Source organism: Monodelphis domestica, chromosome 4, assembly GCF_027887165.1.
Source record: "Monodelphis domestica isolate mMonDom1 chromosome 4, mMonDom1.pri, whole genome shotgun sequence".
Taxonomy (NCBI): domain Eukaryota; kingdom Metazoa; phylum Chordata; class Mammalia; order Didelphimorphia; family Didelphidae; genus Monodelphis; species Monodelphis domestica.
Genome location: NC_077230.1, coordinates 358,157,514 through 358,301,692, shown reverse-complemented (window position 1 = coordinate 358,301,692; position 144,179 = coordinate 358,157,514). Strand labels below are relative to the sequence as shown.

The 144,179-nt window shown below is 38.9% G+C and overlaps 3 protein-coding genes across 3 annotated transcripts in view; 1 reads left to right on the top strand and 2 right to left on the bottom strand.

Moving 5' to 3' along the window:
* Positions 1-8,638, bottom strand: part of LOC100031012 (interferon-induced very large GTPase 1) — a 9,818-nt gene extending 1,180 nt beyond the window's left edge. Inside the window, exon 1 of the mRNA XM_001380343.3 lies at positions 1-8,638. This exon is cut by the window's left edge and continues 1,180 nt beyond it. Coding sequence (XP_001380380.2) covers positions 1,301-8,599 — 7,299 coding nt within the window. The 5' untranslated portion in view covers positions 8,600-8,638 and the 3' untranslated portion in view covers positions 1-1,300.
* Positions 8,639-57,510: 48,872 nt separating this feature from the next.
* Positions 57,511-139,239, bottom strand: LOC100030998 (interferon-induced very large GTPase 1-like). Its single transcript, XM_056826172.1, has 3 exons — positions 139,101-139,239; positions 67,993-75,170; positions 57,511-57,666 (listed from the first exon to the last, which is right to left on the bottom strand). The coding sequence occupies exons 1-3, from the start codon at positions 139,237-139,239 to the stop codon at positions 57,511-57,513; spliced, it is 7,473 nt and encodes a 2,490-aa protein (XP_056682150.1).
* Positions 139,240-140,361: 1,122 nt separating this feature from the next.
* MRPL17 (mitochondrial ribosomal protein L17) overlaps positions 140,362-144,179 on the top strand; it is a 17,071-nt gene continuing 13,253 nt past the window's right edge. Inside the window, exon 1 of the mRNA XM_001380327.5 lies at positions 140,362-144,179. This exon is cut by the window's right edge and continues 601 nt beyond it. The gene's annotated coding sequence lies outside the window, so the exon portion shown is untranslated.

Below are 144,179 nucleotides of genomic sequence, written 5' to 3'. Positions count from 1 at the left end.
ACTTTGGTCAGGAATGGGGGAACTCTAACATCCCTCCACCCATACTTAGGCAAACTTTAGGGGAAGATAAAGTTATAAACTCCTGACTGAACAATGAAAAGTCCCCAACTCATACTTAAAGTGAAGCAAGAACCCTTAAGCTAGGTCTATTGTTAGATCTAATACAAAGGGGTGCTAAGTAACTATGAAGATCAAATTAATCAAGCAAATTGCAAAGGACAAGATTAGTCTACTCAGGTGTGAATTAAGAATGGTCAGTCCTTTGGAAAACGTCTACTGTGATTGGTAGACGTAGAAATTTAGGGGAGGTGACATAGGAGAAATTTTCTTTAAAAGGAAGGGGTTTAGGCCTCGCAGGAAATTCAGCTTTGGATTCAGCTTTTGAAATGCAGGGCAGGAGTCAGAGGAGGCTGCTGGTGCTCTCTCTCTCAGTGGCCAAACTTAGTTCAGCTTCCTGAGCTAAACTGGAGGGTCTCTCAGAAGACTAGAGTTTTGCCTGGAACAAAATCTTGTGGTGAGTGATTAAAGACTGACTTAGTTTTCTCTCTTAAAAAGAAAAGGCCTAGGCCATTGGCCTAGGCCCTAGCATTCCTATTATTTCCTCTTACTCTCTCTCTCTCCCTTTCCTTAATTCCTTAATTTGTATTAATTAAAATCTCCATAAAACCCAGCTGACTTGGGTATTTCACATTTGGGAATTTTTCCCATGGTGACCACTTTATTTTTTAATATAAAATCAAGACACTAAAATTTATCTTTGCAGTTTTAACTATTCAAAGTCTTGAAACCATATTTTCACAGTCACAGTTTATGGAAACCACTCTTTTGTCTGTAACAGTCCTCAGCTGAAAGGGTAGGGTAGAATTTTGTTGGAGGTTTGAGCATAGGAGAAAATTTCTAAATTAGTCACTATAGAATGGAATAATAAACCTACTGACTGACTTACTATAATAAACAGTTGAAATTATGTAAGATGAATTTGTAGCGGAATCAGTCAGGAGTTCCACAAGAGTCTCCAGTTCCATTCAGTAGCACATGAGTAGGTAAAAAGGGGATAGTAGTAATTCACGGTTAGGTAGCCAAAGCATGAACAGCAATATGTTGGTTCTCTGTTGTTTATTCTATCTCATTTAATGTCATTTTATTTTTTAATCATTGTTATCAAGTTCTGATGATTACTACATTATAATTTAGATCTGATTATGTTGTCTCATATATTCATATTTGGAAAAAATTATTTCTGTGAGGACAATTTCTCAAAATGCTCTACATTCAGGTTCCTGGGTGTCAGTGAAAATTATTATTTATTCAGATCATTCAGCACATCTTGCTTGGTGATTCTAGTCCATGTATCAGGAATCTGACCTCCTCCCTTGAATCTGAACTTGTAATGTTCTTCTAATTGTGACCTGAAGCGACACACAAACCATTTCCAGTATGGCTGGGCGGATGTGTCTGGAGTGATACTCCATGTGGCATATTTACCACCTGCCTGACGATAAGTCTTATATGGGAAAGTCTTATCTTCATCACTAGAACGATAAAATGAAACATCACTTGCTACATAGCTAGTACAGAAACCAAGTGAAAACTCATCAGTATTGTGCCAAGATCCACCATTGACAGCACGAGAACGATGGAAAGGGACACTGTGGTCCTCACTGTGATCTTTGACTGTATTTGTACAGATTGCCTTGCAAAAGGGACATTGCTTCCAGCAGCCACTGAGCTGCTCAGAGAGTATAACTTGAATCTCGGGCACAACTCTCTCTATAAATACAACCTCACAGACCTTTCCTACCTTTTGGATTGCACTATCCAGGAGTTCATTCATGGCTTCTCTGAGAAAATCTATGTCAGTTATCTTCTGGTGTTCAATGCTTCTTAAGTCACCTCTTGGAAAGGTCAAATAACACCCCAGCTTATTACACAATGTGTCCAGCCACACACAAGCAGAATTGTTTTGATCTTTAGCTGCCAGAGTTGACTCCTGAATAGCAGAGAAGATGATGTTCTTAAAATAGTTCAAATTGTAACTTAAAACATCATTCAATTTGTCAGTACCTCTATTTCCACAGTATGCTTCAATCTCTTTCTTAATGTAATCTTTGAAAAACCATTCTGGTTGATGGATATATTGCCAATAATGCACAAAATTTTCTTCCTTAGCCAGAGAGATTAGAATATGTTTTTCCAAGTTGGATCGGTTTCCATTGAAGGCAGGACAGTTAGCCCTAATCTCCCCAGCAAGGTCAAGGGCTGCCTTTTTCCAGATTGCTATTGGAAGGGAAGCAGTGAGCTTCCTCCCCAGAAAGTCAGCAAATGTTGTGATGGAGGTCGCGCCCTGGCAGGAAATCTTAAAGCTCATGAAGAAATCCTCTCTCTTGCTTTCTAGATATGTGACAGGATCATGAGCTCTCTTGAATGCTTTGTGCATATCCCAAAAAATAGCTGCTGCTCTTTGACACAAATATAAGGACAAATCCATTTTATATTCACTTGTATATGTGTACTGAGATTTATTGGATGCAGAATCAGTTTCCTTATCTATCAATCGCAGTATTTCATGGAAATAACTTTTGTTATAATCTCTTCCCATTTTTGAATTAGATTCAATAGTTTCCTTGACCAGAGATATGATGTCTTGGGTAGTTTGATTTATGATCACCTTATAACTGTCTGCTATGGAAGGTGTGTAAAAGTAACATTTTTTCTTCATTTTGACATGTTTTTCATACTCAATGGAAAATGTTTTCCTTCTGGAACAAGCTTGAAGTTTGCTTCTGACATTGTGCTCCTGTTTAAAATGATCTAGAAAGACATTCTCCAAATCCACCTCAATATTGAGGTTTTCAACAGTAGAGGAACTTGAGGACACTTCACAGACCCACATTGTCCAAAGTTGATTGAACTTTTCTCTCAATTCATCCTCATCTAATTCCTTACCCATTACTAATAAAGCCACATCTCTACTTCTCAACAATAGCTGTTTTTCATATTCTGATTTCTTTTTATCCAGTTTATCTTGACTTGTCCTTGAACTGAGAAAATCAATGGACTTTCTGGTAATTTCTGAAACAAGTGCCTCCTTAAGATTTCTAAATTTATTCTCAAAATTTCCCTTCCATTGAATCAGGATTTCATTGTCTTGGTCTTCATCAAAATATCTTTGAAGTTCTTCCCTGATTGCTTCATATTTTTCTGCAACATTTGCCTCAATAGAACTTCTGGTGAGATCCAGGATCTCTCCATTTTGAATCTGATTGACCAACTGGTTTTCCAACACTAATAAATGACTTCTTAGCTGCCAAGACCAGTTGTTATACATTGTCTCAAGTTTGCTTATGGCCATGATTTCCCTGGTATTCTTAAAGCTAAAGATGAAGTTTTCATTCACCAAAGCTTTCCACAAATCCTGGATCCGAACTTTTACCTCAGATATCTTCAGGATGCTGCCCTTGGATTCTTCTTTGGCAGCCAAGAGAACTCCTTTTTTAAGATCCTGGATGTTGTGACTATAAGTGGGGTTGGGAGCAGCCATTGGAGGATCCCCTTCCCATAGATGAGCAAAATAGTGGACCTGGGTGTTTACATCAAACCAAATGACATCACTGAAGCAAGTAATATCGGTGCATTGTTCCTGTTCTGCAGCAGTGACTGCCATTTCATCCAGTCTCTCCTGCAGTCTTCTTCTCCCTTCCATGTTCTGATCTTTGGCAGTCATTTCCCCCACATTCTGATGGACAAAGAGACAGCTTGGAGAAATGTTTACTTGTTTCATTCTCAGAAAGGCCTGCACAGCAATTTGCAAAATATCTTGCATTTCTGAAGGATTCTCTCCAAAAATATTGATCAAAGTCAGATTTCCAAGTCCAATGACGAAGGTTGCCAGCTCATTGTCCCGATTCTGTGACTTGTTCATAAGTTCTGGGGCCCGGAGTCCTTCTGTGTCAACCACAAGGACAAAGTCAAAGCCCATCTCTTCCTGCAGGGTTTCCTCCACCTTCACCAACTGAATGTAGGCTCCTCGTGTGCATCGCCCTGCACTGACATTGAACTGAAGGCCAAACATTGCATTCAGCAAAGTGGACTTCCCTGTGCTTTGGAGACCAAGAACAGAGAGAACAAAAAGCTTTTTGTCTCCAATTTTCTCAATTAATCTGTCAAAAACAGCTGACACCCACTTCAGGGGTACATAGGAAGCATCCCCATCCATCAGCTCAAGGGGATATCCAGAAACCATCAGGTCGGCAGCAATCTGAGGAAGAGAGAAGAACACAGTATGCCTTTGGGATGAAACTTCTTCCAAAGCTTCATAGATCTGGCCAACTTCTCTGAGGATATGAGCAATACCCAATGAGGAATCCCTGATCTCCTTAGAAACAGTTTCTAGTTCCATTTGGTGGTATTTTAAGGAGACGTCCTTGGATCCCTTTTGGTTTTCTGCCAATGACTGGGAAAACAACTGCTTGTGCCTCTTATAAAGCATTTCTAGATGACTTTTGGTCAGAGTGTCCATAAACATATCCAGCCACTGCAGGAAGTACAACTGAGTTTTGTTGTCTCTCTCAGAGTGAGATTGGAGCACTTCCAACACCGCTCGCATTAAGTCATTGAGAGGAAATGCCCTCTTTAGCTGTGTTTGTCTTATTATTTGCTTTTCTGTCTCAATCTCACTCTTGTGCTGTTCAAGGCTACGGTTCCCTTTCTCTCGCAGGTGGCAAAGCTCCTTATCCTTCTTACACCACTGGTGCCAAAGTTCTCCTTGAAGAGGCAATAATGTCTCCTTCATTTCAGACAATTTCATCTCTTTCATGAGGGCCATCAAAGATTCTGCTTTTCCCTTGGCCTCCTGACACTCCTCTCTATCCAGGTCTACGAGAAAGCCATACCGGCGAGCCACATCTGCACAGTCTTCCAGACTGAGAAAGGGACCTGAAGACTTCAGCAGGCGATTGATGACACTTGTGAGTTCATCTATTAATTCTGCCTCATTTCTATTCCTGATCCCAATTCTCACTTTCTGGCCAGAGTCATTGCTTGCAGTCTTATCTTTGTCATCAAACAAATAAACCAAAGGTTTGGATGACTTCCACAGATCCCGGACCATTTTCGTGGTCCTCTCACTTTTATCAGAAGCAGACACAAGGACCACTGTGACTGAAGCAATTTCCTGCAGAAACCTGAGCTGGGTCTCATAGTCTTTGGCATCTCCATGGAGATTGGTGAAAGCAACACAGCTTTCAAATCTGTCCTCACCTCTTCCCCCTGGGAAGAACCAGGAGATTTCTACCACACCTCCCATCAAGAGGCAGAGCTTGCTGCTTCCTCGGCAGTGACGGTGGAAAAAAGTATCATGTTTGTGCTTACTCAGCAGAGAGTTCAAGATCTGAGATTTGGAAGAAGTAGCAGAATTCACAACTCTTATGAAAGACACGATGGGGATAGGTACTTGGAAGATAGATTGGTTATGAAAATTAATGACTTTGTCTTTTCCCTCTGATTTCTCTATCTGTCTCCAGTTTCTCTTGATCTGGCTGAAAGACCAAAGGGGAAATTCTATTACAGAATTAGAGGGATTGGGCACCACAAGAGGGAGAGCAAATTGGCAGATGGAAAGTTTGTTTGAAATGTATTGTCTCATGAAGTCATCTGCACAATGAAAAATCATCATCTGGATGTCCATTGGGTGAATGTGACGCTGGTCTGTGGTCAAGATGTCAGAGGGCATGTCACTATCATTAAACAAATCATCATAAGGATCTGAAGTGTCATCCTCAAGGTTTCTGAGAGTCACAGTCTGACCAGTCATTGTGTCTCCCTCTATTTTGCAGACCAAGTATCTAAGTCTGTAATCCAGCATCAATAGCTTCTGTAGGAAATAAAATGGTAACTGAATTTCTTTATCTGGCTGAGTGTCATGCACAGAAGTCTTGTAAATCAGATGGAAATCTGCCCGACCCATCTTCCTTGGATAGTAACTTGCCAGATCAAGCCTCTTGGCTAGCTCTAAAAAGGTGGAATTTATCACTTCATGCTGTTTGATGGTAACTGATTCTGGTTCACATAACTTTTTCTTTCTCTGAGAGACACTTTCCAGTTCTTTTTTCACCTGGTCCATCTGTACACCGTTCAATATTGCTTCATATTCTCCACTGATGAGCAAATTCAAATCTTTCTCCAGAGTTTCCCAATCATGACCTGCCCTGGGTTTTGAGAGTACATGAAGCACTTCTTTGGACCATGACAGTCCCGTGTGAGATTGCATGAGCTCCAAACGTTGCTTCTTTTCTTCTGAAGACACAGAAATAGGACCAGGGGTAACTGTGAGTCCTGTGAACAGAAGGAATGCCTGAGCCATAGAGCCACACTTCTTATTAAGGTTCTGGTATTTTTCATGGGCTTCTTTCATTTCACATAACAGGAAATTTAATTCTTCACATCCTAGGAGATAATGAAAGGTTTGGTTTTTCTCCTTGTACCCTGCACCAACTGCAATGGAAAGTAACAGGAGGTATGTGCCTGACTCTCCTGACTGTTTCAAGGTCTTCAGAAAGGAGCTGAGAAATGAACTGATCTTATAAGTGGCCTTTCTTCGAGCTTCTTCCATCTGTCCCAAGAACTCTAAGTTAGGATTTACATCAAGAAGGTTATTCTTTTCCTTTTCTAAGAGCTGAATGAAATCATCAAATTCTGTAACCTGTATATGTTGTTGCTGCTTTGCTGAATGGAAAATCCACTGCATGATTGAGTGACTCTGTGGGAAGTCTTTCACTTGATAGACATGAGGATACAGAAGGCTACGCAGCTGAGATTTAATGAATTTGACTTCATGAATTGGGAAATCTTTGTAAAAGTTATAAATGTCTACCAAGAACTGCTGCAGAGATGGGTTTTTGAGACAGATGTTAATCCAAGGGTCATAGTTCCTGGTCTTCTCACTCAGATTTTGCATGAAATCCATCAGTTTCATCAACTTCTCCTGAGGCTCAGTAGTTTCCCAAGATTTTACTTCTTCTAAAAAAGACATGGCATCATCGATTGCACTCAGAAATTCCTCTCCATCCTGGGTTCTTGCATGTTTGCCAGTCAATGCTGTGTAAGTGTCTGTGAGGCAGTGAGTTAGTTGAAGGGGATCCTGAAAATCCTGTCTATGATTAGACAGAATTATGTCCCAGACAGGCACTAACTGATAACCTCGGTCAATGACACACCAGGTACAATTGCTGGCCACAAGACCAGCTTTCCATTGTGGAAGAGAATCCACCTCTGGGGGGCCTCCTGTTTGGTATACAGACAATTGGAATCTTCCTTGCAAATTAGTGGAATTTGTATTGTAAGAAGCCATTTGAGATTGAGAGTCTGATATATTTATTCCGGCTCCAACTGTCACCCCAAAACCAGAGTAGCTGCCTCCAATATATACATCCAGTGCCTTGGAGGCTTGTTGCTTTACATCATGCAGCTCCTCTGACTGGAAGCCTTTTGTTATAGCTTTCCACCAGAATATTCCTCCCAAATGCAATGGGCCCTGGTTCACATGAGAGCCAAATCTTTGGAAAAATGCCTCACATCTTTGCCTCAGTACGTGAGTTTCTGAATCATTGGAGTGGATCAGAAGTTTCTCTAACTGTTTTAACTCTTGCACAGCTGACCTGCTAAGACAGAGCTGATCTTGTGAAAAGTGGCAGCAAGCCAGAGGGATGTAGCTGAACCTGGTGATACAGCTGTAAGTGTTCTCAGAGTGTTCTTTATGCAGTTCTCTGGAGTCAGAAGATCTGGTATTATTGGTGCTGGACTCCAGGCTCAATCCCCAGCCTCCACCCTTGGCCAAGAAGTTAGCAGTAAAACCTAATCTCTCCATGCTTTGGGTAAACATAGACTCTTCATGAGAAGATGAAAATTCTTTGGTTTCCATCCGTGTCCCCTGTTCTGGGCTGAGCAGAAAGATGTTCTCTGGGAGGCTGAGCAGTTCTTCTCTCCTCTCCAAAAGATCCTCAGGCTGTCCAGTTTGGTAAATTCCCTGCAGGGCTAGGCCACCTGAAACTTGTTTCAGGAGCTCCCTGTCAGGAAGATTCTCCCTATTAGAGAGAGTGCCTTCCATGAGGCTGAGGTGTTTTTTCATATTTTCTATAACCTCTGTTAGGGGTTTCTTAGTAAGTGGCCAGTACTCTGGTGGGATCTCCATGACCTGCCTCAGCTCTTCTTCTTTCATCCTCACAATCTCTTCCTGGCGACTTTTACCTTCCACCTGCATCTCCTTCAATTCTAGTAAGGCTGACTGAGCCCTCTTTTGTCTCTCCTGCACTGCCACCCAGGACTTCTCTTGCATCTCCTCAGATCCCTGGTTTCTAGACAGCTGAAGAAGTCTTTCTATTGCCCGTTTCTCCCATGGATGTTTCGACTGGGATTTCAGTGTCAGAACTTCTCTCTGTTCTAGGTGTTGTAAGGCTTGGACAGAGGTCACATCCAAGCTTTCCTGCAGCTTAGATACCCAGTACTGGGGATTCAGGCCCACTTCTTGCAACATCTTCTCCAGGTCTCTTATTCCAGGGTCTTCATGATGTGGGTCAATAGCATTATCCCTTGGTGTAGACATGGCTGTAGGAGAGTACAAAAAAAATTGATTAGTCAAAAAGTTGCTTTACTTTGGGAGGAAGGAGCCATGGGAAATATGTGGGAAAAGTTGTAAAACATTGAAGGGACTCCACAGAATATATATTCACTCTATTCTTCTTCCCCAGAAGCATCATTGAATGTATATGATATATGTGTAAGCAGAAATGTCTGATGATTTAAACATGTGGCATCTCTAGCCTAGCAAGATGTGGATAATAGAGAGAGGACAAGAACATAAAATGGCTCAAATAAATCATGTGACCTAATCCTCTCTCTTCATCAAATTACCACTTAAAAATAGAATTGGCCCAATGGTAAAAAAGAGTCATGAAATTCCGGACAAGATGGCAGCTTAGAAGCAGCAAAAGTTCAGACCTCTGAAAACCCTTCCTTACCGATCACAAACTGAATGCTCCGAGGGGACTGAAATTCAAATTTAACAATAGGATAGAGCCAGGGACCCCTCCTTCTGGACTCAAATCAAAAAGTAAGCCCCCCAAAAGCCAGAATTCTGAATTACTTGAGTCTAAGGGGAAAGAAGGAAGGTCCCAGGACCCGTCCACCCCAAACCAGATTGCTAAGCCCACAGCAGCAGCGGGAACCTCAGGGCCAGCAAAAGGGCCTCATGGCTGGCAGTTCTGAAGGGTGCACCTTGAAAGCAACCTGGGCCAGTCTCAGGGTGTCCAACACAGATGGCAAGGAAGCAGCCTGAGAGAGACAGGGGGAGCCTGTAGCCCCCTGGCTGGGTCCTTCCATCAGAGACTCACTGGAGGTTTTTGCCTCAGGGCATATCCAGACCAACACAGCTGAACCCAATCCCATTAAGAGCCCTCAGAGTTCAAGGAGGCCAGGACCCCTCCCCCCTTAGAGTACAGGGCCCTCTGAAAGGACAGGAACCTCAGGGCCAGCAAAGGCACTAAGGTACCTTGCAGACAGTGCTATGCCAGGCTCAGAGCATGGAAGTAAGGCAGTGGAGAAGCAACTGGAGGGAACTGAGAGCAGTAACACCCTGAAACACCGGCAGGCAGGGGAGGGAAGACCCTGGGCTTCTCCGGAAAGACAGCACAGCTGCGGAAAATGGACAATTCAACTGGGGCTAAATCCTCAGACCATCAGACAGATACACTGAGAGCCAGTCCTCCTCACTCAGATTTTTGACTGGAAAGGGGAAGAAAAACCATAGAGATGGCAAACAGTATAGAAGTACAAAAGCCTCCAAACACAAATAAAAACAAGAAGAAGGGGGTAACTTTGGACACATTTCGTGGAGCAAAAGTACAAAATACAGAGGAGATAGAAGAGGAAACAAAAACAAATATTCCAAAAACTTCCAAAGGAAATGGAAATTCTCCACAACCTCTTGAAGAATTTAAATTGGAATTTATCAAAAAGATGGAAGCCTTATTGCAGGAAAAATGGGAAACAATGCAAAAGGAACTCAGCAATCTCATAGACCAAAATATGCAAATGCAGAAACATTTTGAAGCCTCAAAAAACAGGTCAGACCAATCTGAAAAAGAAAACCAGTATTTAAAGGTCAGACTCAGGCAACTGGAAGACAATGATCTTGCAAAAGAGCAAGAATTAGTAAATCAAAGTCAAAAGACTAAAGAATTAGAAGATAACATAAAATACCTCGCTGACAAGGTGACGACCTAGAAAACAGAGGAAGGAGAGACAATCTGAGAATCATTGGTCTACCAGAAAAGCCAGAAATAAACAGTAATCTTGATATCATAATACATGATAACATCAAAGAAAACTGCCCAGAGATTCCAGAACAAGGGGACAAAATAGGCATTGAAAGAGTTCACAGAACACTCTCTACACTAAATCCCCAAAAGACAACTCCCAGGAATGTAATTGCCAGATTCCAACGCTTCCAAGCAAAAGAAAATATCTTACAAGAAGCCAAAAAAGACAATTTAGATATAAAGGAACACCAATCAAGGTCACACAGGACCTAACAATTTCCACTCTGAACGACTATAAGACATGGAATGTGACATTTAGAAAAGCAAGGGAGCTGGGTCTTCAACCAAGAATCAGCTATCCATCAAAACTGACTATATACTTCCATGAGAAATTATGGGCATTCAAAAAATACAAGATTTCCAAGTATTTGTAAAGAAAAGACCAGAGCTCTGTGGAAAGTTTGACACCCAAACACAAAGAGCAAGAGAAACATGAAAAGCTAAATATGAAGGAAAGGGAAATGGAGAAAAATGTTTTTTTCTTTTATTCAAACTCTCTTCTATAAGGACTAATTTATATCAAATTATATATATTAATATGTGGGGAAAATGTAATGTGTAACTCTCAAAAATTGTAAGCATCATTAGAGTAGTAAGAAGAATCACACATAGAGAAAGGTTGGGGCATCAAGATGATATGGAGGAAGTGGGGGGATAAAAAGATAAAGAGAGGAGGAGAATCGTTGATGATACTAAGACATACTCCAAGAAGTAGAAAAAAACTAAATAGAATAATCTTTCTCACACAAAGATACACATGGGAAGTGGAGGGGAAGAATTATCCTATAAGAAGGAGAGAAAGAGAGTTTTTACTTAAACTTTACTCTCAGTGAAATCAACTTTGAGAGGGAAGAACATCCATATCCATAGGAATCTTGAATTTAACTTATCCAACAGGGTAAGGGAGAAGGGAAAACCAAGGGAGTGGGGGGGGAGGGAACACAAAAAGGGAGGGAAGGAGAGGGGGAGGGGAGGGAACAAAAAGGGAAGGGCTAGAAAGGGAAACATATCAAGGGAGGGGACTAGGGGGACTGATATAAAGTAAATCACTGGCTTAAAAGTTTATAGCTAAAGAAGAAAGGTCAGAATTAGGGGAGGATATCAAAATGCCAAGGAGTCCACAAGTGACAATTATAACTTTGAACGTGAATGGGATGAAATCACCCATAAAAAGTAGACAAATAGCAGAATGGATTAAAATCCAAAACCCTACCATAGTTGTCTTCAAGAAACACACATGAGGTGGGTAGACACTCACAAGGTCAGAATTAAGGGATGGAGTAAAACCTATTGGGCTTCAACTCATAGAAAGAAGGCAAGAGTTGCAATTATGATATCTGACAAAGCCAATTTAAAAATAGATATGATTAAATGGGATAGGGAAGTAAATATATTTTGTTAAAAGGGACTATAGGTAATGAGGAAATATCACTAATCAACATGTATGCACCAAATAGTATAGAACCCAAATTTCTAATGGAAAAACTAGGAGAATTGAAGGAGGAAATAGACAGTAAAACCATATTAGAGGGAGATTTGAACCAACCACTATCAAATTTAGATAAATCAATTCAAAAAATAAATAAGAAAGAGGTAAAAGAAGTGAATGAAATCTTTTAAAAAATTAGAGTTAATAGACATATGGAGAAAAATAAATAGGGACAAAAAGGAATACACCTTCTTCTCAGCACCACATAGCACATTCACAAAGATTGACCATACACTTGGTCACAGAAACTTGGAATACAAATGAAGAAAAGAAGAAATAATAAATGTAGCTTTTCAGATCATAAGTCAATAAAAATAATGATCAGTAAGGGTACATGGAGAACCAAATCAAAAATTAATTGGAAATTAAATAATATGATACTCCAAAACTGTTTAGTTAGAGAACAAATCATAGAAACCATTAATAATTTCATGGAGGAAAAGGAAAATGGTGAGACATCCTTTCAAACCTTATGGGATGCAGCCAAAGCAGTAATCAGAGGAAGATGCATATGCCTCACTGCATATATTAAGAAACTAGGGAGGGCAGAGATCAATGAATTGGAAATGCAAATAAAAAAACTTGAAAGCGAACAAATTAAAACCCCCCAGAAGAAAACCAAACTAGAGATCCTAAAAATTAAGGAAGAAATTAATAAAATCAAAAGTGATAGAACTATTGAACTAATAAATAAGACAAGAAGCTGTTACTTTGAAAAAACAAACAAAATAGACAAAGTACTGGTCAATCTAACTAAAACAAGGAAAGAAGAAAAGTAAATTAACAGCATCAAATATGAAAGGGGGGACATCACCTCCAATGAAGAGGAAATTAAGACAATCATTAAAAACTACTTTGCCCAATTATATGGCAATAAATATACCAATCTAAGTGATATGGATGAATATTTACAAAAATATAAACTGCCTAGACTAACGAAGAAGAAATAGAATTCTTAAATAATCCCATATCAGAAAATGAAATCCAACAGGCCATCAAAGAACTCCCTAAGAAAAAATCCCCAGGGCCTTATGGATTCACAAGTGAATTCGATCAAACACGCAAAGAACAGTTAATCCCAATAGAATACAAACTATTTGACATAATAAGGAAAGAGGGAGTGCTACCAAATTCCTTTAATGACACAAACATGGTACTGATTCCAAAGCCAGGCAGGTCAAAAACAGAGAAAGAAAATTACAGACCAATCTTCTTATTAATATAGATGCAAAAATCTTAAATAGGATACTAGAAAAAAGACTCCAGCAAGTGATCAGAAGGGTCATACACCATGATCAAGTAGGATTTATACCAGGAATGCAGGGCTGGTTCAATATTAGGAAAACCATCCACATAATTAACCATATCAACAAGCAAGCCAACAAAAATCACATGATTATCTCAATAGATGCAAAAAAAGCCTTAAAAATCTTAAAAATTAAGATAAGTCATCTGGAAACAGAGGCACTTGAACTAAAATGAGAAAATAGTGTCTTGAAAGCCAAAATCAACCAGCTGGAAAATGAGGCAAAGGAGATGAAAGATGAGGCAAAGGAGATGAAAGACGAGGTAAAGAGGATGAAAGATGATCTTCAAAGAAAATCAGACCAGAAGGAAAAAGACGACCAAAAAGCCAGAGATGAAATCCAATCTTTAAGAACCAGAATAAAACAACGAGAATCAAGTGACCTCACAGGGCAGCAGGACACTATAAAACAAAACAAAAAGAATGAAAAAATAGAGGGAAATGTGAAGCATTTCATTCACAAAACAGACAATTTAGAAAATCATTCAAGAAGAGACAATTTAAGAATAATTGAACTACCAGAAGACCATGACAAAAGAAAAAGCTTGGACATAATACTAGAGGAAATTATCGAGGAAAACTGTCCCAAGATACTAGAAAAAGAGGGGAAAGTGGATATGGAAAGAATCCACAGATCACCCCTTGTATTTAATCCCCAACTGACAGCACCAAGAAATGTTATAGCCAAATTCAAAAACAATCAGATGAAAGAAAAAATATTACAAGCTGCCAAGAAGAAGCCATTCAGATACCATGGAAACACGGTGAGGTTAACACAGGATCTGGCTGCATCCACACTGAAGGACCAAAAGGCGTGGAATACGATATTCTGGAAAACAAGGGAACTAGGTCTACAACCAAGAATAAAATACCCATCAAAACTGACTATATTCTTACAGGGGAAAGTATGATCATTCAGCACAACAGAAGAGTTCCAAGCATTCCTAAATAAAAGACCAGACCTGAAGAGAAAATTTGATGTCCAACCACAGAACTCAAGAGAATCATCAAAAGGTAATTAAAAAAAGAGGGGAAAAAAACAAACAAAACAACAATAAAAATTTTTAAGAGACTCAATAAGTTAAAATGATATGTATCCCTATAAGAAAAGAGGTCATTGGTAACTCTTAAAAACTGTTGCTATCACCTGAGCAGCTAGAAGAATTATACTCAGAGGGAACAGTGACAAACTGTATAGGATGAAAGGACAAGACATAAATAGGTATATAGATATATGCATGCATAAATACATATACAAGTGTATATATATACATGACTAGAGCTAAAAAAGAAAAGAGGTTATGACTAAAAGAAATGGGAAAAGAAACAAATGGGGGTAAATTTATATGTCACAAAGAAGCTCATGGCGGGAGGGGGGAGAACATTGATACACTGGAAGAGTAAAGAGGTTGGAGATGAGAAATACTCAACTCTTATGTACTTTGAAATTGACCCAAAGAGGGAAGAACAATCCAATCCATTGGGGAAGAGAATAGATTTGCACCCTATAGGGGAGTAGAAGGGTAAAAAATGGACTGGTGGGGAGGGAAGCAGTACAAGGGATGGAGAGGGAGGGGGAAATTTTAAAAAGACTACAGGGGAAAATAAGAGAGGGAATAAGAAGGGAGGGGGGTAGAAAGGGAAGTAAAATAAGGGGGGTGGGAAACGGGGGGGACCGACTATAAACAAACATTGGTATAGAAGGAAATAGTGAAAGAAAAAAAGGCAGGACCAGGAGTAGAAATCAAAATGCTCGGAAATACACAGCTAGTAATCATAACTCTGAATGTGAATGGAATGAACTCACCCATAAAACGCAAGCGAATAGCAGAGTGGATTAGAATCCAAAACCCTACCATATGCTGTCTGCAAGAAACACACATGAGGAAGGTAGATACACATAGGGTGAAAGTAAGAGGATGGAGCCAAATCCATTGGGCATCAAATAATAAAAAGAAGGCAGGAGTAGTGCTCTTTGTGGTGGCCAAAAATTGAAAAATGAAGGGATGCCCTTCAATTGGAGAATGGCTGAACAAATTGTGGTATATGTTTGTGATGGAATACTATTGTGCTAAAAGGAATAATAAAGTGGAGGAATTCCATGGAGTCTGGAACAACCTCCAGGAAGTGATGCAGAGTGAGAGGAGCAGAACCAGGAGAACATTGTACACAGAGACTGACACATTGTGGTACAAGAGAACATAATGGACTTCTCCAGTAATGGCTTTACAATGTCCCTGAACAACCTGCAGTGATCTACGAGAAAAAAAAAAAATCCTCAAGCAAAGGACAAACTGAGGGAGTAAAAACACCGAGGAAAAGCAACTGCTTGACTACAGAGGTTGAGGGGACATGATCAAGGAGAGGCGCTAAATGAGCATCCTAATGCAAATACCAACAACAAGGAAATGGGTTCAGAGCAAGGACACATGTGATACCCAGATGAATCGCTCTTCGGCTAAGGAAGGGGTGGCGGGGGGTTGGGGGGGAGGAAAAGAAAATGATCTGTTTCCAATGAACAATGTATGAAAATGACCAAATAAAATAATGTTTTAAAAACTAAAAAAAGAAAAAAGAAAGAAAGAAATTAAGTGACTTATCCAGAATTACACAGCTATGAAGTGTCTGAGGCCACATTTGAACCCAGGACATGCCCTCTCCTAGCCAAACTCTCTATTCACTGAGTCACCTAGCTACCTCTGCCTAGCATTTTTACACATCCCATCCCAAGTTTGTTGTTACAATAAAAGAGTAAGCATCTTCTGGGTAAATTCATCTGCATGTCTATCAAACCTAGGCACAGAAGCCACCTATTTGCAAAAAGTATTGACATCTATGTGTTATAGGATTAAATCCTTAGAGATATCTGATCCTCCAGAGCCAATCCCCCCTCCCATGAGAAGATAAAAATGAAAAAGTAAATATTTACAGTGAAAGTTTTCTGAGGAAGATCAGATGACTATATGTACCAAATATAATTGTTTCTAGTGGCATATACAAAGCTATTGAGCATGTTTTAATACCAAATTGTAAAAATTAGGTATATATATCAAAAGATTTTACTAGGAAGCTAAATTCTCATCCTCATACATTATTTTAAATTATCCTTTCAGTCTGTTGTTGGCAGTTTCAAAAACAAATACTTAGTTTAGAGATAAAGAGCAGAAAAGAGTAAAGAAAATGCAAAGAGTAGAGGTTCATAATTGGATGTCCTTCATATTAATAAGATTTAAACCACAATGTTTGAGTTAGCTCCCACTATATGACCTGGCTATTAGCAAAGCAAAAATTTAGAGATGAGATGTCAGGCATAATGCACTTTGAAATTTTTAATCAGGAACATAAGTTATTGAAAATTATTATCTACATCTATATATAGATTATGTTCCTGACAATGCCTATGTAGACATTATGTGCCAACCACCATTGGTGTGGTTACATGTTAATACCATTGTTGATCATTACTCCTGAAACCCCATCTTTTTGGGTGATATCTTTATGGGAACTCTCTCTTGCTCTCTCCCACCAGCCCCAAAGTTCAGGCAGGCCACTGAACTCGGGGTCTATCAACTTCCCCTTCTAATACTAGAAAACATTCTGGTCTGTGGGAAGTCTAGCCTCAGTGGTAAACTGAGTGCTCTAGGTTGGAAAACCTATGTGGATGCACAGTTGTTGACCCTCGTAGGTGGAATAGGCTATTACACACCTACATCAAGCAAGGGCTAAGTATACACTAAGTTTCCCTTTTGGAGTATGTATTAAAAATAGGAAATAATCAGCACTGATAAGCTCATAGAAAAAGCACATTGAATATTATACATTTACAAGGAAAGAATAAGTTACATCAAATTCTATATGAACATGTAACTGTAGAAATTGCTTCTACATGGAAAGCAACTTGAGCTTCTATTAATCCAAACATGGGTTTGGTAGAATGAATTTTGCAAATATTGGTTATGTTATATACTTGGTTATTATATTGAATGGTTCATTTATACAGAAGCAGAGATTTAAATAAGGCTCATATAAGAAATATGCAGCCAGAAGTTGCAATGTCACTTCATTATCTTCAGTCTTGTTATTTAAACAACAAATTAGAATGTAATATGTATGGGAATATTGGTACTTGTTAAGAATTTGCACTAATTGTTGTATTTATAATTGTGTAAAAATTTTACGATGTCAATCTTGGTCAACATAGATTAGGAAAATAGAAATCATTTTTGAAGGGAAATTCTGACATTACACATTGGCTCAGCTGCAATTATGCCACATGAAAAGTGAGCCATGAGTCTAAAATTTTGTATTAATTTTATGGTCATTTTCCCTGATCATTTTTTCAGATTATCTTCCCATATATTTTCTTCTTTTCAGTGGTTAGAAGTACATTGAAAGCAATATTAATACTCTGATCCTGAGCAATGAAGGTGCACTTTTTGTCTTTATATGTACTCAACAGTATGAGATTATAAGAACATGACAGCATTTGTTAAATTGCAGGTGACTCTCCTGGGAGACCATGACTGAGTGCATGAAAAGGGAATGCAATGGATACCTCACACTTGGCCAGACAGACAAAATCAAAACCATGTGGCAGGCATCTTGGCTGGTATATCCCTAAAATGCATGATCAGTACAAGGGAGAGAAAAGAAATCCCCCTTCATCTCCATATATAGTTGTCTTTTTCTTTAATTATGAAAGATCTGGCAACTTCTTATAATCCTGACTGTATGTGGGCAATAAAATCTGTTAATGCACCTGTCCTATGAACTATGGGACTACTATCACATTAATTCAGGATAATTAGAGTGAAGATTATTTTCTTATTACTTTTTATCATTATTTTTTATCTTTTATAAGACTTTTATCTTTGATTTTGATGACTAGATATGAAGCTCATTTTTATATTTACAAAATTATTAATAAGTTGAGAGCAATTTTGACTGTTGTTGACGATCACACTTAATTTTTACATTCAAATTTTTTGCAATATGATTTGGATGTCTATTTTTGAATCTTTTGAAGTATCATTTGATGATGCTACATGAATTTTGTGTTTTTTAATTTGAATTACAACTTTTGTTATATTTTTATATCACTCACCCTTGATTTTATTTTTTAAAACAAAAAGGGGGATATGTAGCATTCCAAGCACATTCAAATCTAAGATATATAAATGATGTATGGATATTGTGTCTTCAGACACAAAGTTAAACTCTGATATTTGTGGGCAGACTCTTGACCTAGCCATGCTGCCTTTGTTCAAGGCAAATTCATTAATATTTTGTGCAGAGTCAAATTCCTTAGTAAAAGCAAGGGTTGAAGTCAATACACCCTAAAGGTGTCATCATTACCATTCCATCCAATCTGAATTAACTATGCTTTGTTACATATTCATTGATCCTGGCAATCCTCAATAAAGCCTGGGGTGAAGGCATGATTCCGCCTCCTCCTGTTCCTGCAATATTGAAGTTTTCACTACTGTCCTCTTTATCTTTCCTAAGGCTTCTCTTGGCCACATCCTTTCTACCTCGGAATTCTTACTTCCAGGTGTATGCATTACTTCTCACATTTTCCTTTAATTATTCTTCCAAGGAGAATGTCATAGGGTTGCATGCCTTCCCTATGAATTACATTGATTTGTCTGTGTTCCTTTATTCACCCATTTTCTCAGACTCCTTGCTCCTTCTTGAGCCCCAACCCACAAAGGAAAATTTCTTTTTATAACCACCTCTGGCCAGCAGGTTATATAATGGATCTCGGTCAAAGTGTCAATCACATTTTAGAATTACATTTAGTTGACACTGTAGTTAGGATCATGGTAAAAAACACACTCAAGTCTCATACTTAAACCCATCTACTTTTTGGTCCTTGTGTGTATGTATATGTGTGTGACTCCCTACAAATCAGAGAGGGGAATGAAATTATTTATTTCTAATATATTGAACTTTTTCTATTTCTAGGTTTTGAATTGAAGCTTAAATTTGTCCCTAGGATCTACTCACTGATTTGTTCCTTAGAGGCATCTTCCACTGTAGGTGGGATAGAAATGTAAAATTATGGGCATTATCTTGCCCCGTAAATAGGAACAAGTATAGGCCAGGAGTGTCTACAAGAGCATACAAGAGCACAAGGGTCCTTGACTCTCCATTGGGGTAAATGGACACTGTCACACTGTAGCAATTAAAATTGGTTGAGAAGGGAATAAACTGAGAGAATTAAAATGGTTGGAGCAAGGGAAATATATAACAATTATGACCACTGAAATATGTTTCCTACAGTGTCTTGTTTTAATCAATATAAGATGGTCGCCAGGGAATATATTCCCAAATTATGAATATGCCCAAGCCAACAGGGTTTTATAGAGAAATTTAATTTATAATACACTGATTAATCAATGAAAAAGAGAGAAAGTAAGAAAGGCATAAGTATGAAGGGCCTCAAGCCAATAAGGCCTAGACCTCAGTCCTAAGAGAGAAATCAGTCAGTTTGTTTTATCACTCACCCAAGATCTGTCTAGGTAAGGCTTCTAATGACACCAGGTCAGCTTCCTTCCTCAAAGAGAGAGTCTCCCCAAATCCTCCTCCCAAGACCACCTGAGTCTCCAAGAGCTCCTCCTCAGTCTCACCTTCCAGAGAATCTCTCCAACCTCAGTCCCTTCCAGAGAATCCTCAAGAGCCTCCTCCCAAGCTTAGGCTGGGCCAAAGGCCCAAGCCCTTAGATAGCTGAGGCAAAGAAAAGAGATCAGTCCTATCACTCACGTGACCAAAATGGAGAAACAGTCTCAGGGCTCCTTCATTCCAAAGTACCAGGCTACAACCACCTTTCCTCCACACAGGAAGTCCCCAGCCTCCTTCAGAGAAAGCCATCCAGAGTCCTCAGACCCCACTATATTTAAGGACAAATCTAAGTTCCCTCCCCTCAGTTCTCACATCTATCAATCACTGTCGATGCCTCCCCTGTGCCAATGGTGGCTCTAGCTTAACCCAGGACCGCCCAGAGGTCTGTCCCCTTTGCACATGTCTGTTGAAGGTCATATTCTCAAATAATTAAATCTTGAGCTTTGCTGCAGCCCTTCCTAAATCCTGTTACTTTGAGTAGGGTGGAGATTGTAGTTTCCAAGACCTGATTTTGTCATTCCAAGTATCTCTATTGTATCAATTCTAAAATCAATCATAACTCAAAGAACTTCCTGTTCTATCCATAGGTCAAAGCCCTTTCCATTGTTTAGCAAAAGGTTTCTGTCCTAAAGTAGTCTTAAGTAGAGAGGAGAAGGATCCTCCCATACCAAGGAGTTTCACATTCCAACAGAGTTCCCACTATCAATAGGTAATTTCTCAAAATGGGGAAACTTTCCAACATTCATAAGTCTAAGAAATTTTAAGGTTTACAACACATAACCAGAAAGGACATGATCACAGACCAAGTCATGTAATTCTCACATATCAACCAACAAACCAGGGAAAGATTGAGAAAATGATGAACTACTTCCTCATTAGCTATTCAACAATTAGAGATGTCTTGGTATATCCAGGGTAGGGTTGAATAATCAGCTTCAAAAATATTATATTTAATGACACACACAGCAAAACTTCTTTGTCTTTGATTACCAGGATTGTTCATAGATCAACTAATTTATTGGTCATTGCTAGCTTGATCAATAAATTTATTTTCTTCCCTGGAAACCAGCCACGTGGAATTTTTAATTGTCATAATATGTATAATGGCTTTATTTCAAGTATTTCTTACCCTCCTAAAATGTGAAGGAGGAAGAAGAAGGGAAGAAGAGAATGTGCAACTGAAAAAAAATTTTTGGAATCTTGGAATCAATAGTATGTCTTGGTCCCAAGGCAGAAGAGTGGTAAGGACTAGGCAATGGGTGTCAAGTGACTTGCCCAGGGTCACATAGCTAGGACATGTCTGAGGCCAGATTTGAACCTAGGACCTCCCATCTCTGGGCCTGGCCCTCAATCCACTGAACCATCTAGCTGCACCCTAGAACTGAAAATTTAAACAAGTTTTCTAAAAAACTCTGCTGATGATATGACAACCCCAAAGATTTTATGATTAAAAAATGGTGTCCACCTCCACTGAAAGAATGAAGATGGAAGTAAATTATTCTTTGCGATATTTTCTTAATGGGTTATTTTTTAATATTTTAATGAATATGGAAATAGATTTTGTATAATAGCACATGTAAAACCAATAGCAATTTGCTTACCATCTCAGGGAGGGGAGAGGGTATGGAGGAAAAAGAAAGAATGTAGAACTCAAAATGTCAGAAAATGGATGTCAAAAATTGTTTTTACATATAAAAGCAGAAAATATAATATTAGTGTAAAAAAAGAGAATATATGCCAATCAAATCCTATTACATGAAGGTACCATAGTGCCATACATTGACTCTGTGTCTCTCTATTCCCCTGTGTTTGTTACTGTTTCTCTTTCTTACTCTTTGTCTCTTGTCATTTCTGTCTGACTCATGTGGTAAGTTGGAAGAAGTCACTTTCCCTCTCAGGGACTCTGTACCATCATGGGGTTGGAGTAAATCAACTGTCTATTCCCTCTGGGCCTCTTGGTGTTCCATAGAGTTATTGCTATGACTCTTTCTCAAATTAGATGAAAGACAGTATGTACTACATTCAGAATGTAAAGCTCTAGATCAGTCAGGATTGTTATTTTTGTTACTCTTCCAATAAATGACTCAATATGATATAAATATATAATTGTCACCCATAACCCAAATAATGGTAAACAATGATGTTACTATTTGTCAGATCTATGTTGATGTTATCATCAATAGGCTACAAATTCATTTGGGAGCATAACTGGATTCACTGGATAGCTTTTTCCTTATCATGTATTTTCTTAATCAGCAGACATTAAAAGTACAATTACTAATGTATGGGTTTGGATGATGTTTTTTTAAACCAAATGGGAGTCCTCATTCTTGAAAATGTTAAAAAAAAACACTAAAATGGAGGGAGGGAGAGAGAGAGAGAAGAAGGGACAGAGGGAGAAAGGGAGGGAGAGAAAGAGGGGGGAAAGCAAAACATCAGTGACAGTTTTTCCTTCCTTTCCCTCCTGTAAGACACTGCATTCCCCTAACAAAGGGACAGGAATTTCATGTCTTATATGTAGACAAACTCCAAAAACATTGTTTCTTTTCTTCAGACTCCCTCCCTTTCCCATAAAGGGCCGAAGAGGACACAATATCAGAAGAAATAAATGAACTTGATCTGACAAGCCCAACCAATCAAGAAAAGACTAAAGATAACTTTCCTAGATGAGGAGGAGCAAAGCAAAGCCCTGAAGAGTCACCAATAAATAAGCCACTCAGAGACCTTTTTAAAGACATGTGGGACCTGGTGAGAGGGAGACAAGGAAAGGGAAATAAGAATACATTATTACCCCATATGAGGGTCACATAGGTGCCCCAGAGTCCCCTTGAAGTATATTCCTGCCTGAATTGTTGATATTGTAAGATAAGAAAAGAGAGATTCTACATTTAGGAGAGAGACCAGTCTCTTAGAGGGACCATCTGAAGACAGAGTGAAGGAGGGGCAAAGAAAACCTAAGAATTCTAAGGAAGAATCAGAAGCTTGGATCCCAAATAACATCTTATTTCCAGCCTAGAAGGTAGAGAAGAAAAGTGGATTTCCTGAAGCTGAGAAGCCCATTTCATTGGAGACTTACTATTCCCCTTCTGAAACCCTGAACACTTCAACTAAGACTCTCAGTTACAGCTGTCCAAAAACCTCAAGAGGGATTATGGATTTGGACTTTTGAACAGAACCATCCAGTGTGAATATTAAAACTGCTCAGACTGTACCTTAGAACATTTGGTTAAGGCTATTCTCCATTTAAACAATGGAGGCACTTCATCAGGAATGTATTGGGAACTTTAACATTACTCCACCCATACTTAGGCATACCATAGGGGAAGATAAAGTTGTAAAACTCCTTACTGAACAATGAAGGTACTTAACTCATACTTATAGAGAGGCAAAAACCTTAAGCTGGATCTCTTTTTAGATCTAATACAAAAGGGTGCTAAGTACCTATGAAGGTCAAATTAATCACTAAAAGGTTAAGCAACTTACAAAGGGCAAGCTTAGCAAAGAGATGTGAAGTTTTAGTCTACTCAGATGTGAATTAAGAATGGTCAGTCCTGTGGAAAGTGTCTACTGTGATTAGTAGATGTGAAAATTTAGGGGAGGTGACATAAGAGAAATTTCTCTTTAAAAGGAGGTCAGGAGCTAAAGAGAGAGGCCTCTGAACTTAGTTCAGCTCTGGAATATGACTTTTAAAAATTATCCTTCTATCCCTAGGCCCAGCCAGATCAAATAAAAGGTACCAAATGAACATATTTCTTTAGGATGCTGGGGATAGAACTTTGGGGAAGAAACATCATGAGATAATTTTTATTTTGCTTAGCAAATATCTCTCTCTCTCTCTCTCTCTCTATCTATCTCTCTATCTCTATCTCTCTGTCTCTCTCTGTCTCTGTCTCTGTATGTCTCTGTCTCTCTCTCTATCTCTCTCTGTCTCTATCTCTCTGTCTCTGTCTCTGTCTCTGTCTCTCTGTCTGTCTGTCTGTCTGTCTGTCTGTCTGTCTGTCTGTCTCTCTCTCTATCCCCCCCCACTTGTCCCTGGACTCATACTTTCAAGATCTAGCTAATTTAAGAGTAGGGGCAAGAAAGCATTTGGCAAAAAGGGAGAGGTCAGGGAAAAGGAGCCTGTGACCTCCAGACTCTGTGGGGGCCAACCTACAAGAGGGGAAAATCTGTGGGACTTCCCTTTTACCCACTTTCTTGACTCATATCCCTGCTATCCCTTTCCTACTTTAACCTCAATAAATCATTTGACATTTAGGTTTTAGAGTTTAGGCCTGTCTCTAAATAACATAGCTAAGGCAATTAAAAATTTGGGAGAGTCACTCTTCTCACCAAGAGAGGGTTGATTTATCATTGTCTGACCAAGGAAACTGGCATCTTTCTTTGGCAGTTGACCACTTCAAAGCTCCTGAAAAGACTGACAGTTAATGTCTCTTTGGGAAGAAGAGGCATAAGAGATCATTTTGCCTCTCAAAGAAAGATTTGACCTCTGGAGCCCTGGGCTCCTCTGAAGGAGGTATTTTGCCATCTCACTGAGGCAATATTACTCTAGTCTCCTGTCCTCCAACTCCCAGAAAATATCTCTCTGAGACATACTCCTTTTCCAAAGAGAAAACCTGACTTATCTCCCCCCACAAGTAAGGGAGGCGAGGAATAACCCCTTCACTTTTCACCCCTTTTCCCTCTTTCTCCCCATCTCTTCTCCTTCTTTACAATATCCCCAAAAATTCTGATCTCCATTATTCCCAGATTAATCTGACTTCCCTGAAATTCATCAATCTGAGTCTCTCTTTTTCTTTCTCTTTTGCTACCTGCTCATTGTCTTTGTCTTTTTTTCTACATTTCTGTCTCCACCAGTGTTGCCTGTTTCTCTCTCTCTCTCTCTCTCTCTCTCTCTCTCTCTCTCTCTCTCTCTGTCTCTTTGTGTCTCTGTCTCTGTCTCTCTCTGTGTGTCTCTGTCTCTGTCTCTGTCTCTCTGTCTATCTCTCTCTCTCTCTCTCTCTCTCTGTCTCTTTCTCCCCTCCCCCAGGATGCCTGTGGCCCTTCATTCCCCACCAACCTTGCTCTCCAGGCCATACGTTGTGAGCTCTCCCTCTCAGATGCTTGAGCTCTAAGCCTCTCTGTCTTCAGGGATGCTGGCTCTAGCCAGCCTTATACTGGACTGAACCTTCCTTTGCCCTGGAGTTTTATACCTTCTGGGTAGCCTCCAAGAACGGAATAGGTCCATCTGGAAAACAGAAAGTAAAAGAATTTTCAAACAAAGAAGTTATTTATAGGAAAACATAACCAAAGAAGAAAGTGAACTTGCCCTACCACCACTCAAAAATAGCTTAAAGAGATAATTAGTCATACTTCATGATATTTAAATTTTTTTAAAGATCAAAGAAATGTATTAGGTACTAAAGAAACCAAGAACATACAGCTGTAGTAATAATAACATTTTCCCCAGATTTGTGAAGAAAAGCTCCCTCCACCAATAAAGAAATACCTCTAATCTGCAATTTATAATCATGCAATTTTGCCCTGAGAATCTGAGGGGTTAAGGAACTTGCCAAAGGGCAGACAATCAGTTTGTATCTAAGGCAGGACTGAATCTGAGGCTAACTCTTTAACAACTACAAGTCAGTACTTCCCAAATGTTTAATGATGGTCTCTGAGCTGACAACTACCATAAGTATATTTTCATCCTTTGTATATCTACCAAGTTCAAATCTCATATCATGAAATGGATGTCGCATACATGTCTCAAACTCAATGTTATGAAAATTGCCCTCATTATCTTCCCCCTAAAGTCCACCCCTCTTCTGAACTTTCCTTTTTTCTTTCAAGGGTACCATCTTTTCAGTTAACCAGGTTTATAACCTCAGTATTATCCTCAACTTCACACTTATTCCATATGCCCACTCACCTGCCAGATCAAGTGGCTTCTTCCTCCCCAGTATCTCTCTGAGCTCCCTTCAACCCCTTTGCACATCTACTGCCCTGCTTCATCTCTCATGACCTAGAACCACAGTGGTGAACCAATGGCACATGTGCCAGAGTGGGGAACTGAGAGCCTTCGCTGAGGGTATGCATGTCATTCCCCCAGCACAGAATTCATTACTAGAAAGTCAGAGGAATGAAGGGTCAGGCTGCTCTCTTCTCCCTTCCCATGGGATCCTGAGGACATTTCTCACATCACCACCCCTCTGAAAGGTTCACCATCACTGATCCAGACTGAGTAACCCCTGAATGAATCTCTCAGACTCAAGTCTCCCTTTTTCCCATTACCTGTATATTGACCAAAGTGATTATTATAAGGTCCAAAGTTAGCCATGCCTCTCTCCTACTTAACAAATGTACTAGATCCTTATTACCTAAAAGTTCAAAGGTAAACCTTATTATCTTTTCATTTAAATCCTACAAATATACAGATAAACTCTTTAAATAACTGGTAAATGGGGCCTGAAGAGTCTATTGTATGTTCAATTAAGACCAGAAGCAGCCCCTAACTTCACAACCTAGTTATTATATCCTCACTGTCTGTCACCTGATATGTTGTTCACTGCTTTGTTATTTCTAGTGACTTTTGTCTTTTTATGCTGTCTTATTAATTTTATTGAAATGTGTCAGGTCCTAACACACAAAACAGCATCCTGAACCACAAATATATATATATATATATATATATATATATATATATATATATATATATATATATATTCTCACCTAGGGGAAGCTGGTTAGCTCAGTGGATTAAGAGCCAAGTCTAGAGACAAGAGATCCTGGGTTCAAATTTGATCTCAGACACTTCCCAGCTGTATGACCCTGGGCAAGTCACTTAATCCCCATTACCTAGCCCATACTGCCCTTTTGCCTTGGAACCAATACACAGTAGTGATTCTAAGGTGAAGGGTAAGGGTTTAAAAAAAATATTCAAACCAAACAGACAATTAAGACAACATTTCTTCTTTTTCCTTGCCCAATCTAAAATAAATAGTGCAAGAGAGCAAAGGGAGTTTGTATGTTTTTTTTCTTAAACAGACAAATCCAAATTGGTATATCTTTCTACTCAGAAATAATTTCATTGCCCTCATTCTTGTAAATCCTTTAGTTATAACACCTAATTAACCACTGGACTGAAAATATACTTATATTATCATTGGATTGACCATTTTCACTGTGGTGCAGTTTGCAGGGTTATAAAGTTTGGCAATGTGCCCATTGCTGGGGCCCTCCATAAGGCTTGAAAACAATGCTCTTGCTATAAACACAGCAGGAAATAAGAGCAGAGAAGCACCCAAACAAATATATTTCCAAGTATATTGGGGGGGACAGGTAGGAAGGGATTTTCCAGGAATACAGAAAGCAGCACAATCTTCAGTATTTGTCAGTGGCCCTTTTGGGGGCACATCAAGGGAAAGGGGCAACTCCCAACTGGAAAATACAGGAGGAGAGTCAGAACCTGGGTCAGTATCTAACTTGAGATTTCAGAAGTTGATGGTAAAATCCAGAGATTACAACAAAAGGTGGAACCCATTCTCAGCAATCCCATCCATAATTGTGGAACAATGATTGCAGCCCCCAGAAAACAGAAGGGGAAAGTACCAAATGGCTTGCTCGCCCCATGCAGGAATATGAGAGGGGACAGAGCCTGGTCCTGGCACCAAATCACAATTCAGAAACTGGGGTTATATTATGAGTAAACAGAAGAGAGCTCTGAATAGAATGAAAGAATACTGTGGTTTAAGAGAAGACCAGGAATTAAACCCAAAAGAAGAAAATAATGCCATAACAACTATAAGTCAGCTAGCTACTGCAGTAGATAGAGCATTGGACCCAGAGTCAGGAAGTCCTAAATTCAGATATGGTGTCAAATACTAGCTGAATGACAAAGTTGGCTGACAAAGCCAACTGTCTGTTTTAGTTTCCTTAGATGAAAAAAGGCATAAGTGCATCTACCTGGAAGAGTGGTTATAAGGATCAAAAAAAGACAGATTTCTAAATGCTAGCATTAGTGCCAAGCATACAATTGATGTTTAATGAATCCTTCCTTCCTTATTTGCTTTCTTCCATCATTCATTCATTAATTCATTCTTTCATTCCACAAACAAGAGAAAAGAGTCCAAAAAGACTTTAGAAATGACCCAAAGAAATTAAGCCAGAGCAAATGAATAAAAATAAAATTAGATCTCCGGGGGGAAATAAATTGGAAATATTACAGAATAGAACAGAAGATGAAGACCATTACTCCAGCAGTGCACTCCCTGAAGAATTGCCAAATGCAAAGACTAAGTATGGCTTTGTTCCCTTTTTTTTTCAATTTTAAGAGCTAAAAGAAAAAGGGAATGAAAAATGGAATAAGAAAATTAGAGGAACTTACTATTTTTCACAATTGGAATGAGTGTGATAACAATGACAACCCACCCCAAATTACAGTTACAAATATAGAGGCAGAAAATGAGAGTAGAAGAGTAGAAGAAATCCTTTTCATGACTTACAATTTTGGCTTGAAGTCTAGCCCCCAAATAGCAAGCAAGACACATGAGCTCATCACATGGGAGGGGGTAACAGTATCACTAAATTTTCAAGAGTAAGAAGAGCTAAAGGAGCAACTGCAACTGGGCTGTCTTCTCCTTTCTTGGGCCCTGACAGCATCCTTGAAGTGAGATAAAAAGTCTGGTCCTGCAGACTAGAAAGGTAAACCCAAGTCCATCTTAGAGATCCCTATATTCTCTTTGGGGAAGGTACCTGAATGGAACTGAAATGGTACATAGGAACAAGAAGAAACTGCCATTCCTGAAATCCTAAATTTACCTTCCCTTTTATTTGGGTTGGTTTTCTGAAGTCATAAAACTTAAGATTGATATTCATTGGGGGAAAGGGGAAATAAATGGGTTTTCTTTATTTTTTTCCCAGCATCTGGATGTTTGTCCCTCTTTCCTCTTTATCTCTTACAGTAAAGGTTTGAAAAATGAAACTGGTGGTAGAAGAGAGGTGACACAGGGAAGATGCAGTAATTCTGGTTTAGATGTTTGTTTCACTGACAATACTGTCCTTATCTCTGTCTCTGAACATGGCAGTTCTGTTTCTGGCCAGGATAGTGGGAGCGAGTATAGGGTGGGGGGAAGGAGAGGAGAAGCTCTGGATCTGGGAGATGCTGTAATGAAAATGGCTAGTCCGTGTTGTTTTAATATTGTTGACAATTTTGTAAAATGCCTTTTCATGACTTTATGTTTTAGCTATTTCATTTTTGTTTTTGACTCCTTTTTAAAGAGAAAATGTGACATTTATGAAAAGCCTACAAGAAAACCAGTTTTCTTTTTCCCCCTTTCAATGACAAAACCTGTAGATAATTAAGGTTGTATATTTTTATTTTTGCTTTGTTTTTAATTAACGTTTGTCATTCAGAATAGAATTGTGTGATAATATTTGAGCGGCAAAATAAAATATGGTTTTGTGCCATTAAAAATCTGGTCCTGGACTTCCTTGAAGCTTAAAAACAGATTTGTTTACACATGTCATTTCTAGTTGGGTTGGGGGGTGTAAGCTGGCTGCTTTACTTGTGAAGATCTTGGGAGGTATAAACTGGATGCTTTACTTTGAGAATCACACACTTAATTCTATCCCATTCAGGAACACTTTTTTAGAACAAGTATAACAAGAGGAAAGAGCAAGAGGGGATAGAGGTATCTCATGGACCAGAAAGGGCCAAATACATGCATATAAAGAGGTTTTTGTACAAATACATAAAAATTCAATAGCAAAGCAGACAAGAGAGAAGAAGAAAAGAAGGTTTGCATCAAGGGTAGGGTAAATAGATAAGGGGTCTCAGCCATATGGGATTCTGAGGACTGGCCTCAGAGAGTAAAATACAGCCTTACATACAAGCTCACAGTGCTTCCCTCCCCCTCCTCAGAACCCAGTAAACAGAATTATTGGTTTCATTTTGCAATCATTTCCCAGATTATTTCTCTTTCCCAGAATTACCTCATTTAGCAAAAACACTTCAGGTCAGATGCTCAGGGGCCCAGATTTCAACATTTTGCGAAAATAGTAGAAGGGGAAATGAAAATAGCCTGCTCAGCTCAATCCGTTGAGTTAAAGAGAGTCCCTGCTCCATTGTCTTTTTGATTATGTTCCACAATCTAAGAATGCAAGAGTGCATGCAGGGACAGCTCATTTCATATTTCACATACAGTCCATTCTAAAGCCCTCCCATTTTGACTGAGAAAGATTAAAAAAAAAAACTCCATGGGAATGACTGAATGATATTTCAGCTCTAGGAACAATGCTAATATCCAAACTTGAATTCCATGCTCATTTAGATTTGCCCCAATTACCCTAAAGAATTAGATTATTGGAGACACCCCCACACACACCATGAGGCTGGAGTTGTTTTTAGACTCAATCTGACCCTTTTGCCCAAAGGGGAAGAAAAATGCAGGATACAGCCCAGGAGAATGTCCAAGAGATTGAGCTCATGGTCCTCTTTCTCACTGAGACAGCGAAATAAGAAAAGTATGGACCTCTCGTTCTGCAACATCCCGTTTTACATAATATCTTTTTTGTTGTGTGGTGCAGGGGATTGAGAGCCAAGCCTACAAACAGGAGATCCTGGGTTCACGTCTATCCTCAGACACTCTCCTGCTCTGTGATTCTGGGATCCTGTTCCAATATAACCTCCCACAACTGCCAAATTGATTTTTTGAAAGTCATGATTGAGTCATGTCACACCCTGCCCCCATTCAATAAATTCCAGTGTCTCTCTCCTGCCCACAGAACCAATGGGTTAACCCCCATTGCCTAGCCCTTCCCATTCTTCTGCCTTTGAATTGATGCTTAAAATTGACTCTAAGATGGAAAGTAAGGGATTTATAATAAATAAATCCTGTGTTAGAGGCTATATATGATGTTGAGCAATGGAATAAACGATAGACAGAATTGAAAGCCAAATCCTCTAACTGCAAATCTATCCCTCTTTCCAGTACTGGTTCAAAGGATGGTTCTCAGGTCATTTATGGGGTTTATGATACTGAGAAAGTTCAGAGGGTTTGGAAGAATCTGAAGACACTGGGTGCAGTCATTTTAGAGGACTGGGGAACTCAGAGACTATGCATTTATCAAGCCATTTAGAAGGTTCAGGAGATTGAACAGGTTTAGGACACATAGAACCCTCTGATTATTTTAAGGAAAGGCTTGTGGAGAGATTCTTAAACAGGTTTGCATTGGATGAGGTCACCTCTGGTCCCTTAAAACCTCAGATTTTATGGGGATTAAAGAGGCTCAAAGGGCCAGAGATCTAAAGATGCTAAATTCAGGAAGACATTTATTGGGTCTCAGAGGCATTTCTGTAATTATGAGTAATCAGGATTGTCATTTCTCTCTGGTACTCCAGACCTTCTTTTCCATGCCCCAATCCTTTATCCTTAAATCTCACTTCAACCCTGGAATTCACACATTGGCTATGCAATACACTCCAACCACCCTCTCTTAATGTAAAGCTTCAATCACAACCTTCACTGAAAGAGATTCTAGGAAAGCCAAGTCTTATTCTTCTGGATGTGTTCTATGTTTCTTCTACCATGCTCCTCTTGCCGACTACCTTTGACAACCCCTGCCCTATTCAGCTTCCTTTTATGTGTTTTCTTAGCATATTAATATCTAAATTCCATGAAAGCAGGGATTATTTTTCTGTGTATCCATAAATTGTTGTTATTGTTTTTCACTTGTTTCTAACTCTTCACAACCCCATGAACCATAGTTACCTATGGGCTTCTCTTGGCAAGGATACTGAAATAGTTTGCTGTTTCCTTTTGTAATCACCTGGCACTTCATTACTACTCGTTAACTGACAACCTATTTTGAAGGTTTTTGTTTGCTGTTTTTTTATTTGCCATTTCTTCCTTGGAGAATTAGTGGCTCATATCACTTCACTATTGTAATAACCTTCAAAATTGGTCCCCATGCCTTCCCACAACAATCTGTCCTCCCACAATGGCCAAAATGGTTTTCTAAAAGTCATGATTAAGTCATGTCACTTCCCTTTTCAATATATTTCAGTGTCTCTCTTCTGTCCTCATCACCAAATAGCTCCCTTTCTCACATTTAAAGCTCTTTACAAACTAGCCTTTTTCTACTGGTTTTTCTTTTTCTCTGAAACTTTTTTCATATTCCTAGGAAAGGTGGGGATGATTGGTGGAGAAGATAAAAGAGCCTTTCCTTAGAAGAACCAATTAAAGGACAATCTCCTTTACTCTAATACCTGATACCCTAAAGTGATCAGACTAAAGACTACTGGAATGGAAGTACCCTCTTCCACTCACCTGGAGGCACTTTCAACTAATTTCTATTGAATTTAGATTCTAGAAACAGAGAAATGGAATAAAGATATGTTTTCTCATCTATTCAGAACCCAGAACTGTATTGTTATATATCTTGATTATCTTTATCAGAATCTGTATACCTAAAATTGTCTTAGAGCTAAGTCATCTTAAAAAGTATTGTATTTAGCTAGATTCTCTTCTCTCTACCCATACAGCAATACCCTTATGAAATCCCTTTTCAACTCTCACCAACAACATTGCAATACACTCTTTAAACACTATTTCCAGTTAGCAAGCATTTCTTATGATCTACTCCCACCCTTCTTCTCTCTACTGAAAACAAAAGAAAGCAATTTTTGTAATAAATATATATCATAAAATAAAATAAATTCTTTCATGAGTCATAGTTATACTTGTTCACAGTATTCTTGTTATAAAAGTTGTTCTCCTGATCCTGTTTACTTCTCTGAATCAGTTTATGAAAGTCTTTTTTCTCTGAAATCATTCCCTTAAGTGTTTCTTTCAACATTATAGTAATGCATTATTTTCAAATACCATACCTTACTCATCTATTCACCTTAATTTGAGTTCCTTGACATAATATTTATGGGACATTTTCCTTTCTCTTCCCTGCCTTTGGAGTATAGGTCTAATAGTACTATGGCAAGGTCAAGGGGTATACATAATTTAGTTCCTTTAGAGGCATAGTTTAAAATTCTTTTCCAGAATGGCTATACCAATTCATATCTCTATTAACAATGAATTGCGTCTGTTTTCCCCCAATTCCACTAACATTTGTCATTTTCCTTTTTTTGTTAATGTTGTTGGTTATGAAGGAGAATTTTAGAATTGTTTTAATTTGTATTTTTCTTATTAGTAGTAATTTGGAGCATTTCTTTTCACGTGGCCATTACTAGCTTTAATTTCTTCCAAAGATTACTGCCTATTCATATCCTTTGTCTATTGACAATAATTACCTTTTAATTGAACCCTCTATGTCAAGATTCTCCCCAATCCTAACTATCCTCCCACCAACTGATAAAGTAATTTTCTGAAGGCTTGGGTGTGACTTAGATATAGATCAATATTATATTAACTAAAACGTAAGCACAAAGGACAGAATAAATATTAATCTTTTTTTCCCTTATACTTCAACTCTGTGTTACACTGAGTCTATTCTTATGCTCTATAGAAAACTAGAATGGACCCAGAATAATTTCTCTTAGAAAGAACTATATGGCCAACTAAATTAAGAGAAAGAACTCTTCAAACCTTTAGAGTAAATAGTTTAGAGAAGAAAGTGCTGACTCATCCTTATTGGCTGGTTTAGCCTTCTGGAATCTGACCATTTGAGAGAAAGACCAAGTCTTTCAGGCATAGTAAGAGATGTATGTCTGCTCTGTTATGGTAGGATTTGGGGTGAGGAGAGAACTAGAGGGAAACATATAAATAAATTCTGATTTATTGTTTGGGAAGGGTAGGAAGGAATAAGGGTTTAGGAATAAACTTATACTTAATGGAAAAGCTAATATCTATTAACTATCTAAACTATATTACTAAGCTAACCATTAACTTCCCAATATCCAAGTTTCACACCAGGAGTCCAATCAAATAGGGCCAGGATATCAAGTGGGTAGATGTCCAAGTAGGGCCAGAGATCTTCTCACTGATGCTGCTATCAGAACAAATCCAGAAAACCTCTTTCCTCTGTTGATCACAGGAGAAAATATTCTTCCAACCTTAATCTCAAATCCTTCAGGAGAGAAGACAGTTGGGCAGATAGAATCTTCTCCTAGATCCCTCAGGCTCCCATGTGGCCCTTGATCATATACTAAGTTTGCATCTCTCAGTTTTTGCAACAATTTTTGCAAACCTTTTCATCCTTTCTCATATTCCCCCCTTTTCATGAATCAAAAATCATGTTGGAAACACGATTTTTGAATTTCTGCACAATCTAAAATACTTACCAGTTACCTAACTAAGAAATCTACCCAAAATGACAAACAACCTACACTCAACTGTCTTATTCTAACTAACACTAACCTATTCTAAGGAATTTTAACAAGGAAAAAGGAAAAGGAAGACAAAGTAAATAATGAAAAAATACAAATGTCAAACAGAAGCAAAATCAAAACAGCAAATAACATCCAACAAAAGATGAACATAACTTCCATGCAAACACCAAACTTAAAATACTCTCATCAGCTAATTCAGAACATTGTACTATTGCAGTATATTAACATTAAATTTAGAGAAAAAATTTTGAAAATTACAATAAACACATTGCATAAGTTTTATAATAAAAATCAAATCAAACATTAAACTCACTTATGCAAATACATGTAACAATAAATGTTAGTAAGCTATGTACATAATTTACATATAGACATACAGGGGTTTATGGGGTGCTCAGGAGGGGTAGCACCTTGGTATGGAGGGCTTGTCATGCCCTCTTAGGCAGCTCTCCAGCCTCTGACCCCCACCTGACACCCAGCTCTCACTTGTGGCTCCTAGTAGCTGCTAGCATGCGGCAGCGGCCACACTCCGAGCAACGGCTTCGACAGGCCAGCTAAACCTTGTGAGGGTAGCCATCGGGTCGTCGACCCCTGGTGAACTAAGGCTTTGCTCACTCAGCATGTGAAGACTGCTTCAGCTGAACAGGCGGAAGAAACCAACAAGAAGGTTCAACGGCTGAGATGGCGATACAGCAAGGTACTGTGGAGTGCTAAGGGCGTGTTGGAGCACAAAGGACAACACGGCCACCCAATGCAGCTGAGGAAGTCTCCAGGTGTAATGATTTTTCGTGCCACTGGACCCAGGCTTCCAACACTGAGAGAGTGGGACTGTCTCTGTGCATCGGCTTTTCCACTTAAATCTCTTTCACGCACAAATATTTTTGTGCAAATGCACAAAGACAACCGTCATTCTCAGCTTCTGAGAGACTACTACTAGACATATAGTACATACATACATATATACATGTATTGAAATAGAATAAATAAATTGAAGGGAAACCTATTTCTTCTTGAAACAGAGAAGGTAAACTGAGGGGAACTGTTTCTTTTGCAATGACTGCTCTATCTCTGTCTTGTGACTAGATAGAGCTGCTAAGGGAACCTGATACTGCTTAGTGATGATGGAGGTAGAAATGAGAAATGTATAGACACACACAAAACTGAACTTATTCTCTTTCCCACAAACCCTCTTCTCATCTTTCCTGTTTCCATTGAGAATACCACTCTCCTTCCAGTTATCCAGACTTGCAATCTAGATATCATCCTAGACACCTCACACTTTTCCCTCTCATTCCTATTCAATCTATTCAATTCGATTATTGACAAGTCTTGTTGGTTTTACCTTCACATCTCTAATCTGCCTCTTCTCTCCTTTAAAACTGCCACCACCCTAGTGGAGGCCTCACCAAATCATGCTTAAACTATTTCAATGACCTGTTGATTGGTTTCCTTCACTCTAATTTCTTTCCAGACCATCCTCCATACTAAATTAATTTTCTTAAAGTACAAATATGACCCTGTCACCTCAACCTCTACTATTATTCCATCATCTCCAGTGATACCCTAATGCCTGTGGTATCAAAACTGAAGTCCTTTGTTATTCAAAATTCTCCATAACCTGGCCCATTGCTGCCTCTCCAGTTTTCCATCACCTTACTCCACACTAAATGTTAAACAAGGTTAAGGCATCATTCCATGTCATTGGTGCACTTTGAAAACCAAGGAAAACAATGGTTATCTAGTGACACTAACCTATTTTCCTCCTTACTGTTCCTTGAACAAAAGACTCATTTCCAGGCATTTCCACCAGCTATCCCCCATGCCTGGAACTCTCTCCCTCCTCATCTTAGTCTCCTAACTACCTTGATTTCTAAATTGTGGCTAAAATTCTGACTCTGAAGAAAGTGGAATTAACTTAGAACCCAAAGAAATGGATTCCATTTCCAATTCCCAAACAGGAATCATTCAAAACACCACCATTTCAGGGCCTCCATTGTATCAGCGATCAGAATCTCCAGTCTGAGCCAAATTTAAAAATTGATGGAGGTAAAGAAAAAGAGAGGATTTGAGAAAAGAGCCCTGAAAAATGAAGAAAGCTTTAGGGGAAGGGAGGTGGCTCAATGTTGCTACCAGCCAACTGGTAAACAAGACACAAGTGGTTTCTTCTGACCAGCTTCTTCCCTTATTGTATATAAATATACAGGATTTCCTACTGGAGGATAAATTTGGGACTTTCAAAATCAGAAGGAAGAAAGCAAGCAAATGGAAATGCCTGAAGTCAAGTGCCTTACAAGAAAACAAAAGACAGGGTTTTTATTGTGTGGGGTTTTTTTTAAACAAAATAGACTCAGTTTGGCACTCCCTGGGTGTTAGCAAGATCAAAAGTATGCCCACATCTGTGTAGCATGGATTAAAAGATGAAATAGGTCATGGGACTTAAGTAACTTAAGGAACTAATAAGCATTTTAGAGAATATCAAAAAATGGGCTAAAATCCTGTACAATAAGGGAAGAAGCTGGCAAGAAGTGCAGAGGAAGTCTGTGAAGGTAGGGTCTTGAATTCATTCAAAAAGAAGTCAGAATCCCTTAGGGGTAGACAACAGCTAACAAGATCAAGATTGTGTAATAAATTTGGATTAAAAGAACCTCAAAGGAGATGGTAGACAGATGGCAGTAGAGGGAGAATCTGGACATAGTTATGGGAGTCAGGGATATGAGTTAAAGTACAAATACTACAGAGAAAGTTAGTCAAGGATATAATGCCATCAGTGAGATAGGTCTCCACAAGTGCTAAAAGATGGAAGAAATGATAAACAGAGAGCAGCAAGGTAAAAACGACTTTGTTCATTATGGAGCAGGAGTTTCAAAAAATATAATGGAAGTAGAGGAAAGATTTGGAGTGAGATAGTGGGTTAGAGACTTAAGGAAATGTAAATTGGGAAGTGGACCACTCATTATGAGGAAGCAGTCTTGCTCTTTGTAAACCCAGTGTTCGGTATCACGGGAAGTGGAGAACAGTAATGGGTGAGAATATACTGACCACTAGGGAATGGTGTTTATTGTATTAATGAAAACCATTTATTAAGTACAGCTAGATTTGGACTCAGATCTTCCAGATTCCAAGCTTGGTTCTCTATCCACTGTACCACCTAACTGTCCCTATTGTCATAAGTGTTTATATTTTATCCCAGAGGTTATAAGAAGTCACTGGAACTTCCGGGTAAAGATGGCAGTAAACTAGATGTGAATCACTTCCTCTCCCCAACACCCAATGAAATAGACTACCCCAAAAGAACATAAAAATCATCTTTGGAAGAAAAGAGGGACTATAGAGTATGACACAACACTGAAGGTATGTGGGGTTTGAGCATTTCCACACTATAAGAAGGAGAAAAAGCTTGCACCAAAACATGATCTGAACTACCCTCCCCCACCTCCCCTACAGGACCAAAGTCGGGACCAGCGCACCCACCAGAGACAGCGAGTGAGTGAGGGACATCTCTGTAGTGAGTGGGGGGCATACCAGTGTCCTTGGGAACTGACAAAGACTGCCAGGGATCTACCCCTGAGAGCAGTTACACAGGAGACCCCTGCTCACTGGAGAGCACAGACCGCAGGTGATCTAGCAAACTGTGGAGTCTGCGGAGACACAAGAATCTGCCTGAGGCAAAAGCCCCGCCACATAACTCCACAGAAAATCTGCCCATCTCACTCAGATTTCTGACTAAAAAGAGAAGGGAAAACAACCAACGGGATGGCTTGTTGTACCCAAGACCAACCATCCAAGAAAAACAGGAAAAAAAGTGACTCTTGAAAACTTTTACAGAGGAAAACCCCAGGCTACAGAGGAAAAAGAGGATGAAATTCAAACAAAATCAAAACCTTCCCCAAAAAATGGAAATTGTCCACAAACTCTGAAAGAACTCAAATTGGAGCTTATCCCAAAAAAAAAAGAAGCCTTCTGGCAAGAAAAATGGGAAAATTTTCAAAAAGAGAACAACAGTCTGGAGAAACAGCTGGAAGTCACAAAAAGTGGGGCTGACCAAAGTGAAAAGGAAATTCAGTCTTTAAAGACCAGAATTAAGCAACTGGAAGAAAATGATCTTGTAAAACAGCAAGAATTAATAAAGCAAAGTCAAAAAAATAACAAATTAGAAGAAAACATAAAATATCTCACTGACAAGGTGACAGACCAGGAAAACAGAGGAAGGAGAGGCAATTTGAGAATCATTGGTCTAGCTAAAAACAGAGATAAACAAAAATCTTGAAGCCATACTACAAGAAATTATCAAAGAAAATTGCCTTGAAGCTCAAGAAGTAGGTGGCAAAATAGAAATTGAAAGGGTTCAAAGAACACCCTCTATACTAAATCCCCAAAAGACAACTCACAGGAATGTAATTGCCAAATTCAAGAGCTTCCAAGATAAGGAGAAAGTCTTACAAGAAGTCAGACACAGACAAATCAGATACAAAGGAACATCAATCAGGATCACACAAGACCTGGCAGCTTCCATGCTAAAAGACAGCCAGGCCTGGAACACAATATTCAGAAAGGCAAGAGAACTGGATCTTCAACCAGGAATCACCTATTCATCAAAACTGACTATATACTTCCAGGGGAAAATATGGGCATTCAACAATATAGAAGAAACACACATGAGGCAGGTAGATACTCACAAGGTCAGAATTAAAGGTTGGAGTAAGACCTATTAGGCCTCACCTGACAGAAAGAAGGCAGTAGTTGCAATCATGATATCTGACAAAGCCAAAGCAAAAATAGACCTGATTAAAAGGGATAGGGAAGGGAAATACATTCTGATAAAAGGGAGTATAGACAATGAGGAAATATCACTAATCAACATGTATGCACCAAATGGTAAAGCACTCAAATAGAATTCTTAAATAATCCCATATCAGAAAAAGAAATCCAACATGCCATCGAAGAACTCTCTAAGAAAATATCCCCAGGGCCTGATGGATTCACAAGTGAATTCTATCAAACATTCAAAGAACAGCTAATCCCAATAACTATACAAACATTTTGACATAATAAGCAAAGAGAGAATGCTACCAAATTACTTTTATGACGTAAAGATGATACTGATTCCAAAGCCAGACAGGTCAAAAACAGAGAAAGAAAACTTCAGACCAATCTCCCTAATGAACATAGATGCAAAAATCTTAAACAGGATACTAGCAAAAAGACTCCAGCAAGTGATCAGGAGGGTCATTCATAATGATCAAGTAGGATTTAGATCAGGAATGCAAGGATAGTTCAATATTAGGAAAACCATCCACATAATTGACCATATCAACAAGCAAACCAACAAAAATCACACGATTATCTCAATAGACACAGAAAAAGCCTTTGATAAAATACAACACCAATTCCTATTAAAAACACTAGAAAGCATAGAAATGGAAGGGTCTGTCCTAAAAATAATAAAACAGTATATATCTAAAACCATCAGCAAACATCATCTGCAACGGGGATAAACTAGATGCATTCCCAATAAGATCAGGAGTGAAACAAGGATACCCATTATCACCTCTATTATTTAACATTGTACTAGAAACACTAGCAGTAGCAATTAGAGAAGAAAAAGAAATTGAAGGTATTAAAATTGCAATGAGGAGTCTTAGCTGTCACTCTTTGTAGATGATATGATGGTCTACTTAAAGAATCCTAGAGAATCAACTAAAAAGCTAGTGGAAATAATCAACAACTTTAGCAAAGTAGCAGGATACAAAATCAATCCACATGAGTCATCAGCATTTCTATCTCGAACACATCTCCACAGCAAGAATTAGAAAGAGAAATTCCATTCAAAATCACCTTAGACAATATGAAATACTTAGGAATCTATCTGCTGAGACAAACACAGGAACTATATGAACAAAACTACAAAACATACCCCACACAACTAAAACTAGACTTTGAGCAAGTGGAAAAACATTAACTGCTCATGGGTAGGGTAGGTAGCTAATATAATAAAAATGACCATCCTACCCAAACTTATCTATTTAGTGCCATACCCATTGAACTTCCAAAAAACCTTTTTACTGAATTAGAAAAAAAAACATAACAAAGTTCATTTGGAAAAACAAAGGATCAAGGATATGCAGGGAAATAATGAAAAAAATACAAAGGAAGGTGGCCTTGCAGTCCCAGATCTCAAACTATATTTAAAGCAGCAGTCATCAAAACAATTTGGTACTGGCTAAGAGACAGAAAGGAGGATCAGTGGGATAGACTTGGGGTAAGTGACCTCAGCAAGACAGTCTATGCCAAACCCAAAGATCCCAGGGACAAAAATCCACTATTTGATAAAAACTGCTAGGAAAATTGGAAGATAGTGTGGGAGAGATTAGGTTAGGATCAACACCTCACATGCTACACCAAGATGAACTCAGAATGCGTGAATGACTTAAACGTAAAGAAGGAAACTATAAGTAAATTAGGTGAACACAGAATAGTATTCATGTCAGAACTTTGAAAAGGGAAATATTTTAAAACCAAGCAAGACTTAAAAAGAGTCACAAAACGTAAAATAAATAATTTCGACTACATCAAATAAAAAAGTTTTTGTACAAACAAAACCAGTGTAACTATAATAAGAAGGGAAGCAACAAATTGGGAAATAATCTTCATAACAAAAACCTTAGACAAAAAAATTAGACAAAGGTCTAATTACTCAAATTTACAAAGAGCTAAATCAATTGTACAAAAAATCAAGCCTTCTCCAATTGATAAATGGATAAGGGACATGAATAGGCAATTTTCAGATAAAGAAATCAAAACTGTTAATAAGCACAAGAAAAAGTGTTCTAAATCTCTTATAATCAGAGAGATGCAAATCAAAACAACTCTGACGTATCACCTCACACCTAGCAGATTGACTAACATGACAGCAAGGCAAAGTAATGAATGCTGGAGGGGATGTGGCAAAGTCAGGACATTAATTCATTGCTGGTAGAGTTGTGAATTGATTCAACCATTCTGGAGGGCAATTTGGAACTATGTCCAAAGGGAGATAAAAGACTGTCTGCCCTTTGATCCAGCCATAGCACTGCTGGGTTTGTACCCCAAAGAGATAATAAGGAAAAAGACTTGTAAAAGGATATTCATAGTCACTCTCTTTGTGGTGGCAAAAGAATTGGAAAATGAGGGGATGCCCTTCAATTGTGGAATGGCTGAACAAATTGTGGTATATGTTGGTGATGGAATACTATTATGATCAAAGGAATAATGAACTGGAGGAATTCCATGGGAAGTGGAACAACATCCAGGAACTGATGCAGACCTAAAGGAGCAGAACCAGGAGAACATTGTACCCAGAGACCTATACACTGTGGTATAATTGATTGTAATGGACTTATCCATTACTGGCAATGCAGTGATCATGAACAACCCCAAGGTATCTACGAGAAAGAACACTCTCCACATTCAGAGGAAAACTGTGGGAGGAAAAACACCAAAGAGAAACAACTGCTTGATTACATGGGTCGAGTGGGATATGATTGGGGATATAGACCCTAAATGAACATCCTAGTGCAAACATCAACAGCATGGAAATAGGTTCTGATCAAGGAAACATGAAATATCCAGTGGAATTGTGTGTTGGCTGCAGGAAGGGAGGGGGGAAGGCAAGGAGGAATAGAATATGATTTTTGTAACCCAGGAATAATATTTGAAATTGACCGAATTAAAAACATTTTTTTTTAATTATAGCATTTGTGTGGCACAATGGATAAAGTACTGAGAGGAAAGCAGATTCATCTTCCTAAGTTCAAATATGGCATCAGAGGCTTTCTAGCTGTATGACCCTTGATATGTCACTTAACCCAGTTTGCCCTAGTTTCCTCATCTATGAAATGAGCTGGAGAAGGAAATGGCAAACTACTCCAACATTGTTGCCTAGAAAACCCTAAATGAGGTTTAAAAAAGAGTTAGACATAATTGAAAAACAACTGAACAACATAGATTTATTTATTTGTATTCAAAATGTTTGGGTTTTCTTCTTCCTGAAATCTCTGGTAATTTCTGTCATTTTTAAATTTATTTTCCTCTATTGCTCATTTTCTGATTCTCATCCCTCTGGATATAGTTTCCTTGAGGTCAGGATACAAAAGAGTCACAATATTCTCCCACACTGGGCAATTTATGGTTCACCAGGCAAGTTCACTGCCCTAACTGACTTTGGGAATAGGGGGGGACAGAATTCAGCCCCTCTGAATGCTGGACTCTTTCTCTCAAATTTACTTGAATGCTTTACTTCCCTCTACACACTCAATATCCTATTCCAGTGTCCTTGCCCCACTGCCATGCTAGTACTATTGCAACATAATGTCATTACTTTCATTTGGACTTTAGTTTTATAAGAGCCTGGGAGGAGAGGGGGAAATGGGGATGTGAAGTTGAGCTCTATTTCAAGCACAGAACTGTTTTTGTGGTATCCAAAGCTTAGTGCTGGCCACTGAGTCCCCAATAAGCTTCCACTGCCTGGAACTGGATCTCCACCATACTGAAAAGAGGAAAGAAAATCCAGGATAGAGGTTAAGTTTTGCTGTGAGTCCATGGATTGGGTCCTTATGTAATATTTAAAGAGATTGTAGGCATATGGAAGAGGTACAGGGGGTGAGGAACATTTTATAACAGGGAAAGGAGGGCTTGAAGGAAGAGATCAACTGCTGCAACCTTTTTGCTGGCACCATGGTAAGCAGAAGATGAACAAAGGCTAAGTGTTCGAGTCAGAGTCAGAACATGGTTTTTTTTAACTTCTTTTTGGTTCCAGGTATCATAGAGTATGGAAATAGGTTGTGTTGCTTTATCTTTAGCACATGTTTTCTGTTTTGGAGAAGGTTGAGGGGAGATCAGAGAAAATATCTAGACCTCCACCTTTTTTATCATATGACACCAAATATCTCCAAATATTTCTTGCTCTGGTTAACTCATCCTTTTTGAAATGGTAAATGGATGCAACAGTAAAATCTACAAAAGGGGGAACTATCACAATGTTGTTCCAGTATTTCTCTGTCTTTGAGATACTAGAGGATAAAAAGGTACTCAAATGAGAATGAGCAGGACTGGTTGGACACCAGAAACTCTAAAATAGGAGCACTGATTCATAGAACTAAAGAAGAAAGGATAGATTTGAAACTAGAGAACAGAAGGACCAAGAGCATAGGAATATCATGGTTTTCAATTGTTAAAGTCTTATTTCAATGGCTTCGACAGGCCGGCTAAACCTTGTGAGGGTAGCCATCGGGTCGACGTCGACCCCTGGTGAACTAGGGCTTTGCTCACCCAGCATGTGAAGACTGCTTCGGAGGAACAGACTGAAGAAACCAACAAGAAGGTTCAACAGCTGAGATGGCAATGCAGCAAGGCACTGTGGAGTGCTTAGGGTGTGATGGAGCACAAAAGACAACACGGCCATCCAATGCAGCTGAGGAAGTCTCCAGGTGTAACAACTTTTCGTGCCACTGGACCCAGGCTTCCAATGCCGAGAGAGTGGGACTGTCTCTGTGCATCGACTTTTCCACTTAAATATTCATGCACAGGTGTCTTTGTGCACAAAAACACACAAAGACAATCGTCATCCTCGGTTCGAGAGACAACCAACAAAGTCTTATTATGTGGAGCAGGGATCAATTTTAATGTGCTTGCCCCACTCAACAGAACTAAGAACAAAGGATGGAAGAAAGATATAAATTTGGTGCAAGGGGGTAAAATATGCAGCAATAGGAAATACTCCCTAACCATTATAGCACTCTAGAAGTGAACCTGGCTTACTTTCCTTGTTCATCTACAGGACATATGTGGCTACTTAGAACATTTTGGGAATGAGTGAAAGTGAAATTCCACCCAAATAAAAGCATGGATGGGAAGCATGCAGTCCAAGTTTATAAAGGTTTCAGGGATAGATGTTAAAGCAAATATTCTTTCCCTTTCTCCATGTAACTTTAGCTGAGGGACATGGAAATTCAGTCCTAGCAATACAATTCAGGCTCTACCTCAAGTACTCTAGTCAAAGCAACCACTACCATTCAAGGACATCTATTCCACTTTCAATCATTTCTAATTATCCTAATTGTTATTTACAACAAACCTTGTTCTTGCCTTTTGGGGCAAGCAGAATATATCTTAAATCTTTTCCCACATAATAGACATTCAAACCCTTGAAAATATTCAGTCATCCTTAACTCTATTGCAAAATTATAAAGACCCTCATTCCCCTCAACTATTCCTCCTGCATCATTATCTCAAAACATTTTAACATCATGGTCCCCCTTTTCTGTGTTCACTTCAGTCTTAAATGCACGTTTCTCATATTTCTTTCATGGACTATATTCCATTGGAATTCATCACACCTCTCCACCATAATACCTCATCTTCCTGGAGGATTACATCAGCCCTAGAATTTATACCTTCTCAGTGCCACCTGGTTCTAGAGTATCTCCTTCCCTCTGATTAGAGAGCACAATTATCTTCCGGATCTTCCATTTAAGGAAAGTTCACAATCTAGTGATCCATTCACTTTACACCTGCTATACTCCTCTGGACTTCAACATATCCCTTTATAGGGTGTTCTACTCCCCCCTCTGACAGCTTCTTTTTATTTGCTGAGGTCTCCCATTTGATTGTGAACACCACAAGTACAAGGATTGCCTTTTTATATTTCTTTGAATCTCTAATGCTTAGCATGGTGCCTGGTATATAGTAGGCACATAATTATTGACTGACTGACATCTTAAAATGTGGTTCTCAAAAAGGAACATGATAGCACAGATGTAGTTTGACTACAGTAGAGACAGGCTATCACTTCCCTTGTTTGGATATTATGTATATTCTAATTGGATCTAAGATAGGCATTAGCTTTTCTGGATATTATTGACTCTTTGAAAAATCTCTAGATCTTTTTCATAACAACTATTGACCTGTTGTCTTTAACTTTTCTTTCCTTTCATGAACACTCAGAAAGGATAATTGTAAGGAATTAAATTAAGAGTTTGACTAAATATGTGAGACATTCCAAAATAATATGGTGGTCACTGATTTAAAGTGTTATAGCTCAAAGTCAAAATTACTTTTAATAGCTTTTATTTACAAAAGAGAAATACAAAAAGAAGGTAGAGAAGATATTTAGCTATCACACTAAATATTGCTCTGGTGCTCGACTCAGCCTGGCACAATTTGTTAACCCTTGACCAAAGTTAATCTCTTTCTAGAAGTCAGAAAAGGAAAGTCAACTATTCACTCACCCAACAGCCAGTCCAAGTAGGGGTGTTTTCAGTTTTGGTTGATCTATTTAAAAGTTGCTGATTAGCTGTGTGACCCTGGGCAAGTCACTTGACCACCATTGCTTAGTCCTTACCACTCTTCTGCCTTGGAGCCAATACGCAGTATTGACTCCAAGATGAAAGGTAAGGGTTTTAAAAAAAAGTTGCTGATTCTAGACAAAGTCTAATTCACACTTCATAATTCCTCCTGTGATTCTTTGGGAGACTAGTCTCCCCAAGGAATCATTTAACATATAAGGGAGAAAGAGCAAAACCAGTCACATTAACAAAAAGCCTATTGGGGACAGTCCCCTTTGGCATAAGAGCTTACAATCACAATAAATGTGTTCAATCCCCTTCAGTTCAATCAATCCGAAGTTCATTCTGGATCTTTTGATGCAGTGGAGGTTTCTTCATGGCACTTTCTCTGAATAGTTCATTTTCTTGATTCAAGGAGTTATCGAGCTTCTTCCTGAAATTTTCTAAGAGGAAATTAGAGTAGTGATGGCGGAAATAGAAAAAGAAAGAAAGCAAAACCAATGTTTTGCTAGGCGCATTGACAGAAAGCCAAATTAGGGATAGTCCCTTTTGGCATAAATGTGTACATTTACAATAAATGTTCAATCAAAGTTCAGTTCAATCAACCATATCCAAAGTTCATTCTTGATCTTCTTGATATAGTGTGGATTTTCTGGCTTCTTTCTGCAACAATTCATTCTCTGGATTTAGGTGTTAGCAAGCTTCTTCCTTGAAGATCTTTTTTCGAACAAAATCAAAATCTTGGATTTTTATAAAATATAAAATACAATTGGAAACAAAAAATCAAAAATTCTTGGATTTTAAAATTAAAATACAATCCCCCCTGAAGTAGGTATTAAAAAACATCCAGTTCAGTTCAATGTTGAGTTATGGGGGTGTATGAGTCAATTATCAAAAGAATTGAAAAACAACCAAAAACATAAGGAAAAAAATTTTCAAAATAGGCCTTTGTATAGGTCCAATTTAAAGTAATTTCTATCCCACAAGTCTGTAGAACAGAATGCAATAATATTTCATTTACCCATTTGTAGCCAAGACTACAGGAAGTTGCCATACTATAAGAAGGAAAAAATTAGAATTCTATTTTGATAGGGAAGTGTCATTCCCTCATCTGACTTTTGTTCATTCTTAGGGATATAGGGAGCCAGCATGATAGTCAAATTTTGTACTTGTATGAGTACTTCACAAAAAGTGTAGATACAAGGAAGTTCTACAACTTAACATATGTCAAGTGTCGCAACCTCGAGTCCACATTAGTATTTCCCGTGTGCTCTTTTTGGCACTTTTCAGGTTAAGTCTGTGCTCCTTGTTTTTATCCCATTTTCTGGAATCAAACATTAACATTAATCACAGTCCCATAACATTTTATCAATAAATGGCAGGTTCCCATAGTTTAAAGCTTTTGGGTATCCATTGATATTATAGCAAGTATATATATATATATATATATATATATATATATATATATATATGTGTGTGTGTATGTATGTATTAAACTTCTATTACTGCAGAAAAATAATATTAATTGTATGTACCTTTAGTACAAGAAATGAGAAAAAATCAAATATTCTGATCAAAATAAAAGAAAAGCAATAATAAAAATAAGGAAAAAAAAGTAATTCAATGTGTCTTTGAAAAACAGCATCCATTTGTTAATGGATTATTATCTCCAATGCATGTGATAGGGTATAGTCAATCAGTCTCAACAGAAGATGCTTTCTTCACATGTGAGCAATGAATCCAAGGGTTCTTTTCTCCAACCTTTATAGATGTTGGAGTAGTTAACAAAATTTGGAATGGTCCTTTCCAGGAAAGCTGAGTTGCTCCAGTATACTTGAAATTCTTAACATACACTTTATCTCCTGGGTTCAGGTAATGAAGAGAAAAGTCTAGTGGTCCGGCTTGTACTGCAGCTCCGGATTCATGAAGTTCATGTAGTTTGTGCTGTAATTCCTGTATATAGGAAGCAATAGTAGTATCTCCCCTAATAGTGATGTATATGTAGGGGAAAAAGCTTTAGCCTGTATAGGCAAATGTCCTAAAAGCATCTCAAATGGTGAGATGTGTAGGTCTCCTCTAGGCCTGCTTCTAAGATAAAATAGGGCCAGAGGGAGAATTTCAGGCCATTTTAAATGTGTATCAGTGCATAATTTTCCAATCATAGTTTTAAGTTCTTTGTTCATCCTCTCAACTTGGCCTGAGCTCTGGGGATGATATGGAACATGAAATTTGGGAGTTATTCCCAAGCAAGAATATATCTGATTTAGGACAGAATCAGTAAAATGACTTCCTCTATCTGAATCAATACATGATGGTAGTCCAAAGTGAGGAATAATTTCTTTTAAAAGTATCTTAGCAACAAAATCCACTGTGGCTCGGGTCTCAGGAAATGCTTCCAGCCATCTGGTAAGTTCATCTACTATGAATAGACAAAATTTATAACGTCCAGCCTTTGGCATTGTTATGAAATCTATCTGTAGATGTCCAAAAGGTGTGTAAGCCAGAGGACGTCCACCAAAGGCTTTGCCATGAAATGCATATTGGTTATATGCTTGGCAGGTAGAGCTGGCTGAACACACCTTAGAGGCTATAGTAGTTATACCAGGGGCTATCCATACTCTCTTGACAGAGTCCACAATGCCCTGGGTGCCAAAATGACCATTTTTATGAATAGATTGGCAAATTTGGCAATAGAAACTTCTAGAGAGCAGGGGTTTTCCTTCAGATGACACCCACACTCCATTAATCTGTTTTGCTTTGAATTTTTGTTTCCACTTTTCCACTTCCTTTTCATTATAGGAAAGTGATAAATTTAAATCATCAGTGGTTGTTAATGTTAAAATTAATTCAGGTCCTTCTATGGCTGCTAGCTTTGTAGCAGCATCAGCTTGAACATTTCTTCTAGAGACAGGGTCAGAGCCACCTGTATGGGCAGAACAATGAACTACAGCTAGGGCTTCAGGCAGCTGTAGAGCAAAAGAACTTCATTAATAATTTCTGCATTAGCTATAGATTTTCCAGCTGAAGTTAAAAATCCTCACTGGAGCCATAGCATTTGACTGAGTGACAAATTCCAAAAGCATATCTAGAATCCATATAAATTGTTGCCTTTTTATCCTTGGCAATTATACAAGCATGCTTCAGAGCTATGAGTTCTGCTCCTTGAGTGCTAATGTTAGAGGGTAATTAAACTGACCACTCAGTGGCAAATTCTGAGACTACGGCAGCTCCAGTGTAGCGTATGCCATCCCTCATAAAAGAGGAACCATCGGTAAATAAGATCAGTTCTGCATTGTCTAAGGGAGTGTCCAAGAGATTATCTCGAGGCTTTTCTGCCATGGACACTAATGTTTCACAATTATGTAATGGTTTTCCTGAAGTAGGTAAATCTGGAAGCAAGGTGGCAGGGTTAAGAGTAGTACAACATTTCAAGGTAATGTTTTCACTATTTAACAGTTATTTCATACCTTGTAATTCACTGATCTGAGAATGCCTGTGTTCTATGCTTTAGCAACAATGCTTCTACATCATGTGGGAACATAATTGTTAATGGGCATCCCAATACTAGATCAACAGTTTTTGTCACTAGTATGACTGTAGCAACTACTCCTCTAAAACATGGTGGTGCTCCTGATGCTACTGGGTCCAGTTGGGCAGAATAGTAAGCAACTGGGTGCTGAGAAGGTCCCAAAGTCTGAGTTAAAACACCAGAAGCTACTCCTCTTCACTCATGCACATACAAAGTAAATGGTTTGTTGCAATCTGGGATGCCTAGAGCAGGGGCAGACATGATAGCCTTTTTTAGATCTGATAGAGCTGACAAGTGTTCAGGCTCTAATTTGAGGGGTTCAGGAACCGAATCCTTTGTTAATGCTATAAGGGGTTTAGTAATTTCCCCATAGCAAGGAATCCATTGTCTGCAAAACCCTGTTGCTCCTAAAATTGCTCTCAACTGTTTCTTAGTAGTAGGAGCGCTTAAATTTTGAATATTCTCAATTCGTTTTGGAGAAATGTAATGAGCACCCACAGTCAGGATGAATCCCAAATATTCTACTTTAGGGAGACATCACTGAACCTTATCCTTCGTGATTTTATGTCCTCTTTTGTGTAATTCCAACAGAAGGTATTTACTATCTTCCTGACATGTTTCTGCATCTGTTGAAGACAAGAGTAGATCATCTACATATTTGATTAATTTGCTATTTTTAAATGTTATATTATCTGTTTCTTGGCTCAAAATTTGCTCAAATAAACTTGAACTTTCCACATAACCCTGTGGCAAACGACTTCATGTATATTTTGATGGCCTGGGAGGGAACTGAGAGCTTAGAGATCACTATGTAGCTGAAGAGCAGGGTTTAGCATGGGAAGACAGAGGGAGAGGTGGAAAGTCAATAGATTTTGGTTGAACAAAGGAATTTTAGAATTCACAAACAGATGGGGTGGATTTGTGGGGGATGGCAAGATCTCTGGGTATAGGCTGAGCTGGGTGGAGAAGGAAATCATAGGAAGTGAGTAGGTTAAGGAACTGAGAGGTTAGAATGGTTGAGGGAGGGTCAATATGTATGTTGAAGTCCCCTCATGGGAGGGCAGGAGTCAGGAAGGAGAGAAAGACTGCAAACCAGGTACCAAATTCATTGAGGAAAGAAGGGGACCAGTCATTGAGGAAGGAAGAATCTGGAGGTTTATAGACCAGGCTGAATATGAATTGTATGGATCTCAAAGGAAGAGTGGTTATATATAACTATATATAATATATAAATACATATAATATGGGGTGTATGGGGTGTTCAGATAGTGGTAGTATATTTGGTATGGAGGGCTGGTTGTGGCCTCCTAGGGCAGCTCTCCAGCCTCTGACCCCCACCTGACACCCAGCTCTCACTTGTGGCTCCCAGTAGCTGCTAGCATGCGGCAGCGGCCACACCCCGGGCAACGGCTTCAACAAGCCGGCTAAACCTTGTGAGGGTAGCCATCGGGTCGTCGACCCCTGGTGAACCAGGGTTTTGCTCACCCAGCATTTGAAGACTGCTTTGGCTGAACAGACGGAAGAAACCAATAAGAAGGTTCAACAGCTGAGAGGGAGATGCAGCAAAGCACTGTGGAGTGCTCAGGGCGTGTTGGAGCACAAAAGACAACACGGCCATCCAATGCAGCTGAGGAAGTGTCCAGGTGTAACGACCTTTCATGCCACTGGACCCAGACTTCCAACGCTGAGAGAGTGGAACTGTCTTTGTGCATCGACTTTTCCACTTAAATCTCCTTCACACACAAGTGTCTTTGTGCACACTCATCTATCCATAGATGAAAACACATGAAGACAATAGTCATTCTCAGTTACGGAGAGACTATTACCATGGAGCTGATGAGTCAGCTGTTAAGTAAATTGTAGACCAATGCTTGTACTAAGAAAAGAACAAAGTATTTACTGAAACTCCAGGTGTTAACTAAGTTCTGAAGTGGCTGTAACTCCATATTTCTAAAGTAAACACGTGGGAAGCAGGACAAGGCCAAAAGCTTTCCCAGGTTTGTCTTAATCTTAATTTAGGCAGTTGTTAGCCAGGACCTTAGGGCCCTGTTGCTAAGATCTAAAACAGCTTAATTTAAGGAGAATCAAAAAAGGTTTTTTTACTCACCCGCTCTGCAGCTGTATTTCTGAAGCCAAGTTAAAAAAAACAAAACTGACTGATAGAACAAGTAATAAAGCAAAGAGATAAAGGAAAGAGATTTCACAGAAACTTTTTGAGGGTTTTCTCACCAACCTCGTCCCAAGTCTGAATGTGATTCAGCACCAGAAAGCTCTATCTGGGTTCCTATTTAAAGGGAATTTTCTCCTATGTCACCTCCCCTTAGTTCTTACATCTACCAATCACAGTAGATGTTTTCCAAAGGACAGCCCATTCTTAATTCACACCTGAGTAGATGTTAACTTTTTGATTAAGTTCACACCAGAAAAAACTTCTGAATAAGTTTCCACCTCTTTGCTCCTTGTAAATTCACAAGTTGCCTGACATTTATAGGTACTTATCACCCTATTGTATTAGATCTAAAAATAAGCACAGCTTAAGAACTTTTTGTCTTACTATAAGATGGGTTTAAGTACTTTTTCATTGTTCAGCAAGGAGCCATGGTTAAGTATGGTGAAGTAGATTTCTCACATTCCTGATCAAGTACCTTCATTGTTTAAAATGGGGAATGGTCTTAACCCAACCTTATGAAGTAGGGTCTGGGAATTGTTAAGGTTTACAATCCTAACCTTATGAAGTAGGGTCTGAGAATTTTTAAGGTTCACAGGTTCTGGTATTTGAGATTTTGACCAAAATTTAGGCTGATTTTGGAACCATCTGTCCTGTTCTGTTCTGTTCTATTCTTCTCTGGTAAGTTAGCTCTGCTTCTCTAGAATTCTGTTTTGTTTTGCCCCATGGCCTGTTTTACTCTAGGAGTCTGCCTGCTTGAAGGCTGGGTCTTCAAGTTCTGTTTGGACTCCTAGCTACTCTAGGAGTCTGCTTGCTTAAAGGTTTGAAGTTCTGTTTGGACCCTAGAGTCCTGTTGGCCATGGAGTTCTGTACTGCTCTGTAAATCCGGATTCAGTAGAGGCTGTTGGGTTGCTGGACGCAGCTTAGTCCCACAGACAGGTCACTAAAGAAACGTCTTTCAGTGACTTCTGGGGAACCTTCGGGTTTAAGGGTGTATGAATGTGTGAGAGAGTGTGTCCTATAGGTCTCTGTTGAGTGTTGTTTTTGTGTGGCTAAATGAAACAAAGAAAAAGGCAAAAAGAGTTTAAGATGCAGAGGGGAATTTCTTTTTTGTGGCTGTTCCCCTGCTCCCTCCAACTGCATTCCAATGGGGCAGACTATGGGGGAAGGGCTGGGCAGTGTCCCACAGCAAGCTTCTAAGCAGGAGAAAGAATCTGAATAGGAGGGGATTTACAAGTCCCTTCCTTGGGAAAACCAGCCAGCCTCAAGAAAGCTCACTTCCAACCCTATTGGGAGCATATAGTTTTGTCCAGATACTACAAGAACATGTTGTTAGAAATCATAATTTTTTTTTAAAGTCAGTTTTTGATAGATTCAGAGAGAGCTAGGGAACAAGAATGTCAGCTCAGCCAATCAGATGGCTTAGCTCATCACAGCTTCTCCAAGTACCCTGAAACTGTTTTAATGAATTTTCTCCCTGCAAATATTTTTTTCTTAAGAATGGATCCTATAAACACCTATTTTTTTCCTCTCAAAGCATGCTTCTCACAGCAGTGAATGTTACTGTTTATCTTTGTCTTTGTCACAGTCTCGTCTCTATGTAAAAAGAGGGGAGTTACAGGCTTGAACTTTCCAATGTCAAAAATCCTCAGCAAAGGACAAAAACAAATACCTGTTCAATGATTTTTCCCTCTTTCTTCCTTTGGAAGGGCCCCCAAAGGAGTGAAAAAGAGAAATTCTGAGCAGAAAAGGGAGGTTCTTACTCCACAGTTAGCAACTTTCACTTAAAATTAATTCTCAACTTGGGAGGATTGCTAATGATTTTGATATGGTACAAATGTAATGTATTGTGGTTACTGTTTGTCAGTTAATTGTGAAATATTAGCCAGATCTTATTGAGCACAAAAACTCATGGTTAGAGGTTTGTTTTGTTAAACCTTGCAATGCATAATGGTTTCAGTGAATTTGAGAATTGTCTAAGTGTGATTGATAGCCAGCCTGACACAGAGAGGAATTTTTATTCTGTATGGACAGAAATTGTACTGGCTACTTTATAGATGTAAAAGTCATCCAGAAAAAGTTGTTATGTTGTTGAGAAAAACTTATTCTAGAATTTAAACTTTGGAATCTTTCAAATCAGATTTATTTTAATGTATGTGCTGTCAGAACTAGCAGCAAGAAATCATATGACACACAAGAATCTTTTAAAAGTGGTTACTCTGTGCATAGGATTTAATAATGTAAGTGTTAAGAATTTTGGTATTTTGCAAAAGAGAATTTCTAAACTGTGTTGTCTTTGACTAAGGTTATATGAATTGTTTTTAAAATGTGCACAATGTATATGAAGGAATTTGTAGTTTAGAGATGAACATGTATTCAGATACAAAATTCTGGAAATTAGTAATTCTGAGTGAATGCAAAATGTGTATGCATTTGTATTATGAAGAGAATTAAGTTTTCCACCTAAATAGATTAAGGGTAAATGATATACAAACTGTATGTCCTTAACAAGACAAATTTAACAAGCCCTGAAATCAAGAAGGGCTTGTCATGAGGATTAAATAGTCTAGCTTCAGATATATCAAAGAGGTCAGGCTGGAATGCCAGGTAACATGTAGCTAACTAGGAGAAATTGATTAAGTACATGTGAAAGGAAATAACTTTATATCTTATAACCTATCTATATAAGTTAATATTTGAATTTTGGGGTGTCTGGATTCATTTTATGAAGTGTTCCACTTCAATAAGAGTAATGACTAGAGATGCTAAATGATACTATGAATCTAGTATGAAATAGATATAATTGGAATAATGTTGAAGGACTTAAATTAGGAATGCAGCAATGTTTTGAGCTAGAAAGAAACTAAACTAGAGGTTCTATTCTACTTTAGACAGGTTTGAGAGAAGTACAGGTAAATGCTTTGTACTTCAGTTTGGTTACACTGTAACATTGCTAAAGGACTTAATCAAAGTTATTTGGAAGTGTGGAGTTCAAATTGAAATCCACTGAGAGTAAATTATTATGAAAGGGGTTTGATACATTCAAACTTTTACATTATAGTGAGCTCACTGGTTAAAGAAGAATGGACCAAGGTTGCTAAGTAATAAAATCTAAATCAAGCCAAGCAGCCTTAGGATAAATTGCTCAGAAATTATTAAGCCCTTCTTTGCACAAAGGAAGAAGAAAGAAGTGCTTATAATTGTTCCACACTGATACTTAGGGACTGAAATAGGGATCTAAAAAGTTTGACAATCACTGTGTGATTGAACTTAAAGATGAGTATATTTTAATTGTACATTTTGGAGGTTATAAGGTGCTCAAGCAAGCAAATATTTCCAGCCCTGTCTGACCAAGAAGCTTGTTTGAAGCTGTGGAATCTTAATGCAAACATTCCAGGTCCAGAATGATAAAATGAGTTGAGTGATATGTAATTGATAAGTTGTCTCACACGAGTTTGGGGGATTTGTTGGCTGATATTTTGACTACATTTTGATCTGTATAAGGATATATGTTGCAAACAGTAGCCAAAGAGTGGGTAGGATGTTAAAAATGGCATATGTGTGAAAAGTGCTTGCTCAGAATTTTATGATTGTTATATGAGGTGCTGCTAAAATATGTGTTTAAGTATTGTTTATATGTAAACAAAAGCTCATTGTAAACCTGTGCCATAGATTTTGTTCAATACTCAGTGGTTACCTCAGTTTACCAATTTGTACTATGAACTGAAATTTATAATGGATGAGCACTATGCTAAAGATAGTGGTTCAATGATGTAATCCTTTAAATCAGAATTCATTTGGGTTACCAATTAGCAATTGAAGTGATATCACCAGTATGTTTGTTTGACTTAAGTTAGTCAGAGAAGGTGGGATGGTGTGTTGGATTTGAATTTGGAAGAAGGGGACTTTGATCTAAAGTCCATAAAGCTTTAGTATGTGGGTTTGTAAAGGAAGAAGAAAAAGACAGAGAGAGAGAGAGAGAGAGAGAGAGAGAGAGAGAGAGAGAGAGAGAGAGAGAAGGTGAAAGAACAGATAAATGTTCTGCTCTCATAATTGGATCTTTAACTTAGGGATAATATATAAAATTAATGTATGTGTTGTGGGAAAATCACACATGATTCTTTAATTTCTCTGGACAGTTACCCTGAAGTGATTCCTGTATGGCCTTGTCTTGGTCTTTCAGATGGCCTAGGTCCAGGAGATGATACAGCCCTGATTTATATTACTATGGAGCTACTTAAATCAGCACTCATATTCTTTATTTCAGGTTTTGTTACTAAAGTGTAATGTGTAAATTATTGACAAAATACATGAGAATAATTGAGTGATCAGTCTTGTAGGGATATCAAAGGCTTGTTTGGGGGTATGGAGATTTGTTTCTGGACTGATGATAAGCAGAATTTCTCTCAGCTGAAATAGGTGATACTTGTCTTTTAAAGCAAAAGAAGGCTTCAGGGATTTAATGGTGACAAAGTACACCATGGACAGAGAATGTCCTGGAATGGTTACAGGGGCATGTTCTGGTTTCACCTGGGAATGGGCCTCTTCTGACCATCTAGGCTATTAATTACCTGCATGTGAAGCCACTTACTGGGTCCTTTGGGACCTGAGAAAATATTTTCCTTGGTGACGATATCCCTTGATCAGCACATAATGCAAATTGTGATATTAAAGTTTCCATTTCCTCAAACAACCCTAATAATTGGGGATTCTCAAATTGTTAGGAACATACTTTGAGAAGTAGGTGAAGTTTATTCATAGATGGCTTGTATTTGTAGCCTTAATTTACCACAGTTGAAGTTTGGATCTTGAGCTTGGAAATATAGCTCAAAGCTTTCTTGAATTTTCCCCAGAATCTGGGGTAAAGGAGTACATCTGTAAGATATTGTTACTCAAGTGTTTATAGATGTTTATAGTTAATGTGTACTTTGCAAAGGGATATTCTTTAACAGAGACATCACATACCAGCTCTGCAAACAACTCAGGAATCCAATTTTCAGGGGGGATCTATTCCTGTCAGAAGATGATTTCTGAAGATGAAGTCTGTTGGCTAAGACACCCAAATGCAAATGTGCAATGTTAATTGCTATTGTACTAATGTTCTGTTTCTGTCTGGTGTTCTGGTATTTTCCCCAGTCCTGATTTCTGCACTTCTGTCTTAGGGGCTGGCTCTCCCCCTTGTGACCTGTCTGCCCATTGGGGGAAGCAGTGGCTGGACACCCTTTGGATCTCCAAGCAGGTCTTCACCAACCTGGGACCCAGGCATTCACTGAGGACACACCGCTAGAGACCCTGTGTCTGCGGCCTTCCCCTCCCTGTTCAAGTTTTGGCTACTCCCCTGTGAGATATGTGTTCGTAGGCATTTGTAAACTCGGCAACCATTCCAGTTTGCAGCCCTGGACATTGCCTATAGCCAATCCCTCTCTCCTGACAATAGGCTGGGACAGCTCTACACCCATTCTCAGCTCTGAAGAAGCTACAGAAAACTTGGACCTTCACCCTTTTCCCTTAGATATTTGGAGAGGGGAACGGATAGGACGGCAGGGGGCACTGAACCAGTTGGGGCCTGAGATTCTGGCCCTCCTGGAGGCTGTGTGGTTCCCCTATGGATGGCTGGGCCTACCAGATGGCAGGACTCACTTACTAGAAAGAGTGGGGAGACAGCTAGCAAAGAGAATACAGGACACCACACATAGGAGAGGCACAAAACTGAGTGATATGCTGGACAGAGACTTTGTCTTTCATAATATGTACCGAATCTGCAAAGACATGACTTAGAGATGTGAAACATGTGTGAGGGTTAATCAAAAGGGGGGGCTGAAGGAACCAGAAGCACCCGGTGAAGAGGGCTGGAGCCAGGAGACAGTGGGAGGTAGACTTTACAGAAATCAAGCCAGGGATATATGGGTACAGGTGCCTTTTAGTCCTGGTAGACACCTTTTCAGGTTGGGTAGAAGCATATCCAACAAAACATGAAACTGCCTCAGTGGTAGTTAAGAAATTAATGTCAGAGAGCATTCCTAGGTTTGGACTCCCACTGGGAATAGGGTCAGATAATGGGCCTGCTTTGGTAGCCAGGGTGACTCAGCAATTGGAAGGAGACCCTGACAAAATTGGTCCTAGAGTCTGTTGAGAACTGGGTAAGCCTCCTCCCCCTTTGCTCTCCTGAGGGCCCGGTGCACCCCAATGTACAAGGTATTACCCCATTTGAAATTCTGTTCGATAGCCCACCTCCCCTCCTTCCTAAATTGGGACTAGAAAATTTGACTGAATGTGATAACCAATATCTGTTCTCTTCCCTGAAGGCTTTGGATAAGCTTAGGAAAACTATCACTCAAACTGTCTGGGCCGCCCATCCCTCACCTCCCGAATGTGACCTGCCCCCTTTTACAAGTGAGCCAGGAGATCTTGTGTGGGTTTGGAAGATTCCTGCAGGGGCTCTCGAGCCACGGTGGACTGGACCTTGCGTGATAATACTGGACACCCCCAGAGCTGTAAAGGTGGCAGGAAAGAAACGCTGGATCCACATGTCTCAATTGAAACCTGTTAAACCAAAAGCAGCAGCACAAGGAGCAGAGCAGTGGAAGGTCACCAAAAGATCAAGATTCATAGACAATGAACACTATGGGAAAGGGAGGATGGGGTGGAGCTATGCTTGGACTTGTACTTTGGGGATTTTTGGAAATTAGTCTACCCTTCCAGGTAATTTAATACCGATGGGTCATCAGTAGGACAAGGGATGGGGAAGAATTAATTAGTGACAGACCAACCCGAGAGGAGAAAACCCCCAAAATCCTTTTTGATTTGTGTGATTTATTTGGCAGTGAATGGACAGATCCCTCACAAACTCTTTCATGGGCAATTCCCTCGGGTACTCTGTATGTATCAGAAGCCCCTGTCTATGCTTGCCCATCACTACAGGGCCACCATCATGCAAAAAAAGGGGGAGAATTCTATTGTGCAACCTGGGGATGTGGAACTGTTGCCCCGTGGCAGCAGGAGGACCCAGATATCATACTACAAAGGGAGCAAAGCAGGACCTGGGATGTCCCCCTCAATTTCAGGAATCCTCTTTCCCTGACTATTAAAAATCCAGAGGATAAAGGATGGGACTTAGGCTGGATGTGGGAGGCCAGGACCCAGGGAGAGAATTTACAGTGGCAAAGAGCTGACAAAATGAAACCCTCACCAGTTGGCCAGAACTGAGAGGTCCATGTGGGATTGGGGCCGGGAACCCACCCCCACTGTCTCTGCACCTGGGCAACCGTTTGAGACTGCCATAAAGTGCCCTCACAGAGAACGATCCCATCTCACTATGCTCACAGCTATCTTTTTAGACCTTAGTGAATTGGAAATGTCTGTTAATTTCCTGGAAAAGTCACTGTCCTCGCTGGCAGAAATGGTTCTCCAAAATAAACGGGGACTCAACCTCCTTTTCTTTTAGCAGGGGGGCTCTGTGTGGCATTGGGAGAATCCTGTTGTTTTTATGCTAATCATTCTGGGATTATACAGGAATCTCTGGCCTTGCTCAGGGGAAGGATCCAAGAGAAGACCCAGGCTAATGCTCAATCCAGCAACTGGTACTCCAATCTTTTCTCTTGGTCTCCGTGGCTAACTACTTTGATCATGGCCGTGGCAGGACCACTCATATTAGTAATAGTGGGCCTCTTGATAGGACCCTGCCTGATCAACCATTTTATGACCTATATCCATCAGAATCTTCAGGATATTAAGCTTTTGGCCTTAATATCACATTATTCTCCTATGTCTGATGAGTCAAGGGTTTGACTTCCCACACACACACAGAAAAAGGAGGGAATAAAGTAGCCCCAGAAAGACCAAAGATGGAAAAATTACCCCTGTCCACATTTTTAGGGGACAGACCTGGTTTTTCCTTCCCTCCAGAAGGACAAGATGTTTGGGGCAGATAACAAAATGCTTTCTGCTTAGTTTGGGTGGCAAGAGACAAAAGAGGAATTTTAGAAATAGCAAAGGGCCAGTGAACTAACATTTGACTAAGTGAAGATAAACACTCCTTGGTTAACAGCCCCATCATAAATTTAAGAATTGTCCCCCCATCTCAGACCCCACATTCCTGTGTTAAGATTTGTTTGTTAGATAAGAATTCTGCAATGTATATAATCTGGTCTTTAATGTCAAACCAATGCAGTTTTCCATTAGGGAACTCTGCCCCAGCTGGTAGATTCTTTATTTCTCTCTTTTATTAATAAATTATGGTTCCAATAATCAATATTCTAGGTGTTTGAACTCATTTGTGAAGTGTCCCACTTCAGAATACTATTGTGCTAAAAGGAATAATAAAGTGGAGGAATTCCATGGGGACTGAAACAACCTCCAGGAATTGATGCAGAATGAGAAGGGCAGAACCAGGAGAACATTGTACATAGAGACTGATACACTGTGGCACAATCGAATGTAATGGACTCCTCCATTGGTGGTAATGCAAAGACCCTGATCAACCCAGAGGGGAACAGGAGAAAAAAACACTATCCACAACCAGAGGAAAAACTGAGGGAGTAAAAACACTGAAGAAAAACTACTGCTTAATGACATGGGTCAAAGGGAATATGAATGGGGAAATAGACTCCAAATGAACATCCTATTGCAAATACCAACAACATGGTTCTGATCAAGAACACATGCGATACCCAGTCAAACTGCGCATCAACTATAGGAGGGGTGGGAGAGGGGAGGGAGGGAAATAAAATGATTTTTGTAACCAAGGACCAATGTTTGAAATTAAAAATAAAAATTTTTTAAAATTAAAATAAAATAAAATAATCCATAGGTTTAAGGTTTACTGTTAGGTAAATACAATCTACTTGCACAAGGACTAGAAGTCCTGCCCCAAGTAACTGATAAATAAAAAGGAGAAAGAGTAAATATCTTAGCAAGAGCTGTTTGCTCATTTAACATCACAAAAAGAATGGAGATAGCCACATTGCTTTTTCTAGTTAAGACTCCTCTCCTTGAAACAAACACTGAGGAAATAGAACACTCTGAATCACACACCCCAAATTTATATTGGACACAAAAAATTACTAAGGACAGATTAATCATGTCCCTTTATGTAGAAGATAAAATTATGACAGGTATTCTAGATTCTGGAGCTGACATATCAGTAATCTCTACAAGAGATTGGCCGGTATCTTGGGCAGCAATCACACCTCAGCAGCAGTTAATTGGTATTGGGATACCCAAAATATTCTACAATTTGGCAGAGATTTATCTTGGTCTGATGACGAAGGACACAACGGAATATTTCAGCCTTATATCCTAGACAGCCCGCATTCTCTTTAGGGCAGAGAAGTCATGGCTGAAATGAATATAACTCTAACCACATCCTATTATGGGCATGGAAGGATACCCTTTTGGGTTCGGGAAGGATACCTTTTGCAAGCATGCAAGACTCCAAAACTTAGCTTAAAAACAAAAAGAGATTTATTAATTTAGAAAGTAATGTTGAGAGTGGCCAAGAAGATAGCAAGGTAGAACAGCAAGGTGGGGAGCAGTTCCCTGGGAGGACAGCATGGATGGAGAGGCTGTCCCCCAGATGACATCAGTTCTGGGGTTTATATACTCTTTAGATGCTAGGTCCTGGTGTGGACAAGACCAGAGTGAGTGTTAGTCCCTCAGGCATTTGGTGGGGTGAGGTGGTCACCTGACTGGGGTCTGCCTGGAGGCATAAAGATTCATTTCTTTGTCCACCTTAAATCTAGAGGACAAAAGAGGGTAAACATCTCAGGACCCTGGGTGGGGTCATTGGGTGTTTCTAGGTTAAGAGTCACAAGGATGCAAGGGCAAAGGAGTTTCCCTGATAATAGTTCACCTGGGTTTCTGGGGGTACAGTGCCCATGTCACATCCAATCCGGCACATTCAACAGTTTTTGGATCTGTTATGAACTCCACAACTAAATTTGCTGATCCAATAACTTGGATTAATTCTATGCCTGTATGGATCAATCAATGGCCTATTTCTAGAGAAAAACTGCTACATTTAAATAAATTAATACAAGAACAACTAAGCTTCGGGCACATCAAAGAGTCCAATAGCACATGGAATGTACCTATTTTCCTTGTCCCTAAAAACTCAGGTAAATGGAGACTGGCTCATGATTTAAGAAAGGGAAATGAACAAATGCTTGATATGGGAACACACTAACCAGGCATTTCCTCCCCTAGCCCCATTCCCATGAATTGGACTCTTTTAGTGATTGATTTATAAAATTGTTTTTTCCACATTCCTCTATCACCGCAGGACTGCCATAGATTTGCTTTTTCAGTTCCCTCCATTAATTTTAACATACCTTTTAAAAGATACTAATGGTTCATACTGCCTCAGGAAATGAAAAATAGCACCACCTTGTGTCAAAAATGTGTTGCCCAAGAACTCGAAGAAGTGAGGAAAAAGTATGAACGGCAATATATCTGCCAAGATTTAGATGATATAATGCTAGCAGCACCATCTAATAACATAGTTCAGGACATGCTAGGGGACACCAAGACAGCTTTAACTAAAGCTCAGCTAGTAATATCCCCTGAAAAGATTCAAATTAGAGCTATAAATATCTAGGCACAATTGTTTATGAGCAGGAGATTAGACCGCAAAAAATAGAGATTCATTGGGATTGTTTAAAAACTTTAAATGATTTTCAAAATTTAATGGGTGATGTTAATTGGCTTAGGCCTTTTCTGAAAATTACAACAGGGCAATTGGAAAACTTATTTGTCACTCTAAGAGGAGACCCTTCACTGTCCTCACCCAGGGTACTTTCACCCAAAGCTGAGGTTGAATTACAAAAGTGGAAGCAGCTTTATCAGCAGCTATATTATACAGGATTGATCCTTCTCTACCTTTAGTAGCATCAGTCATAAGTACTAGGTACACACCCAAGGGTGCATTACATCAAGGGGACCATATAATTGAATGGATACATTTAGCTAATCAAGAAACTAAATCACTCACAAGTTATTTAAAACTCATGGTATTGGTAATCACTCAAATCAGAAAAAGATCCCAACAACTAATTGGTTGTGATCCTGATGCCATCCATCTCCCTATCACACAAAACCAGATTCAAAATTTATTTGCACAGTCACTACCATGGCAAATTGCTCTTGCGATTGATTGATAATCATATTCCTAGTAATAAAATATTACAAATTGTAAAATTAACTCCTATTATTTTTCCAAAAATAACATCTATGCATCCAATTATTAATACTGTAAATGTCTTCACTGATGCATCAAGAAATGGTAAAGCAGGAGCAGTTATAAACAATCATGTCATGTTAACGCACACACAATATAGTTCCCCACAAAAGGCTGAATTGGCAGCAGTCAGGAATGTCCTTAAGGATGTCACAGAACCTTGCAGCACCATATGTGATTCACTGTATGTTGTGAATTTAGTTAACTCCTTAGAAACAGCAAAAATTAAACCTGTCCATGATGAAGTTATTCCTTTTATTTCATACCACAAAAACCATGATCTGAAAAAACAAAACAAAATTTTTATAATACACATTCATTCACATACATATCTCCCTGGACCTCTGTCTGAGGGAAATTCAAAAGTGGATGCTTTAGTAGCCTCTGCCTTTCAGAAAGCAGTTAATTTGAACTCTCTATTATATGAAAATGCCAAATCTCTTAAATCTCAATTTGATATAACCAAAAAACAGGCAAAAGAAATTCAGCAATGCAGTTCTTGTGCACCTTTCTCTTCCAACCCCCTCCAGCAGGAGTAAATCCATAAGGTTTAAAAGCCAATCAGCTATGGCAAATGGATGTGACTTAACATTCTCCTTTTGGAAGACTAAAATATATACGTCATTGTGGACACCTTTTCTCATGTTATATGGGCTACAGCTCAAAATGGAGAAAAGCATGTCATGTTATTGCACATCTTTTAGAATCATTTGCACATTTGGGCATTCCTAAACAAATTAAAACTGATAATGGAACTGCATATACCAGCAAAAGATTTGCAGAATTTTGCCCTGACACATGTACTAATCCCATCACTCTGTTCCTCTGCTCTCTAAAAGAAATATTTTATAGAATAAAATGTTGCCTCTTTGCTAGTTCCTGAGGCTGCAGTAAAGTTTCACAGCTTAGAGCTAGATTTCCACCATACTGAAAAAAGGAAAGAAGGATCAGGATGGGGTTGAATTTTGTTATAAGACCAGGAGCTCTGTCCTTAGATCAGCTAGTTCAACCTTTTTGCTGGTAGCATGATGAGCAAAAGGTGAAGGGGGGGCTAAGTGATTTCAAAGTAGGAGTCAGTACATTTTTTTTTCCTTTAGACTTCCAGGTATACTAGATCCATGGTAGCAAACCCAGGGCACACATGCCAAAAAGGAAAGGCAGAGCATTCTCTATGAGCGTGCAAGCCATCCCCAACCAGAGTTCATTACTAGAAAGGCAGAGGCACCCAGGGAAGCTGCTCCCTTCCCCCTCTTCACTGTACCTGAGGACAATTTTTTTCACTTCACAATCACTCTGCCCAGCAACCCAATGGGATAGCTTCCTCCCCTGTCTGGAGTAAGGCAGAGGGGTGGCCCCCTCACCCTAGCATGTACCATGGGGTCTCTGAGGGTGGGGTACCATACCTGGTCTCTAGGGGTGGCAGGGGCCCATGGTCTCTAAAAGATTTGCCATCACTGTAGTAGACCATGGAAACAGCTCATATTGCTTTACTTTTAGCATGTATTTTCTATTTCAAAGAGGTATGAGAAATCAAGAAATCAGAGAAAATTCAATACTCCCACCTTGTTGGTCACATGAGCCCAAGTATCTTCAAATACCTCTTGCTGTTGCTAGTTCCTTCATTATGAAATGATGAATAGTTGCAACAGTGAAATCTAGAAAATAGAACTTGAAAGAAAAAAACTGGGCGAAGTATTCTCGGAACAAAATCTAACTTTATTTGGTGAACAAGGCAAACATGTCAGAGATCTACAAAATCTCCAGTTGAATCTGAGATGTCTGACCATCAACTCTGAAAGATTTTTAAAAGCAAAAAAACTTACAGAGTGGGGGTAAGATTTACAGGGGTCATTCTTGATGTAAGTAATAGGGATTACAGGTTATGGACAGGAGAGACTCCATGATCTGGGTTTCTTACAGGTCATCCTTGATGTAGTATATCCTACCCCCCATTTCTGAGAAATCCCCCCAGGGCATTCTACTCTCCCACAGAGCATAAATGGACACCTAGAATATTTTGCCCAGGACTAGAAGGGAAATTCCACCCAAGTAAAAGGATGGATGTGGAGCTTGCAATCCAAGTATATGGAGGGAACAGGAATAGAAAATAGAGCGAAGATTCTTTCCCTTTCTCCACTCAACTGTAGCTGAGAGGCATGGAATTGTGCAAAGGAAAAGTGAAGCAAGTTTTGGACTTTCTGCCACTCAGGTGGAACAAACAGCAGTTGGAAAGTGAGAGAGAAGATATGGACAAGAATGACAGTTGGGGGGGAGGGGAACTAAGATTGACAGTTGGTCTAGTGACTGGCCCTCTTTCCTGGCCCTCCGACTGTAAGGAGCACTCTCTCCCTGTCTCCGAATTGAAGTATCTCTATTCCTGGATTTTCCCAACTGTGAGCTTTACCTGGATTCCTGTGATCCTGTCACTGAACAAAAGTATGTAAGGGGAGCAGTTTGAATTGTAAGGTTGGTCTTGTGGGGTATCAACCCAAAGACACAGGCCCAACTAGCGCTGAAAGTCAGAACCTTTTCTTCCTCTTGCTGTTTATTGATAAAGACTTTGAAGTTAAGGAAGCTAGCATAGATTAGTTTAGGAATTTATTAAGAATAAAAGGAATTTATTAGGAATTAAAGAAACCTTCCACTAGCCTGCAAGGCCTGTCCTTAGCTCAAAAGCTGAGGGTGACTCAAACCCCATCTGGGGAAAAGTATAGGGAAATCCTGATTCCCTCTTCCCTGATACCTCCCAAATACAAACTTTTTGTTTAAATTCATCTTTATTTAAATAAACTGCAGTCAGATAAGAGGACTGTCATTTCAAGGGGACATAAAGGGTACTGAACCTAAAGACAGCCATTTAACCATAGACGGTCCTCGGTCCTTATAGGACACCTACTGGGCAAGAGAGAGACTTGTCCTTCAGGGTGGTCCATGCTTACTGGCTCTGGGTTATCTTCAACATCAGTCCATAGAGAAGACATCCCCTCAGGCTATCATAGCTGGCCCATCTCTGGGGAACCACAATTTTCAAAGATAGGCTCTCAGCAGGGGTATCTCTCTCCTTTTACCTCACCAGCACCCATATTCCCTCTCTCCCTTCAATTCATCCATTCCCTGGTACAAAACCTTCCCTATACCCTGTCCCCTCAATCCTCAACAATTTTCTTTAATTATTACAAAATTAAGTGATTTCCTAGCAACATCATCCAGCCTCCAACTCAAGTTCTTTACTCACAACTACTCACAATTATTTAAGGAAGCCTATTCCACTTGCAATTAATTCTAATTTTCCTAATTGTTTTTTACAACAAGCCTAAATTAGACTTTCAGCAATTTCCAACTATTGTCCCTGTTTCTTACCTCTTAGACCAAGCAGAATATATGTTATACCTTTTCCACATATACACTTTTAAATCCTGAAAGCTTACCACTTCAATCCAAAGACTATAAATACCCTCTGTTCCTTCAACCATTCTTATGTATCTCAAAACACTTCAACATCATGGTTCTCTTCTTCTGTGTTCAATGTAGCCTTTCAAAGCACATTTTTCATATTGCTCTTGGGGACTACTCTCCATTGGTCTCCACCACGTCCCATATAAAACTCATCTTCCTAGAAGATTATATTAACCCTAGAACTCATACCTACTCAGTGACACCTGGCCCTAGAGGCCCTCTCTGTCTGATTAGAGAAGAAAATTCTCTTCCAGATCTTCCCGTTAAGGACAGTTCATAACCTATTGATCAATTCATTTCTCAACCTCTACATTCATCTGGACTTCATTGTGCCCCCATATAGGGTAGCCCATTCTCTTTTTGTCAGCTTCTTCTTATGTTCTGTCTTTTCCCATTAGATTGTGAACTCCACAAGGACAAGGACTATCTTTTTGCCTTTCTTTGCAACCCCAGTGCTAAGTGTGGTGCCTGATATATATACATATATATGTATACACAAGCACTGCAATAGTTATTGACTGACTGACATCATAAAGTTGGGTGCTCAAAAATGAACATGATAGCACAGATGTGAACTGATGCAATAAAGCGAGGAAGGTTATCATCTCCTTTGTTTTGCATATTGTGCTTTCCTAAGTGAAGCCAAGAATAACACTAACTTCTGGATATTATTTACTTAATAAGGTTGTAGTCAAGTAAAATCTCAAGATCTTTTTCATAGCTGTTATTGTATAAATATTGTCTGTAGCTTTCCTTTTCTCTCATGAACTCTGAGAGGATAACCCTAAATGCTCCAACTGCTCTATGTTAACTTTAGGATAAAATACAAACTCCTCCTTAGATCACATGAATCCCCTCATAGACGACTCCACTCAACCTATACAGGATTAATTAATGGGCACTGAAAATACAAGGAAAAAGCAAAAATATCACATCTCATCTGATGCCTACAAACATACTTAAGTCTCACCCTTCTTTTAAAAAAAAAAAACCTTTAGTAGATCCTACAATATTGACCAGATATCATGCTATATATCTCTTCTCCTCTGCTAAAATTGAAAAAGTTGCCTCTATGTCCTCTGCTCTCACTCTCTTCCTAGCCCTACTGAATTTACCTTCTAACCTCATCATTGAACTAAAAGTGCTTTCTCCTAAGTCACTAGTCATATTTTAACTGTGAAGTATAATTGTATCTTCCTATTCCTCATTCCATTCTGTCATTATCTACTGGAGACAAAGAGACAAAGACAAAGATTGAGAAAGAGAGACAAAGAAAGATTTATAGAAAGGAAGAGGGAGGGGAGGAGGGACATAAGTACTGTGGCAGGAAAGGAGAGGAAGTAGGAAAGGCAGGAGGAGTAAGAAGGAGGGATCTGCTGGAGAAGTCAGGAGGAGAGGGGATCAAAAGTAAACGTAGATGATTGCCCTTGGCAAACAGAAGGGCTATATCACTATCCAAGAGTGGAGTGAAGGGGACAATAGGAAATGATTATAGAAGGATATGAGATGGAGAGGCGTGAACAAGAGGATGGTCTTTGCAAATGGTCTCTATTTATTTTTTCAAGAAACTATGAGACAACATCCTCAGCTGAAAAGTATAGGGAGGAATTTGGTAGGAGGTTTGAGCACAGGAAAAAATTTCTAGACTAGTCACTATAGAGCGGGATAATAAATCTACTGGGAAGAGAAATAGGACTGACTTACTATAATAAACAGTTGAAATTATGTAAAATGAATTTCTAGTGGATTCACTCAGTAGTTCCATGATAGTCTCCAGTTCTATTCAGTAGCACATAAGTAGATAAAAAGGTGATAGTAGTAATTCAGGGTTAGGTTGCAAAGGTATGAATGGCAATAGGTTGGTTCTCTGTTGTTCTTCTATCTCATTTAATGTTATTTTATTTTTTTAATCATTGTTATCAAGTTGTGATGATAACTACATTATAGTTTATGTCTGATTGTGCTGTCTCCTATATTCATATTTGGAAATATTATTTCTGTGAGAACAATTTCTCAAAATGCTCTACATTCAGGTTCCTGGGTGTCAGTGAGAATTATTATTTATTCAGATCATTCAGCACATCTTGCTTGGTGATTCTAGTCCATGAATCAGGAATCTGACCTCCTCCCTTGAATCTGAACTTGTAATGCTCTTCTAATTGTGTCCTAAAGTGACACACAAACCATTTCCAGTATGGCTGGGCGGATGTGTCTGGAGTGATGCTCCATGTGGCATATTCACCACCTGCCTGACGATAAGTCTTATATGGGAAAGTCTTATCTTCATCACGAGAACGATAAAATGAAACATCACTTGCTACATAGCTAGTACAGAAACCAAGTGAAAACTCATCAGTATTGTGCCAATGTCCACCATTGACAGCACGCAAACGATGGAAAGGGACACTGTGGTCCTCACTGTGATCTTTGACTGTATTTGTACAGATTGCCTTGCAAAAGGGACATTGCTTCCAGCAGCCACTGAGCTGCTCAGAGAGTATAACTTGAATCTCGGGCACAACTCTCTCTATAAATACAACCTCACATGCCTCTCCTACCTTTTGGATTGCACTATCCAGGCGTTCATTCATGGCTTCTCTGAGGAAATCTATGTCAGTTATCTTCTGGTGTTCAATGCTTCTTAAGTCACCTCTTGGAAAGGTCAAATAACACCCCAACTTATTACACAATGTGTCCAGCCACACACAAGCAGAATTGTTTTGATCTTTAGCTGCCAGAGTTGACTCCTGAATAGCAGAGAAGATGATGTTCTTAAAATAGTTCAAATTGTAACTTAAAACATCATTCAATTTGTCAGTTCCTCTATTTCCACAGTATGCTTCAATCTCTTTCTTAATGTAATTTTTGAAAAACCCTTCTGGTTGATGGATATATTGCCAATAATGCACAAAGTTTTCTTCCTTAGCCAGAGAGATGAGAATATGTTTTTCCAGGTTGGATCGGTTTCCATTGAAGGCAGGACAGTTAGCCCTAATCTCCCCAGCAAGGTCAAGGGCTGCCTTTTTCCAGATGGCTATTGGAAGGGAAGCAGTGAGCTTGTTCCCCAGAAAATCAGCAAATGTTGTGATGGAGGTTGCCCCCTGGCAGGAAATCTTAAAGCTCATGAAGAAATCCTCTCTCTTGCTTTCTAGATATGTGACAGGATCATGAGCTCTCTTGAATGCTTTGTGCATATCCCAAAAAATAGCTGCTGCTCTTTGACACAAATATAAGGACAAATCCATTTTATATTCACTTGTATATGTGTACCGAGATTTATTGGATGCAGAATCAGTTTCCTTATCTATCAATCGCAGTATTTCATGGAAATAACTTTTGTTATAATCTCTTCCCATTTTTGAATTAGATTCAATAGTTTCCTTGACCAGAGATATGATGTCTTGGGTAGTTTGATTTATGATCACTTTATCACTGTCTGCTATGGAAGGTGTGTAAAGGTGATATTTTTTCTTCATTTTCACATGTTTTTCATACTCAATGGAAAATGTTTTCTTTCTGGAACAAGCTTGAAGTTTGCTTCTGACATTGTGCTCCTGTTTAAAATGATCTAGAAAGACATTCTCCAAATCCACATCAATATTGAGGTTTTCAGCAGTAGAGGAACTTGAGGACACTTCACAGACCCACATTGTCCAAAGTTGATTGAACTTTTCTCTCAATTCATCCTCATCTAATTCCTTACCCATTACTAATAAAGCCACATCTCTACTTCTCAACAATAGCTGTTTTTCATATTCTGATTTCTTTTTATCCAGTTTATCTTGACTTGTCCTTGAACTAAGAAAATCAATGGACTTTCTGGTAATTTCTGAAACAAGTGCCTCCTTAAGATTTCTAAATTTATTCTCAAAATTTCCCTTCCACTGAATCAGGATTTCATTGTCTTGGTCTTCATCAAAATATCTTTGAAGTTCTTGCCTGATTGCTTCATATTTTTCTGCAACATTTGCCTCAATAGAACTTCTGGTGAGATCCAGGATCTCTCCATTTTGAATCTGATTGACCAACTGGTTTTCCAACACTAATAAATGACTTCTTAGCTGCCAAGACCAGTTGTTATACATTGCCTCAAGTTTGCTTATGGCCATGATTTCCCTGGTATTCTTAAAGCTAAAGATGAAGTTTTCATTCACCAAAGCTTTCCACAAATCCTGGATCCGAACTTTTACCTCAGATATCTTCAGGATGCTGCCCTTGGATTCTTCTTTGGCAGCCAAGAGAACTCCTTTTTTAAGATCTTGGATGTTGTGACTATAAGTGGGGTTGGGAGCAGCCATTGGAGGATCCCCTTCCCATAGATGAGCAAAATAGTGGACCTGGGTGTTTACATCAAACCAAATGACATCACTGAAGCAAGTAATATCGGTGCATTGTTCCTGTTCTGCAGCAGTGACTGCCATTTCATCCAGTCTCTCCTGCAGTCTTCTTCTCCCTTCCATGTTCTGATCTTTGGCAGTCATTTCCCCCACATTCTGATGGACAAAGAGACAGCTTGGAGAAATGTTTACTTGTTTCATTCTCAGAAAGGCCTGCACGGCAATTTGCAAAATATCTTGCATTTCTGAAGGATTCTCTCCAAAAATATTGATCAAAGTCAGATTTCCAAGTCCAATGACGAAGGTTGCCAGCTCATTGTCCCGATTCTGTGACTTGTTCATAAGTTCTGGGGCCCGGAGTCCTTCTGTGTCAACCACAAGGACAAAGTCAAAGCCCATCTCTTCCTGCAGGGTTTCCTCCACCTTCACCAACTGAATGTAGGCTCCTCGTGTGCATCGCCCTGCACTGACATTGAACTGAAGGCCAAACATTGCATTCAGCAAAGTGGACTTCCCTGTGCTTTGGAGACCAAGAACAGAGAGAACAAAAAGCTTTTTGTCTCCAATTTTCTCAATTAATCTGTCAAAAACAGCTGACACCCACTTCAGGGGTACATAGGAAGCATCCCCATCCATCAGCTCAAGGGGATATCCAGAAACCATCAGGTCGGCAGCAATCTGAGGAAGAGAGAAGAACACAGTATGCCTTTGGGATGAAACTTCTTCCAAAGCTTCATAGATCTGGCCAACTTCTCTGAGGATATGAGCAATACCCAATGAGGAATCCCTGATCTCCTTAGAAACAGTTTCTAGTTCCATTTGGTGGTATTTTAAGGAGATGTCCTTGGATCCCTTTTGGTTTTCTGCCAATGGCTGCAACCACAACTGCTTGTGCCTCTTATAAAGCATTTCCAAGTGACTTTTGGTCAGAGTGTCCATAAACATATCCAGCCACTGCAGGAAGTACAACTGAGTTTTGTTGTCTCTCTCAGAGTGAGATTGGAGCACTTCCAACACCGATCGCATTAAGTCATTGAGAGGAAATGCCCTCTTTAGCTGTGTTTGTCTTATTATTTGCTTTTCTGTCTCAATCTCACTCTTGTGCTGTTCAAGGCTACGGTTCCCTTTCTCTCGCAGGTGGCAAAGCTCCTTATCCTTCTTACACCACTGGTGCCAAAGTTCTCCTTGAAGAGGCAATAATGTCTCCTTCATTTCAGACAATTTCATCTCTTTCATGAGGGCCATCAAAGATTCTGCTTTTCCCTTGGCCTCCTGACACTCCTCTCTATCCAAGTCTACAAGAAAGCCATACCGGCGAGCCACATCTGCACAGTCTTCCAGACTGAGAAAGGGACCTGAAGACTTCAGCAGGCGATTGATGACACTTGTGAGTTGATCTATTAATTCTGCCTCATTTCTATTCCTGATCCCAATTCTCACTTTCAGGCCAGAATCATTGCTTGTAGTCTTATCTTTGTCATCAAACAAATAAACCAAAGGTTTGGATGACTTCCACAGATCCCGGACCATTTTTGTGGTCCTCTCACTTTTGTCAGAAGCAGAAACAAGGACCACCGTGACTGAAGCAATTTCCTGCAGAAACCTGAGCTGGGTCTCATAGTCTTTGGCATCTCCATGGAGATTGGTGAAAGCAACACAGCTTTCAAATCTGTCCTCACCTCTTCCCCCTGGGAAGAACCAGGAGATTTCTACCACACCTCCCATCAAGAGGCAGGACTTGCTGCTTCCTCGGCAGTGACGGTGGAAAAAAGTATCATGTTTGTGCTTACTCAGCAGAGAGTTCAAGATCTGAGATTTGGAAGAAGTAGCAGAATTCACAACTCTTATGAAAGACACGATGGGGATAGGTACTTGGAAGATAGATTGGTTATGAAAATTAATGACTTTGTCTTTTCCCTCTGATTTCTCTATCTGTCTCCAGTTTCTCTTGATCTGGCTGAAAGACCAAAGGGGAAATTCTATTACAGAATTAGAGGGATTGGGCACCACAAGAGGGAGAGCAAATTGGCAGATGGAAAGTTTGTTTGAAATGTATTGTCTCATGAAGTCATCTGCACAATGAAAAATCATCATCTGGATGTCCATTGGGTGAATGTGGGGCTGATCTGTGGTCAAGACATCAGAGGACATGTCACTATCATTAAACAAATCATCATAAGGATCTGAAGTGTCATCCTCAAGGTTTCTGAGAGTCACAGTCTGACCAGTCATTGTGTCTCCCTCTATTTTGCAGACCAAGTATCTAAGTCTGTAATCCAGCATCAATAGCTTCTGTAGGAAATAAAATGGTAACTGAATTTCTTTATCTGGCTGAGTGTCATGCACAGAAGTCTTGTAAATCAGATGGAAATCTGCCCGACCCATCTTCCTTGGATAGTAACTTGCCAGATCAAGCCTCTTGGCTAGCTCTAAAAAGGTGGAATTTATCACTTCATGCTGTTTGATGGTAACTGGTTCTGGTTCACATAACTTTTTCTTTCTCTGAGAGACACTTTCCAGTTCTTTTCTCACCTGGTCCATCTGAACACAGTTCAATATAACTTCATATTCTCCACTGATGAGCAAATTCAAATCTTTCTCCAGAGTTTCCCAATCATGACCTGCCCTGGGTTTTGAGAGTACATGAAGCACTTCTTTGGACCATGACAGTCCCGTGAGAGATTGCATGAGCTCCAAACGTTGCTTCTTTTTTTCTGAAGACACAGAAATAGGACCAGGGGTAACTGTGAGTCCTGTGAACAGAAGGAATGCCTGAGCCATAGAGCCACACTTCTTATTAAGGTTCTGGTATTTTTCATGGGCTTCTTTCATTTCACATAACAGGAAATTTAATTCTTCACATCCTAGGAGATAATGAAAGGTTTGGTTTTCCTCCTTGTACCCTGCACCAACTGCAATGGAAAGTAACAGGAGATATGTGCCTGACTCTCCTGACTGTTTCAAGGTCTTCAGAAAGGAGCTGAGAAATGAACTGATCTTATAAGTGGCCTTTCTTCGAGCTTCTTCCATCTGTCCCAAGAACTCTAAGTTAGGATTTACATCAAGAAGGTTATTCTTTTCCTTTTCTAAGAGTTGAATGAAATCATCAAATTCTGTAACTTGTATATGTTGTTGCTGCTTTGCTGAATGGAAAATCCATTGCATGATTGAGTGACTCTGTGAGAAGTCTTTCACTTGATAGACATGAGGATACAGAAGGCTACGCAGCTGAGATTTAATGAATTTGACTTCATGAATTGGGAAATCTTTGTAAAAGTTATAAATGTCTACCAAGAACTGCTGCAGAGATGGGTTTTTGAGACAGATGTTAATCCAAGGGTCATAATTCCTGGTCTTCTCACTCAGATTTTGCATGAAATCCATCAGTTTCATCAACTTCTCCTGAGGCTCAGTAGTTTCCCAAGATTTTACTTCTTCTAAAAAAGACATGGCATCATCGATTGCACTCAGAAATTCCTCTCCAACCTGGGTTCTTGCATGTTTGCCAGTCAATGCTGTGTAAGTGTCTGTGAGGCAGTGAGTTAGTTGAAGGGGATCCTGAAAATCCTGTCTATGATTAGACAGAATTATGTCCCAGACAGGCACTAACTGATAACCTCGGTCAATGACACACCAGGTACAATTGCTGGCCACAAGACCAGCTTTCCATTGTGGAAGAGAATCCACCTCTGGGGGGCCTCCTGTTTGGTATACAGACAATTGGAATCTTCCTTGCAAATTAGTGGAATCTGTATTGTGAGAAGTCATTTGAGATTGAGAGTTTGATATGTTCATTCCAGCTCCAACTGTCACCCCAAAACCAGAGTAGCTGCCTCCAATATATACATCGAGTGCCTTGGAGGCTTGTTGCTTTACATCATGCAGCTCCTCTGACTGGAAGCCTTTTGTTATAGCTTTCCACCAGAATATTCCTCCCAAATGCAATGGGCCCTGGTTCACATGAGAGCCAAATCTATGGAAAAATGCCTCACATCTTTGCCTCAGTATGTGAGTTTCTGAATCATTGGAGTGGATCAGAAGTTTCTCTAACTGTTTTAACTCTTGCACAGCTGACCTGCTAAGACAGAGCTGATCTTGTGAAAAGTGGCAGCAAGCCAGTGGGATGTAGCTGAACCTGGTGGTGCAGCTGTAAGTGTTCTCAGAATGTTCCTTATGCAGTTCTCTGGAGTCAGAAGATTTGGTATTATTGGTGCTGGACTCCAGGCTCCATCCCCATCCTCCACCCTTGGCCAAGAAGCTAACAGTAAAGCCTAATCTCTCCATGCTTTGGGTAAACATAGACTCCTCATGAGAAGACGAAAATTCTTTGGTTTCCGTCCGTGTCCCCTGTTCTGGGCTGAGCAGAAAGATGTTCTCTGGGAGGCTGAGCAGTTCTTCTCTCCTCTCCAAAAGATCCACAGGCTGTCCAGTTTGGTAAATTCCCTGCAGGGCTAGGCCACCTGAAACTCGTTTCAGGAGTTCCCTGTCAGGAAGATTCTCCCTATTGGAGAGAGTGCCTTCCATGACACTGAGGTGTTCCTTCATATTTTCTATAACCTCTGTTAGGGGTTTCTTAGTAAGTGGCCAGTACTCTGGTGGGATCTCCATGACCTGCCTCAGCTCTTCTTCTTTCATCCTCACAATCTCCTCCTGGCGGCTTTTACCTTCCACCTGCATCTCCTTCAGTTCTATCAAGGCTGACTGTGCCTGATTTTGTCTCTCCTGCACTTGCACCCAGGACTTCTCTTGCATTTCCCATGATCCCTGGGTTCTAGACAGCTGAAGAAGTCTTTCTATTGCCCGTTTCTCCCATGGATGTTTCGACTGGGATTTCAGTGTCAGAACTTCCCTCTGTTCTAGGTGTTGTAAGGCTTGGACAGAGGTCACATCCAAGTTTTCCTGCAGCTTAGATACCCAGTACTGGGGATTCAGGCCCACTTCTTGCAACATCTTCTCCAGGTCTCTTATTCCAGGGTCTTCATGATGTGGGTCAATAGCATTATCCCTTGGTGTAGACATGGCTGTAGGAGAGTACAAAAAATTAATTAGTCAAAAAGTTGCTTTACTTTGGGAGGAAGGAGCCATGGGAAATATGTGGGGAAAGTTGTAAAATATTGAAGGGACTCCACAGGATATATATTCACTCTGTTCTTCTACCCCAGAAGCATCATTGAATGTATATGATATATGTGTAAGCAGAAATGTCTGATGATTTAAAAATGTGGCATCTCTAGCCTAGCAAGATGTGGAGGATAGACAGAGGACAAGAACATAAAATGGCTCAAATAAATCATGTGACCTAATCCTCTCTCCTCATCAAATTACCACTTAATAAATAGAATTGACCCAATGGTAAAAAGAGTCATGAAAATTTACTAGAAAAAACTCCTTAAAAAGCAAAATATGCCAAATCATAAAAGTAGGTACAAAATTTCAGTAGAGAAAATAATTCCATAAAAACTAGAATTGGCCAAGGGGAAGCTGATTACTCCCAAAGACATCAAGAATCAATATAACAAAGCAAATGAATGTGAAAAATAGAAAAAAATGTGAAATATATCATTGGAAAAACAATGGACTTGAAAATATAGATTGAGGAAAAAATTAAGATTTTTTGGGCTACCTAAAAGCCATGATAAAAAAAAACCTACATATCGTGTTTCAAGAATTATAAAGGAAAACTGCAGTTATATCTTAGATCCAAAGGGTTAAATTAGACGTTAAAAAAAAAATTGATCACCTCCTGGAAAAGATCCCAAAATGAAAACAGGAATATTATAGGCAAATTCAAGAGCTTCCCACCCAAAGAGAAAATATGCAAGCTACCAGAAAGAAACTGTTAAAATATCATAGAGTTATAATCGGGATCACACTAGTAGCTTCCATGTTAAAAGAGCAGATAACTTAGAATATGATACTTTAGAAGGCAAAGGAGCTAGGATTATAACTAAAAATAACCTATCAAGTAAAATGAGTGTAATCCTTTGGAGGGGGAAGGATATTTATTGAAATAGAGACTTTCAAGAATTCCTCATGAGAAGATCAGAGCTGAATAGAAAATTTGACATTACATTCAAACACAAGCCTCAAGTAAAACATAAAACCTTAAATATGAAAGAGTTATCATGAAATGACTCAAACATTTTGGAGAGCAATATGGAATTATGCTTGACAAGTTGTAAAACTGTGTATACCTTTTGACCTAGCAATACTACTATTAGGTTTACTTCCTAAGGTAAATAGGGAAAATGGAAAAGAATCTATATTTCTAAAATATTTCTTGAAACTCTTCTTGTGGCAAAGAACTAGAAATTGAAGACTGCCCATCAATTGGAGAATGGCTAAACAAGTTGTGTTATAATTGTGATTCTTGCAACATAAGAAATTATTAAAGGGTCAATTTTTTTTAATCTAAAAAGTCATACATCAAATAATGAAGAGTGAAATTAGTAGAACCAAGAGAGCATTATATACAGCAATGGAAATATTATTTAAAGAATGACTTGTGTATGTTGACCTCCAAAGAAAGAACAAAGACAAAGGTTTATATATACATTTTTTTTTTGTCACAATGATGACTTTTCTAATGGAGGAGGGATAGAAAAGGAAGAGGAATTAACAGATATTTTTTTAAAACATTATTTTATTTGTCACTTCCAAACATTATTCATTGGAAACAAAGATCACTTTCTTTTCCTCCCCTCACCCCCCCACCCCCGCCACCACCTCTCCTATAGCCAATGGATGATTCCACTGGGTATCACATGTGTTCTTGATTCGAACCCATTTCCATGTTGTTGGTATTTTCATTAGAGTGTTCATTTAGAGTCTCTCCTCAGTCATATCCCCTCCACCCCTGTAGTCAAGCAGTTGCTTTTCCTTGGTGTTTTTACTCCCACAGTTTGTCCTCTGCTTGTGGATAGTGTTTTTTTATATCCCTGCCGATTGTTCAGGGACATTGCATTGACACTAATGGGGAAGTCCATTACCTCGATTGTACCACAGTGTCTCAGTCTCTGTGTATAATGTTCTCCTGGTTCTGCTCCTTTCACTCTGCATCACTTCCCGGAGGTTGTTCCAGTCTCCATGGAATTCCTCCACTTTATTATTCCTTTGAGCACAATAGTATTCCATCACCAACATATACCACAATTTGTTCAGCCATTCTCCAATTGAAGGGCATCCCCTCATTTTCCAATTTGTGAATTTACAAGGAGCAAAGAGGTGAGAAACTTACTCAGAGGTTTTCTGGTGTGAACTTAAAATTTTAATCCTTCTTAGCTGTGAACTAAGAATGATCTGTCCTTTGAAAAACGTCTACTGTGATTGGTAGATGTGAGAACTTAGGGGAGGTGACATAGGAGGAAATTCCCTTTATAAGGAGAGGAAAAAGCTGAGTCTAGAGACTGTCAGAAGAATCTCTCTCTGGAGATGGAGCTGGCTGACCTGGTGTCTCTGAACACTAGAATCCTTGCTTGGACAAATCTTGTGGTGAGTGGATAAGGACTGACTGATCCTTCTCTTAGGGCTGGCCTGGGCCAGCTTATCCTTTTCTCATTATTTCCTTTTTTCTCTCTCTCTCTCTTTCTTTAATTCCTCATTTGCATTAATTAAAATCTCTATAAAACCCAGCTGACTTGGGTATATTTAATAATTGGGAATTTTTCCCTGGCCACCACCTTATATTTGATTTAAAACAAGACACTGTCTTGAAACCATATTTTCTGCGGTCACAATTTAAATCTTCCACTCTATTATCTGCCACAGTTTATGTCTTCCACTATTTTAATTATTACATGTGTTTGTTACTGGTTCTCTTTCTTACTCTTTGTCTCTTGTCATTTCTGTCTGACTCATGTGGTAAGTTGGAAGAAGTCACTTTCCCTCTCAGGGACTCTGTACCATCATGGGGTTGGAGTAAATCAACTGTCTATTCCCTCTGGGCCTCTTGGTGTTCCATAGAGTTATTGCTATGACTCTTTCTCAAATCAGATGAAAGACAGTATGTACTACATTCAGAATGTAAAGCTCTAGATCAGTCAGGATTGTTATTTTTGTTACTCTTCCAATAAATGACTCAATATGATATAAATATATAATTGTCACCCATAACCCAAATAATGGTAAACAATGATGTTACTATTTGTCAGATCTATGTTGATGTTATCATCAATAGGCTACAAATTCATTTGGGAGCATCACTGGATTCACTATAGCTTTTTCCCTAACATGTATTTTCTTAATCAGCAGACATTAAAAGTACAATTACTAATGTATGGGGTTGGATGATTTTTTTTTAAACCAAATGGAAGTTCTCATTCTTGAAAATGTTGAAAAAATACTAACATAGAGGGAGGGAGAGAGGGAGAGAAGAAGGGACAGAGGGAGAAAGGGAGGGAGAGAAGGAGGGAGGGAGGAAAGTGAAACATCAGTGACAGTTTTTCCTTCCTTTCCCTCCTGTAAGACACTGCATTCCCCTAACAAAGGGACAGGAATTTCATGTCTTATATGTAGTCAAACTCCAAACACATAGAAACTTTGTTTCTTTTCTTCAGACTCCCTCCCTTTCCCATAAAGGGCCGAAGAGGACACAGTATCAGAAGAAATAAATGAACTTGATCTGACAAGCCCAACCAATCAAGAAAAGACTAAAGATAACTTTCCTGGATGAGGGCAAGCAAAGCAAAGCCCTGAAGAGTCACCAGTAAATGAGCCACTCATAGACCCTTTTAAAGACATGTGGGACCTGGTGAGAGGGAGAGAGGGAAAGGGAAATAAGAATACATTATTACCCCATATGAGGGTCATATAGGTGCCCCAGAGTCCCCTTGAAGTATATGCCTGCCTGAATTGTTGATATTGTAAGATAAGAAAAGAGAGAGTCTACATTTAGGAGAGAGACCAGTCTCTTAGAGGGACCATCTGAAGAGAGAGTAAAGGAGGGGCAAAGAAAACCTAAGAATTTTAAGGAAGAATCAGAAGTTTGGATCCCAAATAACAACTCACTTCCAGCCTGGGAGGTAGAGAAGAAAAGTGGATTTCCTGAAGCTGAGAAGCCCATTTCTTTGGAGACTTACTATTCCCCTTCTGAAATCCTGAACACTTCCACTAAGACTCTCAGTTACAGCTGTCCAAAAACCTCAAGAGAAATTGTGGATTTGGACTTTTGAACAGAGCCACCCACATCTCTCTCTCTCTCTCTCTCTGACTCTGTCTCTCTGTCTCTTCTTTTTCCCCTCCCTCTTCCTCCACCTCCATTTATCTCTGTTTCTATCTTTCTGTTGTATTTCTGTTAGCCCAGTCTCACTACCTCTGTATGCCACTCCCCTTACTTTTCTATTCCCATCTCTTTCTCTCATTCTCTCCACCAGACATGGACTCCTTCATTTTCATATGTGTTGCCCTAGAACATCCTATAATGCCTTGGCACATGACAGATGTTTAATCAATGTTTGCTGATTGATTAATTGTGCTTCCTTTGGGCTCTTTCTTTTTTTTGTCTCTCCGACTCTGAGTCCTAGATCCACTATTAATGCAAGCTAACTCCCATCTCTTCTAGACAACTTAGATTCCTCATTTTCATGAGTGAAACCTCATATGAGTCTCTTTCACTCTTCCTATGGCACGTTTAGTCTGAATTTTATTCTCTCTCTCTCTCTCTCTCTCTCTCTCTCTCTCTCTCTCTCTCTCTCTCTCTCTCTCTCTCTCTCTCTCTCCCTTCCTCCCTCCCTCCCTCCCTCCCTCCCCAAGGATGCCTGTGGCTCTGGCACTTCATTCCCCACCAACCTTGCTCTCCAGGCCATATGTTGTGGGCTCTCCCTCTCAGATGTTTGGGCCCTAAGCCCCTCTGTCTTCAGGGATGCTGGCTCTAGCCAGCCTTATACTGGACTGAACCTTCCTTTGCCCTGGAGTTTTATACCTTCTGGATAGCCTCCAAGAATGGAAAAGGTCCATCTGGAAAACAGAAAGTGAAAGAATTTTCAAATAAGGAAAAGTTATTTATAGGAAAACATAACCAAGGAGGAAAGTGAACTTGCCCTACCACCAATCAAAGATAGCTTAAAGAGATAATTAGTCAGACTTGCTGATATTTAAATTTTTTTAAAGATCAAAGACTGTCTGCCCTTTGATCCAGCCATAGCACTGCTGGGTTTGTACCCCAAAGAGATCATAAGGAAAAAGACTTGTACAAGAATATTCATAGCTGCGCTCTTTGTGGTGGCCAAAAATTGGAAAATGAAGGGATGCCCTTCAATTGGGGAATGGCTGAACAAATTGTGGTATATGTTGGTGATGGAATACTATTGTGCTCAAAGGAATAATAAAGTGGAGGAATTCCATGGAGACTGGAACAACCTCCAGGAAGTGATGCAGAGTGAAAGGAGCAGAACCAGGAGAACATTATACACAGAGACTGAGACACTGTGGTACAATTGAATGTAATGGACTTCTCCATTAGGGGCGGTGTAATGTCCCTGAACAATCTGCAGGGATCTAGGAGAAAAACACTATCCACAAGCAGAGGACAAACTGTGGGAGTAAAAACACCGAGGAAAAGCAACTGCTTGACTACAGGGGTTGAGGGGACATGTCCGAGGAGAGACTCTTAATGAATACTCTAATGCAAATACCAACAACATGGAAATGGGTTCGAATCAAGAACACATGTGATACCCAGTGGATTTGCCAGTCGGCTATGGGGGGGGGGGGGCGGTGAGGGGGGAAAGGAAAAGAAAATGATCTTTGTCTCTAATGAATAATTCTTGGAAATGATCAAATAAAATATTGTTTAAAAAAAAGATCAAAGAAAGATATTGGGTATTAAAGAACCAAGTACATAAAGCTGTAATAATAATAACATTTTCCCCATATTTGTGAAGAAAAGCTCCCTCCACCTATAAAGAACTACCTCTAATCTGCAATTTATAGTCATGCAATTTTGCCCTGAGAAACTGAGAGGTTAAGGGACTTGCCAAAGGGAACACAGTTAGTTTGTATCTAAGGCAGGTCTTGAACCCTAATCTTCCTGAATCTGAGGCCACTCTCTAACAACTATAAGTCAGTAATTCCCATATGTTTTATGATGGTCTCTGAGCTGACAACTACCAGAAGTATATTTCCAGCCTTTGTCTTTCTACTGAGTTCCAATTTCATATCATGAACTGGATGTCCCATACACATCTCAAACTCAATGTTTTGAAAATTGCCCTCATTATCTTCCCCCTAAAATACACCCCTCTTCTGAACTTTCCTTTTTTCTTTCAAGGGTACCATCTTTTCAGCTAACTAGGTTTATAACCTCAGTGTTATCCTCAACTCCGCACTTATTCCATATGCCCACTCACTTGCCAGATTTAGTGGCTTCTTCCTCCCCAGTATCTCTCTGAGCTCCCTTCAACTCCTTTGCACATCTACTGCCCTGCTTCATCCCTCATTACCTAGAACCACAGTGGTGAACCAATGGCACACGTGCCAGAGAGGGGCACTCAAAGCCCTCCCGGAGGGTATGCATGTTATCACGCCAGCACAGAGTTCATTACTACAAAGCCAGAGGGATGAAGGGTTAGGCTGTTCTCCTCCCCCTTCCCATGGGATCCTAAGGACATTCCTCACATCACCCACCCCTCTAAAAGATTCATCATCACTGAACTAGACTGAGTAACCTCTGAATGGGTCTCTCAGATTCAAGTCTCTCCCTTTTCCCAATCATTACCTGTACATCGACCAAAGTGATTATTATAAGGTCCAAAGTTGGCCATGCCATTCTCCTACTCAATAAATGTACTAGATCCTTATTACCTAAAGGTTCAAAGGTAAACCTTATTGTCTTTTCATTTAAAGCCTCCAGATATACACATAAACTCTTTAAATAACTGGTAAATAGGACTTGAAGGGTCTATTGTATGTTCAATAAAGACCAGAAGCAGCCCCTAACTTCACAACCTAGTTATTATCTCCTCACTGTCTCTCACCTCATATGTTCTCTGCTTTGTTATATCTAGTGCCTTTTGTCTTTTTATGCTGGCTTATAAATTTTATTGAAATGTGTTTGATCATAACAGACAAAACAGCACTCTGAACCACAAATATATATATGCACATATATATATACACAAACTTAGGGGCAGCTGGGTAGATCAGTGGATTAAGAGCCAAGTCTAGAGACAGAAGGTCCTGGGTTCAAATTTGATCTCAGATACTTCCCAGCTGTGTGACCCTGGGCAAGTCACTTAACCCCAATTGCCTAGCCCATACTGCTCTTTTGCCTGGGAACCAATACACAGTAGTGATTCTAAAGTGAAAGGTAAGGGTTTAAAAAAATATTCAAACCAAACAGATAATTAAGACAACATTTCTTCTTTCCCCTTGCCCAATCTAAAATAAACAGTGCAAGAGAGCAAAGGGAGTTTGTATGTCTTTTTCTTTTAAATAGACAAATGCAAATTGGTACATCTTTCTACTCAGAAATAATTTCATTGTCCTTATTCTTGTAAATCCTTTAGTCATATCGCCTAATTAACCACTGGCCTGAAAATATACATATATGATTACATATATTATCATTGGATTGACAGTTTTCACTGTGGTGCAGTTTTTTGCAGGGTTATAAGGTTTGGCAATGTGCCCATTGCTGGGGACTCCATGAGGCTTGAAGACAATGTTCTTGCTATAAACACAGCAGGAAATAAGAGCAGAGCAGTGCCCATGCAAATAAATTTCCAAGTATATTAGGGGGGCAGGAAGGAAGGGAGCACAATCTTCAGTATGCCAGTGGCCCTTTCAGGGGTACAGCAAGGGAAAGAGGCAAATCCCAACTAGGAATTGTAGGAGAAGAGTCAGAGCCTGGGTCAGTATCTAACTTGAGATTCCAGAAGTTGAAGGTAAAAGCCAGAGATTACAACAAAAGGTGGGACCAATTCTCAGCAATCCCATCCATAATTGTGGAACAATGATTGCAGCCCCCAGAAAACAGAAGGGGAAAGTACCAAATGGCTTGCTCGCCCCATGCAGGAATATGAGAGGGGACAGAGCCTGGTCCTGGCACCAAATCACAATTCAGAAACTGGGGTTATATTATGAGTAAACAGAAGAGAGCTCTGAATAGAATGAAGGAATACTATGGTTTAAGAGAAGCCCAGGAATTAAACCCAAAAGAAGAAAATAATGCCATAACTATAAGGCAGCTAGTTACTGCAGTAGATAGAGCATTGGACCCAGAGTCAGGAAGTCCTAAATTCAGATATGGTGTCAAATACTAGTTGAATGACAAAGTTGGCTGACAAAGCCATCTGTCTGTTTTAGTTTCCTTGGGTGTAAAAAGGGCATAATAGTGTTATGGGTGGGAAGGATCCCTTTGGGATTCGGGAAGGATACCTTTTGCAAGCATGCAAGACTCCAAAACTTAGCTTAAAAACAAAAAAGATATTTATTAATTTATAAAGTAATGTTGAGAGTGGCCAGGAGGATAGCAAGGTAGAACAGCAAGATAGTGAGCAGTTCCTTGGGAGGACAGCATGAAAGGAAAGGCTGTTCCTGCATGGATGGAGAGGCTGTCCCCCAGATGACATCAGTTCTGGGGTTTATATACTCTTTAGATGCTATGTCCTGGTATGGACAAGACCTAGAGTGTTAGTCCCTCAGGCATTTGGTGGAGTGGGGTGGTCATCTGACTGGGGCCTGCCTGGAGGCATAAAGATTCATCTCTTTGTCCACCTTAAGTCTAGAGGACTATCAAAGAGGATAAACATCTCAGGACCCTGGATGAGGTCATTGGGTGTTTCTAGGTTAAGAGTCACAAGGATGCAAAGGCAAGGGAGTTTCCCTGATAATAGTTCCCTGGGTTTCTGGGGTACAGTTCCCATGTCAATAGCATCTACCTGGAAGAGTGGTTATAAGGATCAAAAAAGACAGATTTCTAAATGCTAGCATTAGTGCCAAGCATACAATTGATGTTTAATGAATCCTTCCTTCCTTCTTTCCTTTCTTCCATCATTCATTCATTAATTCATTCTTTCATTTGACAAACAAGAGAAAAGAGTGGCCAGTCCATAAAGACTTTAGAAATGACCCAAAGAAATTAAGCCAGAGAAAATGAATAAAAATAAAATTAGATATCCTGGGGAAAAATAAATTGGAAATAACACAGAATAGAACAGAAGATGAAGACCATTACTCCAGCAGTGCACTCCCTGAAGAAATGCCAAATGCAAGAATTAAGTATGGTTTTGTTCCCTTTTTTTTTTTCAATTTTAAGAGCTAAAAGAAAAAGGGAATGAAAAATGGAATAAAAAAATTAGAGGAACTTACTATTTTTCACAATTGGGATGAGTGTGATAACAATGACAACCCACCCCAAAATACAGTTACAAATCTGGAGACAGAAAATGAGAATAGAAGAGTAGAAGATATCATTTTCATGAAAAAGAGCACACCACATAAGTGAAGCAGGAATGCAATGGTGGATGTAAAAGAAAATATTATATAGGTTCCTAACACAAGAATCCTCCCCTCCCTCCTCTGTCTGACCCCTCCCCCCACCTTGTCTAGGGGCCAGGACTTACAATTTTGGCTTGAAGTCTAGCCCCCAAATAGCAAGACACATGAGCTCATCACATGGGAGGGGGCAACAGTATCACTCTAATTTTTCAAGAGTAAGAAGAGATAAAGGAGCAACTGCAGCTGGGCTGTCTCCTTCTTTCTTGGGCCCTGACAGCATCCTTGAAGTGAGATAAAAAGTCTGGTCCTGCAGATTAGAAAGGTAAACCCAAGTCCATCTTAGAGATCCCTATTCTCTTTGGGGAGGATACCTGAATGGAACTGAAGTGGTACATAAGAACAAGAAGAAACCGTCATCCCAGAAATCCTAAATTTACCTTCCCTTTTATTTGGGTTGGTTTTCTGAAGTCATAAAACTTAAGATTGATATTCATTGGGGGAAAGGGGAAATAAATGACAGCTCTTTGGGTATAGTTTGGGTTTTCTTTATTTTTTTTTCCAGCGTCTGGAGGTTTGTCCCTCTTTCCTCTTTATCTCTTACAGTCTAGGTTTCAGAAATGAAACTGGTGGGAGAAGAGAGGGGACACAGGGAAGATGCAGTAATTCTGGTTCAGATGTTTGTTTCACTGGCAATATGTCCTTATCTCTGTCTCTGAACATGCCAGTTCTGTTTCTGACCAGGATAGTGGGAGCGAGTATTGGGGGGGCGGGGGGGGGGGGGGAGGAGAGGAGAAGCTCTGGATCTGGGTGATGCTGAAATGAAACCGGCTAGTCAGTGTTGTTTTAATATTGTTGACAATTTTGTTAAATGCCTTTTCATGTTTGTATGTTCTAGCTATTTCATTTTTGGTTTTGGCTCCTTTTTAAAGAGAAAATGTGACATTTATGAAAAGCCTACTAGAAAACCAGTTTTCTTTTTCCCCCTTTCAATGACAAACCCTCTAGATAATTAAGGTTGTGAATTTTTATTTTTGCTTTGTTTTTAATTAACGTTTGTCATTCAGAATAGAATTGTGTGATAATGTTTAAACGGCAAAATAAAATATGGTTTTGTGCAATAAAAAAATCTGGTCCTGGACTTCCTTGAAGCTTAAAAACAGACTTGTTTACATGTATCATGTCTAGGGGGGTTTGGGGGTGTAAGCTGGCTGCTTTACTTGTGAAGATCTTGGGAGGTATAAACTGGATGCTTTACTTTGTGAATCACACACTTAATTCTATCCCATTCAGGAACACTTTTTTAGAACAAGTATAACAAGAGGAAAGAGCAAGAGGGGATAGAGGTATCTCATGGACCAGAAAGGGCCAAATACATGCATATAAAGAGGATTTTGTACAAATATATAAAAATTCAATAGCAAAGCAGACAAGAAGAGAGAAAAAGAAAGGAAGGTTTGCATCAAGGGTAGGGTAAATAGATAAGGGGTCTCAGCCATATGGGATTCTGAGGACTGGCCTCAGAGAGTAAAATACAGCCTTACATACAAACTCAGTGCTTCCCTCCCCCTCCTCAGAACCCAGTATACAGAATTATCAATTTCATTTTAAAATCATTTCCCAGATTATTTCTCTTTCCCAGAATTATCTCATTTAGCAAAAACACTTCAGGTCAGATGCTCACGGCCCCGGATTTCAACCTTTTCAAAAATAGTAGGAGGGGAATTGAAAATAGCCTGCTCAGCTCAATCTATTGAGTTAAAGAGAGTCCCTGCTCTGTTGTCTTTTTTATTATGTTCCACAATGCTAAGAATGTGAGAGTGCATGCAGGGACAGCTCATGTCATATTTCACACACAGTCCATTCTAAAGCCCTCCCATTTTGACTGAGAAAGATTAAAAAAAAAATTCCATGGGAATGACTGAATGATATTTCATCTCTATGAAGATTGCTAATATCCAAACTTGAATTCCATGCTCATTTAGATTTGCCCTAATTGCCCAAAAGAATGAGGTTATTGGAGGCCCCTCTGAGGCTGGAGGGTTTTTAGACTCAATCTGACCCTTTTGCCAAAAGGGGAGGAAAAATGCAGGATGCAGCCCAGGAGAATGTCCAAGAGATTGAGCTCATGGTCCTCTTTCTCACTGAGACAGCGAAATAAGAAAAGTATAAACCTCTCATTCTGCAATATCTCGTTTTACATAATATCTTTTTTTTTCAATTCTATGTTGTGGTGGTGCAGGGGATTGAGAGCCAAGCCTACAAACAGGAGATCCTGGGTTCACGTCTATCCTCAGACACTCTCCTGCTCTGTGATTCTGGGATCCTGTTCCAATATAACCTTCCACAACTGCCAAATTGATTTTTTGAAAGTCATGATTGAGTCATGTCACACCCTGCCCCCATTCAATAAATTCCAGTGTCTCTCTCCTGCCCACAGAACCAATGGGTTAACCCCCATTGCCTAGCCCTTCCCATTCTTCTGCCTTTGAATTGATGCTTAAAATTGACTCTAAGATGAAAGGTAAGGGATTTATAATAAATAAATCCTGTATTAGAGGCTATATATGATGTTGAGCAATGGAATAAATGATGGGCAGAATTGAAAGCCAAATCCTCTAACTGCAAATCTATCCCTCTTTCCACTACTGCTTCAAAGGATGGTTCTTCTCAGGTTATTCATGGCGCTTGTGATACTGAGGAAGTTCAGAGGGTTTGGAAGAATCTGAAGACACTGGGTGCAGTCATTTTAGAGGACTGGGGAACTCAGAGACTATGGATTTATCAAGCCATTTAGAAGGTTCAGGAGATTGAACAGGTTTAGGAAACATAGAGCCCTCGGGTTATTTTAAGGAAAAGCTTGTGGCGGGATTCTTAAACAGGTTTGCATTGGATAAGGTCACCTCTGGTCCCTTAAAACCTCAGATTTTATGGGGATTGAAGAGGCTCAAAGGGCCAGAGATCTAAAGATGCTAAAAGCAAGAAGACATTTATTGGGTCTCAGAGGCATTTCTCTAATTATGAGTAATCAGGATTGTCATTCCTCTCTGGTACTCCATACCTTCTTTGCCGTGCCCCAATCCTTTATCCTGAAGTCTCACTTCAACCCTGGAATTCACACATTGGCTATGCAATACACTCCAACCACCCTCTCTTAATGTAAAGCTTCTATCACAACCTTCACTGAAAGAGATTCTAGGAAAGCCAAGTCTTATTCTTCTGGATGTGTTCTATGTTTCTTCTACCATGCTCCTCTTGCTGAGTACCTTTGACAACCCCTGCCCTATTCAGCTTCCTTTTATGTGTTTTCTTAGCATATTAATATCTAAATTCCATGAAAGCAGGGATTATTTTTCTGTGTATTCATAGTTTGTTGTTGTTGTTTTTCAGTCATTTCTAACTCTTCATAACCCCATGGACCATAGTTATCCATAGACTTTTCTTGGCAAGGATTCTGGAGTGGTTTGACATTTCCTTTTGTAATCACCTGGCACTTCATAACTACTTCTTAACTGACAACCTGTTTTGAAGGGTTTTTTGTTTGCTGTTTTTTTATTTGCCATTTCTTCCTTGGAGAATTAGTGGCTCATATAACTTCACTATTGTAATAACTTTCAAAATTGGTCCCCATGCCTTCCCACAACAATCTGTCCTCCCACAATGGCCAAAATGGTTTTCTAAAAGTCATGATTAAGTCATGTCACTTCCCTTTTCAATATATTTCAGTGTCTCTCTTCTGTCCTCATCACCAAATAGCTCCCTTTCTCACATTTAAAGCTCTTTACAAACTAGCCTTTTTCTACTGGTTTTTCTTTTTCTCTGAAACTTTTTTCATATTCCTAGGAAAGGTGGGGATGATTGGTGGAGAAGATAAAAGAGCCTTTCCTTAGAAGAACCAATTAAAGGACAATCTCCTTTACTCTAATACCTGATACCCTAAAGTGATCAGACTAAAGACTACTGGAATGGAAGTACCCTCTTCCACTCACTTGGAGGCACTTTCAACTAATTACTATTGAATTTAGATTCTAGAAACGGGATAAAGATATGTTTTCTCATCTATTCAGAACCCAGAACTGTATTGTTATATATCTTGATTATCTTTATCAGAATCTGTATACCTAAAATTGTCTTAGAGCTAAGTCATCTTGAAAAGCATTGTATTTAACTAGATCCTCTTCTCTCCACCCATACAGCAATACCCTTATGAAATCCTTTTTCAACTTTCACCAAGAAAGTTGCAAAAAACTCTTTAAACACTATTTCCAGTTATCAAGCATTTCTTATGATCTCCTCCCACCCTTCTTCTCTCTATTAAAAACAAAAGAAAGCAATTCTTGTAATAAATATGTATCATCCAATAAAATAAATTCTTCCATGAGTCAAAGTTATACTTGTTCACAATATTCTTGTTAATAAAAGGTGTTCTCCTGATTCTGTTTACTTCTCTGAATCAGTTTATGAACATCTTTTTTCTCTGAAATCATTCACTTAAGTGTTTCTTACAACATAATAGTAATGCATTATTTTTCAAACATCATAACTTACTCATCTATTCCCCTTAATTTGAGTTCCTTGACATAATATTTGTAGGATATTTTCCTTTCTCTTTCCTGCCTTTGGAGTATAGGTCTAATAGTACTATGGCAAGGTCAAGGGTATACATAATTTAATTCCTTTAGAGGCATAGTTTAAAATTCTTTTCCAGAATGGCTATACCAATTCATATCTCTATTAACAATGAACTGTGTCTGTTTTCCCCCAATTCCACTAACATTTGTCATTTTCCTTTTTTTGTTAATGTTGTTGGTTATGAAGGAGAATTTTAGAATAGTTTTAATTTGTATTTTTCTTATTATTAGTAATTTGGAGCATTTCTTTTCACATGGCCATTACTAGCTTTAATTTCTTCCAAAGATTACTGCCTATTCATATCCTTTGTCTATTGACAATAATTACCTTTTAATTGAACCCTCTATGTCAAGATTCTCCCCAATCCTAACTATCCTCCCACCAACTGATAAAGTAATTTTCTGAAAGCTTAGGTGTGACTTGGATATAGATCAATATTATATTAACTAAAACTTAAGCACAAAGGACAGAATAAATATTAATCTTTTTTTTCCTTATACTTCAACTCTGTCTGTTACACTGAGTCTATTCTTATTCTCTATAGAAAGCTAGAATGGACCCAGAATAATTTCTCTTAGAAAGAACTATATTGCCAACTAAATTAAGAGAAAGAACTTTTCAAACCTTTAGAGTAAATAGTTTAGAAAAGAAGTGCTGACTCATCCTTATTGGCTGGTTTAGCCTTCTGGAATCTGACCATTTGAGAGAAAGACCAAGACTTTCAGGCACAGTAAGAGATGTATGTCTGCTCTGTTATGGTAGGATTTCGGGTGAGGAAAGAACAAGAGGGAAACATATAAATAAATTATAATTTATTGTTTGGGAAGGTTCAGAAGGAATAAGGGTTTAGGAATAAACTTATATTTAATTGAAAAGCTAATATCTATTAACTATCTAAACTATATTACTAAGCTAACCATTAACTTCCTAATAGCCAAGTCTCACTCCAGGACTCCAATCAAATAGGGCCAGGATATCAAGTGGGTAGATGTCCAAGTAGGTCCAGAGATCTTCTCACTGATGCTGCCATCAGAACAAATCCAGAAAACCTCTTTCCTCTGTTGATCACAGGAGAAAATCCTCTTCTAACCTTAATCTCAAATCCTTCAGGAGAGAAGACAGTTGGGCAGATAGAATCTTCTCTTGGATCCCTCAGACTCCTATGTGACCCTTGATCATATACTCCAGTCAATCGTTATCTAAGATTTAAATCTCTCAGTTTTTGCAAACCTTTTCATCCTTTATCACATTCCCCCCTTTTACACAAACCAGAAATCATGTTGGAAAAACTATTTTTGAACTTGTGCACAATCTAAAATACTTACCAGTTACCTAAACTAAGAAATCTACCCAAAATAACAAACAACCTACACTCAACTGTCTTATTCTAACTAACACTAACCTATTCTAAGGAATTTTAACAAGGAAAAAGGAAAAGGAAAACAAAGTAAATAATGAACAAGTACAAATGTCAAACAAGAAAAATCAAAACAGCAAATAACATCCAACAAAAGATGAACATAACTTCCATTCAAACATCAAACGTAAAATACTCTTATCAGCTATTACAGAACATTGTACTACTATTGCAGTATATTAACATTAAATTTAGAGAAAATTTTTTGAAAATTATAATAAACATAACATTGTATAAGTTTTATAGTGAAAATCAAGCCAAATATTAAACTCACTTATGCAAATACACGTAACAATAAATATTAGTGAGCTATGTACATAATTTACATATATGCATATAGCACATACATAGAATATATACATGCATGTTATACATATGCACATGCATACTTATGTACACTTCATATTTACATGCATTTTACATATAAGCATACACTATAATACAATAATTTACAATCCTATTATACACCCTATTTACATATATTTACATATTTATTTATAATTTTGTTTGATATGTGATATCATATGTTTTTTGTGCCGTGTAAGGTATGATGTAGTGCAAGTCAATATCTAATTTTCTTATCTTATCTTACTTAATTTTACCAAACTAATATCTATCTTCAAAATACTTCAGCCTAACTAAATTTCTATACCTAAACTAAATCTAAGTATGTAACTACATTTTCTTAGTAAATAACATATCTATAGCTAATCATAAAACTGTTAGTATCCTAACTATACATTGTTTCACTCATATAAGAAGTGATTCAATGTAACCTAACCATGTTTATGTTTTTGTCTATGTTTTGTTATGTTGTTATTTTTTCTATGTCAGGTTGTTTTGCTATTTTAATGTCAGTGTTACTGTTATGTAAGAGTTATGTTACTATTGTATGCAACATACTTACCCCTACTTCGGATCTTTCTTTCTCTTCTCTCCTCTTCATGAATATTTTTCTGCAATTCCATAGTAATAAATATATTTGTGTTTGCATGTGAATAATGCTATGTTATTTTGTACTATAATACATTACCCCAAAGATTAAATTCATTAGTTCATTTATCCTGTAATCCTCTTCATTGCAAATTTCACACAGTCTGTTAAATTTATAAATTTTCAGTCTTTTAACAATGTTCATTAATTCCTGGATTCTCTTCATCTGCATCGTCCTCTTCTATCCTCTTCTGCAGAAATGTTCCTTTCCTTACTGATATTTTTGACTGCAGACTCAATTTGACTGATGATTCTATCTTTCTGCAATCTCTTCTTCATTTTCTTCTTCAATTATTTGTACATTTTCATTATTTATACAATGTGCTAATTTTATCTGTGAACAATGATACCAGGAATCTCTACACAAAACTATTACTGAAGATGGAGAAACTAACACAATAGTGTAAGGACCTAACCAACTTTCTTGTGTTTCTGATGTTTTAGCAAAAATTTTTACATATACCATATCTCCTGGTTCATAATTATGAAGAAAAAACCCAAAAGATCAGTTTGAATTAATACTCCCATATCATTTAATTCTTTTAGTCTTTGTTGTAAAACACTTAAGTAAGAAGCAAGTTGACAATCTTCACCTAAGAGAGATGTATAAACTGTCTTACAACTTTTTGCTTGTAGTGGAGCATGTCCAAAGAACTTTTCATAGGATGATATATGTAAATCTGCTCTTGGCCTCATACATAGTAAAACAAAGCTATGGGAAGAATTTCTGGCCATTTGAGATGAATTTCAGCACAAAGCTTTCCCCCCATGCTCTTTATTTCCTTGTTAAATGTTCTACTTGCCCTGAACTTTGTGGATAATAAGGAACATGATATTTTGGTGTTTTTCCTAGATTTTTATAGACTCTTTTTAGGATGTCTCGAGTGAAATGGGATCCTTTATCAGAGTCTATTGTTAATGGTACTCCAAATGTAGGTATAATTTCCTTAATCAACACTTTCACCTCAAAGCTAGCTATATTTGTATTTTATGGAAAAGCTTCAGGCCATTTGGTTAATCTATCAACAACTACCAAGCAAAACTTGTATCTTCCAGCTTTTGGCATGCTGATGTAATCAATCTGCAGATTCTCAAATGGACAATACACTAAAGGTCTACCACCTAAAACTTTCTGTCTGAATGTTCCTTGATTGAATTTTTGGCAAACAGAACAGCTTGAGCAGATCTAATTTGCTACAGTACTTATAACAGAAGCAACCCATTGTCTCTACAGTGTCAATTATAACTTGAGTACCAAAATGACCTTTTGTGTGAATTGTGAGATTTAAAACATTGAAGCCCATAAACTGTAGTGAGTTAAAATGGTGGAAGATATAAACTGTGATAGATATAAGAGAGGGTGAGTAAATTTGACTGCAGAAATATGTTTCACTACAGTGTCTTGGTTTTTAAATCAAATATAAGGTAGTCGCCAGGGAAATATTCCCAATTATTCAAATACCCAAGTCAATTGGGTTTTATAGAGATTTTAATTAACAATACAATGAGTAATCAAAGAAAGAGAGAGAGAAAGTAAGAAAGGAATAAGTATGAAGGGCCTCAAGCCAATATGGCCTAGACCTGAGTCTTAAGAGAGAAATCAGTCAGTTTTTTAACACTCACTACAAGGTTGGTCTAAACAAGGATTCTAGTGACACCAGGCCAGCTCCATCTCAGCTGACTTCACCAAAGAGCCTTCCAGTCAGAGACTGTTCCAAAGGGCCTTTCTCCAGAGCCTCTCTCAAGAGATTCTTCCCCAGCGATCCTCATCAGAGATCCTCCAAAAGGATTTCTCCAAAAGGATTCCCCTCAAGAGATTCTGCTTTTTCTTATATAGGAGTTTTTCTCCCATGTCACCTCCCCTAAGTCCCTACATCTACCAATCACTGTAGATGCTTTCCAAAGGACTGCCCATCTAAATTCCTGCTAAGTCGACCAATCTCCTCAGTAAGTCTGAATCAGAAAAAATGCTGCTGTGTCGACCAATCTCCTCAGTAAGTCTGAACGAGAGAAAACACAGCTGAGTCAACTAATCTCATCAAGAGAAAACTTGCCCAACCCTTTTAGGAACCTAGCATCTCATTGTATCAATTCTAAAAACAGGCCTGGCTCAAAGAACTCCTTGCCTTATTATAAGCATGGGTCCAAGTACTTACATTGTTTAGCAAGGAGTTTTCTCTCCTAAAGCAGTCTTAAGTACGGGTAGAGTAGGGGTTCTCCCATAGCAAGGAGTTTTCTCCCCTAAAGTAGTCTTAAGTACAGTTGGAGTAGAGGTCCTCCCATTTCTGATCCTGGCGAGTTCTCACATCAAAATGGGGAATGTTTCTCAATAGGGAATTTGTTCCAATTAAGAATTCCCTGATGGGGAAATTTTTAACATTCACAAGTCTGAGAGATTTCAAGATTTACAGAATGGCTTGACACAAAGAGGTATACAGGTCTTTTGGTAACAGCAGCTTTCCTGTATCTGTTAACCATATATCATGTTCTTTCCTTGCTCAAAACTTCACTTTCCATTTTTGTATTTCTGAGTCTACATAAGCTTTTTCTAGATCATCAGATTCTATAGTTGATGAGTTCATGATATACACCGGGGCATTTCTGGAAGCAAATTTAGCAGTTATATCAGCCCTATGATTTCCTTTAGCAACTGAATCTCTTCTATTAGTATGACAACTGTAAAGATTAAAATTTAGGGGAGACTGAGGCAGGTAGAAATTAGTTTCTCTCTGCAAGGAGTATTATATTTTTTAGAGGTTTATTGAAGATTAAGGATTAAAGAAAAGACAGGATAAGAAACACGTGCCTAGGCCAGAGTGGTCTAGACAAGATAATCTCACATCATGGAAGAGATGCCTCTGCTCCAAAACAGAAGTCCAAAAAGAGCCACAAAAGCCTTTGCAATCAGCTTAAATCCTTCCTCGATCTCGGCCCACCTCAGAATTGCGTGAGATTACAAAGCATCTTGGGGAAGTGGAGCAAGGGCTTATGGGGATTGAAGTCCAGAGTTCTAGTCTATTCCCTTGTTTGATCATTTGAAAAAAATTAATTTTTTTCCAAAGGATCATGAAAACATAATAAATTTAAAGATTACAATAATTTGAGGATAAGAGAAGGGAAAAAAAAGAATAAAACCAATAATTGCTGAACACATTGACAAAAAGCCAGTTAGGGGGCAGTCCGCTTTGGCATGAAAGTATAGATACAAATAAATGTTCAATCAACCACACCCAAAGTTCATTTTTGTACACTTGTGGTATGGAGGATTCTTCATGGTAGCTTCTCCAACAGTTCAGTTCTGGATTCAGAGAGGTAGCATCTTCTTTACCTAAAATTCTTCTCAAAAGGAATTTAAACTTTGCAATTTAAACAATGATATTTTTACATTTCCCCCATTAAGAGGGTGATTTAAAAAAAAAACAGGATCACTTAGAGATGCATGGCTGAGGTATGAGGTATATGAATCAATTGGCAAGAGAAATTTAAAAAAAAAAAACATCAGAAAAATCCAAAAGAAAAGAAAAAATTTCTGGATGAAAATATAGACTATCAAAGTCTTGTGTGTAAAAATTCCAAGTAAAAGAAAAATAAATTTATAACAGGTCCTTGAATCAGGGCCCAATTAAAATGATCTAAGCAATGATGCAGTCAGTAGCCAGAACTACAGAAAGTTGCCACACTATGAGAGGCAGAAAAGAAAGGGACCAGATTATAGAAGCCAAGTAGGAGCCAAGTTTGGGGACACTCGTCTGTGAGTATCTTCAGAGTGAGTGTGCACACATGGAAGGCCTACATCTTAACATAAGTCAAGTTTCACAACCCCAAGCCTCACACTAGGTTCAAGACCTTTGTATTGGCCTAGAAGTGCATCAATCCATCCTGGATTGGCTTTTCTTTGGCTCTGTGCAATGGCTCTTTTGTGTATATCTTGTCCTGGAATCAGACAGAATCATTAAGAAAAGTCCCATAATTATTTTAAATAATTAGTGGCATCATTTTTATAGTCACAAGCTTTTTAGGGCATGCATTAGCAAATGTATCTTAAACTTGTAGTACTGAAAAATCAAAAGGTTAAAGAAAATCTAAATGCTGGTGATGTGTTTCAAATATAAAAAGAAGAGAAAAAAATAAAAAAACTGAAAAAGTATATTGCACATGCAAGAAAAATATAATAATAAAAGAGCTTTTTAAAAAAAATTCAAAAATATAGCTTATAATCATTGACACTCTGTGTCAGCTAAGAAAATATAACGAAAAAGCTAATCGAAATAATCAATAACTTTACCAAGTTACAGGATACAAAATAAACGCACAAAAGTCATCAGCATTTCTATATACCTCCAATCCATCTCAGCAGCAAGAATTAGAAAGAGAAATTCCATTTAAAATCACCCTAGACAATATAAAATACTTAGGAATCTATCTGCCAAGACAAAAACAGGAACTATATGAACACAACTACAAAACACTCTCCACACAGTTAAAACTAGATCCAAACAATTGGGAAAACATTGATTGCTCATGGGTGGGATGAGCTAACATAATAAAAATGACAATCCTGCCCAAATCAATTTACTTCTTTAGTGCCATACCCATGGAACTACCAAAAAACTTCTTTACAGAATTAGGAAAAAACATAACTAAGTTCATTTGGAAGAACAAAAGATCAAGGATATGCAGGGAAATCATGAAAAAAAAAATGCAAAGGAAGGAGGATTTGCAGCCCCGGATCTCAGAATATACTATAAAGCAGTGGTTATCAAAACAATTTGGTACTGGCTAAGAGACAGAAAGGAGGATCAGTGAAATAGACTCGGGATAAATGACTTCGGCAGGACAGTCTATGATAAACCCAAAGATCCCAGTTTGGGGGACCAAAACCCACTATTTGACAAAAACTGCTGGGAAAACTGGAAGACAGTGTGGAAGAGATTAGGTTTGGATCAACATCTCACACCCTACACCATGATAAACTCAGAATGGGGGAATGACCTGAATATAAAGAAGGAAACTATAAGCAAATTAGGTGAACACAGAATAGTATACCTGTCAGATCTTTGGGAAAGGAAAGACTTTAAAACCAAGCAAGAACTAGAAAAAAATAACAAAATGTAAAATCAATAATTTTGATTACATCAAATTTAAAACTTTTGTACAAACAAAACTAATGCATCCAAAATTAGAAGTGGCACAACAAATTGGGAAACAATCTTCATTACAAAAACATCTGAAAAAGGTCTAATTACTCAAATTTATAAAGAGCTCAACCAATTGTACAAAAAATTAAGCCATTCTCCAATTGATAAATGGGCAAGGGACATGAATAGGCAATTTTTCAGTTAAAGAAATCAAAACTATTAATAAGCACATGAAAAAGTGTTCTAAATCTCTTATAATCAGAGAAATGCAAATCAAAACAACTTTGAGGTCACCTCACACCTAGCAGATTGGCTAACATAACAGCTATGGAAAGTAATGAATGCTGGAGGGGAATGTGGCAAAGTAGGGACACTAATTCATTGCTGGTGGAGTTGTAAGTTGATCTAACCATTCTGGAGGGCAATTTGGAACTATGCTCAAAGGGTAATAAAAGACTGTCTGACCTTTGACCCAGCCAAAACACTGCTGGGTTTGTACCCCAAAGAGATAATAGGGAAAAAGACAAGTACAAAAATATTCATAGCTGCTCTCTTTGTGGTGGCAAAAAATTGGAAAATGAGGGGATGCCCTTCAATTGAGGAATGGCTGAACAAATTGTGGTATATGTTGGTGATGGAATACTATTGTGCTCAAAGGAATAATAAAGTAGAGGAATTCCATGGGGACTGGAACAACCTCCAGGAATTGATGCAGAATGAGAGGAGCAGAAGCAGGGAAACATTGTACACAGAGACTTATATACTGTGGTACAATCGAATGTAATGGACTTCTCCATAAGTGGCAATGCAATGACCCTGAACAACTTGGAGGAACCTATGTGAAAAACCACTATCCACATCCAGAAGAAACACTGTGGAAGTAAAAACACCAAAGAAAAACAATTGCTTGAATATATGTGTTGAAGGCATATTGTTGGGGATATAGACTTTATATGAACATCCTAGTGTAAACAACAACATGGAAATGGGTTCTGATCGAGGACACATGTAATACTCAATGAAATTGCGTGTTGGCTGTGGGAAGAGTGGGTGGAGGGCAAGGAGGGAAATAATGGGATTATTGTAGCTGCTAGCATGCAGCAGCGGCCACACCCCGGGCAACGGCTTCGAAAGGACCGCCAAACCTTGTGAGGGTAGCCATCGGGTCTTTGACCCATGGTGAACCAGGGCTTTGCTCACCCAGCATGTGAAGACTGCTTCAGCTGAACAGACTGAAGAAACCAATAAGAAGGTTCAACGGCTGAGAGGGCAATGCAGCAAAGCACTGTGGAATTCTTAGGGCATGTTGGAGCACAAAGGACAACACGGCCATCCAATGCAGCTGAGGAAGTCTCCAGGTGTAATGACTTTTCGTGCCACTGGACCCAGGCTTCCAACGCCGAGAAAGTGGGACTGTCTCTGTGCATCGGCTTTTCCACTTAAATCTCTTTCACGCACAAGTATCTTTGTGCACACTCATCTATCCTAACCCCGTCCACCCTCTTCAAGACCTGCGGCGATGGGGGAGTGGAGACATAACAGGTGGAGGTGACCACTGGCAGTTGTAGTCACAATCCTGCACGTAGGCGGCCCACAGACCAGTGGTCGCTCGGCCCTGTGGGCAGCAGGGAAGTTCGGCAGCATCCTGGGCGACTGAGCAGCCCTCTCTAGGACAGCACTGCTCACCCTAATCAAGGGAGGGGACTAGAAAAGGTGTCCCAAACATTGCCTGCCCTACACACACCCAGTCAGCACACCGCGGCTGGCGGGTCACCCCTTTAAGCAGTCTAAATCAAAGAAAAAATACAAAGAAACTCCTACTAGAAGCATGGAACATCAGGACATTACTTGATAGAGAGAATACCCCAAGACCTGTGAGAAGAACATCTCTAATCAGTAAAGAACTGGCGTGATATAACATCGACATCGCAGCCTTAAGCGAAACACGCTTACCAGAAGAGGGATCACTCAGTGAACCCACCACTGGATACACCTTCTTCTGGAAAGGTAGAGCCTCAAATGAAGACAGAATCCACGGTGTTGGCCTGACCATCAAGACCAGTTTGCTCAAACAGCTGCCAGACTTGCCTGTGGGCATCAGCGAGAGGCTCATTAAGATCCATTTGACTCTCAGCAAAGACCGGTATGCCACAATCATCAGCGTATATGCCCCTACACTGACCAGCACAGAGGAGACCATCGAGCAGTTCTACTCTGACCTGAGTGCCGTCCTGCACTCAGTGCCCACAAATGACAAGCTGATACTACTGGGAGACTTCAACGCCCACGTTGGCCAGGACCATGAAAGATGGAAAGGAGTGCTTGGCAAACACGGCATGGGCAAAATGAACAACAACGGCCTACTGCTACTCAGCAAATGCTCAGGGTTCGAACTCACCATCATGAACACTGTGTTCAGAATGGCGAACAAATATAAAACAACGTGGATGCACCCAAGATCAAAACAGTGGCATCTCATTGACTACATCATTGTACGCCGGCGAGACATCCAGGATGTAAAGATCACCAGAGCCATGAGAGGATCTGAATGCTGGACAGACCACCGATTGGTTAGAGCAACTCTTCAAATGCGCATTACGCCTCGCCATCCAAAACGCGCCCAGACAGTTCGCACATTTTACAACGTGAGTCATCTTAGAGATCCATCTTATTTGGAAATATTCCAGTCCTGCCTGGACAACAAGCTGTCTGCCAAGGGACCACTCACTGGAAGCACAACCGAGAAATGGAACCAGTTCAGAGACGCAGTGAAGGAAACATCAAAGGCAGTCCTAGGCCCAAAACAACGCAACCACCAGGACTGGTTCGAGGAGAACAACACTGCTATTGAAGACCTATTGAGCAAGAAGAACAAAGCCTTTATGGAGTGGCAAAATAACCCAAACTCTGCTCCTAAAAAGGACAGATTCAAGTCTCTCCAAGCCACGGTACAGCATGAGATCAGGAAGTTGCAAGACCGATGGTGGGAAAAAAAAGGCAGAAGAAATCCAGTAGTTTGCTGATATGAAAAACTACAAACAATTTTTCAGTGCCCTCAAGACTCTCTATGGACCATCAAAACCCACCACCACTCCCTTGCTATCCTCTGACGGTGACACTCTCATAAAAGATAAAAAAGGCATCAGCAACAGGTGGAAAGAACACTTCAGTCAGCTTATCAACCGACCCTCTTCAGTCGACCAAAGAGCCCTTGACCAGATCCCCCAAAACCACTCCATTGAACAATTTGATGTCCCTCCTTCAATAGAGGAAGTCCAAAAAGCCATTAAACAAATGAGTGCAGGCAAGGCACCCGGTAAAGACGGGATCACAACCGAGGTGTACAAAGCCTTAAATGGAAAGACTCTCCAAGCATTCCACATAGTGCTGACCAGCATATGGGAAGAGGAAGACATGCCCCCAGAACTCAGAGATGCCTCCATCGTAGCCCTATACAAGAACAAAGGTTCACGAGCAGCCTGTGACAACTACAGAGGCATCTCACTACTCTCCACTGCCAGAAAGATCCTCGCCCGTGTTATAATCAACAGACTCCTATCATCTGTTTCCGAGCAGAACCTGCCTGAATCACAATGTGGCTTCCGACCAGATCGCAGCACCATCGACATGGTCTTCACGGTGAGGCAAATGCAGGAAAAATGCCTTGAGCAGAACCTAAGTCTCTACATTGTCTTCATAGACCTGACAAAGGCGTTCGACACAGTGAACAGGGACTCATTGTGGGTGATCCTCAGCAAGCTCGGTTGCCCAGCAAAATTCGTCAAACTGATCCAGCTCTTTCATGTCGACATGACAGGGGAAGTCCTATCTGGTGGAGAGACTCCCGATCGCTTCAACATCTCCAATGGTGTGAAACAAGGCTGTGTCCTTGCTCCGGTACTATTCAACCTATACTTCACCCAAGTATTACGACATGCTGTGATGGATCTAAACCTGGGCGTCTACATCAAATACTGACTGGATGGCTCACTATTTGACCTTCGCCGCCTGACTGCAAAAACAAAGACAACAGAGAGACTCATCCTGGAAGCTCTCTTTGCAGATGACTATGCTCTCATGGCCCACCAAGAAAATCATCTCCAAACCATTGTGGACAGGTTCTCTACCGCAACAAAACTGTTTGGCCTGACTATCAGCCTCAGCAAAACAGAGGTGCTGTTCCAACCTGCACCAGGGAGGCCAACTAACCAGCCGTGCATGAAGCTCTCTTTGCAGATGAATGTCAACATTTTCAAGTACCTGGGCAGCACCATCGCCAACGATGGGTCCCTAGACCATGAGATTAATGCCAGGATGCAAAAGGCCAGCCAGGCACTTGGGCGGCTGCACTCCAAAGTCCTCCAACACAGCGGTGTGAGCACTGCGACGAAGCTCAAAGTGTACAACACAGTGGTCCTCAGCTCGCTCCTGTTCGGTTACGAGACATGGACACTGTACCAGAAGCACATGAAACAGCTGGAGCAATTCCACCAACACTCCCTCTGGTCAATCATGAGCATCCGATGGCAGGACCAATCACCAACCAGGAAGTCCTTGACGGAGCCAATTCCACCAGCATCGAAGTCATGGTCCTCAAAACCCAGCTACGATGGTCTGGACATGTCATCCGCATGGACCCACAGCGAATACCAAGACAGGTATTCTATGGTGAACTGTCAGCTGGACTCAGGAAACAAGGCCAACCAAAGAAAAGATTCAAGGATCAGCTAAAGTCAAACTTGAAGTGGGCTGGCATTACACCAAAGCAACTAGAACTCGCTGCCTCTGACAGAAGCAGCTGGCGAACTGACATTAACCATGCCGTCACCACCTTTGAAGATGAACAACTTCAACGTCTTGCTGCTGCGCGTGAACGCCGACACCAGGCCACAACCGCACCTCCCGTAACAACTGGAGTCCCATGCCCCATGTACCACAAAATTTGCGCCTCAGCCTTTGGACTCCATAGCCACATGAGGGTACACCTTAGATGAAACTGCACAAAGGCAATAGTCATTCTCAATCACCGAGAGACTACTATATATATATATATATATATATATATATATATATATATATATATATATATATATATATATATATATGTAAGCAAGGAATAATGTTCTAAATTGACTAAATAAACTTATTCAAATGGAAAAAAAAGGAAGGGGATAGTTGGAATTCAACTCATTCTCTGCACTGACTGAATCTACGAACAGCAATGGAAAAGCTTTCAGAAATTCTTCTGGGAGTTGTAATGATATATCCCCAGTGTCAGTACATTGTGTGACAAGGAAATCACTTTAAAAGACTGATATATATTAATTTAAGGTCGCCAAGGAATTCAGCTATGTAATTCCTAAATGAAAACTCAAGTCAGCAATCAACCTTTTATAGAGTTTAATTACAAACAGGAGGAAGAAAGGAATTAGAGATAGAGAGAGAGAGGGAGAGAGAAAGGGGAGAGAAGGGAATAGGGCTTAAATACCCCTTCTGTTTAGGCTGGGCCAAAAGGCCCAAGCCCTTAGATAGCTGAGGCAAAGAAAAGAGATCAGTCCCTAACACTCATGTGACCAAAATGGAGAAACAGTCTCAGGGGCCTCCACCTCCAGCTTCCTTCAGAGCCAACTCTCAGAGCAAAAACCTCTCCAGCCAACCACCTCTCAGTCCTCAGACCCCTCTATCTTTAAGGAAACCATCCAAGTTCCCTCCCCTCAGCTCTCACATCTACCAATCACTGTCCATGTCTTCCCTGTGCCAATGGTGGCTCTAGCTTAACCCAGGACCTCCCAGAGGTCTGTGGCTTTGCACATGTCTGTTGAAGGTCATATTCTCAATAATTAAATCTTGATCCTTTGCTGCAGCCCTTCCTAAATCCTGTTAGGACTGAGTGGGGTGGAAATTGTATTTTCCAAGACCTGGTTCTGTCATTCCAAGTATCTCTATTGTATCAATTCTAAAATCAATTATGACTCAAAGAAATTCCTGTTCTATGCTTAAGCATAGGTCAAAGCCCTTTCCATTGTTCAGCAAAAGGTTTCTGTCCTAAAGTAATCTTAAGAAGGGAGGAGGAGGAACCTCCCATGCCAATGGGGTTCACATTCCAATAGAGTTCCCACTCTCAATAGGAAATTTTTCAAGTATGAAATTTCCCAATGGTGAAATTTCCAACATTTATAAGTCTAAGAAATTTTAAGTTTTCCAATTGAATCGTTCCTCGCAATTTACAAAGCAAGTCTCTCCCGAGAAGGTTCATTGGACATGCTGGTATACAAAGAAATGCATGTTCCACAGACAGTGGACCCAAAGTTATCATTTTAGGTTGTAATTTTGCTACTCTCTCTGGTTTTCCAATAGCTCCAATCACTTCCATAGTACCAATAGTTTTACAATCTTTAGGAAGACTTTGTAAAACTGATTGACTGGCTCCAGTATCCACCAAAAGATCATATATCTGATCCCCTACAGTTACAGAAACATAGGCTTCATAATATTTGGAGGTTGGAAGGTTTCAAGAATTGGTGCAAACATAGTAACATCAGTACAAAGCTCAGTCATTTCCTGTCCATCCAAGTCTACATCTGCTTGAAGTACATGACTTTCCCAGGATTTTACATCATCAGTTTTTATATTACTCTCATTGGTCCTTAAATTCTCCATCTTAGTATCATTGTTACCATTTACAATTTCATTATTATTTAGTTTATATTCTTTATTAATTTCATCCATTGGGATTTTCTATTAAATTTATATTACAATGTTCTTTCTTTGTACAATAATTTACACCAATTATATCCTCCTTTGATTCAATTAATTCATTTGTATCACCATCTATTTTATTTTCATTACTCCCAATTTCATTTATCCTCAACTCATTTTCAAGTACACCACACTCTTTTCTTAATTCATTCGCATGTGTTAGGGGAAACCTTCATAAGGCACTAGTATTCTTACTCTGGTCATCCTTTAATACTTGGCTGTATTTAGGTCTAGCTCCAGCATTTCTCCAAGACTGCATAGTATTAAAATCTGGGGCCTGTAACCACTAAAGTAGTGTTTGGCAATAAACTGTTACAGATAAAAGAGTAGTTGGCTTAAATTGTGACTGCAGAAATATGGTTTCAAATCAAAAATATAGTGGTCACCAGGGAAAAATTCCAAAATATGAAATATACCCAACTCAGCTGGGTTTTTATGGAGATTTTAATTAATACAAATAAGTAATTAATGAGAGAGAGTAAGAGGAAACAATGAGAAAAGTGATAGGCCAGCCAAGATCAGTGTAGGCTTTTAAGCCTTAAGCGAGAGATCAGTCAGTCTTTTATCCACTCACCACAAGATTTGTCCCAAGCAAGATTCTAGTGTTCAGAGAGACCACCAGTTCAGCTTTGGCAAGCTCAACTAAGTTCCGCCACCAAACCCTTCAAAGCAGCTCTGGCAAGCTGCCTCTCTCCAATTCAGCTTTGGCAAGCTGAAACTTCAGCCAGCCACCCAGTTCTCTCAGATAGACTTACTTTTAAAGAGAATTTTCTCCTGTGTCACCTCTCCTAAGTTCTCACATCTACCAATCACAGTAGACGTTTTCCAAAGGACAGACCATTCTCAATTCACACCTGAGTAGACTAAACTTTTGAGTAATTCACACCTGAGTAGACTAAACTTTTCTGGGAAGACTAAAACTTCTGAGTAAGTTCACACCTCTTTGCAACTTGCAAGTTTGCAAGTTGCCTGACCTTCATGGGTACTTAGCACCTTCCTAAAAATAAACTTAGCTTTAGGTTTTTAGCTTTACTTTAAGTATGGGTTAAGTACTTTTAATTGTTCAGTAAAGAGTTCACAACTTTATTTTCCCCTAAAGTATGCTTAAGTATGGGTGGAGTAGAGTTCTCACATTCCTGATCAAGTACCTTCATTGTTTAAAATGGGGAATGGTCTTAACCAAATCTTCTGAAGTAGGGTTTGAGAATTTTTAAGATTCACAGGCCTGTTGTCCCTGGTAACAGACATTTTGACATTGTTTTGTATACCTGTTTTGATTATTGTTATTATTATTAGTGTTCCATCTGTTGTTTTTATAATTATTATTACTACTCTAGTTATTGTATTTATTAAGCCCATTATTTAATTGTCTTCTAACCTGATTCCTGAATCTGTAGTCACTGTACAGATGTCCAATCCAATCACAAAAGAAACGGCGCCTAGGGCCTGATGTCCTCTCATTAAGCTTATAATTGTTATTATTATACCTTGCCTGTACAGATCTCAATGCAGCCACAGCCTTTATTTATTTAATTTCACTGTCTTTAGCCTTCATTTCAGTTTCCTTTAATTTCCTTTTCATGTCCTCAACAATGGTATCTGTCTCATCATTTTTATCCTCTAGTTCATTTGTCAAATATGAAGTTTTTCTCAAGTCATTGAGATCTAACTCTTCCCAGTCGGGGTAATTTGTTTTAAAAAATTGTCTGACCTTTGAGACTGCATTTTTTACACAGACTTTTTTGATGTGTGCAATTGTGTTTTCTTCCAATGGATCCATCCCTAATAAAGTTTCAGCTGCTTCGGTTATCCTTTCCAGTAAAACAGCAGGAGCTTCAGAAATCTTTTGCTTTATAGCCTCAAATTTTGGCCACGAATTGGGCCTTTTAGTATATCTCCCCATTACCTCCAGGATTGCATCTCTGGCTTCTACTAACGTATCATAAACCCCCTCATCTAACATATCCAACTTTAAGTCCTCTGGCCAAGATTGTAATAAAGGATCTGTTCTTGTCTCCTGTATAAATCTGGTTCTCTCTCTCTTTGTCAAGACCTCTTTCATTAATAGGGCAAAATCATTGAAATCAGGATCATATAAATCAAATGCCCTATGCATCTCTTTAATTGCTTTATTTGGTTCATCATTGAATTTGGGGTCCTCCTTTTGATGGATTCAAGGTCCTCCAGGGAAAATCTCTTATGTATCTTTACCTTATGTACTTCATTTTGCTTAACCACTAGCATATCTCTAAGTGAGCATAAATTAACTATTCCTGCTGCTTCTTCCTGTTCTAATCTATTTAAGTTTTTCCCTTTAGTGTTTAATCTGTTGTTATCATGTACACAGCCTTCATTCATGTTCATGCTGTTTAAAAATTGCTCCACGGTATCCAATTGAGTTTTCATATGTATAACCATCAGCTTTAAGTCAGAATCCCTTCTAAACCAGGTTACCAGATCTTTAAGATGCTTAACACAGAGAGGCATGAGACTTGTATACAACACACCCACAGATCACAGCAAGGGATACATATGCCATAATATCACAGAGCTTTAAATCCATCAATTGCTTCATACAATCCATAGTAAAAATGTAATGGCAGTAACTAGGGAATGACACAAATACAAAATATTGAATATACATCAAATAGTTGAAAAACATCACTAGCATATTGCTAAACATGTCTGCTGACATGCCAGCTTCCATTGTAAAATTATTAGAAAAAATAATATTATTATACTGTAACTTGTACATACATCAAAAAAAAACAAACAAAAATAGATTTCAAAATTTAAAAACAGGTTTTTTTTTCCCAAAATGGCTACTTGGGGTCTGTGGTGCAGCTTCACTAACCCCCTTGAGCAAGTCAAGCCCTTAGAATTCTATTTTTAGAATACCTATAAAATAAACAGACTCTTCAACCTAACTGGCTCAGTCAAACTGTTATGGTAGGATTTAGGGTGAGGAAAGAACCAGAGGGAAACATATAAATAAATTCTGATTTATTGTTTGGGAAGGATAGGAAGGAATAAGGGTTTCAGAATAAACTTATATTTAATTGAAAAGCTAATATCTATTAACTATCTAAACTATATTACTAAGCTAAACATTAACTTCCCAAAATCCAAGTCTCACACCAGGACTCCAATCAAATAGGGCCAGGATCTCAATTTGGTAGATGTGCAAGTAAGTGCAGAGATCTTCTCACTGATGCTGCCAGCAGAACAGATCCAGAAAAACCACTTTCCTCTGTTGATCACAGGAGAAAATATTCTTCCAACCTTAATCTCAAATCCTTCAGAAGAGAAGACAGTTGGGCAGATAGAATCTTCTCCTAGATCCCTCAGGCTCCCATGTGACCCTTGCTCATATGCTCCTGTCAATCATTCTCTAAGGTTTGCATCTCTCAGTTTTTGCAAACCTTTTCATCCTTTATTACAGTTCATATCTGTTGCTGGACACTTCATTACCTTGTATGTTGTATATGGTTACATTTCTATAATGTTGGTATTAACCTTTCCTTTAGCAGCTTTGAACCATCTACTGATCTGGGACTAAGTAAACTTCAACCAGCACCTGGATAATGGCTATTCCTCAAGGGATATCTGAGAGCAAAAGAGATTGTGCTTAACTCCATGAGCCTAGAACAAAGGAAACCTTTCCTTACCCTTCTCATAGGGTTTGGCATCAGATGTGTTCAACTAAATCTGTAAGAAGTTTAATTTCTCCTTCTGTATATGAAAATGCATGAACACTCTCAACTGCATAAAATTGATAAATTTGGTATTTTTTAATATTTCATAGTCAGCATTTGGGTCTATCACTATGTTCTGGTTTTCGATGTGTAAAAGTCAACAGAGCTAGGTGATTTATCTTAGAGTCAGTTCAGGGTACTGGGGTGCAGAGAGGATTTCAGATGATGAAGAAGATCTAAGTTCTCATCATTAAAATAGGGCAGGGCCCTTAAACAAATGGTTATTAGCTCAGATCTCTGCCTCGGTTGTTTTATTTAAGATTATACAACTTTCTGATATCATAATTCAAATACTTAGACAATGTGATTTGGACATGCATATGTGACCAAGAGATCACAAAAAATTTCCCCCTTCTCCAAGAGATCAATACTTTTTTTAAAATTTATTTATGTATTACTAATTAAATGTAATAACACATTTCCACATAACTTTTCGAAATATTTCTGTTACTGTGTACAATGTTTTCTTGATTTTGCTTATTTCACTCTGCATCAATTCATATAGGTCTTTCCAATTCTTTCTTAAATCATCCTGTTCATCATTCCTCATAGCACAACAGTATTCCATCACTATTATATAGCACAATTTGTTCAGTCATTCTTCAATTGAGGGACATCTCTTTAGTTTCCAATTCTTTGCCACCACAATTAAAAAAAGCTATAAATATTTTTGTACAAGCAGTCCTTTCCCATTTTTTAAATCTCTTTGGGATACAGACCTAGTAATGATATTACTTGATGAAATGGTATGCACATTATCTTATAGCCCTTTTGGCATAATTTCAAATTGTCCTTGAGAATAGTTAGATCAGTTCATAACTCCACCAGCAATGCATTAGTATACCAATTTTGCCACATCCCCTCAACATTTATTATTTTCCTTTACTATAATAGTGGCCAATCTGATCGGTGTGAAGTGGCACCTCAAAAGGTCAATCCTTCTGGTCATTTTGGAGTGTTTTATCCAAACTGGTCAAGGTATCCTCTTTATTGAATGGTGGTAATAAAAAAGTAGTTTCTCAGGAAAGGGAAACAATGATAACACTACATTAAATCACTAGGTTCTCTATTATGCCTTATGAAGCTAGAATTGGGCTCCTGTTGTTCAGTGAGATTTGAGAAAAAATTATGAGGTCAGTCCTAAGTGTTGAATTTGGAAAAGTCAAGAGATATCAAGAGGATGAATAGAGAATGTAGCAGTCCATTGTAAACCTTAAAATTCCTTAGACTTATAAATGTTGGAAATTTCACCATTGGGAAATTTCATACTTGGAAAATTTCTTACTGATAGTCTATTGGAATGTGAACCCCATTGGCATGGGAGGTTCCTCCTCCTCCCTTCTTAAGATTACTTTAGGACAGAAACCTTTTAATCAATTTAATCAACCTTTTAATCAATCTCCACCCTACTCAGTCCTAACAGGATTGAGGAAGGGCTGCAACATAGATCAAAATTTAATTATTCCAATCTCTACCCTACTCAGGTTAACAGGATTTAGGAAGGGCTGTAGCAAAGGATCAAAGATTTAATTATTTGAAAATATGACCTTCAACAGACATGTGCAAAGCCAGAGACCTCTGGGCGGTCCTGGGTTAAGCTAGAGCCTCCATTGGCACAGGGAAATTGATGGACAGTGATTGGTAGATGTGAGAACTGAGGGGAGGGAACTTGGATGGTTTCCTTAAAGATAGAGGGGTCTGAAGACTCAGGGGGGTGGTTGAGGAGTTTGTCTGAGTGGTTGGAGTGTGCTCTGAGAAGCTTGCTCTGAAGGAAGCTGAAGGTGGGGGCCTTTGGGACTGTTTCTCCATTTTGGTCACATGAGTGTTAGGGACTGATCTCTTTTCTTTGCCCCAGCTATCTAAGGGCTTGGGCCTTTTGGCCCAGCCTAAACAGAGGGGGTATTTAAGCCCTATTCCCTTCTCTCCCCTTTTGCTCTCTCTCTCTCTCTCTCTCTCTCTCTCTCTCTCTCTCTCTCTCTCTCTCTCTAATTCCTTTCTTCCTCCTGTTTGTAATTAAACTCTATAAAAGGCTGATGGCTGATTTGAGTTTTCATTTAGGAATTACATAGCTGAATTCCTTGGCGACCTTAAATTAATATATATATATATATATATATATATATATATATATATATATATATATATATATCAGTCTTTTAAAGTGATTTCCCTGTCACACCACCCATAGCTATGGGCAAGGGAAACAGTATGTACAGAGTGGCTTAGAAGAGAGCATGCTCAGTCTTGAGCATGCTCAGTCTTGCGCATGGCTGGGAAAGCCTCTGACCCTTGACCCCAGCTTCCCCCAGGTGAGGCAGGAAAACAGGTTTCTTTGTGCTCACCTGGCTAAGAGAAACCACACCTATACCTTGTCATTATCCAATGATAATCATCCCTATGTATTGTGTCATATCAAAGAGATTAAATACCGAGCCACAGCAAGCTCCGCGCCTCTCTTCTCTCTCTCTTCCTCACTTGGATCTCAGCTCTCACTGATGCCTGTCCTTGCTGAGGCCAAGCTCCATCTTTGATTCCTTTCATTATCTACCTCGCCACCTGGGACCTGGCCTTCGGACAGGCACTTTCTTTTCTCTATCTTGTCTCCGACCTGTGCGGTATTAAATTTGGATCACTGGACAGGTACAAGTCTTCTGAGTAGTCCTCTGATTGGAGCTTTTGCTGTGGCTCCTTGATAATTAATAAGGCCTGGATTTCTGACTCATTCCTGCCACCTCATATCTCTAATTTGGCTCTGTCATCCCCCTCGCGGCATATAGAACTTCTATCCTTCCTCTATCTTCCTATCTTGAGGCTTCTCGTGGGTTCGAGGAAGCTTCAGAGAATATAAAAATGTCTCTTTCTTTGATAAGCTAGCATTAATTTCTTACCCACTAGATAGATGTTATGTTCTATGAAAAATAATTTATTTATTATTTATTATTAATTTATTGGTTCATTACTATCCATAATTTGTTGTGATCTATCCTTAGGTTACTTACAATCAGTATCACTCAATTTAGTGTGATTACATAATGATTGTTCAATATACCCATATTCATTTGGTAGTTACTCAAGATTGAGCATATAGCTACTGATGCATATTATATTCACATTAGCGTAAAATGATTCTATTCTTATATTAGATTTTTTAGCCCATAAGGAGCAGGTTTAAGACTATTTATTGAGTCATGAGAATACTTGCTTAACTACAAAAATTATCCTAGTTAAAAGACCTCCACCTTTTTGGTCTAAAGAGTAATGCCCGCTAGAGGAAGATTATCATGTGAACCTCTACCCTCTGACATTTTCCCCTCAACCAACTTGGAGCAATAAGCATTCTACTATCAATTTTATGACCTCTTTGTCAGCAATGGATGTACTTCATGTCCTTCCTGTGAGCAGAAATGATATTTATCTTGCCCTTCTTGTGACCACCCATGGACAATCTGAAAATTCTTTTAGTAACCCTATGACCCTTTGTCATTTCCCTTGATTGCCCAACATCAGATGGGATTCTTCACAATAGATGATTGTCCAGCTTTTCTGCCTATTGCCTCAAGACCACCAGTATGACCATAGGAACACCAATTAGAATTTGTATTTTGTTTCTATGAGGTAAATATTTAGGGGATCTCTATCTTGTGAACCCCAGGGACTCAACTTAGCAGAAAAGAGTCACATGTTCCACCCCTCCTTCTACTACCACTACCACCACACTTCCTGCAATTGACCAATAGAAGAATGGGGGGAGGAGGTATGGTTTTGAAAAACCATCTCAGGGAAGCTAAGAACTCACTGACCAGTCTCTGGAATTAACTCCCTCTTGACAAGACCTGCTCAACAAATTATTTGTGGGTCAACAAACTAAGATGAGAGAAATGAGTCTGGAGGGTTGGACTGACAGACAGACATGCAGAATCCTCTTGATGATCAGTGGCAAAGTTTAATGATTTGGAGTATATACTTTCTAGGGAAAATGATGTAGGCTATGGGATTAGGTAAGCCTTTTGCAGAGACAATGGTTAGTAATGATTTATAAGATATAGACAATGATATAGATTACTTCAGTGGCTCTAAACAGAGTTTTCTATAGGATGATATATCACAAGTAAATATGTAACCATCTCATCCAGATTCTCAAGGAAATGTTTGCTTCAGTGGGTTTGTCTAGAACAGCCAGTTATTTACCAAGTATATCAGGGAGGGGTAAAAAGGAGGAGTTGGAGGTCTCATGTGAGGAGTGATTCTGGACAGACCATGGCTTTGATTTTACTGGGGTCCACTCTCACTACTAGAGACTACATCTGCTCCTTTTTTATATAAATTAAACAAATGAAAGCAGGGTAAGTGAGAGTATGATTTGTATAGATTATATGAGGCTAGAAAGCTAAATTATAATTCTATTTGCTTGGAAATAGAGCTTTTGAAATTTCATTTTTTACTAGGGTCTTTTTTCAGAGTGTGTTTCACAACATGCTGTGTGTGTTGTCCTTGGTGTTTTGTCATAAGCAGACATTTCTCCACAACTTTAGCATAGGAGCTAAGATGACTTTTAAAAGGGGTCTTTTTATCCAGTGGAATCACGTGTCGGCTACGGGGGATGGGGAGGAGGAAAAGAAAATTATCTTTGTCTTCAATGAATAATGCATGGAAATGATCAAATAAAATATTATAAAAATTTTAAAAAAGAGGGTCTTTTATGGCCTTAATTCAGGTGGTCCAACCCTAGGGTTACTAAGACTGTCTCCCAGACAAGGCATTTCCTCTGCACTTTTTGCATAGCCTTAGTTGGATTGGTAGGCTTACTATAGCTTTCGTTGAGACTCAAGGTCCTTTTGACTTTATGAAAAGCATCATCTATCACAACTTAAAAGAGCTACTCTTATAGGCCTGATTCTGTTAGCATACAATTCTTGGTTCCATAAGCTACACACTCTCTGGACTTGCTCTTGCTTATCTTATCTTGGAGTCTCTGATAAACTGTAGCTCCCAATATTAGATCTAGTTAACCATTTCTAATCTCTCAGTCTACCAAGTAATTTACAACTGCTTATTCAACATATTGAAATGGATGTCTTATAGACATCTTAAACCCAACACGCACAAAACTGAACTTATTTTCTTTCCCACAAACCCTCTTCTCATCTTTCCTGTTTCCACTGAGAACACCACTATCCTTCTAGTTGCCCAGGCTTACAAAAAATATCATCCTAGACACCTCGCATTTTTCCCTCTCATTCTTATTCAATATATTCAATTCAATTATTGACATATCTTGTTGGTTTTACCTTCACATCTCTAATGTCTGCCTCTTCTCTCCTTTGACACTGCCACCACCCTAGTGCAGGCCTCACCACATCGTGCTTAGACTATTTCAATGACCTACTGATTGGTTTTTCCTTCCCTCTAATTTCTTTCCAATCCAGACCATCCTCCATTCAGCTACTAAATTAATTTTCTTAAAGTACAAATATGACCCTGTCACCTCAACCTCTACTATCATTACATCATCTCCAGTGATTCCCTAATGCCTGTGGGATCAAAAGTGAAGTCTTTGTTATTCAAAATTCTCTACAACCTGACCCATTGCTACCTCTCCAGTTTTCTTTCACCTTACTCCACACCACATGCTAAACCTGGTCAAGACATCATTCCATAATGTCATTGGTGCTCTTTGAAAACTAAGAAAAAACAATGGTTATCCAGTGACACTAACCTACTATTTGCCACCTTACTGTTTCTTAAACAAAAGACTCATTTCCAGGCATTTTTACTGGCTATCCCACATGCCTTGTACTCTCTCCCTCCTCATCTGAGTCTCCTAACTACCTTGGTTTCTAAGTTGTAGCTAAAATATTGACTCTGAAGAAAGTGAAATTAACTTATTTATAACCCAAAGAAATGGATTCCATTTCCAATTCCCAAACAGGAATCATTCAAAACACCACCATTTCAGGGCCTCCATTGTATCAGCAATCAGAATCTCTAGTCTGAGCCAACTTTAAAAATTGATGGAGGTAAAGAAGAAGAGAGGATTTCAGAAAAGAGCCATGCAAAATGGAGAAAGCTTTAGGGGCAGCAAGGTGGCTCAATGTTGCTACCAGCCAGCCAGTAAACAAGACACTAGTGGTTTCTTCTGACCAGCTTCTTCCCTTAATATACAGGATTTCCTACTGGAGGATAAATTTAGGACTTTCAAAATTGAAAGGAAGAAAGCAAGTAAACAGAATTCCCTGAAGTCAAGTGCTTTTTAAAAAAACTGAAGACAGGGTTTTTGGTGTGTGTGTGTGTGTGTGTTTTAACAAAATAGACTCAGTTTGGCTCTCCCTGGGTATTAGCAAGATCAACAGTATGCCCACATTTGTGTAGTATGGGTTGTGAATTCAAAGGCATTCCACCCTGATCAGACCATTCTTTAGAAGATGTGATTTAGCTATTTCCTGATCAGTAACAATGGAGATACTTGGAATAACAGAATCAGGTCTTAGAAACTCTACATTCTTCACCCTATTCAGTTTAACAAGATTTTGAAGTTCTGCATCAAACTCAAGATTTAATTATCTGAGGAGATGGCCTTCAACAGACATGTGCAAAAAAAAGGACAGACCTCTCAGCTGTCCTAAGTCAAGCTAAGGGTACAGATGAGACGCAGAAAAATTATGTAAAAATGTCCATATAAGGCACAGCACTTCCTCTTTCCCTGGAGAGATGACTCTGGCTGGCAGCGTGCTAAGCATTTCAAAATCTTGGAGTGTTGGGTGGTGAGTTTTGCCCTGGAGCTGATTTCAGGTTCAGGCATCTTAGCTGAGCCCCTTTGGAGGTCAGGCTGATTCCTTCTTCCTTCATACTCCAAACCCTTACTCCCTTATCTCCTGATTTTCCACCTGATATTAATCAGGAGAGGGAAAAGGGAGAAAAAAAAAACCTACTCCTTCTTCTTCCTTCTTCTTAATCTTCTCCACTATCAATTAAATCACCATAAAATTTGGCAGCTGACTTGGGTATTTTATTATTTGGGATTTCCCTTGGCAACCACTTAAATTTAGATCTTTTTTTCAGTCTTAACCATAATTTCACCCTTTACATGGTTGAAAGATGAAATAGGTTGTGGAACTTAAGTAATTTAAGGAACTAATAATCATTTGAGAGACCATCAAAAAATGGGTTGAAATCCTGTACAATAAGGGAAGAAGCTAGCAAGAAGAGAAAAGGAAGTCTGTGAGCTAGGGTTTTGAATTCATTCAGAAAGAAGGTAGAATCTCTTAGGGGTAGACAACAGCTAACAAGATCTAGATTGTGTAATAAATTTGGATTAAAAGAACCTCAAAAGAGAAGATAGACAGATGGTAGTAGAGTGAGAATCTGGATGTGGTTATAGAAGTCAGGTATATGAGTTAAAGTAAGAATAGTACAGAGAAAGGTAGCCAGGAATATAATGTCATCAGAAGTGACATAGGACTCCAAAAGTGCTAAAAGATGGAAGAAATGATAAAGAGAAAGCAGCAAGATGAAAACGATTTTGTTCATTATGGAGCAGGAATTTCAGAAAATATAATAGAAGTAGAGGAAAGATTTGGAGTGAGATATTGGGTTAGAGGTTAAGGAAATGTAAATTGGGAAATGGACCACTCATTCTGAGGAAGGAGGCTTACTCTGTAAACCCAGTGTTCAGTATCACAGGAAGTGGAGAACAGTGATGGGTGAGAATATACTAACCACTGGGGAATGATGTTTATTGAATTAATGAAAACCATTTATTAAGTACAGCTAGATTTGGACTCAGGTCTTCCAGATTCCAAGCTTGGCTGTCTATCCACTGCACCACCTAGATATCCCTATTGTCATGTTTATATTTGATCCCGGAGGTTATAAGAAGTCATTGAAGTTTTATCAAGTAGAGAAGTAACAATCTTGGGTCTTCTTTTTAGGAAAATTATTTTTGACAAATATTGAAGTTAGATTGGAGTGGGGTGAGGATGAAGCAGGGAAATGGTGAGGCAAAATAAGTGTTTAGATTGGATTTAAATAGGTTCTCTGGGTCTGAGAAGTTTAGCTTTTTTCACAGTCTTCTCAGGTCACTTTGAAAGAAAACTGCTGTTTTGGAGAGCATCATGCTATTATGCCCAAAGGGCCATAAATATGTGCATAACTTTTGATCCAGCAATAGCACTACTAGGTCTGTATACCAAAGAAATTTTAAAAAAAATTTTTTAATGAAAATGAAAAGTACCCATTTGTACAAAAATATTTATAGCAGCTTTCTGTGGTGGCAAACAAATGGACATTGAGAGGATGCCCATCAATTGGCAAATGGCTGAACAAGTTGTAGTATATGATTATAATGAAATACTATTGTGCTATAAGAAATAAAGAGCAAGTAGATTTCAGAAAAAACCTGGAAAGACTTAGATGAACTAATGTAAAGTGAAGTGAGAAGAACCAGAATATTGTAGAAAGTGACAAGAATATTAAACAATGATCAAATGAGAATGACTTGCCTACTCTCAGCAATACAATGATCCAAGAAAATTCCAAAGGACTCATGATAAAAAGTACTATCTATCTCCAGAGGAAAAAACAGGGCTGGAATATGCATGCAAATTGAAGCATACTATTTTTCACTTTTTTTCCATGTTTTATTTTGGTCTGTGTTTTCTTTCACAATATGGCAAATATGGAAATGTGGTTTGTATAATTGTAAATGTAACTTACATGAAATTGCTTGCCATCTCAGGGAGGAGGAAGGAAGAAAGAGAGAGAATTTGGAATTCAAAACTTTTTAAAGTGAATGTTGGGGGGGAGGGGCCAGCAGGGTGACTCAGTGGATTGAGAGCCAGGCTTAAAGATGGGACATCCTGGATTCAAATGTGATCTCAGACCTTTCCTAGCTGTGTGACCCTGGGCAAATCACTTGACCCATATTGCTTACCCTTTATTGCTCTTCTGCCTTGTAACCAATACACAATATTGACTCTAAGATGGAAAGTTAGGGTTTGGGGTTTTTTAAGAGAATGTTGGGGGGAGCTAGATGGCTTAGTGGATACATTGGTAAGAAAGGAAAATGAGGAGTTCCAGACAGGAATAACAGTGAGGGGCTGATGCCCTACAATGGACACAAAAGGGAAAGATTCAGCCCAGGGCTGGGCCACCTTGGGAAAGGACCTTAGCCTAGGGAGAGAAACCATAGGGACAAAAGGGATGCTTAATATTGGATGGGATTAGCTGTTCCCACCCAAACTACCAGGAAGTTCACTGTCTGGTGAAGAGGGACCTTCCCTCAGGGGGAAACCTCTCCAGTGACAAGGTCCAAACCTGGGGTTTCTACTTTTAAATTAAGTAAACTGGAGATCTCTGTATTTCCATGTTGACAACTCCAATTGCCTACCCTTTACCACCCTTTGCCTTTGGAACCAATACTTAGTACTGATTCTAAAAGGAAGTTAAGAATTTTTAAATGAATGTTAAAAAAAAATTTTACATGTAATCAGAAAAAAATAAAGCATCATTTAAAAATAATAAAATGAAAAGTATTTTTTTAAGAAAGAAAGAAAATTATTCCCCACTAAGGGTCTAAAACACTAGTGAAACCCACAAAAAAGAGTGAAGTGCTACTAAATAGGGATTGTACCACCTGGTGGTTAGATTAATGTATAATTCTTTTTGATGGTCATTTTCTTGGATTTTGTTTTTTTTTTAATTAGTTATGGAAAATGAATGAATAAAAAAGCATTTATTAAGCATTTACAATTTGGCAGCCACTTCAATAATCACCTGGAATGCAAATGCCAAAGTTAAACAATTCCAGTATTAAAGCTCAAATTCTAAAAGAGAAATAGTGGCTAAGTTAACTTATTTTAGTCTGAGAAGTCACAGGGATATTAATCAGAATAATAGGGTAGCTGATACTCAAATATATGGTGAATGAGCTAACTAAACTCTGCTTCTTTCTGAGATTTAGGTTGCTTCAGTTTTTGTCATAAATACTCATTTTTCTTTCTAAGGCATTAAATATGATGAAGCTATTGATCAAACTCTCTTCTATGTTTTTACTTAATGTTCATGAATATAGATATGAAAAAGATCTGTCACTGAGTCAGCAGAGCTTTCTAACTAGCTAATAGGGACTGAGTCAAGTAGCAAATACTATTGATCAGACTGAAATGCAAGCCAGAAACTTGCAAAGCTCAGACCATATTGGTTTTGTCAACATGGAATTTAGGAATCCCAAACTTGTTACCTAGTGGGATCTGATGAACCCCAAGTTTCAGGACTAGCTTATAGGTTGAAGACCCCAAAGTTTATCCTTGTTCCCTGTTCCCATGAGAATCTACCCTGAAGGGAATCCCAAGCTAGCAGTTTCAGACTGAGTGGGAGACCCTCAGGGAAATGACAATACTGGTTGGGTGAGATAAGCATATGCTAAGGACCCTCTTTGTTTTAGGTAATCTCCTCTAATGTATTAGAATCTTTCCCAAGAAGATCCACACCTGAGCAGGAACCATCCTTTAGTATCCATGGTAAGCAGCCCCTTCTCTTACACCCTAGCCTCTAGCTATGATTCCTTTCCCAAGCCTGATGGTATCCTGTCAGTGTAGTTTGAACACTCACTCCCATTTTCTTTGTAGCTACAGTGATGTCAATCATCTTCCTCTGCCCCTGGAACTCCCCAAATGGCATATAGGTTCCCCAAATTCTTTTGTTCCTCAGAGTCCATCCTGATTCAGTGCCATTCCCAGGGGTCAGTGACCAGGGCTTTCAGACTCTGTGCAGTCTCAGAGAGCAGCTCTGTTGTCGCAACCTAGTAGTGCTGAACCCCTTTTTTCCCTTGATTAAAGAGTGATTTTGACTAGTTAATAGTTCTGTGTTTTTTTCTATTTGACAGTTTAAAAAAATGATCAAATTTTGTTCTTGATCTGACTATATTGAGATCATTGACAGCTTATCTCCAGATTAAACTGTCCTGAGAATACTGTAATAATACCAATACTGCCAAGAATGCAACAATAAGACCAGTCCAGACTTTTCCTCCAAAAATGTCCAGCCTGAACTTAATATAAAGTCTGAAATCAGGAAAGAGACTAGAAGAATAAGCAAACAAAAACAATCCCATCACAAAAAGTTATTCTGGTGACAAGCATGCTCAAGACATAAATCCAGAAAAAAAGAATGACTCCAAAAAATCTACAAGAAAAGTCTCAAATAAAAACAGTTTGGGCATTATCTCAATTAGAAACCCTAGAGAGATGAAACAAGAATTTTTTGAAATTCTAAATTTTTTTCTATAAATTAAATGAGAGTGCTAAAGAGGAAAAGACCTAGAAAAGAAATGAAAGTTATAGAAGAATTAGAAAGAGAATTAGCAGTTTGGAACAAAAAATACAAAACCTTGTCAAAGCCACAAACTATCTAAAAATTAACATAGAGCTAATGATTATAGGAGACAATAAGAAAATCCCCCAGATCTTCAAAAGACTAAAATAGAAGAAGAAAATGTAAGGTATTACATACTAAAAGCAACTGACCTGGAAAAAAAAATAGATCAAAGAGAGATAATTTAAAAATTATTGTAATACTTCATAGCCATGATAAGTAAAGAAATCACAAAAGAAAATTGCAAAAATCTCTTGGAATCAGATGATAAAGTAGAAATATAAAAAATTAACCAGTCATCTGAAAGAAACTCCAAAATGAAAACTCCTGGAAACAGTATACAAAATCCAGAGCTTCCAGTTCAAAGAAAAAATACTGCAATCAACCAGAAAGAAAGAATTCAAGTGCTAAAGAATGACAGGCAGGAGTATACATGATTGAGCTGCCACCTCATAAAGGATTACAGAGTTTAGAATATGATTCTATTAGGCAAAGGAAGTAGGCTTACAATAAAGAATAACTTTCTGAGCTGAGTATAATGTTATAAGGGGGGGAAAATGGATCCTTCATAAAATAGAGGACTTCCAAGCATTTCTGATAAAAATGACAGAGAGAGAGACCCGTAGAAATTCTGAAGTTCAAATGCAGGCATTTTAAAATATGAACATGGTAAATAGGAATGATAGGGCACCACAAAAATAAAAGCTTACATTCAAAAACAAGGGAAATGATACAGGTGTCCCCTCTGACTTCTATGATAATCAGTATTTAAAGAGGGAATTTCATTAAACAGAAGGCTGAAAGCTACTCTATTAATTATGCTTTTTTTTTTTTGCTTTGAAGAATGGAAAGGAAGGGAAAAGAACATAGAGGGTAGGGGAGAGGAAAAGGAAGGTTAGGAAAAATTCTTTCACATAATTGTGGTATTCAAATAGAAAGTCTACACCAACAAGGAAGGAAGGATGGGGAGAATGTCAGACACTTGAATATCTAATCTGATCTGGTCGAAGGAAGGAATAATACACACACACACACACACACACACACACACACACACACTTACACTATTTGCTACAGAAATACATATTGCTCAATAAGGAAAAGAGGTAGGAAAAGGGAGAATTAGAAAGAAGGTAGTTTAAGAGAGGAATTAATCTTAAGGTAAACACAGGACACAAAGAGATAGAATTCACTGAAAAATAACTGGAACAAAAACAAACAGGATGAGCAAAAATATTTGTAGTTCTTTTTGATGTGTCAGAAAACTGGAAGCTAAAGGAGTAGTCATCAAATTAGGATGGAATATTATTGTGCTCTAATAAATGATTAAGTGGATGGTTTCTGTGAAACCTGGGAAGAGTTGTAACTGATACAGAACTAAGGGAATAATTCATACAATAAGAAAAATATTATAAGAACCTTAAAAAAAATACACTCTGCTTCACCCATTTGTGGTGCCTGTTTTCCATCTAGGACTGAAACATGCTGTTTGGGGTAGTTAGGTGGTTCAATGGATAGAAAGCCAGTCTCTGGGTTCAAATTTGGCCTCAGATACTTCCTAACTGCATGCCTGATTTCCCAGGCCAGATGGTACGTCTGCCTTAGAACCAATACGTAGTGTCAATTCTAAAACAGAAGGTAAACTTCAAATATATAAATATATAAACTTAGAGGCTTTCCAGAGTAGGAGTCAAGCATTTATTAAGCACTCACTATATGCCAGGAAACATACCAAACACTGGGGATACAAAGAAACATAAAAACAGTGCCTATATCCAAGGAGTTCATAATCTTATTGGAGATACTGTTCTGACAAGAAAATTATTTTTTGTCTTCCAAGGAATGATTTAATCAAACCACAGAAATTATCAGGTAAGAAAATTCTGATCAGAGTAAGGACCAGAGGGAGAAAGCAGTGAGTAGTGTGAATTCTAAAACTACACCACCCTAATCAGACCGTACTTTAGAAGATCTGATTTAGCTATTTCCTGATCAATAACAATAGAGATACTTGGACTAACAGAATCAGCTGTTGGGAACTCTACATTTCTCCACCCTCCTTAGTTTAACAAGATTGGGAAGGTCTGCACCAAACTCAAGGATTAAGTATCTGAGAAAAAATAGCCTTCAACAGACATGTGCAGAAAAAACAGACAGACCCCTGGGCAGTCCTAAGTTAAGCTAAGCTATCATTGGTACAGATGAGACACAGGAAAGTGACATAAAAACATCTATATAAGGCACGTCAGGGGCTCTCTTCTTTTTCTTTCCCTGGAGAGGAGACTCTGGCTGGCAGTCTGCTAGGTGTTCCAACATCTTGAGTGGTGGCAATTATTTGTCTGGGTTTGGCGGTGAGTTTGCCCTTGAGCTGATTCAGGTTCAGGCATCTTGCCTGAGCCCCTTTTGGAGTCCAGGCTGACTCCTTCCTCCTTCACACTCCAAAACCTTACTTTCTAGATCTTCTAATCTTCCCACCTGGTACTAGCCAAAGGAGAAAACCATACTCCTTTTCCTTCTTCCTTCTCCTTAATCTCCTCCACTATCAATTAAATCACCATAAATTTTCCAGCAGACTTTGGTATTTTATTATTTGGGATTTTCCCTGGTGACCAAATTAAATTTAGATTTTTTAAGTCACAACGCTAAAATTATCTTTACAGTAGTTGCAGTTAGTGACTCTCTCTTCTCAGACATGAATACTGAGGCACCTATTTGTAGACTTGATACCAGTAATTAAGACCTCCAAGTATGTGTCCAGGACATAATAAAAAGCATCCTAAGATGAAGTAAAGCATCTCACTACTATCCACTTCTAATGGTTTGCATGGATGTACACAATACTGCTAAAAGGAATTCCCAAAGGATTGTTGAAGAAGTATCAGGCAAGAAAATAAAGATTACTGGTAAGGATGAAGGTTGCTTTTTCCTCACTGTTCCCTACTAAAAAAGCAATACAACAGACAAAATTTGAATTGGAAAGTGCACAACTTTCTAAGAAGGTGGTGGTGTGGGTAAGAATAAAATTTGGACTTTGGAAACATTGCTTAAGATTTAAGAATAACAGATTTCTGCCAGAAATGAAGGGTACAAGGAAAGAGCTGGTAAGGAAATAATTAAAAGGGCTTGAAACAAACAAACAAAAAAGATGGAAGAAATAGAGTTATCTGTGTATGTATACCAAGCAAAGAGTCAAAGAGAATAACTATGATGAAGAAAGAATAGAAATTGAGATATCCATAAGTTACTAGGAGACAAAATTCAAAGAAGCCAATAGTAAAACCCATGATACCATATGACTATATTCAAATGTCCAAAATTTAGACAAATCAAACACAATAAATAACAGAAGGCAAAGGATAGATGCTTGAGATACAACACTAGAAAGTTCCTTCCAATTTGATATTATGCAATTAAAGAATATAATTTGAGTGCAGTCATTCAATTGGTTCCAAATTCGCCTAATCTACATCTGTCCAGTTTATTCACAGAAATAACTGAGAGCTCTGGCCAAAGGTGTGTTGATACCAAGTGACTAATACCTGGTAACTAACAGCCAGGAGTCCAAGAAAAACAAAACATATAAACAGAACACCATTAGGTTTGTGAATCTTAAAACTGCTCAGACTCTACTTCAGAAGATTTGATTAAGCTATTCCCCATTCTCTACAATGGAGGTACTTGGTCAGGAATGTATTGAGAACTTTAACATTACTCCACCCTGCTCAGACAGTGCCTTAGGGGAAGATAAAGTTGTAAATTCCTGATTGAACAATGAAAGTCCCTAACTCATACTTATAGTAAAGCTAGAACCTTAAGCTAGGTCTATTTTTAGATCTAATACAAAAGGGTGTTAAGTACCTATAAAGCTTAAATTAATCACTAAAAGGTCAAGCAACTTACAAAAGGCAAGCTTAACAAAAGAGGTGTGAAGTTTTAGTCTACTCAGAAAAGGTGAGAACTAAAGAATGGTGTGAACTAAGAATGGGCAGTCCTAGGAAAAAGTGTCTACTGTGATTGGTAGATGTGAAAATTTAGGGGAGGTGACATAAGAGAAGAATATCTTTAAAAGGAAGTGAAGGAACAAGTTCAGGGCAATTGAATTCAGTTACAATTTGAATTCTGTTCGGAGGCTAATTTCTGTTCAGAGTGGAAGAACCCAGCTTGGGACAATCTTGTGGTGAGTGATAAAGACTGACTAGTCTCCCTTAAGGCTCAGGCCTAGGCCAAATGGCCTAGGCCCTTTCTACTATTTTCTTTTTCTCTCTCTTCCTTTAATTCCTTCATTTATATTAATAAAATCTCCATAAAAACCCAGTTGACTTGGGTATTTTCATATTTGGGAATTTTCCCATGGTGACCACTTATTTTTTATTTAAATCAAGACACTAAAAATTATCTTTACAGTTTGGCCAAAACCTTTACAGTTTTGGCAATTCACAGTCTTGGAAACCCACATTTTCGCGGTTACAGGTTTACTATGCATTATAAACATTTTCTCCATCACTTTCTTAAGATCAGACAAAAAACAAGAAATCAAGCCCTGATTTGTGGCACTTGCTGATTTATGAAATGTAGATGCTCACACTGAAAATTTAATAATTGACTCATTAGCCAGTTGGCTTTAGCAAAATGCTTTGTTAAATCAAAATTCATTCCTCCTACATTCCCACTCCCTACCAGTCTGGAGCCCCATCAAAAGGAAAATGAGTTTAGTTTGTCATGGTCTCTTTTTAATGGAACCACACAAACTCTTTTTTATCTCTGCGTCCTTTTCAGGATGTTCATAATTATACCTATAATAACATATTCTATAATTTTTCCAAACACATCAACCCATAGTTTAAAGATTCTATTCTCTTTCCTTTAAAGAAAATTGAGATGTATGCCTTTCTCTAGTCCCACAGTATATCTCCTATCCTCCACAGTAGTAGTGCAAAACTCAGATTGGCATGGGGGCCACTAATGTGTACATAAGGATCCTTGAGAGCCACGTAGTAATTTAGTTTCAAAATGTAATATTATCTATGTTTTATTATATTTTTATTTTGTTAAATATTTCCAAATTACATTTTAATCTAGTTTGGGTTTCACAAGGGAGAACTGTAGGCTGCAAAATTGAAACCTCTGCTCCACAGCCTTTCAAAAATCACCAGAAGCATGGAGGAGACACATCCACTAGCTCTTTTAGTACCCAAAGATACTTATCTTTGTGCCTTGAACTTATCAGAATCAGCTAGGAGTTTTCTTATTTCCTTTATCTTGGAGCTTCTTATCCTTATCCTTCTTGTTTTTTATTTCATTTATCCTAGAACTCCTTATTAGACATTTTTTCCCCTCTTCCACCGAAAGAGCTTTTTTTCCCCTTGGAAAATTGAAACAGGAAAAAAAATGATACAGGGGAAAGAGTGTTTAACAACATCACAGGACTTTAGTTTAGGGTTACTTTTAATCCTGGGGTTACTGTATGTGAATTTGAGAAAGCATGATTCGGGAATGTACTTGTAAATGTAAAAGTGATTATACTAATGAGATAATAAGAATGCATTCTGTTTTGATAGTGGGAAAAACTTAACCCCCAATACTTAGTATTGATTTTAAGACAGAAAGTAAGGGTTTAAAAATAATAATAATATAATCTTTTCTTGCTTTTTCCTTATCAACACCTAATGCAAATTGTAAAATGACAATTTCCGTTTTCCCAAACAACCTACTAGGTTAATAATTGAAAATTATCAATTTATGTGGGAACATACGTTGAGAAATAAGTGAGGTTTGTTAATAAATGACTGGTATCTGCAGCCTTAATTTGCCACAACTGAAGTTTGGATCTTGAACTTAGAAATATGGCCCAGAGCTTTCTGGATTTCCTCCAGAATCTGCAGTAAAGAAATTTATCTGCAAAATATTGTTACTCATGAGTTTTATAGAAACTGAATGAATGAATGTAGGTTTTGCCAAGGATTTAGCAGAAACATCACAAGAATTTCTACAAAGCAGAATTCATAAGAAAATCCATCCATTGGCTGTAGGGATAAGTTAATCAGTGTCATTGATTACTATTATACTAATTTCTTCTGTTTCTATCAACTATATTGCCAGAAGCCTCAGGAAGACAGAGCTTGTTTGGTAGAAGCTGGTGGGAGTTTGTGAAAGTTGGTGGCAGCACTTTGGATCTCCCCTTGCTCTGCACCCTTGGGACTTTGTTAATGATTCCGTGTATTAAATATCCTGTTTTCTAGAATGTGTGCAGGAGTGGAGAGTGCCTCTATGAATTGTGAGGTATACTATAAGAAAATCATGAACTCTGAAATGACCAATACCAGAAATGCTAATGGTTAGGGAGATAAATGGCCCAAGAGAATAGTAAAGGTCTATGGGTCCCATACACTGAGTGAATAGATTAATTGGGCTATAAGTAGTAACAGAGCTCATCGCTGATCTAGAGGTTAGAGTCCTAGAGCTTATAAACTGACCAGATAACACAAATGAGGGAGAATACATTGGCACAGAGTAACTCTGGATAGTTCCTGGCTACCAAGGGAGAAGAACAGTGTTGCATTTATCAGCACTGTAAACAAGTGGAAGTGCAATTCTTGTATTGGAAAATAAGTGTACTAAAAGGCAGTAGTAGTTTAAGAGTAACATTTAAGCTTGAATGTGTGCAAAGGGAGAGGTATGTGTGTAAAGTCTAATACTACTGGTTGCAGTGTTCAAAAAGTTGATAGGAAATGTTGAAGGAGATTGGTAAAGGTAGTCAAAAAACAGCTTACATATCAGTTCAAAAGTAATCTTTTTGATTGTGAGGATGACTATGTTAGATAAATGGAAATTGTTGAAAATGTTGAAAATGACTTAATTTTCTTTATGATTTGTGCATTAGGCAACATTCTAATCTTATCCTGCCTAATTCCTTGCTTCACTAGGATTGTCAGAACTACAAAAGACCTGTAATTGATTGTTATGAGGAAGCATTCCAGTAATATTGTGAGAACAACATCTTAAGAAAAAGGCGAGGGATTGTGCAGAGAGAAAAGAATTAATTTGTTCTCAGGTGGGATTCCATTAGAGAAGGAAAACCTGTTTAGGAGTTCAGAATAAAATCTCAAGGACATTTTATTATTGCCATAGACCTCAGTGGGTTGAGAGATCCCTTAATCTAAAAGAAAACAAACCACTTGGCCGTCCTACCTCCTTATCTCCTCTGACCTTTAGAAGTCAGAAGAGACACTCCTCAGGACACAGCTACCTCTTCATAACCTTCCACCCCACCTCACCCCAAATTCATGATAGGATATGGACTCATGCTAGGGGGTAGGTAGGGGGTTGGGGTACTCATGCTATTGTTAACTGGAAAAAAAACACAGAACTATTAACAGTCAGGAAAATCGCTCTTTAATTAAGGAAAGGGGTTCAGTCTTTTCCTCAAGGCCTCCACTCAGAGCTGTGAGCTACAAACCAATGCAGAATCCCAAGACCCCTGTTGCTCTGGACACTGACCCCTGGGAGAGACAACCACACTAGATTGACAACTCCAAGGAACCTATATACCATTTGGGGGAAATCCAGGGGCAGGGAAAGATAACTGATATTACCCTAGCTACAAGAAAATGGGAGTGTTCAAACTATACAGACAGGATACAATCCAGTTTGAGGAAAGAATCATAGCTAGAGGCTAGCGTGTAAGGGAATGGGCTGCTTACAATGGATACTAAAAGGATGGTTCCTGCCCAGGTGTGGCTATTCTTGGGGAAGGGTCTCTGATACTATAAGGCCCATTATTCAGTCTGAAACTGCTAGCCTGAGATTCCCTTCAGGGTGGATTTTCACAGGAACAGGGAACAAACTTTGGGGTCTCTTATTTACAAGCTAGTCCTAAAACTTGGAGATCATCAGATCTTACTAGGCTACAAGTTTGAGGGTTTCTAGATTCCATGTGGACACTATGTAACTTGTTGCTTTCTGATTGGGTAATCTATTGTTAACTTGGAAATAACACAGAACTATCAAATAGTCAGAAAAACCAAGTCTTTAATCAGGATAGGAATAAGTCCAGTATTTAATTCTTTACTCAGAGTCTGGCGCCACACTTTTTCAGTATAAACCCTGGACTCTGGGGATGTTATCCCTGGGAGTGCTAGATGATGACTCCAAGGAACAAAAGAATTTGGGGAACCTATATACCATTTGGGAAAAATCCAGGGGCAGGGAAAAATGATTGACATCACTAGCTACAAAGAAAATGGGAGAGTTCAAACTACATTAACAGGATACAATCAAGCTTGGGAAAGATATCATAGCTAGAGGCTAGGGTGTAAGAGAAGGGGCTGCTTACCAGGGATACTAAAGGATGGTTCCTGCTCAGGTGTGGATCTTCCTGGAAAAGGGTCTGATACAATAGGGAAGACTACTTAAAACAAAGAGGGTCCTTAGCATATGCTTAGTCCCACTCAACTAGGATTGTCATTCCCCTGAGGGTCCCCTACTCAGTCACTCTGAAACTGTTGGCCTGGGATCTCCTTCAGGGTGGATTCTCTTGGGAAAAGGGAACAAGGGCAAGTTTGGGGTCTCCAATTTACAAGCTAGTCCTAAAACTTGGGGTCATCAGATCTTACTAGGCTACAAGTTTGGGGTTTCTAGATTCCATGTTGACACTTTCACACCTAGATTGTATATTTGACCCCATAGTGTATCCAACAGAGTGGGTGGGGGTTTGTGTCAGGAATCTATAAACTGTTTGCATTTGCACCTATGTGTTGGGTATCACCATTATGGCATGACCCCTTCTCATGAGAAAGATTAAAGCTTGCCTCTGTTCATTTAAACAGTCTCTATTTCTTTAAGCCATATCGTCTCATACAGGGAATCAACAGTTAGTACAATTTTAAACATTAGTGGTAACAACATGATTTTATGAAACCACTGATAAATTTACCTTTGTCCCTTGGAAACATGCCTTCAAGGAACTCTCAGATTGACCCTTGTCCCAGACTGAACAATAAGCCATCTAATACCCATTAAGCTCCCTGAATAGGAGAGATAAAAATAATCAAATCATAAGTACATTTTTTATCTTGTTAGTGTGGAATGGAAAAAACACAGAACTATTAAATAGTCAAAATCACTCTTTAATTAAGAGGAAAAGGGGCTCAGTGCTAGTAGGCCTCAACACAGAACTGTATGCCACACACGACTGCACAGAGTCCCAGAGATTGAACTCTGGCCATTCTGGTCACTGATCTTTGGAAATGTCAAAGGTGGGAGAATGACAATTCTGAAGAGTCATCAAAGTCAGGGAGCTTAAATACCTTTCTAGATGACCTGAGGGTTTAGGGTGAGAGGGACAGTTGATTGACTTTACAATGGTAAGAAAGGAAAATGAGGAATTCCAGACAGGAATAACAGTGAGGGGCTGATGCTTTGGTAGTAGTCTCTGGTAACCTAGGATGACGATTGTCTTTGTGCGTTTTCATCTATGGTGTATAGATGAGTGTGCACAAAGACACTTGTGCGTGAAGGAGATTTAAGTGGAAAAGTCGATGCACAGAGACAGTCCCACTCTCTCAGTTGGAAGCCTGGGTCCAGTGGCACGAAAAGTCGTTACACCTGGAGACTTCCTCAGCTGCATTGGATGGCCTTGTTGTCTTTTGTGCTCCAACACGCCCTAAGCACTCCACAGTGCTTTGCTGCGTTGTCATCTCAGCCTTTGAAACTTCTTACTGATTTTTTCCTTCTGTTCAGCCAAAGCAGTCTTCACATGCTGGGTGAGCAAAGCCCTGGTTCACCAGGGGTCTAAGACCGGATGGCTACTCTCACAACATTTAGCTAGCCTGTCTAAGCTGTTGACCGGGGTGTGACTGATGTCGTCTGGGGGACAGCCTCTCCATCCATATTGTCCCCATGGAGGAACAGCCTTTCCTTTCATGCTGTCCTCCCAAGGAACTGCTCCCCATCTTGCTGTTCTACCTTGCTATCCCCCTGGCCAGTCTCAACATTACTTTCTAAATTAATAAATCTCTTTTTGTTTTTAAGCTAAGTTTTGGAGTCATTGCATGCTTGTAAAAGGTATCCTTCCTATCCATAACATTTTGAAGCCCAATGTGATTTTTGGCTCTCCTGAAAGCTACACCTGTACCCCGGATCATCCACGAGGACACGGCTTCTCAGGCAGGAAAGGAGCCTTTTCTTTGATTCCTGAAACCCCCATTTTTGGGGTGATATCTCTGTAGGGACTCTTTCATGCTCTCTCTCCCATCGGCCCCAGATCAGTCTGGCCACTGGAGTTTGGGATCTATCTGTCGGCTCCCCGTTATACTGGAAGACGGTTCCAAGATGTTTGGGAAGTCTTGCCACCTCAGTTTTCAACTGAGTGCTCTTGGTCAGGAAACCTGTGGACGCGCAGCAGCGTTGACCCTCGGTGTAGAATTGGCCAATTCTGCATCTAAATGGGACAAAGACAGAGAGTACCCCGAGATTCCCCTTTGGGGCATATACTTAAAAATTGGAAAAAATTGGCACTAAAGAAAAAGCAACCAATTTCTTCTTGTAATGTTGACTGGCCACCTTTTTTTTTGATAAGCAAAAGGCACTATCCATGGTAAATCCTTTTTTTTTCCAGCCTGAGGTCAAGCCAGATAGGGACTACTCCACCCATTTTAAGACAAAGGGTGAAGCATGCTTGCAGGCCTCTCCTGTTGGGAAGTGATCAAGCTTAAGAGCCTGAGAGAAAATTCAGTTGGATTGTTTGTTTGTTTGTTTTCTCTCATGTTATATAGCTGAGTGTGATAATTAAAATGTTTGGGAGCAAGGAATATATATATATATATATATATATATGTATATATATATATATATATATCAATTATGACCGCTGAAATATGTTTTCTACTGTGTCTTGGTTTTATATAAATATAAGATGGTCACCAGGGAATATATTCCCAATTTATGAATATGCCCAAGCCAACTGGGTTTTATAGAGAAATTTAATTTATAATACACTGATTAATCAATAGAAAAAGAGAGAAAGTAAGAAAGGAATAAGAATGAATAAATCAGTCAGTTGGTTTTATCACTCACCCAAGATCTCTCTTGGTAAGGCTTCTCATGCCAACCTCAGGCTCCACCTTCAAGAGAGCCTCCTTTCAAGAAATGTTTCCAGAGAATTCTCCTCCTTCAGAGCCAGACTTCTCTCCTGGTCCTCCCACAGGGCAACCTCCTCAGTCCTCCTTCAGAGCCACCTCGCTCAGAGCAAAACCTCCTTAGAGCAAAACCTCTTAGTGCCAAAAAACTCTTCCCCCTCTGTCCTCAGACCCCGCTATCTTTAAGGGAACCATCTAAGTTCCCTCCCCTCAGTTCTCATATCTACCAATCACTGTCGATGTCTCCCTTGTGCCAATGGTGGCTCTAGCTTAACCCAGGACCGCCCAGAGGTCTGTGGCTTTGCACATGTCTGTTGAAGGTCATTATAATTAAATCTTGATCTTTGCTGCAGCCCTTCCTAAATCCTGTTACTCTAAGTAGGGTGGAGATTGCATTTTCCAAGACCTGGTTCTGTCATTCCAAGTATCTCTATTGTATCAATTCTAAAATCAATCATGACTCAAAGAACTTCCTGTTCTATGCTTAAGCATAGGGCAAAACCCTTTCCATTGTTTAGCAAAGGTTTCTGTCCTAAAGTAGTCTTAAGTAGGGAGGAGAAGGATCCTCCCATGCCAAGGGGTTTCACATTCCAATAGAGTTCTTACTATCAGTAGGAAATTTTTTCCAGTATGAAATTTCCCAATGGGGAAATTTCCAACATTCATAAGTCTAAGAAATTTTAAGGTTTACATGAGCAACATCCAAAAAAAAAAAAAGATGAGAAAATTGACTTTTTGTTACCCTAAAAATTCCAACACCAGGTGGCAATTGTACATATTTTATGGACAGAAGCTCTGTACCTTTTAGCTTTATTCTCTCACCAGGCTCCCAGTTACCCAAACACTATTCTTCACTTGGATTTTAAGGCAAAGGACCCGCCTAAAAAACCCAGGTGAAGATTGGGGGAAGGAAACAGGGAAGCCTTTTTAGTTCACTGATCAGATCTGCCTTCCTCCTTTACTGCAGAGAGGAAGAAGGATTGATTCTGAACAGAAACTGGTGAGACACCCCTTTTTTTGGGATTTTTAAATGTCTTACACTTTTAAAACTAAGGGTTTTTTCCAACTTGTAGAACAACCTATTAATTATCTTCTGTTTTGAGGTAAACAGGGAAAGATAAGAAGACCTGATAAATCTCCTTTCCCTGTCTGCTAGCCAAAAGGAAGTAATGCTTAAAATCTGTCTATTAGAGGTATTTATTGGTATTTTATTTCAAAATTGTGATCATGTATTTATATGGGTTTAAAAAAGAACATCCTAATTTAATTTTGTCAGACAATAAAATTTGTTTGTATAGAAAAGCCACAGATTGGTTTTGTAAAATGGGTTTTTAGCAGTATAGCCTTGAAAAGACTGCATTCCATCCTTATCTACCTTTCCATCATAAGAGGTTTAAAGAAAAAAAATTCGTTAAAGTGTTTAAACTTACCAAAAATGGGTTTTCTTTTAAAATTATCAAATGGTTTTCTTCTCAATGGTTTTCATCCCAATGTATTAAAGTTGGACTAACTTTATTATTACATTTAATTTCTTGGTCTTGAAAATAGATAATCAGCCTGCTTGTCAAAAGGCTTGCTTTGAGGTTTACAGTCCTTAAAAGGTTCCAAATCTCTAAATTTAAAATAGATCCTGTAATACTAAATGCTTTATGAAATTTTTTTTAAATGTTATATGAGTTGCTGTTGAAATATGTATTTTAAGTATTGTTTGGATGTAAACAAGCTCATTGTAAACCTGACTCTACCATAGATTTTGTTCAATACTCAGTGGTTACCTCAGTTTACCAATTTGTTCTATGAACTAAAATTTATAACTGATGAGTACTATGCTAAAGTTACATTATTTCAATGTTCCTTTGAATCAGAATTCTTTGGGTTACCAATTAGCAATTGAAGTGATATCAATAGAATGTTTGTTTGACTTATGATAGTAAAAGCAAGTCAGAGAAGGTGAAGTTATGTTGGGTTTGAATTCAGAAAAAAGAGGGACTTTGCTCTAAAGTCCATAAAGCTTGAGTATGTAGATTTGTGAAGGAAGAATGGAAGTTGTGTTCTGCCTTTTTAAGCAGAGGGTTTTGAAGGAAGAAAGAGAGAGAGAGAGAGAGAGAGAGAGAGAGAGAGAGAGAGAGAGAGAGAGAGAGAGAGAGAGAGAGAGAAGGTGAAAGAAAACAGATAGATGTTTTGCTCTCATAATTGGATCTTTAACTTAGGGATCATTTCAAGAATTGATGTATGTAGTTTTGGAAAATCAAAATTCCTTAGAGAGATTCCTAACTGGTCTTGTCTTAGTTCCTTCAGATGGCCTAAGGTCAGGATATTATCCAGCCTTGATTTGTACTTACTATAGAGCTAATGAATTCAACATTCCTGTTCAGGTTTTATGACTAAATTGTGACAAATTAATTATTGCCAAAATATGTAAGAATAATTGCTATAATGTAGATTCATAGGCTTTAAGGAATCCTTAGAGAAGGCAAATGGTCAGAAAAGCTTGTTTGAGGGTATGGAAATTTGTTTTTGGACTGCTAATAAGCAGAATTTCTCTGAGCTATTAATGGGTGAGACTTGTCCTTTAAGGAAAAGAAGGCCTTTGGCATCCAGTGGCAAGTGCTCTAAGGAGAGAAAGTTCTAGGATGGTTATAGAGAAGGCAGCCCAAGGCTCACTTTGGACTGAATTTTCCTGACCATCTAGACTGCGAATCCTTGAGTGAAACAATAATGGCAGTGCCAGCCTTGTTTGGTACATGAAGCCACTAACTGTCCTTTGTGACATGAGGAGATATTTTCCCTTTTGGACCTTCACCCATAATCAGCACATAATACAAATTGGAAAATTAAAGTTTCCATTTCCCCAAACAACCTATCAGGTTAGTAATTGAACATTCTCAAATTGTTAGGGAACATACTTTGAGAAGTAGATGAAGTTTATTAGTTGATGGCTTGTATTTGCAGCCTTAAGTGAAGTTTGGATCTTGAGCTTGGAATAGCTCAAAGCTTTCCTGAATTTTCCCCAGAATCTGGAGTAAAGAAATTCAACTGTAAAATATTGTTACTCACGTGTTTATAGATGTTATAGTTAATGTGTACTTTGCAAAAGGATATTCTTTAACAGAAACATCACATACCAACTCTACAAACAACTCAGGAATCTGATTTCCTAAAGGGATCTATTCCTGTCTAATGCCAATTGTTATTGTATTAATTTTCCTTGTTTCTATCCCCTAGTCCTGGTTTCTACACTTCTATCTTAGGGACTGAATCTCCCCTTGTGACCTGCCTGCCCATCAGGGAAAGTCGCTAGACACATCCTTCACATCTCCAAGCAGGTTTCCAGCTACCTAGGACCCAGGCACTCACTGAGGACATGTCCCTAAGATCCTGTACCCACAGCCTTTCCATCCCTGCTATCTTAACCCCTCTTACTTTAGCCTTTAACTACCAGGCCATAACTTTCTTTCCATAAAATTCGGGTCTTCTTCTATGTTTCAAATCATGCATACCCAGCCAGCCGGACATATAATTCTCTGATTCAGCTTGGGGAAGCATTAGCCAAAGTGGGTACCTCTAACTGTTGGGTTTGTATGAAGCACACCCAAAGTGGAGAGAACCCTAAACCTCTACACCCAAGATCTCAGTGCCTCTGAGGTGTATCCAAGAGCTGAGGTTGTACTTGTAACCTTGTCATGTCTAGTTGCTTTTGGGTAAAAGCACTCATGGGAGTCACCCAGATGCCAGATTCCACCATAACCCCTGCAACCATCCCAGCCTGATGCTTTGGACACTGTCTATAGTCAATGCCTCTCTCTCCTAAGGACCTCTCTACGCCCATTCTCAGCTCTGAAGAAGTTACAGAAGACAGATCACTGTCCCTTTTTCCCTTACATATTAGGAGAGGGGGGAGATAACATGGGCACTGTACCCCCAGAAACCCAGGCCAACTATTATCAGGGAAACTCCCTTGAGCATTTGCATCCTTGTGATTCTTAACCTAGAAACACCCAATGACCCGACCCAGGGTCCTGAGATGTTTACCTTCTTTTGTCCTCTAGATTTAAGGTGGACAAAGAAATGAATCTTTATGCCTCCAGGCAGACCCCAGTCAGATGACCACCCCACCCCACCAAATGCCTGAGGGACTAACACTCACTCTGGTCTTGTCCACACCAGGACCTAGCATCTAAAGAGTATATAAACCCCAGAACTGATGTCATCTGGGGGACAGCCTCTCCATCCATGCTGTCCCCATGGAGGGACAGCCTCTCCATCCATGCTGTCCTCTTGTGGGATCAGCCTTTCCTTTCATGTTGTCCTCCCAAGGAACTGCTCCCTATCTTGCTGTTCTACCTTGCTATTATTATTAGGAACGACCCTTCTATTCCTATGCTTTCTAGTGCTTTTAATAGGAATGGATGTTGTATTTTATCAAAGGCTTTTTCTGCGTCTATTGAGATAATCATGTGGTTCTTGTTGGTTTGCTTGTTGATGTGGTCAATTATGTGGATGGTTTTTCTAATATTGAACCAGCCCTGCATCCCTGATATAAATCCTACTTGATCACTTGCTGGAGTCTTTTTGCTAGTATCCTATTTAAGATTTTTGCATCTATGTTCGTTAGGGAGATTGGTCTATAGTTTTCTTTCTCTGTTTTTGAACTGCCTGGTTTTGGAATCAGTACCATGTTTATGTCATAAAAGGAGTTTGGTAGAACTCCCTCTTTGCTTATTATGTCAAATAGTTTGTATAGTATTGGGATTAACTGTTCTCTGAATGTTTGATAGAATTCACTGGTGAATCCGTCGGGCCCTGGGGATTTTTTCTTAGGGAGTTCTTTGATGGTCTGTTGGATTTCATTTTCTGATATGGGATTATTTAAGAATTCTATTTCTTCTTCAGTTAGTTTGGGCAGTTTGTATTTTTGTATATATTCATCCATATCACCTAAATGTTTGTATTTATTGCCATATAATTGGGCAAAGTAATTTTTAATGATTGCCTTAATTTCCTCTTCATTGGAGGTGATGTCCCCCTTTTCATCTTTGATGCTGTTAATTTGCTTTACTTCTTTCCTTTTTTTAATTAGATTGACCAGTACTTTGTCTATTTTGTTTGTTTTTTCAAATTACCATATTTATTAAATCAATAGTTCTATCACTTTTGATTTTATTAATTTCTCCCTTAATTTTTAGGATTTCTAGTTTGGTTTTCTGCTGGGGGGGTTAATTTGATCGCTTTTGAGTTTTTTTATTTGCATTTCCAATTGATTGATCTCTGCTCTCCCTAGTTTGTTAATATATGCACTCAGGAATATGAATTTACCTCTGATTACTGCTTTGGCTGCATCCCAAAAGGTTTGAAAGGATGTCTCGCCGTTGTCATTTTCCTCGGTGAAATTATTAATTGTTTCTATGATTTCTTCTCTAACTAAACGATTTTGGAGTATCATATTGTTTAATTTCCAGTTAGTTTTTGATTTGGTTTTCCACGTACCATTACTGATCGTTATTTTTATTGTTTGTGATCTGAAAAGGCTGCGTTTATTATTTCTGCTTTTCTGCATTTGTATGCCATGTTTCTGTGACCTAGTGTATGGTCAATCTTTGTGAATGTGCCATGTAGTGCTGAGAAGAAGGTGTATTCCTTTTTGTCGCTATTTATTTTTCTCCATATGTCTATTAATTCTAATTTTTCTAAGATTTCATTCACTTCTTTTACCACTTTCTTATTTATTTTTTGATTTGATTTATCTAGATTTGATAATGGTTGGTTCAAGTCTCCCACTAATATGGTTTTACTGTCCATTTCTTCCTTCAATTCTCCTAGTTTCTCCATTAGAAATTTGGGTGCTATATTATTTGGTGCATATATGTGGATTAGTGATATTTCTTCATTATCTAAAGTCCCTTTTAACATAATATAATTACCTTCCCTATCCCTTTTAATCAGGTCTATTTTTGCTTTGGCTTTATCAGATATCATTATTGCAACTCCTGCCTTCTTTCTTTCAGTTGAGGCCCAGAAGGTCTTACTCCATCCTTTAATTCTGACTTTTTGGGTGTCTACCCCCCTCATGTGTGTATCTTGAAGACAACATATGGTAGGGTTTTGGATTCTAATCCATTCTGCTATTCATTTACATTTTATGGGTGAGTCCATCCCATTCACGTTCAAAGTTATGATTGTCACTTGTAGACTCCCTGGCATTTTGATATCCTTCCCTAATTCTAACCTTTCTTCTTCAGCTCTAACCTTTTAATCCAGTGATTTATTTTAAATCAGTCCCTCTTGTCCCCTCACTTGATATACTTCCCCCTCTATCCCCTCCCTTTTTGTTCCCTCCCCCACCCCCCTCTTCTTCCCTCCCTATTTTATGTTCCTTCCCCCCACCCCCCTTGGTTTTCCCTTCTCCCCACCCTTATTGGGTAAGATAGAATTCAAGATCCCAATGGATCTTGATGTTCCCCCCTCCCAGAGTTGATTTCCCTGAGAGTAAGGTTTAAGTAAAAACTCTCTTCCTCTCCCTCTTACAGGAATCTTCTTCCCCTCCCCTTCCCGTGTGAATCTTTGTGTGAGAAAGATTATTCTATTTGGTCTTTCTTTTCCCCCTATTTACACATTACATTTTCTCCACATATTAATATACATAGATTGATATAAATATAGTCCTTTTAGAAGAGAGTTTGAATAAAAGAAAAAGATAACATTTTTCTCCTTTTCCCTTTCCTTCATATTTACCTTTTCAGGTATTCCATGGCTCTTTGTTTTTCGATATTGAACTTTCCACAGAGCTCTGGTCTTTTCTTTGCAAAAACTTGGAAATCTTCTATTTTGTTGAATGCCCAGCTATTTTCCCTTTCTGAAAATCATGTTCCATGCCTTACGGTCATTCAGAGTGGAACTTGCAAGGTCTTGTGTGACCCTGATTGGCATTCCTTTATATCTAAATTGTCTTTTTCTGGCTTCTTGTAAGATTTTTTATTTTGCTTGAAAGCTTTGGAATTTGGCAATTACATTCCTGGGAGTTGTCTTTTGGGGGTTTAGTGTAGAGGGTGTTCTGTGACCTCCTTCAGTGCCTGTATTGCCCCTTTGTTCTAGAATCTCTGGGCAATTTTCTTTGATTATATCTTGTATTACGATGCTGAGTTTGCTATTTCTGGCTTTTCTGGTAGTCCAATTATTCTTAAATTGTCTCTTCTCCCTCTATTTTCCAAGTCTATGACCTTGTCGGTGAAATATTTTATGTTCTCTTCTAATTTCTTGGTCTTTTGGCTTTGCTTTATTAATTCTTTCTCTTTTACATGCATGTTGTCTTCCAGTTGGCTGATTCTGACCTTCAAAGCCTGGTTTTCCTTTTCAGTCTGGTCAAACTGGTTTTGTAGATGCATGAATTTCTTTTGCATTATTTCCCACTTTTCCTCCCAGAAGGCTTCCATCTTTTTAATCATTTCTGATTCAAATTCTTCATGGGTTTTTGGAGAGTTTCTGTTTCCTTTGGAAGGTTTCGGAGCATTTGCTTGTGTTTCCTCTTCTATCTCCTCTGTATTTTGTATTTTTGCTCCATAAAATGTGTCCAAAGTCGCCCCCTTCTTCTTGTTTTTCTTGGAGTTTTGGAGCTTTTCTGTGCTGTTTGCCATCTCTATCTGAGTGGGGAGGTCTAGCTTTTCTTATCTCTGTCTGGTGTTCAGAGGCTTTAGCCCCAGGTGAATTGTCCATTCGTGGGTGTTACTGCTCTCAGTTCCCTCCCGATACTTCTTCGTTGCCTTACTTCCATGCTCTGAGCCTGGCTTGGCACTGTCTTCGAGGTATCTCAGAGCCTTTGTGTGCCAGAAGGGCCTGCACTCTAAGGGGGGAGGGGCCGAGGCTTCCCGGAGCTCCGAGGGCTCCTGATAGGATTGACTTCAGCTGGGTTGGACTGAGTGTGTCTTAAAGCAGGGACCTTCCCTGAGACTTGGATGGATGGATCCAGCCAGGGGGCTACAGGCTCCCCTCTGTCTCTCTCTGTTTCCCTGCTGTCTGGGTGCCCCCGCGACTGGATCAGGTTGTTTTCAGAATGTGGCCTTCCGAATAGCTGGCCCTGAGGTCCTTTTGCCGGCCCTGAGGGTTACTGTTGTTTTAGAAGACCCTGCACTCTGAGTAAGGAGGGACCGAGGCTTCCCGGAGCTCTGAGAGCTCCTGATAGGATTAACTTCAGCTGGGTTGGACTGAGTGTGTCTTAACACAGGGACCTTCCCTGAGACTTGGACGGAAGGATCCAGCCAGGGGGCTACAGGATCCCCTCTGTCTCTCTCTGTTTCCCTGCTGTCTGGGTGCTCCCGAGACTGGCTCAGGCTGTTTTCAGGATGCGGCCTTCAGAATAGCCAGCCCGAGGTCCTTTTGCTGGCTCTTAGGTTCCCGCTGCTGCCTCGGACTCAGCGCTCTGGGTTGGGGGGGATGGGTCCTGGGACCTTCCTTCTGCCTACCCCTTAGATCCAAGTGATCTCCGGTTCTGGCTTTTGGGGGGATGTACTTTTTGATCCAGGTCCAGGAGGAGGGTTCCTGGGATCTATCCTGTTGTTTGTTTTGAATTTCGGTGCCCTGGGAGCATATAGTTTGAGTTCGGTAGGGAAGGGTTTCCTGAGATCTGAGCTTTAGCTCTTTCTAAGCCACCATCTTGACCGGAAGTCTCTGCCAAATAATTTTAAGTCAATGAAAGCACTTAGGATTGCTTTCCTTACTTTGTTTGGATCATCTTATGCTTGTGAACAGTTGTTTTCATCATTGAATTCTATCAAATCTGACAACAAAAACAGATTAACAGATGACCTGAGTGCTGTATGTGTTGTTCTCAAACTTACAAAGTATGACCAAGGTTACACAAATTATCAGCATGCATACAACAGCAAAAATCACATTAATTGTTCAAAAGCACACCAAATGCAATCTTTTACCTTTCAGTAAAAAGTTGTTTGTATCATTGAAAATTCTGTTAGTGTGTTTTTTTTAAGACAAAAGATGTTAATGTATGATTTGTTTTTTCTAATATAAAACCTCAGGATTCAGGTTAAATTGCCATATTGGCACTTGGAGATAAATAAATGGGTTTTGTGTTGCAGTTTGGGCACTGTCTCTAAAAGGTTCGCCATCCCTAATCTAGGTCATGTTCTTTATTTCCCATAAAGCCTCGTTGAAGAAAGGAGTCTGGCTGGTCACCTATCCTTCCATTACTTCCTCAACCCTCTGACTCTACCTGCCCAGTGGATGCAGATAGAAATTCTTAAATCAAAAGTACTTATTAGTCTAGGATCATGATGGCGAACTTTATTACATGTGTGTCAGCACTGACATGCGTAGCCATTTTCGATGCCACATGGCCTCATGCGGGCACAGCGCACCTCGGGGGGGGGGTGAGAAATGGATGGCACACGCCAGTTGGCTGGGGTATATGGGGTTCTCTCAGGGGTGGGGAGGAGGAGCACCCTCATGGAAGCAGGGAAACTGGCAGGTGACAGCTGCTGCTCTTAGGGTACCCCTGGGCCAGATATCTGGGGAGGGGAAGGGAGAGGTGGGGCCAGGCCAGTGAAAGACTAGGTTGGGCTCCGGCCCATGTGCAATGGAGCGAGTGCCTGGAATTGGATTACCAGACACTTTTAGCACCCTGAAAAATATAGCAATGGCTTTACTCACAATTTTTCCCTCTACATACTTTTGTGAGACCTTATTCTCAGTGTTAAATAATATCAAAACCAACAAAAGAAACAGATTGACACATGAAGTTAGTAGCGCTTGCTTGGACTTGAAGTGTACAAAATACCAACCTTCAATTGAAGATTTAGCCAATGAAATTCCACAAAAAAGTCATTAATAGGCAGGATAGTTAAAGAGTTCCCCCTCCCCCTCACTTACCTTAGCTCACAGCACCCCACACAAGTTAAATAATATCAAGACCCAACAAAAGAAACCAACTGACAGATTGTGAATTTTATTTACTCCACCCTGCTTAGTCTTTAGAATTTTAGTAACCAGGAATGTATACACCCCCACTTAAGGATTAAGTGTGGGGGAGAAAGGTCTATGACCCTTGTGTGCTAGCAAGTGACAAATCAGAAACTGGCTGACCCCCTTGTCTTGTAGTAGTCTCTCGGTGTCCAAGAATGACAATTGTCCCCTGGGCTGTCCAAAGCCAAGTTTAAGCCACCATTGGTACATGTGAGACACAGGAAGTGATGTAAAGGACTGCCTTTACATCCGTAGAAGTGGAGGAGCTGGAGCGTGAAACCTCAGACTGCTTCCCTTAGAGTGATAAGGTTAACTCCCCTTTCCTTGGCTTTTCTGGAGGCAAAAGCCTCTGGAGAGACCCCTTGGCTGAGGTCTCTGAACTCCTGCCTGGTTCAGACCAGGCCGGAGAAGTTCTCCTTCCCTTTTCCTCTCTCTCTCTCTCTCTCATTGCTTAATTTCTTCCTTCTATTGTAAATAAAGTACCATAAATTTCCATTCTGACTTGAGTATTTCATTGGAATTTAGAATTCAAATCCCTGGTAACCAACTAAAATATATTCAGTCCAACCCTTACAAGAAGAGCAAGGAAGTCACTAAGCAGGTAAGTTAAATAATTAGTTTTTGGTTTATTAAATACAGTTACATATTACAATTATACATTTATGTTATTTAAACTATAAATGTCACAAAATTATGTTTTTTTTCTCCAAGTAACACACCCGAGTTATGCTCATAGTTTTGGTGAATTTTGACACTCCAAGTTCAAAAGGTTGCCCATCACTGAGTCTAGAGGAAAGTTAACAAATTTTAAGGAATCAACAAAAACAATAAAGTACAGTAGAATGCAAATTTCTTGGAAGCAGAAGTTTTTTATTTTTGTTAGTATTATAAATACCTAGACCAGCACTTTGCCCATATGTATTCCATTGTTTTTCCAATAAACAGAATAAATAAACAAAAGGTACTTCCTAATTACTGAAGTAAACTGAATAAACCAAAATAAAAAGTATTGGTAATTTAAAATTTATGCAATCCACAGCTTAGTTTGTTTTTCTTAATGAAGGACTAATTTTAACAATACACAATTGCTATTTGTTTCCAAAGGCTTTTCTGAACTTATCTTCTGTGTGTTTTTTCTGTATTTTGTCTCTTTTGCTGTTATTGCAAATGTAGTTGTAATTAGCACATATGTGTTCACTTTTACTCCACTGGGAGATCAGAGAGGTAAATTATTGAAAGTGTGACCTTTTTTTGGAATAAACTTTGAAAGAATCAACAAAAATAGACATTCAGATAAGCAAAAACCAGATTGAAAGCCTCTTTGGGGCAGGAACTGTTTTTCCTGGTACTTTGCACTATGGGTCCTTAATAAGTGAACTGAATAAACAAGAAAAAAAATTGCACTCAAAGCACACCATAAACTTCTACAATTTACAGTCTTTTTTTTTTCTATGTATATAGTAATTTTTAAAAAGATAGTAGCAAAAATGCCCTATCAATTTTCATGTGCCATTCTGACCTTTTTTTTCCTTTGCATTTCGTTCCTGTTATCACGGCTGATGCTACTGTTAATACCTGTGTGGGCCAGTAACACATTGCTGCTCTTACTGAGTCCTTTACTCTGACATCACCTCATTTATCTTTCAAAAGTGATTTGTATTCTTCAGACTTGTGGTATTTTTTCTGAACATAACACTTCATTTCATTCATGTTACACAAGTTGTTCAGCCATTTACAGTTATGGCTCATTTGTACTGTTTCTGCTATTATACACGTCTGTGATATATATCATTGAGATATGATACTGGTAGGAATTTTTTTGTACAGATAGGTCTTTTTTCTAATAAATGATAATGATAGTCAATAACTAGCATTTATGTAGTTCTCTAAAGTTTGTGAAATGCTTACAAATATTCTTATTTGATCTTTACAAACAATCCTGGGAAGTAGATACTACTATTTATCTTCATTTTGTGAATGGGGAAATTGAAAAAGACAGAGATTAAGTCTAGACCTGGAATCAGGAAGACCTGAGCTCAAATATGATATCAGAGACGTAATAGCAGTGTGACCCTGGGTAAGTCACTTAACCCCAACGCCTAGCCTCTACTGCCATTCTCCTTTGGGTAGGGTTTTTTTTTTTAAATCAATAGCAACAAAAGTCAAAGAGTTCTGTTGAAACTCAAACTATAAGCCAATGTTTATTAAAACAATCTGGTGGGGGAAGAGGGGTTGCTCAGTGGTTTGAGAGCCAGACCTAGAGACGGGGGATCCTAGGTTCAAATCTGGCCTCAGATACTTCCCAGCTGTGTGACCCTGGGCAAGTCACTTAACCCCCATTGCTTAACCCTTACCACTCCTCTGCCTTGGAACCAATACATAGTATTGATTCTAAGATGGAAGGTAAGGGTTTAAAAACAAACAAACAAAAAACAATCTGGTATTGTTTTAAACTTTTTAAAAAGTAGATGAATGAAAAAAATAGACTAGACAAGGTAGAAGAAACAATGGAACTCAATATCCCAGTGTTTAATAAACCTGAAAACTTAAATTACTTTTATAAGAACTTTTAATTTGTTAATTTGCTGGTAAAACATAGAAAGCAGTCTGGAAGAAATTAGGTTTAGACTAATATGCCATATAAGAGTCCATTCTAAATGGAAGTGTTCTTAATATTAAAGATGATACTATATAAATTTTTAGGAGAGAAGCAGATAATATGCCTCTCACAGATATGAGTAGTTAACATATTTTTAATCAAACAAGATAGAGATAATAACAAAAGATAAAATGGATAATTTTGATCACATGAAGCTGAAAAGCTACTATATAGAGTTAATGCAGCTAGGACAAGAGAAATAGTCAAATGGGAAAAATCTTTGTATTGAATGCTTTTGATAAGTGTTTGGCTTCCCAGAGATAGAAACAGAAAGAAAGACATGACCAAAAAAGTCAATCATTGATAGATATAAACAAATATATTCAACTACAAATCCTTATAATCCTCTCTAACAAATATGATTGGTCACCCAATAAATATTTACTAAAGAGCCCATTGTGTGCCAGGTATTGGGCTAAGCACTGGAGCTTATTCATATATTTAGGAAACTTCTTTAAACGTACTCTGAACTTCAATTCAATAAATATTTATTACGTAACCTATTATGTGCCAGGTATAGTGCTAAAGAACAAATACAAATAAGAAAAACAGCTCATTAAGTCCAGTAGCTTACAATATGAGGGAAGACAACAAATAAAAAAAAGTTGAAAGGGGAGTGCAGCAGTTGCAGGCACACTGTTTGGTGGAATGGCAACTAAGCAAATGGTAATGGAAAACAGTTCATTCTGAGCCCAGTATAAGGAAAGACACTGGGAGGAGTTTATAGTGTCACCCTTTAGCCCTCCAATCCGTGGGGAGGGGGAGGGAGCTGGGAGAATTGAGAAGGTCCCGAGTTTCAAAAACTGCATCTTCTGTAATTACATTAGTTGGGTTAGGGTAGAATCTCCTCTTCCTTCTTTAAACATACAGGGATGGATAGACTGACTCTGACTCTCACTCTCTCTCACTCTCTCTCTCTGTTATATTCACTTGTCAACAAAATTTTAAATTGCAATGTACAGATATCACTTAATATAAAAATCACACTATATTTTCCTTTGGGGTTTTATTTATACAAAAAAAAAGCAACAAAAGCTAAGGAAATTCTTACTCTACTGTAATTAGCTACATTAACAAGATATAGTAAAAAAAAGCAGTTAAGAAACACTTTCTTTTAAGACATAAAAGGTATAAAATAATTAACTGCAGCTATTAAGACAACTGCACAACAGAATGTACATGCAAGTGATTGTAGGAAAGAAGTATCTATTAGAAAAAGATACACGGTTCTGATATTTCTAAGATATGCATTGTTATATATTTCTTTTGTTCAGCAAACTACTGCAGTCCTGTAATTATCTCGAAAATGTGTATGAATATATCATATAAATACTAGCATGTAAATAGTACACACATAAACAAAACACTATACAGTCTAAACAAAGGGCATAAAAATGCACGAATATACAGACATACTTCTACAAAAAGCAATTCTCCTAAATCTTAATGCCTTCCAACATTACTCTCAATTTATCCTGTCTATACCTTGTTTGTATGTCGTTTTCTGCATATTTCTTCCATTAAGTAATCTCCCGGAAAGCAAAAAGTCTTTTTCCTTCTTTGTACTCCCAGTGCTTTGAATAGTACATATCACAGGGAATGTGTTGAATAAATACATACTGGCTGATTGATTGAAGCACATAACATACCCCCAAATCCTATAGGGTCTGAAGTTGGAACTCAGTCCACCAATCGGAGGAACATTTGCAGGACTCTGGAACATGCATAATCTCTTCTTAACCAAAAAGTCGAAGAGCCCAAGAAGCA

What these genes read in the sequence shown, in the direction of transcription:
- LOC100030998 (XM_056826172.1), bottom strand. Translation starts at nt 139,239, where the DNA reads ATGAGGGTGCTCCTCCTCCCCACCCCTGAGAGAACCCCATATACCCCA. An exon ending in CATCGAAAATGGCTACGCAT is followed by an intron (nt 75,171 to 139,100) that starts GTCAGTGCTGAC and finishes ACTCTCCTACAG; the next exon opens with CCATGTCTACACCAAGGGAT. An exon ending in AGCCATACTGGAAATGGTTT is followed by an intron (nt 57,667 to 67,992) that starts GTGTGTCACTTT and finishes TTGGTTTAACAG; the next exon opens with GTTTCAATTGAGACATGTGG.